Source organism: Thamnophis elegans, chromosome Z (genome assembly GCF_009769535.1).
Source record: "Thamnophis elegans isolate rThaEle1 chromosome Z, rThaEle1.pri, whole genome shotgun sequence".
NCBI lineage: Eukaryota > Metazoa > Chordata > Lepidosauria > Squamata > Colubridae > Thamnophis > Thamnophis elegans.
In genome coordinates, this window is record NC_045558.1 from 130,624 (window position 1) to 266,049 (window position 135,426).

Consider the following 135,426-nt stretch of genomic DNA (forward strand, 5'->3'; position numbering starts at 1 on the left):
CTTCCAAAGGGCTGCGGGGGGGGGGGGTCTCTGCGGAAGCAGGCAGGGAAGCCCAAGGGTCTCTCTTACAAAACAGGCCTGGATGCCGTCCGACTCTCTTTCCCTTCTGCGCTTTTTGGGGGGGGGGGCGGGGAGGGAGGCTCTCTGAGCATCTCTGAGAACCAGGCAGCTCCAGGAGAGCCTCTGCCCTTCTGCTGAAGGCAGCTTCGCCCCTCTGCCAAGGGGGCAACTAGGACGGAATTTCAAATAGAAAATAGAAATGAATTAGAAATAGAAGAGAATACGGAATAGAACAGAATTAGAAATAGAATAGAAAAATAGAGAATAGAATAGAACAGAATTAAAAATAGAATAGAAGAGAATAGGAATTAGAATAGAAATAGAAATAAAAGAGAAATAAATTAGGAAGAGAAGAAGAATATAGAATAGAATAGAATAGAATAATAGAGAATAGAATACTGGTAGAAATGAATTAGAAATAGAATAGAAGAGAATAGGAATTAGAATAAATAGAAATAAATAGAATACAGAAGAGAAGAGAATTAAAAATAGAAGAGAAAGAAACTAATTAGGAAGAGAAGAGAAAAGGGAGGAGAAGGGAAGGGAAGAAGAGAAGGGAAGGGAAGAGAAGAGGAATAGAATAATAGAGAACACCAATAGAAATTAATTAGAAATAGAATAGAATACAGAATAGAACAGAATTAGAAATAGAAGAGAAAAGAAACTAATTAGGAAGAGAAGAGAAAAGGGAGGAGAAGGGAAGGGAAGAAGAGAAGGGAAGGGAAGAGAAGAGGAATAGAATAATAGAGAACAGAATACCAATAGAAATTAATTAGAAATAGAATAGAATACAGAATAGAACAGAATTAGAAATAGAAGAGAAGAGAAACGAATTAGGAAGAGAAGAGAAGGGAAGAGGAAAGAGGAGAAGAGAATATAGAAGAGAATAGGAATAGAATAATAGAGAATAGAATACCAGTAGAAATTAATTAAAAATAGAATAGAATACAGAATAGTATAGAACAAAGAACAGAACAGAATACAATAGAAAGAAAACGGGATTGGAAGGGACCTGAAAGGTCTTCTAGTCCAACCCCCTGCTCAAGCAGGAGACTCTTATTATTTCAGACAAACGGTTGTCCAGTCTCTCTTTAAGGACCTCCAGTGATGGGAGCATCCACAAGTTGTTCCACTGGTTAATTGCCCTCACTGTCAGGAAGTTTCTCCTCAATTCCAGGTGGCTTCTCTCCTTGATTAGTTTCCATCCGTCGCTTCTTGTCCTGCCCTCGGGGGGCTTTGGAGAATAGACTGACCCCCCCTGTTCTTTGGGGCAGCCCTTCAAACACTGGAAGGCTGCCCCCCTCATCCTTCTCTTCTCCAGACCGGCTGAGCCCAATTCCTGCAATTCCGTTCTTCGGGTGTTTTGGTCTCTGGGCCTTTCACCCTCTCAGCTGCTCTTCTCTGCACTTTTCCCAGAAACTCCACGTCTTTTTTGTAACCTGGTGGCCAAGACTGGATGCGGCCCTCCGGGTGTGGCCTTACTAAGGCTTTACGAAGCGGCACTAAGACTTCCCGGGATTTTGATTCCCTGCCTCTGCTTCTGGAACCCAGGACTGCGGGAGCTTTTGGGGCAGCTGCCACACGCAGCCGGCTCTCGCTTACGGGATCGTCACCGTTGCTCCTTTGGAGAGAGGCAGCACCCGTCACTGAGCACTGGGACCTCAGGAAACTGCCTCCTCGCAGATCTGGGCAGCCTAAGGTCGACCCCGGGAGGCTTGGGAGAGGCCCCTGGGCTCTCCTACAAGGAAGACGGGGCCCTGGGGATCCTCCAGGGCCAGAGAGCTGGGGGAAGGACCTGAAGGGAAGCAGGAGGGTTAAGTCCACCCTCGGGTCCTGGGAAGCACCACAACCTTCGGAAGAAAGCACGGCTGATTTCAGTCCCGATTTCAGCCTTACAGGCCAGAGAACTGGTACCACAAGGTCCATATTTCCATTGGGACGACCGTGGCTGGCAGGGAACCATGGTGCCACCAATGCCGCGTTCCCAATATCCCCGCAGCCCACAAACGAGGCCTTCACCTCCGCCTCTCTGCCGAAAGACCGTCCTGAGGATCTCTAAGGACGAGGGTCCCATCGGACACTGCCGGGGGTCCCTTCTGCGATCGCCAGCGGGAGAAGTTTTATGCTAAAATATGCGGTATCCTTTACACCGTCTCCATCTTCCCTTAAAACGTCGACAGAAGCCCCAAAGGATCGAGACCCAGAGTTTCAAGTAAAAGGAGCAAACAGGGAAATGTCTTTTACTCAAACTTCCTTAAACCCCCAAATAAGTTACTGGGACCTAATCTGCATATCAAAGGATGAGGTCTGTCAACACCAATAGGGTTAATTAAACGGTCTCCCAACAGAACTGCTTGTTCACAAGAATAAACATCACAGGGGGCTACACGCACACACATCCCAGCACGCAGACACGCCCCACCCCCAGGACAAGCTCCCCTATAGAAGTTGGTGTATCCCATTTCTCTGCAGCTGACCCTAAAGGCAACCTCTTTTCTCTCTGAGGAAGAAACCTTCCCACTCTCCTGGATCCCATTCCCATTGATTTTGGCAGAGAGAGGGGGGGCAGAGGGGGGGGCTTTCAGGATTGGGACGGCTTGTAGGCAGGGAAGGATGACCAAGAGAGGCTAAGCGGGGAACACGAGCGACAGAGCTCAGGCGAGGAGCAAGGACCACCCGCTCCTGATCCGAGAGCACAGAGAGTGGAGAGAAGGCGAGAACAGTGCCGGCTGACCCAACTACTTGGGAGGAGAGCGCCCTGCCCCGCTTCACAAGGCACACCTGGGGGCTGAGACTTCAGGAGAAGCTGTGGGGAGGGGTCTCTGTCAGGAACAAACACTGAATTCATGGAGTTTGAATGCAGTGGCCGACGGTTTCCTGCTTTCTTCCTGGCTTCCTGGACTCCCCGACTGGCCCTACTGGATTTCTTGCTTTGCAGCCGTGGTGCTCACGGCGTTGGGCTGCTGGAGAAGGAAGGGTGTGTCTGTGTGTGTGTGTGTCTGTGTGTGTGTGTGATCAGTTTGCTCTGCCAGGATCGTGGGAGCGTTAGGGGGCATTTGGAGCAATCAAGGGGCGGCTTGAACTGCCCGCTGTGCCATGCGGAGGGTCACAGTGGGCGACCTCCAGCTAAAGGCTAAAGAAGCTGCAGGGGGAGAGAAATGGGCCCTCTGGGAAGCTGTCCTGGGACCCAAAATGCAGCCCACCTACCCACCCACCGCCTGAGAAGCAGAGGGGAGGGTCCAGGAAAGGGAGGCCGATCACTGACGGGGAAACTGAGCCAGCCGGCCCAGAGCTCAGCAGGAGAGGAGTAACAAACAGGGGAGTGGAAGGGAAAGGAGACCCCCAGGGGATGGCTGAGGGGGGGGCTGTTTCTTCTTGCATGAAAAAGCAGTAATTGTGGTGAGGGGGGGAGCCCCAAACACCAATGTGGCTTCTGTCAACTCCGAGGGCTGGTAAAAGGACTCACCCCCATCCCTTCACCCAGTTCGAGTCCCTGGAGAACCGGAGGAGCCCAGGGACACCGGCTACCGCTTGGGAGGACCGGCAAGTGGCGCAAAGAGGGTCCCCGGGAAGGAGGGGGGAGCCCTAGTTGCCAAAAGTGGCTTTTGGCAAGTAGGGTGGGTCCCCGCCGATGGTCAATCCCTGCCCAACATGTGGCCCTTTAGCCTCAGAGTTGGAAGGGAGCTTGGAGGTCTTCTAGTCCAACCCCCTGCTCAAGCGGGAGACCGAAGACCGTTCCAGACAAATGGCCGTCCAGTCTCTTCTCCAAAGCCTCCAGTGATGAAGCTCCCGCAACGTCCGGTGGCAGGCTGTTCCCCTGCTTCATTGTCCTCTCAGCTAAGAGGACAATTGTGCCTTGCCCGGCACAGCCAGCGGTACACAAAACCCATCCCACGCAGACATCCAGACGGTGGAACGTGTCCCATCGTCCCCTGAAGGGCGATGTCAGCGGGGTGGGGGGCAGAGAGAACGAAGGAGCCCGCTTGGCTCTGGGCAAAGCCGGGCCAGCCCCGGAGGCACCGCGCAGAGAGGAACCACTTCACCACAAACCCCAAGAGCTTCCTGCCGAAGCCACGAAAGGTTTCCTGTCTGCACCACCTGGGAAGGTCGGCTCATTGGTCCTGCCTGGACCCCCCCCCAAAAGGCTGCTAGGCCTCCCTTGCCCCTCCCAAGTAGGACTGGCCCTGCTGCGGCGGCACCTTCTCCTGGCTCCCCCCCTCGGCCAAAACCCCTTCCCCCCTAAACACGGGCCCTGAGCAGGCTCCAAAGGGCTGCCCCCCCCTCCCCATTTTGGGAGGTTTTCTTCCCTTGGAAATCATGGGGAAGGGGGCCTGAAACCCCCCCCCCGCGACTGCCGAGGAGGGGGCGCCTGGGATGGCTCTGTCTTCCCGGGAGGGGCATCTCCTCCGCATCCTCCCTGCCGCCCCCGCCCCCCTCCAGCCTTCCTGCCGGGAGACGGTTTCTATAGCAATGGCGGCAAAACACCAGCGGAGCCTCTGGAGGCCTGGCAGCCCGGGAAAAGGGGGGTGCGGCAGAAAGCCCCCTCCTGTCTGGTTAGCAGCCCACCAGGGCAGAGGGCTGCCGAAGAGGGGGTGGAAGCAGATGGCTGCTTCTGGTGGAGGGAGGGTCATTCTGCGTCCCCCTCCCCAAAGGATGGGAGAGCAGAGCCAGCCGAGGGCAAAGGCAGAGGGTGGGGGGGGGGGAACAGGGGTCTCTGGCCAGGCCACGCCGGAGCCTCCCCTCCTCCTGGCCTTAAATGACCTTCTGGCCCATTGGGGCTGACAGCCATCCCCTCCTCTTTTCCAGCCCCCTCCTCTGCCCCAGGAAACGGGCCCACCCTCCTCTGAATTGCTCAAGGGGGGACACACAGACCCCAAAGTGGGTCTGACAGGCGGGAGCCCCTTCGCCCACCCAGAGAGGGTCCTGGCAGGGGGGAGCAACGGCTGGAGCAGGTGTCCGAGGTGGGGGGAGGGTTGTTTGCAAAGCCGGTTCCCTCTCAAGAGGGGGGGGGCTTAAAGGCAGGGAGGGGGGCTGCCCTCTGGAGTCCTGCCGGCCACAGGCTCCCCCAGAGAGGTGAAGGCAAAGTCTGCTACCCCCACAGTGGAGTACCCTCACCCATCCTCCCCAGGGGGAGGGGCTGCTCCCTGCCTGCCTCCAGGCCTTCTGGGCCATCCCACATCCCTCCACTCTCTATCCTGCCTCCATCACGGGGGAGGAGGGGGGATTCCCACCACGCCATCCTTCCCCAAATAATCCCCGGCTCACACTGAGGCCCCCCCCCCTCCGTCAGGGTCCGGAAGGCTCCATGGCAGACGCAGGCCCCGCGCGAAGCCGAAACGGCCAGAACTGCAGAGCCCCCCACCATCCCCTTCCCTCCAGGGAGCAGATCGTGGCCCCTCTGGACCCCTGCAGCCCCCAGAAGGGTCCCAGGGCTTGCAAGGAGGATGCTGGCCCAGCCAGGAATGGGGAGGTGTCAGCCGGGGGGGGGGGGCAGCATAACTGGGCCAAACTGGCTCTTTGTGCCTGCTGCAACCCCCCCCCCAGGCAGGGCTGGGTCACTAGTGCCCCCCCAATAACAGCTTCTGATGCCCCCTCCCCTGTTGCTCAGCTGCTCCTGCCCCCACCCCCACCCCCGCAAGGCTCTGCCTGCACTTGAGGGGCACTGGGCCTGGGTGTGCTCTGCGATAAAAATCGCTCTGCCCATGCACAGGAACCCACCAGGGGGGGGGAGACCCTGGCCAAGCAGAGGGCGCCGTGGGTGCTAGGGGTCCGAATAACAGAATCACAGAGCTGGAAGGGACCTTGGAGGTCATCTAGTCCAACCCCCCCCCCCCCAAGCTCACGCAGGGGATCCTAGCTCCTTTCTGAGCCTCTCCATCCACGGGGCCTCCTCTGCACTGGCCTGCTTCTCAAGGGGAGAGCAGTGTTTGTGGCAGCTCCCCCCCTCCTCCTCCGGAGGGCTTCCGAAAGCCCCCAGCCTCCTGGCCAGCCCCTCTCCCAGCAGAGGCACCCACCACCGGTAACAGGCTGGGGCGCCTGGCCTCCCTTTGCCCCCCGACCCCAGGGAGGAGGCAGCAGGAAGCACACCGGCTGTTTGGAGAGCATCTGGCCACATCGGAAGAAACCCCCCACCCCAAATTCCTACTTGCCATTTGCCAGTTACTGGCTCTGGAGGGCAGGTGGGGGGGAGCCCCTGATGGTCCAGAGGGGAGAGAGAGACCAGGGTGCTCGGAGGGGACGACCGCAGAAGAAACCCAGTTTGTTGGCTCCCAAAGGAAGAGACACCCCCCACCCACCCCCTCACCCGGAGGAAGGAGGCGGAAGAGGCCTCCGAGGAGCAGCATCGGTGCTTCATCCGCCTGGCAGCCGGGTCAGGCCTGGACCTCCATTGAAAGGGAGGGAAACTGAGGAATTCTGGGAGTTGAAGTCTGCTCCAGTGGAGGAAACCTGGCTTCCCTCTTACGCTGCTGCTCCGGATCGTTATTTGGCTCCCGGTGGGAAAGGGGGCGCTGGTGCCCCGGGAGACCCCCCTCCCCCAGGACTCCCTTCGGAGACCCCGGCCTCAGACCCAACGCCACGGCCAGCCCAGTCCAGGTGCCTGCAGCCAAGATGCCCGAAGAGAGGAAATGGGGAACGCCGGCCTTCCGGAGCCCGGGAACCCCAAAGGACCCAGTGGGGGAACCTGGGAGCCACCCGGTCGATCGCCTCTCCTGACAGATCGGAGGGGGATCCCTTAGTGGGAAAAAAGACCCACCAAGGCCGGCTTTGGTAGAGACCAGCACCCACCTCTCACAGGCCCCAGCTTTTCAAGGGGTGCCAGCCAGCCTGGTGGGAAGAGGAGGATTTGGGGGCGAAGGGGTCCAACAGGAGAAGGGCAGAGACCCCCCCCCCACTGACCTCCAACCAGGTGTGGGGGACCCTCCTACGAACCAGGGAGAGGCCGGCCTTGCTTGCTCTTGTGGGTTATTTTGATGGCGTTGTGTCAGGGGATTGCGTGACACACCCCCCCCCCCCGTCTCCCTGAGCTCCTAAGCCTTGTATGTAAATAAACCAGCATGAACTTGGTTGGTAGCTAACTAGAAAGCCAAGCAAAGGCCGATCAAACCCGGTTATGCTGAGGGTTGCAATTTGCAGCTGAATGCCCCCCCCCCCTGCAGGGCACCTGATCATCTCATCTCCCCCCCCCCACCCACACACACCTGGGACTGGGAAGAGGCCGCTGGGTGAATATGGGGGGGGGGGGGAGTTCACCCCGAACCGAACATCAGGAACAAACTAGGCCGAACGCTGCCAATCTGAAAGAGGCAGCCGGGAGAAGGGAGGTTTGGGAAGGAGCCCTTTGGGTTGGGGGCAGCAGAATGGGGGTCTTCCTGGGCCCCTCCTGCGTGGGACACGGACGGGAGGCCTGGGAGGGAGGGTCCCCAAATCCCACCAAGCGCCTTTCGGGCAGTCCAGAGCCAGGCGCAGGGGCCTGAAGCCGGAGGAATGAAGGGCTGGGAAGGGGGGGGGGAGACCTGTGCGATGGGGGTGGGCTATGCAGACAACCTGCTTCCCCCCCAGTTGCATGGATGGCAGGGAGCCTAAAGGAATTGTGCCCCCAAAAACAACCCCCCATGGGTTCTCCCCACCTTGCCGACCCAGCTCCCTACTGACCCCAATCCGGCCAGGGAACCCCACGGGCCCAGAGGCCAAAGCAGGCTCCCCACGGATGCCATCCAAGGCTTCCCCTCGCCAGGCCAGCGCCTGGCACCGGTCTGAGGCTGGCACTACCTTCCTTAGCCATTTCCGAAGAAGCTGGGGGGGGGGGTTTAGGACCCTGCAGGGAGGAGAGCCTGGTTTGCTTTGGGGGTGGGCATTTCTGAGCCCGGAGGCCAGAAAGATGCCCGCAGCCATGCCAGGCAGAGCCATTCAGAGGCCTTTCCTCCCCGCCAGCCTTAGACACCCCCCCCTCTGCTGCCCCCATGCCTGCCTGGAGTTAGGAGAGAGAGGGAGGGAGGGAGGAGCGAGCCCCCTCCCCTCCCTGGGCATATTGGCTTCCCCCAACTCTGGCCTGAGGATCCCGCCAGTGGCTTCCGGCCTTCCAATGGAGCCGATTCCCAGGAATAGGAATGGAGCCCCCCCCTCCATCCCCATTGCCCCCCTCAGCCGGGGTCTGTCAAAACCCTCTTCTTTTGGAGAGCACTGGGGGGGGGGTCTTCAGTCCACTTCCCAGCACAAGGGGACCCCAGCTCCTCCTGCCCCCCTCCTTCCTTCTCCTCACCCACCTCTAGGCCCAGCGCCTGCAGAGCCCACCCGACCCCTCTCCTTTCGCCCAGGGGAGGGAACGGGGGGGGGGGGGGCGCATCCCGATCCTTGGTTCCCTTTGGCCACCCCTCCCTCCCTCCTCCCCCAGGGCAGAGCCTTTCCTTCCCCAGGAGCACCGAGGCCGAGGAGGAGGCGGCGGCCGCTGCAGGATTTCCCCCCCCCCGCCTTCCCCAAAGAGTCCGATCCCTCCGCAGGATTCCCCCCCCCCAGCAGCGCTGAGCTGCAGGGCAGCTTTTCCCCGAAGGAAGAGGAGGAGGCTGGCGAACGGCCGCCCGCCTTCCTCCCTCCGGGCCGACCGCGGAGGGAACTTGCGCGGTGCCAGCTGAGCGGCCTCCCCCCCCCCAATGCGCCCCCTCCACACCGACCCTCCGCGATTCCCGCCCCGAGGAAGGGAAGGGGCAGAGGCCGGAGTCAGGCGCTGGCCAGCTCCCTCGGGCGGGGATCCGGGGCCCGGCTCTCCATCCGCCCAGACAAAGCCGACCTCCCCGCGCCCTTCCCCAACCGGCCTTCCCTGCAGACCCCCCGGAGGAGGGAAGCCCCCCCCCAGCCGCAGCGCCCCCTTCCCTCGGCTGTGCCACGCGGCCCGTGGGCGGCAGAGGGGCTTCTGCGCGGGCAGAGGGGGCTGCGGACCCGCAGAGCCGCCCCCGCTCTCCCCGGGCGAGCTCCATTTTCTGCGGCGGGGGGGAGGGATGGGGAGGGGGGCGAGGCCGGGCTTTGTCCTTGGGGGGGGTCCTTCCCTGCCGCCCCCTCCCTCTCCCCCCCGTCCTCCCCCCCCGGGAGCCCCCTACCTTCGATGGAGATGACGTGCTCGCGGATCTGGTTCTGCAGCGCCAGGTCGTCCACCCGCTCGATCAGGTCGTAGATGGCGTAGATGTTGGGGTGGACCGACTCGAAGCGGCCGATCTCGGCCCGGATGGCCGCCGAGTTGGAGAGGCCGAATTGAGGAGGGGGCGCCCCGGCCGAGCCCGGCCCGCCCGGGCCCCCCGGGGCAGCCAGGCTCTGACCATCCCGCGGAGGCGGCGGAGGCTGCCCGGGGCTCTGGCCGGGCCCGCCCGGGAAGTTCATGGCTGGCAGAAGGGAAAAACGGAGGAGGCGGAGGAGGAGGAGGAGGCCAGGAGGCTCAACGGCGGGCGGCGGGCTCCCGGCGCTGCATGGCCGGCTGCGCTGGCGATGGCCCCGCCCGCCTGCCGCCCCCTTCCCTCCCCTCCCTGCCGGCGGCTCCGCCAGCCACAGCCGCGCCGCGTCACGAGCCGCCCCCGCCCAGCCTCCCTCCTCCTCCGCCGCCCGCGTCACCACCGGAGGGAGGGAGGGAGGGAGAGAGGGAGAGAGGAGGCGGGCCGGGGTCTCTGCAGCCCAGCTCGGGAAGCCAGCGTCGCTCCACAGGGCCTGGACCCCCGCTTGGGCCGGGATGGCACAGGAGGCCACACTGCAAGAGAGAGGGAGAGAGAGAGAGAGATTAGATTGATATAGATACTTTAGAGATGGATGGATGGATGGATAGATAGATAGATAGATAGATAGATAGATAGATAGATAGATGATAGATAGATAGATAGATAGATAGATAGATAGATAGATAGATAGATAGATAGATAGATAGATAGATACTGGAGCGAGAGAGAGGTTGATAGATTAGATTGATATAGAGATACTTAAATGTAGATAGATTGAGAAAGAGAGAGAGAGAGAGAGAAGGATGGATGGATAGATGGACAGATAGATAGACACTGGAGCGAGAGAGAGATTGATAGATTAGATTGATAGAAATACTTAAATGTAGATCGAGGGATTGAGAAAGAGAGAGAGAGAGATTGATATAGATATGGATGGATGGATGGATGGATGGATGGATACATAGATAGAAAGAAAGATACTGGAACGAGAGAGAGATTGATTAGATGGATATAGGGATACTTAACTGTAGATAAGAGAGATTGAGAGAGAGAGAGAGATTAGATTGATATAGATACTTTAGAGATGGATGGATGGATGGATAGATAGACACTGGAGCGAGAGAGAGATTGATAGATTGCTAGAGATACTTAAATGTAAAAAGAGAGAGAGAGAGAGACACAGAGAGAGAGAGTTCCTTCCCTGGAACCCCCCTGCCCAACTGGCCTGGGGATGGTGCCCACGGCTTCCCACAGCTGGGCTTGCTGGGCCTTGGACTCCTGCTGCTGGGAATGGGTGGGTGGTGGGTGGTCTTGTTGGCTGCCTCCTTCCTCCTCTGCCGAGGTCTGCGAAACCCCTCTGCTTTTGGAGAGGGTCAGGAGGGCAGGACTGGGTGGGGGGGTGCTTCTGCCCCAGCTCCCTTCCCAGCACCAGGGGCCACCCCAGTTCCTGCCACCCCACCTCTCCTTCCTCCTCCTCCTGACCTCCACAGAGACAAATCCCGAGAATGGACCTCCTGAATCTCTTGGTGGGTCCCCTCGTTGCCCATCTGTCTGCCCGGCTCACCCTACCCCCTGGGCATTGGGTGGCCTGCTGGCAAATTCCCTGCCCTCCCTGGTGATGGGGAATGCTCCATTTCCCCCCCCCCTTGGCGCTCTCTGTCTGCTTTGGGAAAACGGTCCCTATTCCGTGGGCATCCCATGGGCTGCTCCCACGAAGACTGGCCTCAGGGCACCCGGGCACCCCGAGAACTTTTCGGCTTGACCCTCAACATTGCTCTCCTTCTGCAGCTGCCTGGCCCTCCTCGGGGAGACTCTCCCCTGGCCATGTCCCCAGGAGACTTGTGGGGGCTCCGGCAGCTCTTGGTATCACAGCCACAATGCCCGACTGGCACAAGGGCTCCTTAATCACCCTCCTTGGAAGGATCCTCCCCCAAATGCTTCTTGCCAGCCAGGCGACCTGCGTGTCTCCGCAAGGGTCTTGCTGGGCCCCAGCCGCATTGGCCAAGGGGAGTGTTAGCGCTAACAGCAGCTGCATCAGGAGGGCGTCACCCAGCAAACCCAGTGGACATCGGCCAGTTTGTCTGCGGCAATGCCCATCCCTGGACCTTGAGTGGCTCCGCCGAGTTCCTCAAAGGGTCAAAATCCGTTTGCTTGCCTGGGCAAAGGCCAGCTTGCTCGTCTCTGCCGGCTTTGCCACCCTGCCGCCTGGTGAGAACGGAGCAGAGGGGCGTCTGCATGCCGTAATGGCAGCAGGGCTTGGAGGGAGGCCGCGAGGCCACGGACGGCAAGGCGGCAACCGGGCGTTCTCCAGCGAGAGGCAGAGCCGTCATATAAACAGGCAACAGGACGAGACTCACCTTCCGCTGATGGTCACCGGAGGCAGGAAAAGGGAACCCATCTCGGGCGCCCATGCTGTCTCCCGCCCGAGTCTCATTCTGCCCCTTGTTCCAAAATTTCTTCCTGGTTTGCAGCAAAACAGCTGGCACTGCTGAGTCACATCTGCAAGCAGCGTCCCGAGTGGCAGGTCGAGGGGTCTTCTGTGCCCAGCTGAACTCTTGGCACAGCACTGGGGTTGGTGAAAATGACGGCTGAGGTCGGCAAAATGAGCCTCCCGTGGGCTCTGGTGGGTCTTCTGGGAAGCAGCCCCCTCCCTTTCAGCCACAATTGGCCGCTTTCTAGCCAAGAGACAAATTTGAAAACTACCGAAATCCATTTCCGATTTTGCTTTGGGAGCCTGGATCTGGGTTATAACCTGGCCTGTCTGCTGGACTAACCTCTTTTGGAGTTAGGGCCGACCCCCTGAGTCACAAGCCAACCCAAGGGGCCCTGAAGCCTTAAACTCACCTGCTTACCTGGGCCAACCTGGCCAGGAGAGAGGTGGTCTCCTGCGGGAAAAGTCCTCCCCGTTTCCAATGTGGATCCCAGTTCAGGAACACTAAAAAGAGGAGCTGCACCCTGCCAGGCGGGAACCCCTGATCCATCTAGTCCAGCCCCCTGTTCTCCTAGGGGCCGACCAGCTGCCCAGGAAGCCACCGGTCTGCCAGCCGAAGCCCTTCAGAGACAGCCCCTAACAACCTCTGTCCCCGGGGCTTGGCCCACCCTGTTTCTGCAGGAGGCCTCATCCCTTGTCTTCTGCCACGTCCCACTTGAGAGACCGCCTGCTGCCAATTACCTCCCAAAGACCCATTAGATCTCACAGGGTCGGCCTCCTCCGGGTCCCGTCTACCAGCCAATGCCATCTGGCTACGACCCGTGGGAGGGCCTTCTCTGTTGCAGCTCCGGCCCTTTGGAACGAACTCCCCGCGGAGATTCAGACCCTCACCTCTCTCCAGGCCTTCCGAAAAGCCGTTAAAACCTGGCTGTGTCGGCAGGCCTGGGGTTGATGAGCTCCCTTCGCCTCTCGACCTGTGTGGTTGTTGGTTATTTTTAAGTTTTTAAACTTGTCTTGTTTCTGTATGTTCCCTTCCCCCGTTTGAGTTGTTCGCCGCCCTGAGTCCCTGCAGAGAATAGGGCGGCATATAAATAAAACAAAACTTCAAACTGTGCCCCAGAGAAAGGCCTGTTCCCTCAGGAGAACGGGACGGCCGCCCACTGAGGGAGCACCGGCTGTTAGGGTTAAGGGACAGCACGGACCACCAGCACCGTGGCTTGAGGAAGGCATTGGTGGCTCTGGGGCCACACGAAACGCTTCACAACCACACATTCAACCGAAGGTGAAATTTGCCCAAGTATGTCTCCCCGTTCCCCATGCACGATGGTGCCCTGCCCGACTCATGGACAGGGTGGGAGTAATGGGCTCCCGTGTTCTGCCCCGTGTATACGTGAGTGGAAGGGATGCTTTGCTTGGGCCGTGGATCTGCTGTTGCAGCCTGTTGTGGCCCGCCAGCTGCCGGCGGGGACTCAGACGATGAGGAGCTTCGGGAGGAAGCTGGGCCAGTGCTGGAGCCTGGGGAAGCAATAGCAATAGCAGTTAGACTTATATTCCGCTTCATAGGGCTTTCAGCCCTCTCTAAGCGGTTTACAGAGAGTCAGCGTATTGCCCCCAGCAACAATCTGGGTCCTCATTTTACCCACCTCGGAAGGATGGAAGGCTGAGTCAACCCTGAGCCGGTGAGATTTGAACCGCTGAACTGCTGATCTAGCAGTAGCCTGCAGTGCTGCATTTAACCACTGCGCCACCTTGGCTCTTGATGGATGCTCTGCGTTGGAAGCGGAGATAGAGCCAGGGGCGTCCGACCTTTCCCAGCCACCGGAGAGGCAGCTGCCTTTGGAGGCTGAAGAAGAAGAGCAGCTGGGGCCCGTTCTGGATGCACGTATGCGCAGAGCACGTTAGGAGAGGTGAACAACAGAGGACAAGGCGTCGAGTCAGGAAGCAAAGCATATGTGGATGCTGAGTGGCCCCTCCCTGGCTGGGGAATAAACAGGAGGGAAAGGGAGTGGTTGTCCTAGGAGACAACAGTTTGTATTTCTGAAGATTTGCATGCCACAAAGACTACTTGCCAGAGCTTAATTTGCAGCCTTTCGTCTGGGAGCTCAGGGCCTTGCAAGGATCACGAGGAACTGATAAGGTCTCTACTGCAGTTAACTCCTCGAAGGACTCCTGCCTGGACTTTTCCGTGACTGAATGCAATTAATTCACAAGAGGAAACTAAAAGGGGGTTTCCGTGACAAGGAGTCTGTTTCTTATTTCTGATAAGGCTGGGTCAGAACACGCCCACCCCGAGGCACCCCAGAGCCCAGCAGGAGAAGGAAGGATGGAAACCTCCCGGGGTCCTCAGAGAGCTGAGTTTAGTATTTAGTATTTAGTATTTATTAGACATTTATAGGCCGCCCTTTTCCCTGAGGGGACTCAGGGCGGCTTACAATCAAAAGGAAAGGGAGTGTAGGACAATACAAAAAGAAATGTGCACAAAAGTAAATTATACAGTAAAACTCAACATTCACTCAGCATTCGGGAGGGGCGAGAATAAACTTATCCCCAAGCCTGACGGGCTAGCCAGTTCTTGAGGGCTGTGCGGAAGGCCTGGACGGTGGTGAGGGTACGAATCTCCACGGGGAGATTGTTCCATAGTGTCGGAGCCGCAACAGAGAAGGCTCTCCTCCGAGTAGTCGCCAGTCGGCACTGACTGGCAGATGGAATACGGAGGAGGCCAGCTCTATGCGATCTGATGGGACGCAGGGAGGTAATTGGCAGAAGGCGGTCTCTCAAATAGCCAGATCCACTACCATGGAGCGCTTTGTGAGTGGTAAGTAGGACCTTGAAGTGCACCCGGAGATCAACAGGTAGCCAGCGCAGCTCACGGAGGATCGGTGTTATGTGGGCGAACCGTGGTGCACCCACGATCACTCGCGCGGCCGCATTCTGGACTAGCTGAAGTCGCCGGATGCTCTTCAAGGGCAGCCCCATGTAGAGCACGTTGCAGTATTCCAGCCTGGAGATCACAAGGGCTCGAGTGACTGTCGTGAGAGCCTCCCGATTCAGGTAGGGCCGCAACTGGCGCACCAGGCGAACCTGGGCAAATGCCCCCCTGGTCACAGCTGAGAGATGGTGGTCGAAACTCAGCTGTGGGTCCAGGAGGACTCCCAAGTTGCGGGCCCTTTCTGAGGGGTGTAAGTTTTGTCCCCCCAGCCTGAGTGATGGTACGTTGGTCAAATTTTTGGGAGGGAAACACAACAGCCACTCGGTCTTGTCTGGGTTGAGTATCAGCTTGTTTGCTCTCATCCAGTCTTTAACGGCTTCCAGACCCCGGTTCATCACGTCCACCGCCTCATTGAGTTGGCACGGGGCGGACAGATACAACTGAGTGTCGTCCGCGTATTGGTGGTATTTTATCCCGTGCCTCCGAATGATCTCGCCCAGCGGTTTCATGTAGATGTTAAATAGTAGGGGGGATACCCCATGGGATACCCCTGCGGCACCCCATAAGTTAGGGGCCCTCCAGAGAGGGTCCGGCAAGCAGCAGAGAACTCTTCATGCCTGGTGACAGCGCCCCCTGGTGCACTTCAAGTGTCCTGCAGTGTCCTTATAGGGCAGGGATGCCAAACTTGATTTCATTGAGGGTCACATCAGGGTTGTGTTTGAAATCGGTGTGTGTGTGTGTGGGGCGTGTGGCCAGTTTGAGATCACTCACGTGGCCTAAGTGCTCTGCCAGTGAAAACAGAGCTCGCGGGGGTGGGGGGTGGGGATGCCTGTGGCCCTCGGGAGCCCCATATTTGCTGGCAGAGGGTTGCAAGAGGCTGCCACGGCCAAAAATAGAGCTTCCCCCCCAAGCTCTGTTTTTGCTGGCAGAGCCACGGTGGACCAGACCTTCGCTGTTTCCAGGGCGGCCCACATCTAAGCACCCCGTGGGATAGATTTGGCCCCTGGCCTTGAGTTTGACACCCCTGGTATGCGGAAGAGGTACAAAGCACTTCAAATGTCCCGCAGTGTCCTTCTTATAGGGAAGAGGGAGGACGGTGTGTACCACAAAAGCTCCATTAGCCACGGGGTGTGTGTGTCTGTGTGTGTGTTTGTGTGTGGAATTGCCTGCTTTTCCTTCCAACTCTGGCGCAAGATGGTGAGGTTGGGATCCCTTCCTAGGTGCCAGGGGGTTGTTTTTCAGAGGGAACGTATGTCCCTCAACCGAAGGTGAAATCTGCCCAAGTGCGTCTCACCATTCCCCATGCACGATGGTGCCCTGCCCGACTCATGGACAGGGTGGGAGTTCTGCCCCGTGTCTACGTGAGTGGAAGGGATGCTTCCACTCATGCTTCAACACAGGACACGTCAACCGACTCACGTCCCGGCAATAGGACTGTTCAGAAAAGTGGCTCATGGTTTATTTTTTCCCCATCTGGCGTTCTCCAGACAGATAAGTCTGAAAATCCTACGACGCACTTTGGCCTGATAGAAGTTATAATCTCCCTCGCTGGGCAGGGCCTGGTTGATCCAAGAGAGCTTCTCTCACGTTTAACAGAGTTGGAAGGGACCTTGTAGGTCATCTAATCCAACCCCCACCCACCCCCGCCCAAGCAGGAGACCCCACACCATTTTTGACAGTCCAGTCTCTTCCTGAAAGCCTCCAGGGACGAAGCTCCCACAACCTCTGAAGGCAACTGCAGATCCATGGGTTGAGAGTTCCCACTGCCAGGAAATTCTTCCTTATTTCTAGGTTGAATCTCTCCTTGGTCAGTTTCCATCCATTCTCCCTTCTCTGGACCTTCTGGGGCTTTGGAAAACAGCTTGACCCCTTTCTCCTCCCTGTGGCAGCCCCTCAAGTATTGGAAGACTTCTCTCCTCTCTCCCCTGGGCCTCCTCTTCCCAAATCGGTGGAGAGCCGACCTGAAAGGCAGACACATCTTGACCAGGGGACTTTCTCTCTCGGGACCCCTTCTAGGTCAGTCCCCGAGACCAGAGGTTTTGTCTTTCCATTCCTTACTTCAGTCCTGTATCGCAGTAGCCCCCAGCGGGGGCCATGTGATTTGGGATTATGTGTCCTGCCAAGCTTGGTACCTGGTAATCCTCAGAATGGAGGGGTGGAGCGCAGGGAAGTTGGCGGAGCTGTGCAGGAACCGTGGCGGAATTGGTTTTTAAGTTTTTAAGGGAGGGGATTCGGAAGCAGGTCATCAGACGGCTCCTTCATTCACTGGAGCATAAAGAGGAGGGGGAGGAGGAGTGTAGGGTCTTGGATGCTCTCTGAGCTTGATGGTTTTCTTGCAGACATTTCGTGACCCAACTAGGTAACATCATCAGTGCTGGAAGGGAGTGGGATTTGCAGGGAGGAGGAGGAGCTCAATCAAAGTAACTTTTAGCTATCCTGAGCATTTGACTTCTTGGTCCAATCTACTTGTGAGGCTGACAGGAAGCATGAAATGTTTCTCCCTCTGCCATTCCTTTGAGCCTCCACAAAGCCTTTTCCCAGACAAAGCCTCTTTTTTCCCAACACAGCCGAAAGCCTTTGAGAGGGAAACATGGGCGCAACCTGCAGAAGGCACCCAACCCAGGGAAGGGGAGGGGGGGGTGGAGGTTTATTGGCATTTGTGTGCCGCCCACCCCCAGGGGACTCTGGAGGGACCCTCGGGCTCTTCCCTGCAAGTATCTTCTGACCATTCTGCAGACCAACATCGTGGTCTGAAAATCCACTGCCGAGGAAGCTGGCTGGTCAGTATCCTCATTGGGGGTTCCAAGAGGGAGCCACACCCCCAAGAAGAGCCCTTCCCACCAGGGTGGGCCATACCTCCACCCCCCAGGAGGTTTTCCGACCCTGCTCCGTGTACTTCAGGAGGTATATGCATACCTCCGATATTAGATATTGCCTCCTTGTCTTCATTCTCTATCCTTGGTTGCATAAAGAGAGGCATAGGATCAAAATCATGTGACGTATTAGGATCACTTAATAAAACTTTGGTAAGGCCACCCCGGGAATCCTGCACCCAGTTTTACCCCAAAAAAGGTGTGGAGGCTTCGGAAGAAGCGCAGAGAAGAGCAAATGAAATTATTAAAGGCCCGGAGACGAAAACGTCTGGAGAACGGCTGCAGGGCTTGGCCAGTCTAGAGAAAAGAAGGGCTGGGGGGGGGGGGACGACAGGATAGCAGCCTTCCAGTGTCTGAGGGGCTGCCCCAAAGAACAGGAGGAGCTCCACTTATTTTCCAAAGCACCAGAGTTGAGAAACAACGGATGGAAACTAATCAAGGAGAGAAGCCACCTGTAATTAAGGAGAAGCTTCCTAACAGTAAGGACAATTAGCCAGTGGAACAGCTTGCTACCAGAAGTCGTGGGAGCTCCATCACTGAAGGTCTTTGAGAAAAGACTAGACAGCTACTTTTCTGAAATGCTACAGGGTCACCTGCAGTTGGACTGGATGACCTCCAAGGTCCCTTTCCAGCTGCATTCTGATCGATTCAAGGACCGATGAAGAGCATTAAGGAGCTGATCAAAGCTATGGGAAAGGTGTTGTTATCTGGGGAGAAATCCCAGGCAGGACCAGGATGGAGGCCACCCAGCGTCGCACCAGCAAAGCGATCATGTGCAGGATGCAAATCCCCCCCTCTTAAACTGGACCACATCCCGCAGGGGGTTGCCGTGGCCTTTTCTAATCGCTTCTCATAGGGTTTTTTTGAATAATTTAGCATCCCCCACAGATGTGAGCAGCTGTTTACCCGAGTCAAGACGGTTTACGAAAACACCAGCTCTGCTCTCGACTCCGTCTTCAGGGAGTTGACTCAGAGCCTCCGAGGGGTAATTTCCTAGGTTTTTTTTGGGGGGGGGGGAATCCAAGGGGACGATGCTGACATCGACGTCTCTGGCCACCCTCTCAACAATCCTCGGGAGCTGAAGAGGAAGATTCGCCCTTGCACAGCTGATGTTGATTTTCCTACATCGGGGCTCCACCCTCCACACGTTTACAAACCTTCTTACAAACAATTGCAGATCAAAATGGTTGCGTTTGTAGAGTGTAGAGGTGCACAGTTCTCACAATGTTTTTGTGTTCTTATTCTACGTTTTAAATTGCCGTGAGCTGCCCACTCGGGTGTTTGATCTACAAATTCTGTAATAAGAAATCCATCCGAAATGTCCTGTGCAAAATGTGGCTGCTTTCTCATCCCCCGGCACCAAAGACCCGGCACTTCTACGCTCACAGAGACTGGGTGAATAGCAGGAGCTGTGTGAGAGGGATCTCGGCGCCTGAGTGGGCAACCAGCTAGATAGGAGCCAGGCGTGTGCGGCGGCAGCCAAAGAAGCCAATGCGATCTTACGTTTCATTAACAGAGGGATAAAATCAGGATCAAGGGAGGTACTAAGACCACCCTATAAAGCCCTAGGAAGACCACACCTAGAGTACCGCATCCAGTTTTGGTCACCACACTATAAAAAAGATGCTGAGACTCTAGAAAGAGCGCAGAGAAGAGCAACCAGGATGATGAGGGGACTGGAGGCTAAAACATAACAATGAACAGTTACAGGAACTGGGCCTGGCTGGTCTAGTGAAGAGAAGGACCAGGGGAGACAAGATATCAGTCTTTCAACACATGAGGCTATTTTCCAAAACACACGGAGGCCAGAGAAGGAAGAATGGATGGAAACTGACCAAGGAGAGATTCAACCTGGAAATAAGGAGAACATTTTCTGACAGGGAGACCAATCAACCCATGGAACAGAAGTTGCCTTCAGAAGTTGCTGGAGCTTCATCACTGGAAGCTTTCAAGGAGAAACTCAGCTGCCCTCTGTCAAAAAATGGTGTGGGGTTTCCTGCTTGGGCAGGGGGTTGGACTAGATGACCTACAAGGTCCCTTCCAACTCGGTTAATCTGCTATCTTGGATCGGCCATGTTTCCCAGTTGCTCTGCTTGGGGTTTGCAGGGAGAATCAGATGTTCTGGAACTGGCATCGTCCTGGTTTCCCCCCTGTAGTTTTTGGGGTTTCTTTCCAGAGAAATCTCCCTAAAGAGCAGCAGGGAATTCCTTCTCTCCTGGGCTTCTCCTTCCCTCCTTCAAGGTCCTTCGTGGATCCGTCTCCCTGCTCCTTTTCGGCTTCAAAGCCACTTCTTGTGCGGCTGTGGAGTTGCAACATCCTCCTCTTGGGCATTGCCTTCCTTGTTAGCACTTGGGGTGTGTATGTGTGGGTGGGGGTCTTTCTGCCAGAGAGCTTGTGCTTGCCGGGGCCGTTGCCTTCTTCTTCGGGGTCTTCATTTCCCGAAGGAAGCCGCCTTAATCTCCACAGCTTCTCGGATGCAGCTGGAGAAAACGCGGTGGTGGACTTGATCTTCTCCGACATTTCTGCGTAATCTCCAGGCACAAGGAAGAGATTTGTCTCCCTTGACAAGAAACAACGGATGGAAACGAATCAAGGAGAGCAGCAACCGACAGAACGAAGGAGAGAACCATTGACCACTGGAACTGCTTGCCACCAGAAGTTGTGGATGCGCCATCACCGGAGGTTTCCAAGAAGAGATAAATGGACAGCCATTTGTTCAGAATGTTATAGGTTCTCCTGCTTGAGCAGGGGGTTGGGCTAGAAGACCTCCAAGGTCCCCTCCAGCTGATTGATGGATGGATGGACTTTTCCCTTCCTTACCTATTTGGGGTCCCAAAGGGATGGGACCTTTCTCTGGCCAAGCGACCAGAGCCAGCAAATGAAGCCATTGTGTAAGGGTCCCCTGCTTGAGCTGGGGGTTGGACTAGAAGACCTCCAAGGTCCCTTCCAACCCTGTTATTTTCTTCTCCTGCAAGGGTCTCTTGAGCTGGGGGGCTTTGGACTAAATGACCTAAATGAAAGTATTCAGATACTTTCCTGCCAGCCTACCAGGAGACCCCAACATCTGCCAGGAACAGTTTTAACCAGGGCCCTTAGCACTCCGAGGAAGCTTGGTGGTTCTCTTACAGCCGTTTCTTACCCAGACTAAGTAACATCACCAGAGCTAGAAAACCACCCGGCTCAGAGAGCACCAAGGACCCTTCAGACCCGCCTTCATTGGCACAGCTTTCACCGTATCAAATGATCACAGAAAGACGGCCTCCAAGGCTCCTTCCATTCACCCATCTCTGTAGGAGGAAGAGCGGAGAATACATTCCTCAGGTTTTCAGAGCTCCTGGCGAAGGAAGCGGATAGTATTGTCTCTAGTATCTTAACTCGTAAAGAGTGATGTGGTGGCCTAGAGGTGGAGCTCTTGCCTCACAATGAGGAGGCTGTGAGTTCAATCCTAAGGAGAGGCAGATATTTCTCTTTCTCTGGGCACAATGAGAATATATCCGCTGAACGAAACTCCACATTGGCGACAGAAAGGGCATCCGGCCATGAAAGACGCTGCTAGCCCCATTCAGTTGCCCAGACTCCACCCCGCAAGAGGAGTCGGAGGAGGAGTCTCATTAGTCTTACTGCAATGCCGATATTAGAGTGCAGATGAACCAGAAGAACAGAGTTGGAAGGGGCCTGGGAGGTCTTCTAGTCCAACCCCCTCCCTCGCCATGGGAGTGGGGCGCAGAATGTTCCAAGGGGTTGGGCCGTGGCTGGGGAAGCTCTCTTCCTGACCCCTGCCAGTTGAAACTCTTTCACTGACTGGGTCCATAGGGTGGATGCCACCCACGCTGTGGGTCCAGTGGGACGAAGACGCTCCCGCAGGTCACCCGGCCCAGCGCAAGGGTGTTTCCCGGTGAATTGCACCGCTATGGAGTCCGCATTCAAAGCTTTGGTTTGTTCAAGAGGGCGGAACAGACAGGCAGTCCCCGACTTGCAATGGTTCACTTAGAGACCGTTCAGAGTTACGACAGCACCCGGGGTGGGGAGGGGGTACAACCATTGGGGCCTCCCCCTTTTCTGTCTACCCACTCCTTCCCCTCTTCTCACTCTTTTTTCCCCATTCCCTCTATTTCTGTCTTTCTTTATTCTCTCTTCTCATTGTCTCTCCTTCCCCCCTTCTCTCCGTCACTTTTTCCTCTTCTCATTCTTTTTTCCATTCTTTTTGTCTTTTTTATTCTCTTCCCATTCTCTCTCCTTCCTTCCTCCTTCCCTCTGTTTCCTTGCTTCATCCATCCTTTCTTCCTCCGCCTCCCTCCCTTCTCTCTCCTGCTCCCCCCCACCATGGGGGAAGGAGGGGGGAGCGGGGCGCGCCCACTTCCGCCTCGGGCCCCCGGAAGCGCGTCAGCCCTCCCGGAAGCGCGTCAGGCCTCCGACTACAGCGCCCGGCGGGCCCCGCGGCCATGGCGCGCGCGTGACGCGGGGCGAGACCCGGAAGCGCGTGCCGCGGGCTCCCCCTGGCGGCGGCGGGCGGGCGGGCGGGCAGGCGGCGGGGCGATGGCGCTGGTGGAGGGCGTCGGGGACGAGGTGACGGCGCTGGCGGCGCTGGTGGCGGCTCTGGGGCTGCTGGGGCTGGCCTGGTTCTCCACGCGGACGGGCGAGCGGGGGGACGGAGCGCTCCCCGCCCCCGCCCGCCGAGACCCCCTCCCCGCCGACCCCCGCCCCGCCCCTCCCCGCCCCAGGGACGGCGGTGGGGGCCGGCAGGAGGAGGAGGGGGAGGGGGAGGAGGGGGAGGAGGAGGAGGAAGGCTCCGGGCCCCCCTTCGTCCTGCGGCTCAAGTTCCTGAACGAGACGGAGCGGCTGGCCAGGGTGCGCCCCAGGGACACGGTGGGCGCCCTCAAGAGGTCAGCCACGGGGGCGGGGGGGATGGGGGAGCCCCCCCCCAAAGAGAGGACCCCGATTCCGAGGGGGGGGCTTGGGACCCTGAAAGGCAAAGGAGGGAGTTGGGGGGCCTGGGGTGGGGGCGAGGGGAGGGGGAGGGGGGCTGGAACAAGGGGGAGGGGGCAAAGGGTTGAGGAGGGGGCTGGTGGGGGGGCATCAGAAGGAAGAGGGGGGGGGGTTGGGACCCTGAAAGGCAAAGGAGGGAGTTGGGGGCCTGGGGTGGGGGCGAGGGGTGGGGGAGGGGGGCTGGAACAAGGGGGAGGGGGCAAAGGGTTGAGGAGGGGGCTGGGGGAACTTGGGGAGGGGGCAGGAGGAGCCTCCTCCTTTGGCGTCCTGGGCCCACTCCAAACGGACCCTCCCGCCTGCCCACCGCTCCTCTCCTTCCTCGCCCACTAGGCTCTACTTCCCGGGCCAGGAGCAGCTGGTCCGCCTCATCTACCAGGGCCAGCTCCTCCGGGACGACGCCCAGACTTTGGCCGCCCTGCACCTGACCAACAACAGCGTGCTCCACTGCCACGTCGCCCAGCACCGGCCGCCCCCAGCCGGCCCCAATGCCGGCCTCCGGACCGATGCCGAAGCGGCCCACGCCGCCCTGAACGTGGGCAGCCTGATGATGCCCCTCCTGGTGCTGATGCTGGCTGCCCTGTGGTACTTCCAGCTGCAGCACCGCCACGTCTTCACAGCCACGGCCACCACCTGCCTGGCCGGCCTGACCCTGGTCTTCAGCTTCGTGGCCTTTGCCGTCTACCGCAGATGACACCGAAGGAGGCCGCTCTGCGCCCAGACTGGGGGACGCCTGTTGGGATGCCGGGTGCCGTTGCGGGGACGGGGCTGAGCTCTTGAGTCCCGGTGGGGGCCAGTGGGGCTGAGTCTGGGTGTCTCCTGGCCAGCCTAAGCAGGGGGTTGGACTGGATGACCTCCAAGGTCCCTTCCGACTCTGTTATTCTATTCTATTCCAACCCCTGGTCATTGTTTTTCCATTAAAGCTGTGAAGGAAAAAGGGAACGCACCGTCTCCACGGTGGGTGCCGGGGGTGGTGGTGGTGGTGGCAGAGAGGAGGGGGGCTTCTCTGCAAAGGGAGGGGGGCTGCTGGCTGGGCCCTACCCCGAACACAAGGGGGCAGAGGTTCACCGCAATGGCTGCTGGTTGGGGGACAGGAGGAGGGGGGATGCTCGCTTGGTGGCCGCTGGAGCATCTTTAGGGGGAGGGGGTCTGCAGTCTCTCCCCCCCCTACCCTTCCCTCTTCCTCCCTCCCCCCCAGATGTTTGGAGACCCTGGCCTTATTTTGGGGTGCACTTTGGTGGGAGGGGAATGCTGGCAAGTCCCCAACTTAGAACAGTCCGTTTAGCGGCCATCCCGAGTTCCAATGGTCCTGGGAAAAAATGGGACTTGGGGGTGTTTCTCAGCCTGAGGACTGTTGCAGCCCCTCCCATGCTTGGCCGATTCGGATTGACGGCCGTCACAGGGTCCCTGGGATCCAGGATTTTCCGACCTCCCGGCCAGCCAAGTCCGAGGAGGAAGCCGGGTTCACTTAACGACCGGGTGACAAATTTATTCAGCCGCAAGGATTCGCTGAGCCACTGTGGCAAAGGATGGCTGGAAATGGGGCTAAGTTCCCTTAGGAAATCTTTCATTTGGCAAGATGAAGTTTGGGTTGAATAACGGTGGTAACTCAAGGACAATCTCTACTAAGCACAGCCCCCCTGGCTTTCTTTCTCTTTTCTTTCTTTCTTTCTTTCTTTCTCTCTCTCTCTCTCTCTCTTTCTTCCTTTCCTCAGTTCTTCCTTTTGTTCTTTTTCTTTCTCTCTCCCCCTTTGTTTTCTTTCTTTTTCTCTTTCTCCCATTTCTTCTCTTTGCTCTCTTTCTCTTTCACTCTTTTCTTTCCTTCCTTCCCTTTCCTTACTTTTTTCCTCCCCTCTTCCTCCTCCTCCTCTCTCTCCCCCCTTTCCCCATAGCTCTGTTACCCTCCATCTGGTAAATATTCTTACACTGGGGATTCCCAGGGCGCCTGACTCCCTCCCTCCAGCCCAGGAAATCTTTAAAGGGGCCTGACAATCACAATAGGGACCGGGGGATTGTCATTAAGTGAGACATTGCGCAAATGGGACTTGAGACAAACCCCCCCCCCCCACCCTTTGCTGCCTTCCCTGTTGCCTTGGCTGGTCAGATCCCAGCCAGGAAGGTTTCCAGTGCTCTGGACTTACGGACACTGCGGCCAGACTCACTGTGCGACGGTTGCCAAATCACAATCCTGTAAGCCGTAAGTAGAAGGATCAGTCTCAAGTGGCCTTTTGGCCCCATCATGGTCACTAAATGGAACCTTGGCTGTCATTTGAAATCAAATTGCTCAGGGCGCATAAGGGCGGAAACCCGGCGGGGGTCACCTCACCACCCCCCCCCCCAATTCTCTCCCAATCCTGGCACTTTGATTCCCCCCTCCCCCCCGCTAACTTGCAAAAAAAAAGAGAGGAAAAATCCTTGGGGTTTTTTGAGAAATAAAGGAAGCATCGGAGCGTAGATTTGTCTTCTGTAAAATTGGAGGCTTTGGCTGGTAGAAACCACGAAGCGTGCTGCCTTCTTTTTTAAAATTATTATTCTTATTTTCCAATCCCTCCGTAATCTTCCGATTCTTCAAGGAGAGAATCAGCCTGGAATTAAGGAGAAACTTCCTAACAGAGAAGACAATTAACCGAGGGAACAGCTGGCCACCAGAGGTTGTGGGTGCCTCCATCACTGGAGGTTTTTAAGAAGAGACTGGTTGGAATGGTATCTCGGAGCATCTGCCGGCGGAGATTCCTTCGTTAAGACTAAAAGCGAGAGCCAGTGTTTGGGAAGCATTTAAGCAGGAACAGGGAACCTTTGAGGAAGGGCCTGGCCAGTTGTTTTGGGGGGAGTGGGGGGTGGAGGGTAGGATTGAAGATTGCAAGATGGGGAAAGAGACACATCGCCTATGTTAGGCATTAGGCCTGGTGGGAAGTTCTGGGCTGCGTCTGGTTTTAAAACTCTGGTCTTGATTTTAGGGCTTAATGTTTAATCCCAAAATAACAATAAGACACGATCCATTTTCATTCCATCGGAACAGTGTTGGAAGAACCATCCATCTGGATTCAGTTCCAAGTGGGGAAAAGACCCCGGAAACACAAGAGGCCGTTTGGAAAGATGGTTCGATTGTGGAGAGGATGATGGGCCTTGGAGCTCCTGGGTGAAAAGGGAAGAGATGCTGAGAGTCCCTGAGTTTCATGTCCACTGGGGGCTTTGAACTTCCTGGGGCACAGAAGAGTATCCTGGTCAGAAGTCACAGCTAGCTTTGTAGGTTGTCTGTGTGCTACGTTTGGTTGGAACATGGTGGGTGGTGCAATGAAGGGTAACGAAATGGCTGTGCCTGAAGGGGGTAGATCTTTGTTATGTAGAATAGTCTGGCCCAGGCCTTAATGGCCCATTGACAAGGCTGTGTGTGAGTGAGTTTCTACTTCTCTTTTTAGGGGAAATATTCTGCCTTTTTAATATTTCCTAAAATGTTTCATTTCCCAGGAGAGGGGTGGGCTTGAACTTCCTACAACAGGCTTGAGAGGACCATAATGGGTGACTTAGAAAGCTGGCATAGCCACGGGCAGCCCACCCTCGCGGGACTGCAGAAGGAAGGTGAGACGGTAGAGCCCAGATCAGATCAGAGGCTTCTGCCTAAAGTTGTAGGACGGTTGCAGGAGATCAGGAACTTTTCATCCTGTCTCCCCAAACTTTGGCAACCTTTGTGGCTGCCGTTGCTGTAGGTTTCACAAGAGAAACATGGCAGCTCCACACTCCCAGTCTTTCCCAACCTTGGTCAATTCCTGATGCCTGGCTTTTAGAATCCGGAATCCCTCAGCCAGCACAGCAACTGCTGGGAATTTGGGAAAGTTGACATGGTGGAGAAACACTTTCTGAAGTTACTCCCTCCACTGTGCCGGTTTGGTGCTTTTTAAAGAAATGGCCCCTTTTTTAACATCTGCCTTTTTCAATAGCCGACCTGACTAACATCAGCTTTGCCCAGGCCTGATATTGTAATCCTTCTCTTCTGTAGAAGTCTGGATTATTGCATTTGCCATAGATCAGCCTTCCCCAATTTAGCACTGTAGAAGTTTGGGAAGCTACCACCCACCTCTCCCCTAGAGAAATGAAATATTTAAAAAAAATACCAAAAGGACAGAATGAGAGACAGAAACTCAGCTCCCCTCCACCTTTGTCAATGGGCCATTAAAAGGCCTGAGCCAGTCTATTCTACATGACAAAGAACTCCCCCTTCAGCTCCAGGGTGATGGGGTGAAGGCATGATAGTATTGGCCCTTTACCCATCTCACCACAGGGCACCTGGGAAGGTTACATCATCACCTAGCAAATCAAGTAAGCCTGGGAGACAGCCTAGAGAGTTGCCCCTGCATGGCCCCGTGGGGGCCTGACAACCAATCAGAATACAAGTTCAAAGCTTTGCACATACTAATTATAAGAACACGTGTTTGGATTAGAAGGCTGTTCAGATGTTAGAAATGGCTCTCCCTATCTGAACTATTGGGCCAAATAAAGCCTTTCTTGATCTGGCAGTCCGAATCTCCTGATTTTCTGCAACATTGGAGCATGCGATCACCTTCCACCCCCCCAGGACCTCAAGCCACGTGGTCCTGTCCGCAATTAAACCATCTTTCCAAGCAGCCTCCGTGTTTCCAGTGTCTTTTCCCCCACTTGGAGCCGAACCCAGGAGGACGTTTCTTCCCACAGAAGTCTGCTGGATTGCCAACTTCCAGAATTTCCAACCAGAGAGGAAGAAAAACCAGGCATTTATACTTCCTTTGCGCCCACAGACGCCAAGGCAGAGCCAACTCTCCCTCCCTTCCTTCCCTCCCTCCCTCCTTCGTCAAAAGAGGAATCTGGTGGTAGCACTTTTTCCAACTAAGGCATTTGATGAAAACTCATAAACTTTCCTGACCTGCAGCTCTTCAGGAGATTCTACATCACAATGTTTATTTATCCATTTGACCAACACGCGCAGCTGCCCATCCACCGGAAGGAGCCCTGGAGGAGGAGCAGGGGGGTGGTTTTCTTCCAAAGCATAGCGGGGCATCGCATGGAGGGGCAGCGCCAGAGCAGAGCAGAGCAGAGCACAGCAGTTGCATTGGACCGCCTCGTGCTCCGTTGCGTAGAACAGCCATTCAAAGAAGCCCCTTGAAGCACGGAAGCTTCTGCTGGGCGGGCAGGTTCCGCTACGGGAACAAACACACAGAAACACGAGAGAGAGAAAGAGAGAACGAGAGAGAGAGAGAGAAAGAAAGAGACAGAGAGAGAGAGAGAGAGAGAGAGAGAGACCCGATGTCGTCACCCGCCTCCCACCAATGGGAAACAAGGGCTCCTCGCTGGCTGCCCAATGGGAGGCCGCGGAGGGAAAGGATTGAAGCTGCGGAGGCGGCTCGGGGCTTCTCCTCCCTTTCTGCCCGTTTCTCTTCGGCGGCGGCGCTTCGCCCCCTTCGCTCTTCCACTCGCTGCCTTTCAGCGAACCGAAAAAGCTCCGGGAAAAACTCCAGCGATGCGGCGGAGCCTCCTCCGCTAGCCGGCCGCGCGACTCCCCCCTTCCTCCGCCTCGGCCGTGCTGGCCTTCCCCAGCCGGAGCCACCGGAGCCCCCGAGGCCGCGGCCAGCCTGGCAATCGGCGACACCCGGCTCTCTGCCCAGCTCGACCGTCCGAGAACTTGGCACCCGCCGAGGGGGCGTCGAGTCTCACCGGAGGGCGGAGGACCGGAGTGGGGGGTGGGGGGGGGGGAGAAAAGGGCTCCTGTCGCCCCTGATTAGCGGGGTGAGCGGCCGGCGGCGCCCGGACACTCCAAGCCGAGGCTCCCGGGGAGACTCTGCGGGTCGCCCAGCTGCCCTCGGGCTGTGCGGGGCTGCTTCCCCGGCATGGCGACCGCGGTTCTAGCCGCCTCCACTGGGGATTGGCCCGAAAGCCCTCCTGCCCCTCACGGCCTCTCCCTGCGTTGATCAAGGGGCGAACGGTGGGGAGCCTCGGAAGAGCAAGGCGGGCCAAGGGAAGCCGCCTCATCCCGGGGACACGCTTGGTCCCGGCTGCCAGCCCCGAAAGAACAGAGCCCTGAATGAGAAGCAGCCACGGAGGAGGAGGAGGAGGAGGACCAGGAGGGGTTTGCACAAGGCGCAACACGTTCACACTGGTGCTGCAGGGGGGTCTGGGGGTTGATGGGGTTTATTGGCTCAGGGCAGTGTTTTTCAACCTTTTTTGTGCAAAGGCAGACTTTTTTCAGGAAAAGGTTAAAAAAATTTAACTCTGTGCCTATATTGACTATATATAGGGTGTTTTTCCCACGGCACACCTTACACCATGTCACGGCACAGTGGTGGAAAAACACTGGCTCAGGGATATATTTTTTTTCTTTTTTGGTCTACACTGAGTTGCCTTGAGTCGGGGTTGCCTTGAGGGAGCTCAACCAACCTCATTGTAGGTATGTTGTGCACTGACACAGAAATGCTACTAAAAGTGCTTTTTCCAAAAAGGCAACCAGACTTGGATTCCCCCCCCCCCCCTTGAAGAGTTTTTGCTTCTCCTGCAAGAAGCTTCCTCGACTCACTGAAGAGCTGAAGAAGCTTCTTGGATGCCCTTTTTTCAAGGGGGGAAAAAAACAGTCCAGTTGCCTTTTGGAAAAAGCACTTGGGGGACAAAAGTGACCTGGAGGATCGAAAGTTTACACAGACATTCCGGATGGTGAGGTTGGTTGGTTTCTTAGTTTCTTCCCCCTACTTACACATCCCTTGAGACAACTTTCAGCTGCAGAAGGATTGGAAAACCCTTCGTCTTTTTATGCTTCACTCTCTTTTTTTTAATGTGAGCCCTCCAAAGTTTAGGTTGCATACAAGTTTAATACATTTTGATGAATAAGATTCTTGGGTGCTTGTCTCCACCCTAAGTCATGGATATTTCTCTCCCCCCCCCTTTCTAGGTGGGTGGATTACTTGCATGGTTGAACACAAGGCTTACGTTGGAAACCCACCCACCCCCCTTTCAGGATATTTCTAGATGTAAAGAACCACCTTAGTAACATTCTGCAAGGCAGACCAGTTTTTTAAAAAGAGGGTTGGCTTCTCTTCTGGTACCAATACAGGAAGTTATGAAATTGTGGTTCTATGATAGTTGGGGAAAAGGAAGAGGGGCATGGAAACTGGCCCATATTCTTTTGCCCCTGATTCTCATTCACCCCCCCCCCACTAGTTAATAATGGGATAAATGATTGAATGCCCCCACCTTTTGAAAGGCAATCTTACCAAAGTTTTAAGGAGACTTAACTATGGTGTCTAATTTCTAATGCTGTAGAAGCCCACTTAGATCAGATGACAGCTGTGCTGGAGATGTTTTTGAATGGTGTAAATATTGCAAGAATAGCTTGGGGTAAAATAGATGGTTGCTTGCACTGGCTTTGAGTAAGGTAAGTCCATAAAAGGCCTTGTGGTCTGGATTCAAAGGGTGAGGGAGATTTGGGACCTGTCCTTAAGTCAAAGACGTCTTTGCTGACAGGTGTAGTGTGGGGGCCTTACATGCTCTGAGTCACTTCCCCCTTCCTGGCCAGAGGACTGCAGAGCCCCAAGTCCTAAACTCAATAAATAAACGCTTTGAGCCATCCATGGATTTTTTCTTTCTTAAGAATTAAGATTACCTAAAACTTGTTTTGCATCATCTTACATTTGTATCTGGTTTTCTTCTGCAAACCCGGAACACTAAAACATCCATCAACTTCTGAATGAATGTGTTCTACATTTGTTAGGTCCATACAATAAACTGCCACGTTAGGTCCACACAATAGGGCTTCCTTCCTGAGCAGGGGGTTGGACTGGATGACCACCGAGATCCCTTCCCACTCTGATTCTATATTCCATTTTGTACAAGGCAAGGCAAGAAACTGGAAACTAATTAAGAAGAGAATCTAGAATTAAGGCGAATTGCCCTGACAGTGAGAACCATTAACCGTGGTTTAACTGCTTGCCCCCAGAACTTGTGAGGGCTCCATCCCTGGAGGCTTTGAAGACGAGACTGGACGGCCATTGGTTGGGAATGCCACAGGGTCTCCTGCCTGAGCAGGGAGTGGACTGGATGACCTCCACGGTCCCTTCCAGCTGAATTCTGGTTCTTTTTTTCCATTTTTTTATTTTTAAACATAAAAAACAACATAAAATTCTCATCCATTACATACAGCATGTCGTTTGGTTACAAGCGTTTTTTGCATCCATATTTTCAATTACCTATAGAATCACAGATTTCCCATCTAATATAACAAGGTGCCTCACTTTCATTGTACAACATATATTCAATTACGATTAATATTTCTTTTCAAGAAACCTAATTCCCTTGCATTCTTGATTGTCTATTTAATAACAATATATCTTTACGTAATCACTTATCTCATTTGAATATTTTTACAAAGAATTTACCAACTGTTTGTTTATATATCAGTAGTTTCAATTATGTATAAACCCACCAATCATCCATCGAGTATGCTTATGTTCATTGTTGTGCTTGTACACCATGCATTCAAACACAAATGTTATTCCGTCATTTTTCAACAAAGTATTCTAGGGTCTCCATTCTTTTTCCTATACTCTCAAACTTCTTTACAATGGCATCTAACTTTTCATTCTTGCTATCAATTGCTGCTTGTAATTTCTGCATCGCTTGCATGATTGCCTCTAAGGCAATCTCCTCCTCCTCCTTTTCTTGTTGAAGCATCTGACTGTATTGATCTTCGTCCTCCTGCAGGTGAGGGGGGTCCTTGTTGTAAAACCAGCAGGTGTTGTTTTTCTATTCATCTTCTGAATTTTTTCTTTTATGTTCTAGTCCAGTTAGTATCACAAAAATTTAAACATCAGTTTATGAAGATACGAGATTATAAATAAAATTAAAGGAGAGGAAAAAAGAAAGAGGAAAGAGGAAAAAGTGAAGATCTCTCACTTAAAAAGAAAAGTAAAAGAACAAAAGAAAAGAGAGGAGAGAAAAAAGTCTTCAGTCCAATTTACTCAAATTTTAAAGCAAGCCATCCATTTGTCTCCAATATCTTCAAAAGGAAAAGAGAGACAAAATATAAATAAATAAATAAATCAGGAATCAAGTACTTCAAAACCTCAAAAAAGAAGTCAAACAGCCAAGGAAGAAAAAAACATCACCACCTCCCCAGCAAGATAATATACAAGGATAATATAAGAACTGCCACAAAGCTGGAAGAAATAAATTCAGTCTCTCTTGTTTTTTCCGATGAAAGCCTTTGCAAGGCCACTCGGAGCTTTCCCTCGGCGCTTCTGTTTAATCTAAAGTAGGTTTCCAGATACTGAAAGGTCCACAGGAAACAGCTGTGTAAACACCTGTATTCCTGCCCCCTTTCAGCCCTTCAAGGGAACCGCTTCTCTCCAGTAACAGCGTTTCAGGTCCACTAGATGGCAGTGTTCATCGTATCAACTCTCAATGCTTATTTCTTCCCGTCTCTATTTTGACTTTTTTTTATTTTAAGAATCGGAAATATAACAAAAGTAGCCAACAATTAAAAAAAGAGAGAGAGAAAAAAGAATCTTCAGAGCAATTAAGATTTAAATATATTCAGTGTCCCCACAAGGTCCAAGATTAAGAGTATGAGATAAAGCGCATGAAGCCAACCCACGTTGAATTGCAATGGAAAGTCCAGCCTGGCTTCCGAAAGTTAGAAAAGAAAAAGGGTGGGGGGGGGGGAGACTTCAATTGGCCAATTTGGATCCGCCGCTTTTCTCTCGAGTCAGCCTTATTTTCAATTAAGCTTCCAAATTTACGGTCTTCTCCCTCCAATAGAAAAAAGGGTTTAAAACCTCTCACCAAAACGACATGCTTCTCTCCTGCGCTTGCGCGTAGCAACAGACTCGTGTTTACGACGGCCGCGGGGTTAGCGCTGCTATTCCCTTTTGCCAAGTCCGGATGGGGAGGCTCCACCCCCTCTGTCACGTGGCTAACTCATCACCAACGGTGATTGGCTGAACACTCGTACAATGGGACAAAACTCCCTTAACAAACCTCTCCCTCGGCAACGGGGTTGGGGTCGTAAACCGAGGATTACCCTCATTAAAGGGAACTATCCGGTGGATGTAGATCACAACTTGCATTTCTGTTGCTAAGTGAGACCTTGTATTAAGGGCCTTTGGTTCTGTGTTACGACTTTTCTTTCACACCGTTGTTAAGTGAATCGCCCTGGTTCACTTACCTGGGACCGTGGGGGGCACGGCAACCGTTGTAAGTATGAGTCAAATTGGAAAAATGAGAATTGCTGCGATTGTTAAGTCAGCCACACGGTCGTTAAGTGAATCCTCACCCGTCAGAAGGTCATGGTGAAAGAGGGATCCTGTGACCCTGGGACACTGCGACCGTCGGTGGCCCAGCATCTGAATTTTGATGGCATGACCCTGGGGACTCTAGAAAGCTAAAGGAAAAGGGGTCCTAAAGCCACTTTTTGGGGCGCCTTTGCAACTTGGAATGGTGGCTGAAGGAAGTGTTGTAAGTTGGGGACTATCTGGATAAAACCCCTATTTTAGGGGTCGAATCCTGCCCAGGAGGAGGAGAAGCTCGTCTGCAGCGGCCTCTCCAGGATGCCAGAAGAAGCCCGGGATGATCTAGTCCCCTGGAGTTCCCTCGTCTCTTTCCCAGCTGGCAGCCGCGCGCGAGGTCGATTCCCGGACATTCCGCGGGTCGCTCTGCGGGACCGACTCCTTCGCGTGAGCCTTTCCCCCCCCCCCCGCACCCTCTGCCGACCCGCCCCGCCCCCTCCCGCTCCGGACGGCTGTTTGGTGCCAAGGACCGGTTCCCGCGGCGGGACTTTCCCTGTCGCGTAAGGCTTCGTCCCGCGCGGGCGCCCCCTTGCCGGGATCCCCCGTGGGGGGCTTCCCAAACCCCCTCCTCCCCCTCCCCCTCCCAGCCCAACTCCGGAGAAGCCCCCTCCCGCGCCAGGTGGGGGTGGGGGGGGGTGGGAGGCGGGCAGAGCCTTTCCCCGAAAGTGGCCGCGCGGGGCCGGAGGAGGAGAAAACAGAGCCGAGGCGGCGCTCCTCCGCATCCCCGCCCAGGAGGCCAACGACGGGCTTCCTGGTTTTCCCCGCATCGCAGTTCGGGGCGAGGAACGAGAGCCGCGGCACCGTCTCCACGCCACGCAAGCGGCGCGCGGTGAGCGGGGCAGGGCGGGGGGTTGGCAGCTGCTGCGCTGCCGTGGAAGAAGCCCCCCCCCTTTTCCTTCGGGCAGCGCCCCCCCCCCCCCCCCAAGTCCGGGCCCTGCGCAGACGGAGCCCCCGGCCGCCCCACTCGGAGGAAGGGGGGAGGGGGGCGGTCGCTCACCTGCCGTGGGACCAAAGACGAAAGCCCGAGGCGGCCATGCGGGGCAGGGGGGCGTCTGCAGGGCACAGCAGGGATGCTGGGGAGGGCGCCCCCCTTTCGAGCCCCAGGGAGCCACGGGGGGGGGGAGGCTCCGTAGCCCCGCATTCCTCTGCCTGTTAGCGCTTCAAAAGACCCCCAATCTCGGCACGAGAGAGGCCCCCGAGGGCTTCCAGCGGGGGGAACGCGGGGAGGGGGCGGGGATCGCAAGGAAACCCACGAGGGGCTCCCCTGTCTTGGCAGTGGGACACCCCCCTCCCCCAGCTGAGAAAGTGCCCTAATCCGCTCGGCCTTTTCCACCTAGCCCACTTCCTCCTCTGCCCAGCAGCTGCCAGTATTCCAGCCTCCCCCCCACCGCCCCCTGCCAGGAGAAAGCAGCTGTAGGCAGCGAGGGGAGCCATGGCGGGCACCGTGTTGAAGATCGCAGGCTCCGAGGCGGCCCTGGGGGGCTCCGGGGGCACCGTGGTGAACATCACCCTCCGCCAGGAGTCTGGCATGGCGTACCTGTGTAAGGGCCTGGCGTCCCTGGGTCGCCGCAAAGCAGCCGCCAAGGATGCCACCGGCGCTCCCCCCGCCCGCCACCCACACGGGGGTGAGCAGAAGGTCTTGGGGGTAAGGATTTGGGGACTGGGTGTTGCAGGCCTAGGGAAGCCGGATCGGACGGGGGACAGGCCTTGCCCAGCCTGGAGGGATTGGCTCTCCGAACTCTGCAGATGCTCCGAGGTGCCTCTCCCCCAAGCCTGGTTCTCACAAAGCCCCCCCCCCCCCCAAGATCTGGTTGAACGAAACCTCGTAGCCCCCTAAGATCCTTCGGGATTGGGCGGCCTATAAATAAAATTAAACCTTAATTAAACCTTAAGATCCCTTCTGCCCTCTTGGCACATCTGGCCGCTTTATGGATTTGCACGCTGAGCCAAAGGGCTGCTCCTCCCCCCCCCCCCGCTTCTGCTGAGGTAGGAGCCCACGTGGCATCTGGGTCCCCGTTGCCGCCTTGCCAGCGTCTTGTGTGTCTTGTGGTCTCCCCTTTCCCCCCTCTTCAGGGAGCCCAGATCCTGCTTGGCGCCGTGTGCATCGGCCTCGGGGTGATCCTCAGCTTAACTCCGAACCCCGCGTACATCGACTACTACTACTACCGCCGTGTATTGGATAATGGAGTCCCTTTCTGGACGGGCAGCCTGGTGAGCAGTGGGGGGGACGAGTCCAGTCCATTTGAGGGGGGCTGGACGGCCGCCTTGCAGACATCCCGAGGAGTCAGTCCAGTCCACGAAGTGGGTCGGGGGCTTGCTTCCTGCTGGTGGGAGGCCCCGATAGACACCACCCCTCACCTGTCTGCTTCCCTCCCTCCTCCAGTTCATCCTCTCTGGCTCCTTCTCCGTGGTCGGCGCACGACATGGCGGCAACTGGGTAAGTGGGGAGGGTCCCGTCCAGACCTGGCACAAGTACCCGGTGCCCATTCTCAGCTGTACCTCGCCTTGCCTTTTAGGTCCACCTGGCCACCTTCCTCAACCTGGGCAGCGTCGTGGCGGGCTCCGTGGCCTTCGCGTTGGGCTTGGCGGAATTCCCATCGCTGACTTACCAACCCCTCTTTGTTGAGAGCCTCTGCAAACACAGAGCGGAGGAACGGGGCTACGAGTCATGGGGACTGACAGCCAGCCCTTCGTACGACAGCCAGAGGGAACATGAGCGGGCCAGGGAGTGCCAGGAGGCGCTCTGGGCGTTCCTGGTGAGTGTGTCTTCCCCAGAGAGGGAGGCGGGCAGCGGCGCCCTGTAGAAGACGGCAATTCCACGGCCGGACCTTCAAAGTACAATCCTCTCTGTTGGGCTGTGCTGAATATCAGGCTGAGGGGCAGGCAGGGCTCACCTGTCCTCAGGACGCTTCAGGTATTTGGTCCCTGGGAAGAGGTGCCCTTTGCTCCTCACACAGGGGCACTCCCCCCTCCCACTCCCCACTGAGGAGCCCGTCTGAGTCCCATCTGGTGTGGAGAGTACACAGGTGCACTTCGGTGGACTGGGCGGGGGGGGGGGTGGTTGTGTGGCCAACCGTTTCTCCGCCTTCTCCTATTGATTCAAGACCCCCCCTCCCTCCCCAGCACATGTGGAGCAGCAGCCAGATCCTCCTGTTGATCCTGCACTCCGCCGCTCTGGCCATCGCTCTCTTCTGCTTCGGATACGGCCTGCTCCGCCTGTGCCGCTCCTGCTGGGTAGGTCAGGTGAAGGGCGCAGAGCCCCCGGGTTCTGCACCTGCTTAGCATCCCGGCTGTTCACTCCAGGTGTCAAACTCAATGCTCACGGGGTGCTTAGATCTGCCCCACCCTGGAGATAGGGAGGGACCGGCCTGTGGTGCTTCTGCCAGCAAAAACGGAGCTTGGATCAGCGCAGCTGCCTGGGCTCCGGTGTCGCTGGCAGAGGGCTGCAGGAGGCCGTTGCGGCCAAAAACGGAGCCTCTGTGACGAACTGGCCATGCCCCCCCCCCCCCCCAGGTCAAACACAAACCTGATGCAACCCTCAACAAAATGGAGTTTGACACCCTTGCTCCAGGGACTCCACAGAGGCTCAGGAAGAGCAGCCTGTGCTCCGTTCTCCCCTCCGGCCCCCACAGTCCCTCGGGAGTAAATGGCGGGGGGAGCGGGGGGGGGCTGTTTGCTGGCCACTGACCAGTCCTGGGGAAGCCACACAACCCACCTTTCTTTTTCTCCCAGGGGGGCTGGAAGGACTACATGGCTGTGGAGGAAGCAGAGACCCCTCCTGCGCCCGAAGAGCCGGGCAAAGAGCAGAACCCCGCCTGAGGGGCACGGAGAGAAGCCCCTTCCCCCCCCCCTTAGGCGCCCTGAGTCTCTCGGGAATAGGGCGGCATACAAATCGAATAAGTCCAATCCAATCCCTGGCTTTTGGCTCTTCCTGGGGAACCGAACGGAGGCCCAGCACTTCCCTGCAGCCACTCCTGAACTCAGATGCTCCCTTGGTCGCTTCTCATGCCAGCCAACCCTCCTCACACCCCCCATCAATAAAAGGGGAATTTCTGGAATCTTGGCTCCTGTCTGTCTGTCTGCCTGCTCAGCCCAACTCGGGGGCCGCGTGGGTGGGGAGACTCGTCTGCCAGGGAAAAGCTGCCCGATGCCCAGTCCTGGCTCAGTGTCCATAGGCGGATGGGCCTGGCCAAGGCTGCCCTGCATCTCTGGGTCCCCCCCTGGGCGGCTGTTTTCCTGGGGCGGTAGAGAATTGGGGGGCTTTCAGTGGAGAAAATGGCGCCAGAGCAAAGCAGCCTGTGGCTTTTGTCCCCCCGTCTGACCTTCTCCTGAACCCCATGCGAGGCTGCCTGTCCCACGCGGGAGACCCCCCCCCCCCCAACAAAACTGGTGAGACGCCCATACAGGAGCCCTCCGCTTTATTATCCGTCAACATTTCCCATCCCTGCTTCCTTCCTCCCTGGACCCCGATTTCAACACGGCCTGGCCCAGGGGACTAAAAGGGGAGGGGGAAGGTACCTGCTCCGAGAAAGGCCCCTCCCATGGCTTAGAGCCAACTTCCTGCTGCTGGCTCTCGTTGTCCTGAATGTGTGTGTGTGTGGGGGGGAGGCTGGGGAGGCTCAATGGGGCCGGGGCCCAGTCCTGCCTCAACCAATTTCTCTCCCGCACCCCCCCCCCCTCTGATAAAGCTGTGGCTTGAGGCCCTAAAGGCAGTCAGGGTCCTCCCTGGAGGGGTTGCACACCCCCCCCCCCGCAGCTGGTGCATAGAATTGAAGGGTGCGCGTAAGCTCTCCAGCGACTGATGGGGCGCCGGGTGGGGGACGCTGCTCCGCAGACCACGCAAGGGGTCAGGAGGGGCTCAAGGCCGCCCCCTCCTCCCATATTGACACGCAAAGGCACTGGGGCGAGAGGAGGGGGCTGTAGCTCTCGGTGTCCGAGGTTTCGGCGTCCTCTCTTCACACCGGCATGGGCATCTCGTTGTACTCGTCCACCCCTTCCCTCTCGTCCAGGATGGGCTCCGCCTCGGCCGCGTCCAGCTGCAGGGGGGAGAGAGAGACCCACGTGGGTGGTGGGCTTGGCCTCCTCCAGGACCGCCCCTCCCCCCCACCCCTGCACCCCAAACTTACACACTTCATCTCCCGCTCCGTGAAGATGCGGCTCAGCAGGCACAACCGGAGAGGCACGGTGAGGATGAGGATGAAGGGGAAGGCCAGCGAGGCCACGGTGGACATGACGGCCCAGAGCACGGCCAGGCAGCCCAGCTGCAGCAGCGTGAAGAGGTGCATTCGCATCGTGCGTACCTGCGGCAGAGGGAAAGGAGGCCGTGTTGGGCGGGCGGCCTGGTCCCCCCGTTGCGCCGAGGCCCTCCCAACTCCACCCCCCCCCCCCCCCACTGCAGACGTCATCCCTGGCAAGCAGCGAGGCTGGGTTGCGGGACGGAGGTAGACAGTTGTAGGCAGCCACACTGTGACATGATGCACACACATACACACACGACACAACATGGCAAGCCGAACAAGGTTCCCTCCTACTTAAAGCGAATGTGTGTCCCCTTCCTGCCCAGGAAAAGGCAGGGATCCTCCTGGGATTTACAGGGCCCTGTTGCCTGCATAAATCCAAGCAGGGCCGGCCAGCTGGGCCAGCCAGATCTCCAACCACGGGCATCTCTTCCGCCCGTGGCCTCCCTAGGCCCTCAGCCTCAGAACACCGCAACCGTCCTCCATGCCGGTTGTGTTCCCTGGATGCAGCCAGAAAGGCGCCGGTCACAAAGTGAGCCTGCGGCAGGAGCTACGACCACTCGCCGTGGGACAAGAATTACACTCCACATATCTAAAAAAACAACGGAAGGGAATCCTGAAAGAAAGCGTCCCGAAGGAGGGGGACGAAGTGGGATGGGAAGAACCACCATTCCTTTTTTAAAAATTGCCTGGAACGGTTCAGATTGGCGAACGGAGGGGGCCTAAGCCTTTCTGGGTTGGTGGCCTGAGGCAGGGGGGAGGGGGGAAAGAAGGGATGATTCTGTGGGAGGGGCAAGCGTATATGTGCGTGTGCACGCACCCACAAACGCAGCTTTCAGAGGGACCCAGGTGCGAGTGGGGCTGCAGGCGCCCAGGACGCTGACGGGAGCAGGGCGGTCACAAAGGTGCAGAATGGTCACTTTTTCCCAGTGCCATGGGACCTTTGAACTGCCTACTACATGAACGGTTGCCAGTGACGTGTAGTTGGGGCGCAGGAGCAGGAAAGAGTGGAGTAGTAAGCGGTGAGTACTACCAGCCTTGCAGTGCTTCTCTGTGTGTAGCCCAGAGATCTGTGTGGTTGTGTCGGCCCGGGGGTAGTGGTGTTGGAGCCTGCCGACTCGCACGTACGTCAAAGAGAGCGTGACAAGAACGGCCGTAGCCACGGGGTACGCCCCCAAATAGTTGGCTCGCCCATCAAAAGAAGCCAGCAGAGCTATAAAAACAGGTGGCCGCCAGGTGTGGCGGAAGAAGCTTAAACCCAAAGTAAACGCTTTGTAAAAGGAAAACCACTTTTGGCTGGAGAAAGGGGGGCAAAGGGAAGGGAGCGGAGCCCAGACGCGCCAGGAATGTGCCAGCTGCCTCCTGGCACCAGAGAAAGCAGATCTGGAGAAGGCCAAAGGGGCAGAGGCTCCCTCGGAAAGAGCTTAACAAAGGCAGACCACTCCAAGCCGGTAGCAGACCAGCCGGGCACAGATGCCCGTGCCAATGTCATCACCAACTGGGTGGCATCCAGAGGAGGGGCTGGGCCTCACGAGAAAGAGGGAGGAGAGCGGCTTTGCAGGGAGAAAGGAAGGGGGGAGGAGAAAGGAGGGACAGAGGAGGATTGAGGGGGCGGAGAGACCGATTTGAATCTCATTGCAAAAGCAGAGGACCTCTTCAGCAGGACCCACGGGCCTCCCACCCACCCCCCAGAGGCAGGGACAGCCCTGTGTCCGGAGAGCCTGACCTTCTTGACGTAGGGCACGTCCGGGTGGTGCTTGGGGGGCATGAGCAGCAGGTGGAGGCGCTCGTAGAACTGGATCCCGTTCAGTGAGGTGACGCCCATGTAGAGGAAGATGCCGAAGAGCACCGCCAGCGGGATCCTGCGCAGCAGGTCCCCAATCACGATGGATAAGCCTGGTGGGAGGGGCAGGAAGGAGGCGCTCAGTCCCTGCCCCCCACAGCCCCACAGCAGCCCTCCTTCCACATCCAGCAGCCGGAGTGAGCGGGGGGGGGGGGGAGAACAATTGTCCGCGCCAGTCCACCATCTGGTGGATGGTGATCAACACTGGAGTACAACGACTCACCCACGAGGACAGCCACTAGCAGCCCGGTCACCCGCTGCTCCTTCACCTCCTGGATTTTGGGCTTATCCCCCGGGGCCACGGCCTTGCTCATGACGGTGAGCGCATTGGCGTGTGTGACGGAGCGCACCGTGGCAGCCGCCAGCCACGGCAGGCCGAAGAGAGCGCAGAAGCCGCCCATGGCCACGATCAGCAGCAGGTCCAGGTGGAAGCCGGAGCCCTTCTGCAGCTTCCGCTCCTTCTTGCTGATGATCAGCCTGGGGGCAGAGCGGGACGCGGGACAAGCGTGGGGGGCTTCTCTCCATGTGTGCCCCAACGGCCGGCGGGGGAGGACAGGAAGAGGAACCCCCGGCCAGCAACACTCACGTGGTGATCTGCGTCTCCATGAAGATGAGGATGAAGACCAGAACGGCGGGCAGCACGCTGGCCACCATCATCCACACGGGGAAAACCTTGCTGCTGCCCAGAGGGTTGATCACCCAGCCTCGCTTGTCGGGGGACGTGACCGAGAAGCCACTGGGCACCGACAGTTTCTGTATGGGGGGGGGGGGGAGAGCAGGAGAAAAGCATTGGAGCGGGAGGGGGCTGAATAAAAGCGAAAGGGGAAAGCAGGGGCTGCTCGGGAGCCGGCCAGGGGGCATGCCTGGGGAGGGGATTGCACGGTCAGACCTCCCTTGCGGGGAAGCTCCAAGGGGACCCCAGGAATCTCCCCTCCTACCTGAGTGTAAGTGTCCTGGATGCTGGAATCCAACAGCACCATGAGGAGGATGGCGATGGGCACCCCAAAGTCTCCGATCACCCGCCGGACCTGCCCGGAGAGACCTGCTCAGCCATAGGAGCCTCTGAGCACGCGTGGAGTGTCGTGCCTCCTCCCCTGCAGCACCGCTTCCGTTTGCCGGCAACAGTCTCCCCCAGACCCTCCCCACCTCCGGGACCCCCGGAACAGGCCACGCACCCGGCCGGGGAAGAAGCGGCTGTTCTTGAACTTCCGCAGGAAGAACGCGATGAAGAAGGTGCCAGCCATCAGCACCAGCGAGAGGAGGGCCGTGTTGGGCTGGCCGGTCATTTCCGAAGCATCGGGGCTGATTGTTCCGTCGGGGCTGATTGTTCCGTTCTCTAGTCCCGGAATGCCGCTGGTGCCGTTCCCGCAGCCGTGCAGTGGGTGTGCCTGGAAGATCTACATGGAAGGAGGGAACAGAAGGGGTTCAGGCGTCACCTGGGGGAGAAACCCCTGGGCCATCATTGCCACCAAGGGCCCCTTCCGTTCTGCTTGGGTTTCAGTCCCCCCTTTGCGTGTCTCGGCCATGGGACCCCCTCCCTGCTCCGGTCACCTTGATGAGCTTGAAGAAGGTCTCGTAGATGAAGATGAGGGAGATGAGGAAGGCGAAGATCTCCTGAGTGAAGCGGGAGACGAAGCGCACCAGGAAGCTGCCCTCGAAGGCCACAATGGCCAGCACGATCAGGACAAGCCAGAAGCCGATCCAGACGCGGCCCACCAGGTACTCCATGCCGTGCGAGGTGCAGAACTGCCCACGGGCAAAAAGAGGACAAAGACTCAGCGGTCCGAGGGTTGCCTCCATGGGATCAGGAGGGGCGAGCTGGGGAGGGCAACGACGCCTAGGGGCCCTGCTTGCAAGGGGTGGAGAGCCTCCCACCTCCAATCTAGGGAATGTGGCAGAGGGGCTGTATCTGAGCGGACACTCCTCGGAAATCTGGGTAGCCCCCAAACTCACCGTGAAGAAGGCTTCCTCAAAAACCAGGAGGGGCCCCGAGAAGCCGATGACCAGGAGTGGCTGAGCCCCCAGGAGGCAGAAGAGAACGCCCTGAATGGCTGTGGAAATGATCAACTCCGAGACCCCAATTAGGCCCTCGGTCTTCTCGCCTGGAAGAGGTGGAGGGGGAAGCTGAAGTTTAGGGGGGGTCCCAATCCCCCACTCTCTTGCCTCCCCTGTGGCCCCCGGGGCCCTTGAGCCAACCCCAGGCCTGAAGAAGCCAGGGACTCTGCTTCACCTGGAACAGACAATGGTGGAGCCCAGGCTCAAAGGGCCCTGAGCCCTAGCTCCCTTGCCTCCCCTGTGGCTCCCCCTCACTCACCCAGAAGCCCCCCAAAGGTAATGGCGGGCGAGAGGGCTGCAAAGTAGATGAAGATGACAGCAGCCAGGCACTGGGGATCCAGGGCATCTCGGAAATCGCTGAGATACTTGGGGTAACGCCGACGGACATCCCGGACAAGCCCCCCAAAAGGTCGGCCTGTGCGTTGAAGAGGATCGGCCTCCAACTCTTCTTCCTCCTCCTCCACCTTCAGCTTCAGCAAGGCTGGGGAGGGGGTGCAAATGGAAAATCAGGGAGGGGGAGGCCTGCCAGAGCCCCACATCCCACCCCACTGATCACAAGAGCCTGCCCCGTGAGAGGGTCTTGAGAAAATCAGCACTCGGCATTTCCCAGAACAGACCTCGGTCTGCCTTATGTTATGTGTGGACAGAAGAAACAGAGGAACCAGGGCACAGAAACTCTCTCTCTCTCTCTCTCTCACACACACACACGGCCAAAGCCGACACAAGGGTCTGCGGCCCCCAGCCCCTCCCCAGACTACCTTTCTCCTCCGGCGATTTGGGCTCCAGGGCTGCCCCGGCCATCAGCCGCCGTTCCTGATGCTCTCTGCGGCGCAGCATCTCCCGCTGGAAGTGGGCCACGCTTCGCAGCAGCTCCTCACCCTGCACCTCCGAGGGCGGCAGCACCACGCTGCAGTCCAGGAACTCGTTGATGGCCTGCAGCAGGTCGTGCCGGTCGTCGGCCAAGTAAGCTGCTTCATGGAATTGCTGGGGACCAAAGGCAGAAGGAGACGGTTGCCGAGTGAGGACAACTCGCCACGGCCAACTAACTGCAACTAACTTGTTGTGGCCAACTCCACGCAGCCAATTCACTGCGGGACAATTGAACAATTAAATTGAATTATTTAAACAATTAAAATATGTTTTAAGGTTTGCCATTCGCGTTTCATTCCGTCCCTGCTTTAGTTCTTTAATTATTCTATTCCAACATTTTTTCCATTGTAGTGTAACTCTTGTCCTGCAGTGGGTTGGCCATGGGGAGTTGTGTAGGAGAACTGACGTGAGGAATTGGCCATGGAGAGTTGGCCGTGGAGAACCGGCCTTGGGGAGTTGGCTGCGGCCCCAAGCACCGAGTCCCAGGGTGGCACCCACCTTGTCGGACATCAGGGTGGAGATGGAGCGCCCGATCTCGTGGTAGTCCATGTTGGCACTGCTGGGACCCAAGAGCACGAACAGGAAGCGCACCGGCACCGGCACCTCCAGGACGGCGTCCAGCTGGGCAGCCTCCTGCAGCCGCACAAAGGCCATGGTGGGCTGGTCCAGGAATTGCACACAACCTGTGGGAAGAGGACGGGTGTCCGTAAAGGCCTGCGGCCTCCAAGTCCCCCGTCGTCCCCTCTTGCCCCGCCCCCACCCCCCAATTTCCTTACCCACAAGAACCACCGTGGCTTCGGCATTGTCTGGAATCTTCTCCAGCAGCTTCAGCTCATGCTTCGACTTGGAGCGGGTGATGGTGCCGGACAGAACAGGGGAGGCCACTTCCTTCTGCAGGGTCTAGAGGAGGGGAGGATGGGCCCTGGAATCCCTTGGCTGCTGGCCACCCCATCAATGCCCCCCCCCAGGCGCCCCTCGACTCTTCCCCAGCCCCCAAGCCTGATTCCAGTAAGAAACCCATGAATAACAGAGTGACAAGTGTTGGAAGGGACCTCGGAGGTCATCTAGTCCAGGCCCCTATTCAAGCAAGAGACCTTTCCAGAATTACAGGATCACAGAGTCGGAAGCGAGCGTGGAGGTCATCTAGTCCAGCCCCCTTCCCAGACATACATTGCCAGAAACCGGGAAAAAGCATCAGGAGCTGCCGTCACGAGATGGTGGAATGCCGTGGCCCATCCCGTGGTCACGTGACTTTGGGGTGGGGGTGTCCCAGACCACTTAAGGTAGCCAGGGCTGCTGGACTGGCCCCCAGCACCTGTTCTATGGGTCTCAAAACTTTGAGCGGTCATAAGAACCACCCGTCGTTAAGCAAGGAGTAGCTGCTGTTTCACAGAAGGGCTTCTGCCAGGACTCAAAGTATTTCCTGTTCCACTTTCTCATCCCGTTCTGGGTTTTCTAGTCAACAATGCAGCTCGGCTACCTTTGTAGCCCCCCCCCCCTTCCCACCCCCAGCATGGAAGGCCTCCCTGCCGGAGTGACCCACGGGGGTGGAGGGTGGGAGGGGGGCAAGGGGGGCTTGAACCCGCCTCCCTGGACCACAGCCCCCTGATCTCAACATCCGTCACAATTTATTTAGCGGCTGGTTTTCTTTCAGACCTTTCACTGCCAAGCTAGGCAACAGCATCAGTGCTGGAAGAGATGATGGGCTTCGGTCTCTAACCTCCTTTCTTGCACTGATGATTTTACCTAGTTGGGTTACCAAACATCTGCAAGGGACCCACCAAGCTCAGCAAACCCCCCCCCCCCCGTTCAACTTTGAGCTACAAAGATCCCATCACCACAGGTTATTCGTCCGTGCAGTTGTGGTCTACGATTGGCAGTGGACTTGAACCTGGGTCTGCTCCATCCTAACATCAGATCTTCTCCAGCCGTTCCCACCTAGAAAGCCAGCTGCCACGTGTGCCTTCCCCCCCCCAGTGGTTTTTCTCTCGCTCCCCTTGTTGGGCGGGGAGGACAAGTCGGCTGCCCCTTGGACCAGGCGGGGGTCTCTGTGGGAGCTCACCTCCTTCTCCATGTCCACCCGCGTCTCATGCTCCCCCACAGGGCCAATGAGTGGGTCGGTGACGGTGGGCTCAGGGCCTTCTCCCACGTGGTTGGCACTGTGATGGTGACCCAGCAGAGAGCCGAGCGAGCCGGCCGAGATATTGCGAGGAAAGGAGAACTCCTTCTCATCGGAGGGATGGCTGCGGGAGAGACCGCCGTGTGTGTCAAGCTGCGCCTTGGCCAGCATCTCCGGCGCCCTCCCACCGTCTGCCAGCACCCCAGGAAGAAAGAGGGGCTCCGGGGAAACTGGCAGTCCCAAAGAGCGACCCTCGCACTCCAGACGAGCGACCCTTCGCGCTCCAGACGAGTGACTCTCTCGTGCTCCGGACAAGCCACCCTCGCGGTCCCCACGAGCCCCCCTTGTGGTTCCAACGAGCAAGCCTCATGCTCCGGATGAGCGAGCCTCGCGTTCCAGGTCCTTCAGCTGGGTCCAAAGTGGAGCTTTCCCTGCCTGCGTCTCTTCTCCACCTTCGGCCGGACCGGGGTAACCCTGACACACTCACCTATGCTTAAGTAGCAGCGCCCGCAGCACGTTGGCACGGTCCTCGGCCCGGATCTGGTCGGAGATGATCATCTGCTCCACCACTTGATGGGCCACCCCCGGCAGAGTCTTCTGATCCAGGTCGAGAAGGACGGCCCCTGCAGGGGAGAGGAGGGGGGATTGTGGGAGGGCACTCTTGAGCAGCTGCAGCGGCTGCCAGGGGCCCTCCGGTTGGTTCCCTGGGTGAGAAGGCCCCGTGCCTAGGGCGGCCATGGGGAGGCCGCTGGCCGACCGTGTCGGCTGCTCCGGGTCCCTTCGTCCTTCCATCCTGAATGTAGAACCGATTCAAGACCGTCTGATCAATTTCCGGCCTCAGTTTCCCTCCTGGATGAATCCTCGTACGGTCTGGATGGAAAGGTTTGGTCTCTGCTCTTCCAGATTCCCCCGGAATCCCACTCCGCCCCAAGAGGAGAAGCAAAGCAGGACCTACCTCAGTTCTCCTCTCATCAACTGGCAGAGGGAACCGGTTTCCTCAGCAAAGCCTCCCCCTCTCCCTCCTGCCCCCCCTCCTCCCCCTCCCTCTCCCCCCTTCCCTTTTTTCACCCAGGCACTCGCAGCAAAATACCCCAAAGGCTCCTCCCTTCCGGCCCCTCCCACAATCCGGACCCGTAACAGGCCTCCAGAAGCAGCATGGCGAATCAGGCGCAAGAGTCTCTGGACCCAGAGGGCCCAGCCACGGCCGGCCCCCACTAGCCCCCGCCCCACTGAACTGGCAACAGCACTCCGGCTCTCTTCGATCCTGGAGAAGACCCTGGCTCAGACCCACAGAATCCCCTTCCCTCTGCCCCGTTGCCTACCGTGGGAGAGGGTCCTGCGTAGCTCCAGCAGGCTTCGGAAGGAGAGGGAGGCCACGTGCGGCTTGCCCCACCGGTCGGTCTCCTCTTCCACATCTTCCTCAAATTTGATCCAGCGGGCCGTCTCCTTCCACTGCAGCTCCTGGTTCTTGTCCAGGGTCAGCTCGTTCAGCTCCACAAAGACCTAGGCCAGAGTGGGGGGGGCGGGGGGGAGAGCAATGCTCAGAGTGGAGGAAACGGGGTCTGGCAAGACACCCCTTTCAGAGCGGGACCCCTCAAGGCCTCGGTTTCCCCAACAGGCCCATCTGAGGTTATCCAGGGGCAGAAAGCAGAGGCCCCACCCTCCCAAGCCCAGATTTCTCCTTCCCCCCTCAGCCCCCTCACCTCGTGGGGCTTCCGGTCGTGCTTCCGCAGCCGGGCGCTGGCCTCCTGCCGGTCCTTGCCCAGGTGCACCACCTGCCCCTTGGTGCTCTTCCGAACCAGGTGCCGGCGGACGCCTGGCACGTCCTCAAACCTGTGGCCTGCGGCAGAGGATTGGTGGGAGGGGGGACACGGACAGCCAGACACCCCCCCCCCTCATGAGGCCTTCCTAGGAAATCTTCCGGCGAGCCTCGCTCATCCCTCCCAACAAGGAGGGAGGTCCAGGCACTGTTTCCTGGCAAGAGGTGGCACTCTCCACTCGGCCAGAGGGCGTAGAACAGAGGTATAAATCTCAAGGCCCGGGGCCCACATCCAGCCCGCAATGTGGTGAGATCTGGCCCCAAGGCTTCCCTGGGAATAGTGAAGGACTGGCCTCCCACACCTCCGCCCCAGGCGGCCATCGGGGCTCAAACGCGGTCAGCCTTAGATCTGCAGGGCTGCCATGGAATCAGCGACCATGGAGACAACAGAGGGCCACGAGCCCCCCAGCCATGTCCACCCGCCCCCCTCCCCCAACATCAATCCCAACCTTGATGCAGCCCTGAATGAAATCCAGTTTGACACCCCTGGCGTAGACGCTGGAGATTGCTCTAAACGTTCTGGGCTCCCCTTTCCCCCTCCCAGCCCGGAAGCCTGCTCTCCCACCCTCCTGGCCCCACTCACTCTTCATGTAATCCAGGTCCGCCGAGACCAAGGTCAGGGCCTCCGACTCGTCGGTGGGCACCTTCTGGTAGCGCGCCTGCTCCATGCCCGTCATGCTGCCGATCCGCCGGCGTTCGTTGAGGTTGTAGCTGCGGTGGCCCGGCTGCGATTTGGAGAGCAGGCGTTCGGGAGGGGAGCCGCCCTCGGCCACCCCTGCGGCCCCGGAGTCCTCCAGGTCGGAGCTGCAAGACACAACTCCATCTCAGCAACCCGGGCCCAGAACTCCTGTCACGGATTGACCCCCTTTGCCTTGCCTCTAGATGCCCAACAGCCCCCCCTGGCATTCTCCTGGCTCTCCAGGTGGCACCATCGAAAAGCACGAAGGACCCACTACCCCCGCAGCTCTTCCAAAGTAGAGTTCCCCCCTGCCCTCCCGCCACTTCTCTCCCCCAACCAGGAAAGACCACTCCCCTATCCTGCACCTCCCGAACCCCACAGTCCGCAAGGACCCTCGCCCCATAGCAGCCGTGTCCTTCCCCAAGGCCACCCCGGGCCTCCTTACCTGCTTGATTTGGCTGCCCCTGCTGCCTGGGGGCTCCCGGCGTCGGCCCTTGGCCCCGAGGGCAAAGGGGTGGTACCAGCTGGCTCCCCAGAGAGGGGGCTTTGCCGTTCTGCGTCATCCTCCTGCAGGAAGAACTGGAGGGGCCGAAGGGAGGGTCAGCTCAAGGGATGGAAGCCCCCCTTGCCCTTCCCCCCCCCATGATACCCCCTCCCCATTTGCCCCTACCTGCACCCCCTCGGGAGAGCTGTTCGGCAGCAGCTCCTCCGGAGTGGGCTCGGTCTCCGTGTCACAGGTGTCATCCTCCCCTTCCTCTTCCTGGCCCCCTTCCGCCTCCTCTTCGATGGTGGGGGTCTCCCCGGCCACCGAGGCCCGGGCTCTGGGGGTCTTCCTCTTCTTGCTTTGGGAGCCCTTTTTCCGTCGGCCCTCGGAGGGCAGGTGGGCGGATAGCGGGTGATGGATATGACGGGAAGACTGGCGGTGGTCTGTGGAAAAGGCAGGGGCTGCGACTCCCGCAGACGGCCCCTCCCTGGCCGCGAGACACGGGGGACCCCTCCCCATCGCCATGACGCTGGGAAGGGCTTCCCTCCTCTTTTCTCCCTCCACCCCAAAGGCCACCCGCCCCCTCCCCTTCCACCTACATTCGAAATCCTCCTCGCTGTAGCTCCGGCCGGCTTCGTCCACGCCCCGCGGGTGCCTATCCTGCAAGAGCTCCTCAAAGCGCTCCACGCGCAACGCCCGGCTCAGGTCCTTCTCCTCCTCCGCTTCCTCCTGCGGCCCCGCGAAGGGGGGAGATGCGGGGGGCTCCGGCTGCCAAGCAAGCACATAACGCCTGAAGTCAGCACTGAGTTTTGAGGGGGGGGCTTGGGCAAGGGACACGGGGAGCAGAGACGAAGGACCCGGGACTCTGCCTACCTGGGCCATGGAGCTGCGGCTGCAGAGGCGGCTCTTGGCCGCCCGCGCGATTTATTTGGCCGTGGGCAGAAGGGAAGGTCAGGTCGTCCGCGGGTGGGCGGTGGCTCCATCGCCTCCGTGCCACTCCAAATATTGACTGATCAGGGCGCCCCTCGCACCGGCCGACACCGGCATAGATTGGCCCGTCCTGACTGCCTCCCTCCCCCGGCTCAAGGTGACCCCCGCAAGGTCTCCAGCCACGCAGGGAAAAGCCACCCCCCTTCTTCCAACCCTGCCCCCCCTTCTACCGTCTCCACCCCGCTTCCACCCTCCCCACCCCAAATATTTGTAGGACCCCAAACTCAGAACTGACCCCCGGGCTCCACTGCTGGGTTATAGTCCAGATCACCGGGAGGAAGGCGTGCCCCACCCCCAAGAAGACCCCTCCCCTCTCTGGCTGCAAGTGCCAACGGATCACCTCTTGGGGGGGAAACGCCTCTCCTGCTCCAGCCAGCCACCCCCTCTGAGAGCTGCCTCTAAAAAGCCTCTGAGCACATGCAGAGTGCAACACCCCTCCGAAATTAGAGGAGAGCACCGAGCGGGCACTTTAGCTTCGGTTTATGGGGTGAGGTGGGGGGCTGTGAACCCAGTTGAGTGATCCTGGCCTCCTGGCAATGTCAGAGATGGGGCACATGGGCTTGGGAGTGGCTGGCCCTGCTCTGCTGTCAGCTGCTTCACTTCTGCGCCTGCCTTGTGCCTTGCTTGGCCTCCCTCCTCCCTCCCTTTCTTCCCTCTTCCCTTTCTTCCTCTTTTCTCTCCCTACCATTCCTCCCCATCCCCCTTCTCTTCTTCCCTTTTTCTCCTTCCTCCCTCTCCCCTCATCCTTCCTTCCTTCATCCCTTCCTTTTTCCTCTTCTCTCTTTCTTCCTTCCTCCCTCCCCTTCATCTTCCTTCCTTCCTTTCCTTTCTTCTTTCCTCCTTTCCCTTCCTTCTCTTTTCCCTTTCCTTCTCTCCTTTCTCCCTTCCTCCCATCCTTCCTCTCCCTTTGTCTGTCCTTCCTTCCTTCCCTCTCAACCTCCTTCTCCTTCTCTTCTTCCTTCCTGTTTTCTTCTCTCCTCCCTCCATCGCTTCCTTCTTTCTGCCTTTATTCAAAGGAGGGATCCACGGGGGGGGGGGGACTTGAGGAATCTGCCCCCCCCCCAGAGGGACACTCGGCATCCCAAGGCATGTAAGTCACCCTTACGGTGTTCTTGGCTCCAGATCTTTTCGGCCAAGGTTGCCTGCTTTGAATTTGGCTGCTCTGGGGTTTATTTATGTATTCTGCCCCCCCTCCCCCCCGGGGGGGCCTTTTATCAGGACAGATCGGGGGGCCTTGGAGACAAACAAAGCTGCGAGAAGGAGTTTGCCAAAAACCGATCACGCCAAACCGATCTCCGTTTCTTTCTTTGGCAAAGCGGCTAAATTAACGGAGCAGCAAAATGCCAGAGTTGGCAGAGCAGAGCTAAGACTTGGGGAAGGAGTTCGAGAGGGTAGATCGGGATCTACATCTTGATACGGTAGGAAAAAAGAGGGGTGGGAGACTTCACCACCGGATGGACCTGTATACGCGGACAAGCCGTACTCCAGGAGTCGCCCTCCTTACGCCAACAGGGAGGGGAGTAAGCGGGGGGGGGGAGGGGGGGAAGGTTACCACAAGGCAACGTCTGAGGTCCAGGACTCTTCAGTATCTTCATCCATGACGAAGGTCAGGGACCAGGAGGGGAACTCGTTCAAATTTGCAGAGGACACTAAGACGGCAGCAACAACCGACACCCCACAAGGCGAGCTCAGGACCTGAACAGACTCGAACCCGTGGCTCTGCCCACCCAAATGCAACTCAGAGGGCCTGTGGGGAGCCCTTTCCTTGGGGGTCACGAGTGCCAGCAGATGCTTCATTGGGGGCAGGCTGGTCCATAGCATAAACCCCCCCCGAAAGATTTTATCCATTCCCCCACAGCCTGGCTTTGAGCAGACATGGGGAGGGGGACGTAGCCCCCTCTGGATCCATTAGGCCAAGAGCGGGGGGAGCCCAGGGGGGGTTGTGCGTCAGCGTGTCACCCCCATAATGCTATGCGCACACATGCACACACAACCAGAGAGGGGCCCCGCTTTTGCAGTGGGAGTTTTGCCCTCCCCACGCCCCAAAGCCTTTCTGGGAGCCTGGGGAGCACGAAGACAGCCTCCCCCCCCCCCCCGAACGGCCTCCGGGGGCCTCGGGAGCTTCCTTGAGGCCTCCGGAGGGGGAAAAACGGTCCTACGAGCAAAGCGGAAGTCCTGTGTCAAACTTCCGGTTTTCCCGTGGAGCCGGTTCTTCGTGCTTTGGAGGCTCCAGGGAACCCCCGGAGGGTGAAGAACGGCCTCAGAAGGAGGCCGTAGTCAGCGGGCCAGCAACGCCTCGCCTGCCCCGACAAATGGCTCCGCCACCTCAGCATGTGGCCCACCCGAAGGACGCAGCATGGCGCCTGCGAGGGTGGGTGGAGGTATTGGCATGCCCAATGCGGGTCCCTGTCCCTCTCTGGCTGCCACCGCTGTGGGTCAAGGCTTCCACCCACAGCCAGCCCCTCTCCCCAGTGCGCTCATCCTGGGCTCCTGGTGGGGCAGCTTCAGTCCAGGAACTCCTGCGTCCCACTTCTCCCCCTCCCTCTCCCAGCCTTCAAGTGTGGAGGGGCTCCTGTTCAGCCGGCCCCAGATGAACGGGCCAGTGGGGGTGTGTGAGGGAGGGGGGCTCCCTGGATGGCTTGACCTTCACCTCCCCCACAAACCGGCCGATGTGGGTAAGTTGACCACCTAAAGACGCCATCCATCGGGTGCCGGCTTGGTCTAGATGACCTCTGGGATCCAGCCTGGGCAATGGGGAAGGGAGGGAGGGAGGGGGGGTGCAGGGTCTGAAGGATGGTCTCCTAGGGCTGATCCAGAGGAGTGCGAAGGGTGGGTTATTCCCCTCCCCCCAGTTACACCCCTCCTCACCCAATAAATAAGCGGCTGGACAGGGTCTCCTCTGCCTCTTCCCCCTCCCCACATATTCGGGGAACTAAAAGAGGGAGGGGGGAGGCGGCCAGCCCCTCTGCTCCTTGACCCATATGGGTTGGGGGGGAAAGCTGGCTTGGGAGCCGACTCTGACCTCCCCCCCCCTTCCTCTGCCCCTCGGCATTTGGGCCCACTGCCCCGAGACCCCACACGCGCCTACCATTAGGCTGGAGGGCCAGCCACAGGCACCCCCCACCCCCCTGAATCCAATCCCCTCCAAAGGGGAGGACGGGGAACTCACCCCTTCGGAGGCGCCGGAGACGACATGACGGTGCTCGGCAGAGACCCGGCCGCGGTTCATGGCAACCTTCGGGTGGGTGGGTGGGTGGTGGGCGAGCCGGACCCTTACCCTTTCTCGTTCTCCTTAGGGCTCAGAGGAAGGAGTGGCAGCACCATAACCTGCAGGGGAGAAGCGGGGTCAGTGAGGAGGGGGCAACTCCGTCCCACCCTGGGAACAGTCCTCATCCAAGCGACGCGGCAGGGACCGAGCCGTCTTAAAACTCCCCGGCCAAAGATGCCTCCCTCGGGGCTCTGGGCGCCTCCCTTCCCGTGCCAGCCTTGCCACCTTGGGAGTCGGGGCTGTGATGGGGCTCCGTGCCCACCTTCGGGCTGGCATTCGCATGGAGGTGGCCCCTCTAGGGGGACTGCAGGGCTCCGATCATCCGTGAGATGTTTATGGGCGCTTCTCCCGGGATGCCAACCGTTTTGGGGAGGGGGATTCGGTTGGCACCCCGGGAGAAGCGCCCATAAACCGGCTGCTGGCTCAAAGCTCTCCCCATGCCATCGGGTATGCCAACTGCTCAGCGAGAGCCACGGAGAGAGGAAGGGGCTCGGCTGCATCCCTTCCCCCTCCCTCGCCCAACGGGGAAGCAGAGGGTTAAGGCTCACGGGAACCATTCACGGGGGTCCCGAATGAACCCCTCACAACCATCAGTTGGAGGCCGAGGCTGCCGGCAGCCGGTCGTAGGCACCGGCCGGCAGGGAGGGCGTTGCCAGTCGGGTGGGGGAGGCCCTTTGCTGCCAATCATTCAACGGTGGACTTTGGCCCTCCAGCCTTCGGTGGGTCACGAGTGCGGGACAGGCTTCAGAAGGGATTAGGTGGCTTACCTCCGCCGGCCCCCCTCCCAAACGGGCTGCCCGGCTCCCTTGGGCACCACGCTGCCAAGCGCTAAACCAGCCAGACGGACGGAGGGCGAAATGCCTGTCTACCCCCCTCCCCAAGAGGTCTCCTTCCTTCAGTGCCAGCCCTTGGGGGTGGCACACGCACCCCTCCGGGACTGGCAGTGTGAGGAGGGCAGCCGGGGGTTTGGGACTGGCGGCCAAAGCTGGCAGGGGGGCAATTTGGGCAGCAAAACCAGAAGCCTCATCCTCAGAGCCCACGGATAAGCCCCGGCAAGTGGATTCCCCCCCCCCCCGTCCCCCTGCCTCTCCCCTCCCCCACCCTGCTGCCGGCCAAGGGCTGCGGCCACATTTATCTTGGCCCTCCCTCCGCTCCCTCTCGGCAGGCGCCAAAATCAACCCCAGGTCCAGCGGCCGGCCGGTTTGATCCGGCCCAAACCGAGCGGCCCCTTCATTGTTGCCATCATCCCGGCCCCCTCCCCACCCCAAGTGGGCTCCTTCACGGGAGGGGGCTTCACGGTGGCACAGAGGTCGCTGCCTTTTCGTCCGGAAAGCAGCCTCTGTGCATGGGCAGAGTGCCTTTCACTAACGGCATTTGCGGGACCCCAGCCCACCAACCCACCTTGGCTGGCCTGACCCCCATCTCCCCCTCCCCCAAAAGCCATGGAGCACTCACCTCTGCCCCTCAGCTGCCCCAGAGCCTCTGTGCCCTGGGACGGAAGGGCATCGGGGGAAGCGGAAGGGGGCAGCCGGCGGGTGACTCGCCCTCACAAGACCTTGGCTCATTCGCTTGGGAAACGGGGGGGGGGGGGGGGGTGGCACAAGCCCCCACCCCACCCGTGGCACACACTTTCCATGAACACGTGACGGAGAAGATCAGGCTGCTCCAATGCCCTCCCCCGGTGCCAGGGGTGCCCCCCAGCCCTCACATCTGCTGCCCCCTTCCCCAAGCCAAAGGCTTCCCTTGCAGTCCCTTCCTCAAATAAGGGGGAGGGGATTTGCCCCTTGGCCTCAGCTCAGATGCTCCCGGGCAGGGGCAGGTGGGGGAGGAGAGCTGGCAGCCCAGACTGGCATCCCCTGTTGAGGACCAGAAGGGCCACAAGGCGGGCACCACAGGGCACCCCGGAAGCAGGGCATGGGTGGGGGGCATCCCCTCCCTCCCAGGGTAACCTCTGGTGCCCACCCTCCTCACAGCTGGGTTGGTCAAGGCTTCTGCCCATCTCCCAGCCTGGCATCAAAATCCCAGGGGCCGGTAGGGGAAATCAGGGGTCCTGCCTTGCCACAGGCCCCTCTTCTCCTGCCCGCTCTGGTGCCACCCTGGAACCATGGAAAGGGGGGGTGGCTGGGGGGGGGGAGGAAGCAGGATTTGGCAACTCCGCGGCTGCATTCCAGGGACGAGTCCCGGCTGGCCCGGCTAAGGCGATTACGGGCACCGCGTTGCCACCCAGGAGGCTTGGCTCCAACCTCTCCAGATTCCTCAGGATGCCCTCCCCCCCCCCCAGTGGGGGAGGGACAGAGGCAGCAGGCAGGGTGAGGGTCTCACCCTCTCCCCCCCCACAAGGAATATCCCTCCCTCCTTGGCAGAGAGAGAAGGCCCGGCTCCAGCCGCGATAGAGTGCCCTCCAAATTCGGTTGGGTGGCATTGGAGAATAGCGATGCCATCGGGTTGTCTAACTCAAGACCCCAGCCCCGAGCACAAGGAAGCCCCCTGCCCTGCCCTAGAGGAAAGAGAGCGGGCAGGGGGCTGACGAGGGCACCCAGTGGTCTCCTGCCCCTCAGCGGGCCTGTTAACTCGGTCTCTCCTGCTGCCTGCTGCCCCAGATGAGCCATGTCCCCCGACTGATAGACCCCCAAGGACCCCAGCGGAACCCAGTCCCAACAGCTCCCTTTCCCAGCTGGCAAAGGCTTCCATGCCAGGCCAATCTGGGTGGGGAAACGACCCTTTTCCTCTCGTGCCCGGGGGTCAGGCGCTTTCCCTGGCACCCAAAGACGGCTGCAGAAGCCAAGGTGTGTGTGGGGGGAGTTGCTGCCAGGATGGTGCCCGCTCCACCAACAGACCTTCCTAGAAACGCTGCCCAGATGCCAAGGGAAACCACCGGGGCTTCTCGGTGGTATCTGAACCCGGCAAGGCAGCTGGCACAGAAAGTAAGTGTTCAACAGCCGGCTCAGGCGAGAGAGGTGCCCGAGGGCCGAGAGTCTTCCTGTCCCAGCCGTTGGGGGGGAGTCATGGTGCCCCCCAGCAGGCGGGGTGAGACATCCCAGCCCCTCCAGATAGCGAGTCTCAAAGACTCTGCCAACGTGGTTACCGGCTGCTGGAAACGGGCATGATTTTTAGACAGGAGGGCAGACGCCACGCTGTGGGGAGGGTGGCCCACCCAGGCAGAGCCGAGGTCACCCACGCCTGCTAAAAATAGCCCCCCCCCCAACCTCCCCCCTCCAACACGACTCAGGGTGAATCACCAGAAACCACAAGAGTCCAGAGGCGGGCAGAGCCCGGGTGGCAGGAAGGGGGCCGTCCTGCTCTCCATGGGAACCATTCTGGCATCCCCTCCACTGGTGGGACCCGCTCTGCCAAGGCCGAGGGGAAAGGAGGACCCTTCTGGCACTTGGAGACCACCCCCCACCCAAAATCCATCCATCTGCGAGGTGGTACCCAAAGCCCCTGGATGCCTGCTGCTTGGCACTTCCTGTCCCAGCCAGGCTGGGAGAACCGGCGATGCCCCCATTTGGAGACAGAGGCAGCTTCCTCCAGAGAGGAGCTGGGGGGTGGGGGGGAGCCTGGCTTGGAAAAGGAAGGGCGATGGGCCAATCTGTGGGGCACCTGCATGGGCGTGACCCGACTTACGGTGGCCAAGCGTGCCCGCTGCTGCCAGAGAGGGGACGTGAATGGTCGGAGACCCTCAGGGACCCCCCAAACCGACCTGCCAGGCTCCCATGCTCCATTTTCACCCTGGCAGCCCCACGCCCGTCTCCCAGGAGCCAAGGGGTGCCCCGTCTGCCAACCGGGCATCACAGCAGTGGGAAGAGCCAGGCGGGCCAGGACGCCTCCATCCCGACTCACCCATCGCTCCCTGGGCTCCTGCTGCCGCAAAAGGGGCCGGGTGCCACGTACGACTCACCCAGAGCACCGGCCGGCCGGCCTCGGAGACTGGCAGCAGCCCACCGGGCACCCTCCCCCGCAGCCAGTGCAGCAGCTGTGCCCAGACGAAAGACCGGCTCAGGAGGGAGCGGGGGGGGGGGGAGGCTGACACACACACACACAAACACACACACGCCCCTCCCCGAAACGAGACCCTCACCTGCCTCCAGCTCTCCCTGGCACAGCAGCACCGGGCAGCTTGGATACCCGGAGGGGCAAGGGGGGCGGTGGGGGTGGCAGGGCGTCTCTTTGTTCTTCCCTGGCGTCAGCAAAATGCCCTTTTGCCCCCCCCCCCTCCTCCCAAGCCTCCTAAGCCCCCTCGGTTGCAGCCTCCGCCACTCTGCCCGGCCGTCCCCTCCTCGCTTCCTCACCGCCCGATGCCCCCTCCCAGGAAAGGGAAGGGGAGGGCTCGGCTCGTGGGCAGATGGGAGGGGGGGACACGCTTTGCTCCATCCCAGGACGCCCTCTGCCCACCCGGAGGAACTTCTGCCTGTCGGGGTGTGAGGGTGTGTGAAGGTGCCACTCTCCTCCCGGGGCACTTTCCTTCCCGTGCCCCCACCCCTCCGCACACACACCCCCGGCCCAGGGAGGAGGAGATGCCCGGCCCCTCGAGGCTGCCAACGGATGGTTACAGCCTCGGGCTCCCCCCTCGTAAAAATGCCCCCTGCCAGGCCTCGGAAGGGCAGCAGCCTGGCAAAGCAGGGTGGGTCGGCTGCTCCCCCATCATGGGTACCTGTCAAGCCAACTGGGGAGGACGGGGGGTGGCCCCCAACAACACCTTCATAGCCCAGTGCCAGGGTGCCAGGGCTGTGCCCGCCTGTCCCTGTGTGGGGAGGGGCAGGATCAGGGGAGCAGAGGACGGGGGAGGGAGGGTGCCCGCTCTGCCAGTCAGCGGTGACGGCCTCTCTACCACCCCCCACCCACCCATAAGGCCCTCCCTCCCTCCCTCCCTCCCTCCCTCCCTCGGGGAGTCCTGGACCAAACGGCCACAGTTCCCATCGCCAAGGGTCACTTTTTCTCCCGATTTGGCGACCGTGCCTGGTGCCGTTGTTAAGGGAATCCCTTCAGTTAGTAAGACGGTCGTTAAGAGAGGCAGACTTGACTTTGCTTGTCAGCCGGTCGGCAGAGGGGAATCACGCCTGTTTCTTTGCTTATTGGGTTTATATGCCGCCTTTCTCCCGAAGGACCCGGGGGGGGGGGGGCGTAGAACGTTAAAAAACAACAACAACACATATTACAAAAGTTAAAGAGAAAGTTAGATAAGAGGATCCAAAAACAAACCCAATTAAGATTCACAATAACTTTTTAAAAGTTAAAATTAAAATTAATAATAATCAATCATTTATCTTATTTTGTTCAGGCCGGCTTGCTGGAAAAGCCAATCTTTCTAGCCACAGTGACACCTCTCTCCCGCAGGGCGCTGTGACCGTCACATAAATGAGTCGGGGAACCCAGCTTCTGAATTTTGATGGTGTGAAATGTCCGAGGGGGGCTGGACTAGGTGACCTCCGAGGTCCCTTCCGACAGTGATGGATTGATTGGCTGAAAAAGGGGTCATAGGTCCCTCTTTGCAGTGCCGGTCGCTAAACAAGCCATTGTCATAAGTCAAGGACCACCTATATTTACACAGTCACTGCACCAAGCTTCCCCTTCGCATGTTCCTACGCAAGACACAAACAGACAGGGAGACCCCCCCCCACAATTCCCTCCAGGCAGGGGCTTCAGTGGAAACGGGGAGGGGGCTCCCTGTGCCTTCTGCCCACAGAGCCTGGCTAGACCCCAGGGGGCGTTTGGGTCTTCCCTTGACCCTCTCCCTGCCCCACAGATTGAGTGGAGCCATCGAGACCCCTCCCCAAACTAGAACAACAGATTTGGAAGGGACCTTGGAGGTCTTCCAGCCAGCCGTCCCCCAGGGCCCACCCACCACCCCTCTGCGTGCAGCCCCCGAATGAAGGCTCCATCTCTAAAAAGGTATGGTGCGTGGAAGCCCCCCCATCCACTAGATAGGATGCCCGGCGCCAACCGGGTGCAAGGGGCTGGACTACATGACCTCCGAGGCCCCTCCCAACTCTGTGATTCTCTTACGCAACCCTTGGCCCAAAGGACCCCCGCGGGACAGACCCCGATGTGGAGAGAAGGAGGGAGGCAGGGAAAGAAACGGCCACTTCCAAGCACCCCACTGAAACCCTGCAGCTGCTAACACCCAGTGGCGGGTAGTTCCAGAGACCAACCAAGGTCCAAAGTCACACGCCTGGCTCCCCGGGGAAAGGCTCTGCGGCTATCTACCTTCCCCCTTCCTCCCCACTGCCAGGGACCCAGTAAGGACCCCCGAAGAGGTGTCCCAGCCTCATCTGGGACCCACCCACCCAAATCCTGTCGAGGCCCCAGTTCAAAGGAGGAAAATGCGGGGGGGGGGCTTGAGGGGGGGCTGAAAGGGAAGGCCAGACAACGCAGGGTTAATCCTGGTATTGGGGAGGGGGTCTTTGAAGGGAGGGAGGGGTGTGGCAGGAGGTGGATTGGGCCTGTCCCCCCCCCCCCCGCATCCCAGCACATTAGCAATCCCAGAGGATGCCACCAACCTGTGCGTTGGAGGTTTGGGGCGTCCTCATCTTACGACCGCAGCTGAGCCTAACATACCCGTCAGTAAGGGAGACACAGGTTCAGGGAGTTTGGCCCCGTTTGACGCTCTTTTTTATCCCCGTCATTAAGCAAACCCCTTGTGGTCGTTAAGTGAGTCGCCTGGTTCGTGGGTCGAATCTGGCTTCCCAGATTCCCTTCCTGGGGACGCTGCGACCCACTTGCTAAACCTCTGGATTTTGCCCTTTCTTCAGGGCCGTCAGAATGCAGAAGGGACACTTTAGGAGCCGTCGTAAGTCGAGGAGTTCCTGTATCAAGGGGAAGGGCTTAGTCCCACACCCCCGCCCTTACCCCCCCCCTCCCTCCTGGGGCACGAACTAACGCAAACACAACTTGAACTCGGCTTCTGGATGATCTGACTCACCAGTTAGCCAGAATTGGCCGTTGGCCGGTGAGTCAGAGCCCCCCCCCCGCTCCCCCTGGCACCCCTCCCCCTCCAATCCAGCGGCTGCTGGACGGATGTAGGAGCCGACCTTGGTGGCCTTGCCGGGAAGCCATTCCCGTTTTCTCCCTACCGCCCCCAAAATAAATAAATAAAAAGACCAGTCAGAATAGAGCCGGGACCTCCGAGGCCATCTAGTCCAACCCCCTGCTCGAGCTGCAGACCCTTACAGAATAATAGAGTTTTAAGGGACCTCGGAGGTCTTCTAGTCCAGTGTTTTTCAACCACTGTGCCGTGGCACACTAGTGTGCCGTGACATAGTGTAAGGTGTGCCGTGGGAAAAATACCCGCCTATGGTCAATATAGGCACAGAGTTAAATTTTTTTAACCTTTTCTAATGGTGGTGGGCCTCGTGATTTTTTTCATGAGAAGAGTGTGCCTTTGGACAAAAAAGGTTGAAAAACACTGATTCTAGTCCAACCCATTGCTCCAGCAAGAGACCCTTCCAGAATCACAGAGGTGGAAGGGACGACTTCCCAATTTATCATTACAGGTAATCCTTGATTTATGACACTTCACTTAGTGACTGAAGTTACAACGGCAGGGAAAAAAACTGACTTAGGACTTTATTTCACACTTATGACACTTGCAGCGTCCCCGTGATTTACCCTCGGATGCCTCCCGATTGGCTCCTACTTACGACTGTTGCCATGTCCCCATTAGCGACCGTCTGACAATTCAAAGGGGAAGCCTGATTCGCTTAACAACCATGGGACTCACGAAACCGCCACAGGGAGTCACTCAACAAAGAGGGCAAGGCGGGGCAAAACTCCCTTAGCCAATGTCTCGCTTAGCGACATAAATCTTGGGCTCAATTGCGGTCGTAAATTCGAGGACTGCCTGCAGACAACAAGCAATTTTGAACTCAGAAACGCTCCATGTTGTCAGAAGCAGAGACACCGAGAACAGTTGGGGCACCAAGTCGAATCCTGTGGAGGGCCCTCCCCTGACCCAGAGCCCACCTCGCCCAATCGGAGACCCCCACCCTCACTTGCCAGAGACGCCTCTGAAAGGGCAGAGCAGCCCCACCCCAGAGACCCCACATGTGGGCACCTCTTCTCAAAGGGGCCTCTGTCCTGCTTGAGCAGGAGGTTGGACTAGATGACCTCTAGGGTCCCTTCCAGCTATTCTCTTCTATATTCCATTCCGTTCTGTTTTCTATTCTATATACCATTTAATTCTATATTCTATATTCTATATTCCATATTTTCCATTCTATTCTATTCTATTCCATTCCATTCCTTATTCTATTCTATTCCATGATTCTACTCTATTCTATGTTCCACCTTCCACTCCATTCCACTCTATTCCGCCAGGGTGATTTTGCCCGGATTCCCTCTCTGAGCCGGGGCTGGACTAGAGGAGCTCAAGAGTCCCCTTCCCCAATCCTTGCATGAGCCTGGAGGGGGGCAGGAGAGCCCACCAACCAATGTCGGGTCCACTGAGAGCCTCTGCTCCGGCCTTGATGGGGGAGATCAGGGACTTTCTCACCCAGGGAGAGCCAACCAGCCAGCGATGGAGGTTCTGATTGGGGAGGGGGAAGGGAGGGGGGTGCCAGGGTACCGGGGAGAGGTGAAGAAGGGGCTCCCCCATGCCAGGGGGCTTCAGAAGAGGGGGAGGGGCAGGGGATGCCGTAGAGGAAGCGGGGGGGGGGAGGGGGGAAGAGAAGGAGAAAAATGTCGCAACCTCTCTGGGAAATCAAAGCACCTCTCTTGGGGGGGGGACGAAGGGGGGGGGGACACTCATAGGGCGGTTGACTTGTAGCCCTGAGCCGCGATGGCCCCAAACCAGCCCAGCCCCACATCTGGAGGTGGCAAAGCGGTCAAACTGGACCCTTGGCTCAGCCCTGGGGGCAAATGCCACCCACAACACCTGCATTGAAAAGGGGGGGGGAGGAGAGGACCAAGCCCCCCACCCCAAACAGCCCCCCTTTCCCTCCAGACTGCACCCCCCTCCCAGTGCAGAGACTCAAAGTAAAGTTTCGCTCCCCCCCCCCCCCCGTCTGCCAAGGAAACCTTGGGAGGGGGAGACAGTCCCAAATCCAGCGGAGGAAATCTGGCTCTGAAGGGGGGAACCTATCGAGCACCCCTGGCTCCCCCCCAACCGCTCCTGGAAGCCGGGGTGGGAGGGGGGCTGCGGAACTACGATTCCCAGCATCCTCCACCAGTCGCCATATCAGCTGGACACTCAGCTGGTTCGGTCCGGGCATCCCAGGGAAGACGGGGAGGGGGAGGGAGTGGTTCTCCAGCCAGAAGGGGGGGGGGCTGCTTTCCAGGCAAATCCTCGGGGCAAAAGCGGAGGGGGGGCAGATGGGGGGGGGGGCTAGACATAAAAGTGGGGGCTAGGAAGACGGCGCTGCTTCCCTGGGGAGGGGGCTGCGCCAGTTTGAGCTGCTTCCCAGGCAAAAGTGGGGTGAGGGATGCATAGGAGGAGCGGGGGGGGGGGGAAGCCATCCCACCCCTCGGAGCCCCGTTGGGGAGGGGGCGCTGCTTCCCCAGCCAGAAGGGGGAGGGGGCTGCTTTTCAGGCATCCTCTCGGACAAAAGTCTGTCTGTGGGGGGGGGGGGGGGTCTGGCCGGGCGAGTCTGTCTTGGGGAGGGGAGGAGAGGGAGCCTCCTTACGCAACGCCTTCCCGGACAGGTGCGCTGCCCGCGGCTTCCAAAGGCAGGACCCGCCCGGCTGCCTCCGCACCGTTCCCACGCCCTCCCTTCCCAAATTCGGGGAAGGAAGGGAGAATCTGCAAGCCGGTCACGCGCCCTATCGGCCTCCGGGGGTCGTAACTCCGGGCTCTGCGGCCGCCGTATCTCCGAGAGCTGGCCCGACGCATTTGGATCAGGGGTCCGCAATGCACACAGACACACACAAGAGGAGGGGGCTTGCCACCCCTCTCCGGGGACCCAGACTTCCGTTGTTGCGAGTCCCCACGCCCGATCTCCCGATCTGGACGATCCCCTCCCCTGGGTCCTCGTTCCCGCGACCGCCACTCACCCGATCCGACAGCGGGTGGAAGCAGGGATCGAACCGGCTGCCGCCCGACCCTCCAATTCCGACCTTCTCTCTCTCTTTCTCTTTCTCTCTCTCTCTCTCACACACACACACACAGACACACACTCTCTCTCCGCGCATGCGTCCATGGGGCCCAGCCTTCGCCACGTGCACGGCGGGGCAAACCCGCCCCCTCCCACGGCTGAGAAAGCCCCTCCCACTCGAAGGCAGATGGTCCTCGACTAACGACCACAATAGATTCTCCACCACCGCCGCGCCAAATTATTTTGTTGGTGACCGGGACGTTTCTTGAGTGAGTTTGGCCCGTTGTTAAGTGAATCCTTGCTGTGGTTCAGGGGGTAACGTGGTCGTTAAGCGAAGCGGGCTTAGCCCCCCTTTGACATTGCTGGTCGGAAGGTTGCAAGAGCAGATCACATGACAACGGGAGACACAGCGACCGTCGTAAATACGAATCAATTGCCAAGCTTCTGAATTTAGATGGTGTGAAATGGTAAATGTCTCTTCCTTGAGCAGAGGGTTGGACTAGATGACCTCCGAGATCCCTTCCAGCCCTGCTTCTATGAGTTTTGCGCGGGGACCCTCGTGCTGCGGCTCGAAGCCCAGCCTGGGCGCGGTGCCTGCCGGAAGCCGTAGTTTTTCCCCAAGGAGGCCGGCTCGGCGGCTCCGCCCCCCCCTCCCCGAGTGAGGCATGCCGGGAGTTGCAGTCCCGATCTGGGGAAGTGCGCCGGGGAAGGAGGGAGGGTCGGGCTGGGCTCGCGCGGCATCCCTGGCGTGGGAGCGAGCGATGCAGAAATACGAGAAGCTGGAGAAGATCGGAGAGGGTGGGCGGCCCCCGGGAGGGAGGGTGGGGAGGTCGGGAGGGGGAGTCCCAGTCCCAGGGGACGGAGACCTCTCCCCACCGGGCGAGGAGGACAGGAGGGAGGGGAGGGGTCTTCGGGGGTCCCTGAGCGACGCTTCCCCCTCCTAGGCACCTACGGGACCGTCTTCAAAGCCAAGAACCGGGAGACCCACGAGATCGTGGCGCTGAAGCGGGTGCGGCTGGACGACGACGACGAGGCAAGCCGTGGGGTGGGGGGCGAAGTGGGGGGGGCTGCTTCTGCTTCCCTGCGTGTGTGTGTGGGGGGCTCGCCTCCACTCCCGCCTCTCCCACGGCTGGTGCATTGACGGCTGTGCAGGATGGCCGCGTCTCCCCCCCCCCCCCGCCGTCTCCTGCATCCCCGAGAGTCTTGGGTGGGTGGGGGTCTTGTCCTTTAACGAGGAGGGGGGGGTTGCACTCTGAAGCATCCCCCCCCCGCCCCGCTGTATTTTAGGGCGTCCCCAGCTCGGCGCTGCGGGAGATCTGCCTTCTGAAGGAGCTCAAACACAAGAACATTGTGCGGTGAGTTTCCTGGGAGGGGGCTTCAAGGCGGCCCCCCATTGGGGAGAAGGCCCGGCCTAGCAGGATCAGGCCCCGGGACGACCAAGGGGGTGGAGCTGCTCTCTGAGCCCCCCCACACCCGCCCCACAGTCAGAAACAGAGCCTGGCGGGTGGGAGGGTGGGTGGGGGTCTTGCCACTTGGACCTTCTATCCCACCCGCTGGGCAGCGGGCAAAGTGACCCTTTGAGAGGGGTGGGCTTCAAAGGGCTGGTGGGGAGGCGGGCAGAGGGAGCATCCAAGCAGGACTCCACTCCCCTGGGAGGGCCTGGGACCCACTATTTTCTCGGGGTCCCGTGTTTTCAGCCCCACTGCTTTGTGGAAGTCTCGTGTTCAGTGGGGGAGGGGGTGCTGGCAATGGCCCCCCCACCCAGACTACCCCCCTCTCTCCTTCCAGCTTGCATGATGTCCTGCACAGCGACAAGAAGCTGACGTTGGTTTTCGAATTCTGCGACCAAGTAAGGCGATGGGCGTAAGAGGAAACAACCCCCCCCCCCAATCTTCCTTCTGCCTCGGATGCGAACCTCCTCCGATTGGGGGTCTGGGCCCTCACGGAGATGAAAGAGCCCCCCCCCCACCCTCCACAGCCAGCGCCCCACCTTCCCCAGTGCCCCGTCCCTCTCCCCACTGCCCTGCACCCCCACCCACAAGGCTGACCCACCCCAAAGGGGCTGGGAGGAAAGGGGGAGGCTGCCTTCTTGTGTTTGTGGGAGGGTTGAGCGGACAGTGTTGATTGCCGCTAAACAGAACGGTCAGTCCTCGACTTACGATCGTGATATTTCTGTCGCTAAGTGAGACATTTGCGAAGTAGGTTTCACCCCTTTATGCCCTTTCTTGCCGCTGTTGTTAAGCGAATTCCCATGGTGGATCAAACTCAGGGACCCGGTTGTTAAGCGAATCGGGCTTCCTCCGCCTCTGACGGTTACTGAAGTGGAATCGCTCCCCGGCGACCGTCGTTATATGAACCGGGTGGCCGTGAGTTTTGCTCACGGGGACGCCCTGATGGTCCTAATGGTCCTCATTTTTTTCAACACCCTTGGCATGTTCAACGGTCCCTGTCGTAACTCGAGGACTTTCGTTTCCCTGCGAACGGACGCAACCCCAACCGGCCCAGCTCCCTTTTCCTGGTCCCCACTTGTGAGCACCCCTAAATTCCACCCCTCTACTTGGAATGGAAGGAGGGGGGAAGGGGCTGGATTCCCCCCCCCTCCGCTGATCCTGCCCCCCCCCCCCCCCCCCCGTTGCAGGACCTGAAGAAGTATTTCGACAGCTGCAACGGCGATTTGGACTCGGAGATTGTGAAGGTAAGACGGAGGGACGGCCAGTGTTTGGGACTGGCGGGGGGCTTTGGTGGGACTGACGGCGACTCTGCCTCCCCTCCCGCCCAGTCCTTCATGTACCAGCTGCTGAAGGGCCTCGGCTTCTGCCACAGCCGCAACGTCCTGCACCGGGACCTCAAGCCCCAGAACCTCCTCATCAACCGGGTGAGTTTGGTCTTTTAGTCCTCCCGCCCCCAGGATTCGGTTGAGGGGTGGGCACTGCCGTTCCACCCCCCTGGAATTGCCTTGAGGGGATCCCTGTGGCCACTGGACGGCTGGCATTTGGGCAAAGATTGCCACTCGTGCCAGGAAGGCTCCCTCTGGTGGGTGCCAGTGTGTATGGGGCAGAATTGGCACCAAAATCTGGAGGTCCCATCCCCCCCTCCCAACCTCTCCCTGGGTTGCTACCGATTCGCACCGGTTCAGGTCAGCCGGTAGTGGTCTGTTGGCCTGGGTGGCAGAACCGGCAGTGACACAGGCTGGCCACGCCCCTGAACTGCTTCCCTGGTCGCTGCTGGCATGGCTGCCGTGGTTTTTAGTCCTTTTCAAATGAACTGCCCATGCGCAGAACAATTTAAAGGCAACTGCACATGCGAAGCCAGTAACGAACCCCTGGGGCTCCCCCCCCCCACACTGTCCAATTTGGGAAGGGAGACCCTCTTCCTGGCGGGAACCTCCCAAATCCATGGACCAAATCCATCCTTGTGTCAAGGCTTCTCCCACTCAGCCGAATCGCTGGGCATTTGGGGAGGGGGTCACTCCTCCCCCCAATGGGGAGCCGGAAGGGGGTTCCTGCATTTCCCCCCCTCCTAACTGATTTTTTTCTCTTGGGGGCAGAATGGGGAGCTGAAGCTGGCAGATTTTGGGCTGGCCAGGGCCTTTGGCATCCCAGTGCGCTGTTATTCGGCAGAGGTGAGCAAAGCCCTTGGCAGAGAAGGGAGGGTCTCCCCCCCCCCAGTGGTACTCTTGCACCCCCCAAGAAGGAAGTCTTCCCCGCAGGCATCCCCCCCCCCCAGGAGGGTCCTCCCTCCTGCCAGGAGTTACAGGGGGGAATGGTTTGTTCCAGGATTGGGGGGGGGGCATTTGACAGAATATAACAGAATCACAGAGTTGGAAGGGACCTTGGAGGTCATCCAGCCCAACCCCCTGCTCAAGTAGGAGACCATATACCTTCCCTTCTGGGCAGGATTGTTCGGGAGGCTCTGTTCTCTCTCCCCCATTTGGGAGGAAAGGGGGCGGGGTCTTCCGCTCCCTGACCTTGACCTCCCTCCGATTGATTGGGGAGGGGGTCTCTCCCCATAGGTGGTGACCCTCTGGTATCGCCCCCCCGACGTCCTCTTTGGGGCCAAACTCTACTCCACATCCATCGACATGTGGTCGGCCGGCTGCATTTTTGCTGGTGAGGCCGAGCTGGTGGAGGGACCGGGGGGGGGGGGAATCCATTTGGGAAGCAAGGATGGGGAGGGGCCCATTTGGGGAGGTCTGACTCTCCCCCTCCCTCTCCAGAGCTGGCAAACGCGGGGCGGCCCCTCTTCCCGGGCAACGATGTGGACGACCAACTGAAGCGCATCTTCCGATATCCTTGCTGCTGGGGGGGGGGGGAGAGGAGGGGGAAATGGCCGTGTTGGGAGCGAGGTCCCGGGGGGGAGGACAAGCAAACACTCCCCCCAATCCTTGACTCTTCCACGCTGCTGGGGACCCCCACCGAAGAGCAGTGGCCTGGCATGACCAAACTCCCCGATTACAAGGTGAGGGGGTGGCCCTCCGCACCAAAGGGCCGGTTTGGGATGTGCGTGTGGGGGTGGCTTCCAGGTGGGCCCGAAAGCCCCCCACTCACCTCACCTGCTCCTTCTCAGCCCTACCCCATGTATCCTGCCACCACTTCCCTGGTTAACGTGGTGCCGAAGCTGAGCACGACGGGACGGGACCTGCTACAGGTGAGTTCCCAGCAACCCCGCCCCTCCCTCCGTCGCGTCCCCCCCTCCCCGTTCTGGCCAGGGTGGCGGAGGGGATCTCCCCGTTCCTGGTGGGCTCTTTCGAGGGTCCCTGCTCTCCTTCCCTCTTTGCCTTGGCAGAACCTGTTGAAATGCAACCCCGTGCACCGGATTTCGGCCGAAGACGCCCTACAGCATCCGTACTTCACCGACTTCTCCCTCCCTTGACGCTCCGTGGCGGAGGAGGGCTGCGGAGGGGTGGGGGCCACGTGGCGCATTCCCTCCCTCCTCCCTTTCTCCCAGAGCAGCCACGGGAGGCCAAAACCTTCGGGGGGGGGAGGGGGGAGAAGCAGCCGGGATCAAGAACTTCTCATCCCCCTTTGATGTGAATAGCTGTGAATTCTATAAAATGCTGCTTTATTCCTTTCCCCTCCTCTGCTCTTTTCGTCGCCTGCCTGGAAAGGGGTGGGTGGGTTTCCTCTCGCTCTCCACCCCCCCCCACTCAATTGCAGACGCCAACAAGGGGTGGGCGGGCAAGGACTCCCACGGGGTTCACTTCCCACGGGGGCCTCTGTTCCTAGAGGAAACCCACTCCCCATTTCTCCCACCCTGCCAAAGTCGGACAACCATCACATGTTCCCAAGAAGGTCCTTTAATGACAGATAGACATAGATTTTGGGGAGGGGGCCGTCTGAGGAGCCCCGCAGTCCCGTCTTCCATGGCTCCCACTCGCCACCATGCCCCCGAAGCGCAAAGTTCCCTGGAGGGGCGTCCTGCCCCCCTTCCCCCGGAGTTGTCTGTCCTGGAGCCGGCCAGGGATCCGTCCTCGTGGGAGGGGCGGGGGTCTCTTCAGCAGGCGAACTCCTCGAAGCTGCCTAGAGTGGCGTGACGAGGTAGCCCACCCGTGGGGTATCCCACGATGCTGTCCGAGTGGCTCCGCAGCGGATGGCGGGCGCTCTGTGGGCGGGGAGAAAGAGGGGCAGTGGGTGGGTGTCGTGCCGCTCTCCCCGGCTGTGGCCCGCCCCTCCCCGCCTCCCTCTCCCCATCCGGGGCAGGCGATCCGAGGTTGAGGAGGGGGAGAGGGAGCCCACCCGAGACGTGTGCATGGGTGGGTGGGAGCAGACCGCTACCTGGGCGGAGGGGGCAGCTGGCCGCAGGGGAGATCCACATACTCCTGGCGCAGATGAGATGCCAAATGGAAGCGGGGTGGGGGGCAGCGATGGGGTGAAATCAGGGGAGGGGGAGAGAGAAAGGGGGCAGGGATGGAGAAACGGCAATGAGGTGAGACCCCTGGCAGGTGGGCACCAGCGCTGAAAAGCGGGAGGGGGCATCGAGGGTGTTCCGGGAAGAACCCCACCAACGCAACGGCCCCCCCCCTCCAAACCGTCCAGTCGCTGCCGGGGCCAAGGGAACCCCCCCCCCCAGTTGTGTCTCAAGCTGGTTTTCAGAATCACCCATTTGGAGGGAGGGGGGGGGGTTGTGCTTCCGGCTGGAAGCGGGGAGGGGGAGGGGGTCCCTACCAGGTTGTCGCCATTGCTGCGGTGGGCTTCCTTCCTGCCCTGGTAGTAGCTGGAAAGTTTGTCCCGGAGCACCTGCTCGCAAGAGGAGAAGGGCTGGCATAGCAGTCGAGGGAAGGGGGGGGGGGAGAAACGGTGCCAGGCTCAGGGTGCCGAAGGTTTTGCAGGCGAGTGGGGAGAAAGAAGAAGGGGGCAGAACAAGAGGGCGCTTGGCACCTCCGTCTGGCCTCCCCAGCCTGATCCTGCCCTTCCCCCGTCCGCTTTGGTGGGGCGTGAGGAACAGCTCCCTGCTCGAAGAAATTCACGCCAAGCGACTCCTCCCCTCTGCCGGTGCCACTCACCTCATACAGGTAATCGAAAATCTCCAGGATGGTCAGCAGGCTGGCACCGATGAACAAACCCATCTGGCCCCCAATGTCCCCTGGAAAGGCAAAGCGGGCACCATCAGAGCCTCCTGGGCACCTCCCGGAGTTGCCCGCCTGCCGACGGGCGGCCATTTCACAGCCCTCCAGCCCTTATATATACATCCTGCTTTGTGGCCCTCTAAGTGGCTTACACAGCCAGCGGCTTTCCTCGGCAGGACGAAAGGCCGAGTCAGCCTTGATGCAGTGAGGATCGAACTCCTGGCAGTGGGCAGAGTTGGCCTGCAATTCTGTTTTCGAACTGCTGTGCCACCACAGCCCCTGATTCAAATGCCGGTCTCAAGCCCAGGACGTCATTGACGCAGAGCCCAGACGTCAATTTCCCCAGGCTGCCCTGGGTCAAAGTGCATCACCCCATTGCTGAATTAGAGGTGAAGAGGGGGGGGCAGATTTTTGCCGGGTGAAAGCAGCCCACTCCTCCCCCCCCTTGGCAGAGGTTCCTGGGACTCTGACCACCGGTCTCCACATACATTATTGAGCAGGCTTGGAAAGCTTGGGGTTAGGTGGTCCTTGGTGGTCTCTGAGTCTTGGTCTCAGGCCTGCCCCACTTTCTATCATCCTACTATGCCTTTTCTATGGTGGGGAAATGGGAGGGAGGGATTGTACGGAGTTAGATGCTAAGTAGCCATAACAACATTCTTTCTAGAAAGCCAAGGTCATCCTTTGTCTCTGCACCTCTGCACCTGGCCGGCACTGGAGGGGTGGAACTGCCAGCATGGCAGTGGGAGATAGGAACATGGCATGGACTTGTGGGTGTGGAGGGGCAAGATCTTGAACTTTCAACTGGGTGGGGGAAACCGGGAAGCCTTCAGATTCGGGTTTTCCCAGATGGGCCAACAGGGCTCTCTTCATAAATTGGAACTTTGAGGAATCCTTTGCCTCGGACTCTGATTTACTTTCGGACGCTGTTTGGAACCATTAACACTTGGTGGTTTCCTTGGAGACGTTTCATAACCCCACTAGGGAACATCGTCAGTGCAAGCAGTGAAGTGTGGAAGTGGAGAAGGGGGAGGAGAGTTGTGGGGTCCTTCGTGCTCTCTGAGCTCTTTCCTCTCATGACCCCACTGGGGAACAGTGTCAGTCCTCCCGTAGTACATGTATCTGCTCTGCAGCTCTGGTTTGAGGGAGCTGCGGATCCACGGACAGCTTCCTCAGTCTGCCCTGAAGGTCCTCCCTTCATCTGTCCGTCCGTCCGTCCGTCCATCCGTCCGTCCATCCATCCATGTCTGTCTGTCTGTCTGTCTGTCTATCTGTCTATCTATCTATCATCTATCTCCCTCCCTCCCTCCATTTATCTCATCCATCCATCTCTCTCTCTCTTTCTCTCCCTCTCCATCCGTGCCTCTGGCCAGAGGGTCCCGCAGGGCAGCCCAGAGGGCTCTGTTGCCCTTCCCAACCAGCCCCAGGTGGAAGATCCACCCTGCCCCCAAAGCCGGAGGGTGGCGGCTCTCCATCTCCCCCTCCCCCAATTCCCCCATCCTCGGCCACTCACCCAGCAGGCCGGCCACCTCGTAGGCCTTCTTCTGCTCGATGGTCTCATAATTCAGGGCCTCAAAGAAGATGTCCAGCACCAGCAGGTTCTCCCTGGCAACCGGAGGGCAGAAGGTCACCCATGGCTTTGGACCAGGGAGTGGGCAGTGGGCACCCCTGGGATCCCTTTGAGGTTGCCCTTCTGCACTGGAGCCCTTTGCGGACTGGCATGGGAGGGGGGAGGGGACGGGTTCCCGCAAGTGGTAGGCAGGTGTGTGCCACTGCCCTTGTGCGATCGGTGGGCATTGGTGAGAATGGCGGGTACATGTGTGCAGCTGTGCCAAGGCCCATGGACGGGAGGACGCGTAGGTGCACTTCCTTGTCCGCCACTTCCGCCACCTGCTTCCGCATGGTTGGTTCCCTGTGGGGTCCTGGGCTGCAGCCTGGGGGTTGTGGGCTTCCCAGTGGCCCCACCCGCCCACGGCAGGAGAGAGGGAGGGATGCCCGGAGCCGGGCAGGGCAGGGGCGGCTCACATGATGTACTGCTCGCTCCGGTTGTACTTCTTGGCCAGGTATTTGGCGGAGGCCTTGCTGGGGATCTTGACCACCGAGAGCTCCTTGCTGTAGCGCACGGCCTCGCAGGGCGTCTGGCAGGAGCAGAAGCCGTTGTCCTTCTCCACCAGGAAGTCTGGAGAAAAGGGGGGGGGGTGAGAGGGGGCGGAGTTGCTCACAAGCACCCTCCCCACACAAACCCCCCCAATCCCGGGAGGGTCCCAGCCAGAGGTGGGTCCCTAGCGGTTTGGACCGGTTCACCCGAACCAGCAGTGATTTGGCGGCCTGGGTTGCTGGAACCGGCAGCAACTGAGGCTGGCCACCCCCCACCCCAAACCGGTTCTCCTACAGGGCCGCCATCTTGATTTTTGGTTCTGTGCACGCGCAGGAAAATTGTCATTGCACAAATTTAATTTCCCCCCCTTTTTAACGTTTTGCACAGACTTCTTTTTGTGCAAATGCGCACATCTGGTGTGCGCACAAACGAAGCGATCTTGCTGCATGAAATTTTTGTGCCCACCGCAGCGGCAGCAACACCGGGAGCAACCCACCCCTGGTCCCTGCTCACCCAGGGCGGGATCCGCGCATTCCTTGTACTGCTCCGGGGTGCAGACGTTGGCGTTGCCTGTCGTGGTGAAGAGGACAGTTCAGCCGGAGTCCTAACTCTTGATCCCCTGAACTGCCTGCCATGGGCCGAACAAGCGAACACAGATCCTCGGTCGCATAAACGGAGGCATGGAGCCCAAATCGGGGAAAAGCCCGCTGTGTAAGGCCTTAGGCCTAAGGCCACCCCTGGGACCCTGCGTCCAATTCGGGTCCCAGAAAAGAGGCTTTGGAAAAAGTGCAGAGAAGGGCAACGGAGGGGCTGAAGGTCCCAAAGGCTCAAAGGGAGGAAGAGGAGTTGCAGGGTTCGGCCGTGTCTAATTTAATGATGAGGGTGGGGAGGACTAAGGGTGGCATGATGATGGCATCTTCCAATATTTGGGGGGCTGCCCCAAAGAATGGGGAGTCAAACTCTTCTCCAAAGCACCCAAAGGCAGGACCAGAAGCAATGGGTGGAAACTAATTCAGGAGAGAAGCCACCTGGAATCAAGGAGACACTTCCTAACAGGGAGGACGATTAACCAGTGGAACAGCTGGCCACCAGAAGTTTTGGGTGCTCCATCGACTGAACAACCATTTGTCTGGAAGAGTCAAGGGTCTCCCGCTTGAGCAAGGGTTGGACTAGATGACCTCCAAGGTCCCTTCCCTTATTCTATCATTTCTCAGGGTCTCCCGCTCGAGCAGGGGGCAGGACTAGAAGACCTCCGAGGTCCCTTCCAGTTCGATTCTGATTCGGCCCGGAGAAGGGGCTCGGCTCAGCCCTCCCTCCCTTCCCCTGCCCCACCCTGACCTGGCATATGCACCATACGGCAGTTGCAATTCTCCGCCAGGTAGCGTGTCTCGCAGTCGATCCGGCAGGCGGCGGTGCTGTAGTTGGGGAAGAAGGCCGACTCTGCGGGGTTAGCCTGGCAGTCCCCCCAGGGGGCCGGCAGGTGGAAGAGCTGAGGCAAAAGGCAGGGTGACGGGTCAGCCCAGGATCCGGTCCCCAGATTCAGGGAATGGGGAGGGCAGGAAGGGGGCACCCCCACCTCCACCACCCCGTGTCCCTCCGTGGGCTACCCTCTGCTCCTGGCAGGCCACGAAAGTCTGGAAGCCGGGGGCTACTCCGAAGCCCAGCTGGTCGATGGCAGGCGGCTCACTCTGGCTGTGGATTTGCACCTTCACGCCGGCTTCGTAGGAGGTCTCGTCTGCAAGGCACAGAGAGGGAGAGAGAACAGCATCTCTCTTTTAACCTCGACCAAATAAGCCGACTTTATATCCCTTCCTTTTCCTTTGAACAATCTTCTCTCTTCCAAGAATGTCCTAAAACTTCACTTCCTTCCCTTTTTCTTCCTCCTCCCTTCTCACAACATGTTTCGATGCTTTCAGAAGCCCATTTCCTAGATCCAAAAGAGCAGGGCGGGGGGGGGGGAGCTCAATTTCAATCAGGGGGGCGTCAGGGCTGGGGTTGGCCTTGGCGGGCGAGGCTGACTGGGTGGGTGTGGCCAACGGTGGGCCTGGCCAGGTTGACGCCACTCCCCAAACTGCTGGCATGTGTCCTCTTCTGACTGGGTAGACTGGGTCAAAGTGACCTTACATTTTCTGGGCTGGCCACGCAGGCCGGATCCGACCACATCAGGGGCCCTGAGTTTGACACCCCTGCAATATAGGGAAATCACCCCCATCAGACTCTCGGTCTGTGTTTGTATTTCTTCCTCTTATTTATGAAAACATCCGCCGGTTTCTCTGATGCGTCCAGCCAGTGGAGCCTCTTCCGCATAATCCACTTTCATCTCGGTGGCAAACTTAGCGAGTCAAACTGGTTGTCAGGGCCGCCGCTTTCTTCTGGATCCCAGCCCCCCCCCACCCCCTTTCTACCATTCCACCACGCAGTTTTCTATGGTGGGGGAAATGGGAGGGGGGATTGTACGGAGTTAGATGCTATGTAGCCATAACAACATTCTTTCTGGGAAGCCAAAGTCATTATCCTTTGTCTCTGCACCTGACCGGAACTGGATGGGTGGAAGCTGCCAGCATGGCAGTGGGAGATTGGACCATGGGATGATGGGCTTGTGGGGGTGGGGGCAACTTTCAACCGGGTGGGGAAAACCGGGAAGCTTTCAGATTCGGGTTTTCCCAGATGGGCCAACGTGGCTCCCTTCATCAATTGGAGCTTTGATGAATCCTTTGCCTCGGACTCTGATTCATTTTCGGATACTATTTGGAACCCTGACATTGGTTCTGACTGTGGATTCGCAACTTCATGCTGCTTTTGTAGGAGATCTCGTCTGCCACAAGGCACAGAGAGGGAGGGGAGGGGTCTCTCCTTGGTCAAGAGGGAGACCCTTCCCCATTGCCACAGGGGCTCCTGGGCCCTGCTTGTAGAGGCTCCTGTCCTGGGTCCACTTGGCCCCGACTAACGATGCCCTTTCTCCCTCCCAGGCCAGGGAGGAGGCTGCTGGCCCACCATCCCCCCTGGAGACCCCCACCACCACTACCTGACTGCTGTGTATTGAGCAGCGAAGACTCCCCTCCATGGGCAGACCAGCCCTCGCCCCCCTCCCCTGGGATGAAACTCCCCCCCCCTCAACAGGCAAAATGGAGCCTCTGGGCTGCCCTTCTTGGAGGGGGGGGGGAGCTGTGGCCCACAGGGTCACAAGGTTCTCGGGAGGGAGGGAGGGGGGAGTCCGGAGACTCACCTGTGTCCCCCCAGACGGGCAGGTACTCATCCTGTTGGATGTTCAGCATGAGTTCCAGGCCGTTTCCCGTCCCTCCTTTCACCGTGGTGAGTAGCTGGTAGCTGGTGGCACCAGAGTTGAACGTGTAGCATTTTCCCAGACGGGTGAAGGTCTGCAGGGGGGAAAAGGGGGGGGGAAGAGTGAGAGACAGACCCATGGAGGGGGAAGAATGGCAGTGCACTGGCACTGGCACTGGCACTGGGCGTGTGCAGGTGTGTCTGTAGGAGAGAGAGATGGAGAGAGAGACAAAGGTGAAGTGAGAAAAAGATGGAAAGTGAGGAAGAGAGAAAGAGATAAATGGAAAGAGATGAAGAGAGGGATGGAGAGAGATGGAGAGAAAGAGGTGGAAAGAGAAAGATGGAGAGGGAGAGAGAGAAAAAGGGAGAGATGGAGAGAAAAAGATGGAGAGTGAGGAAGAGAGAAATGGAAAGAGAGGGAGATGGACACAGATAGAGGGAGAGAAAGAGGTGGAAAGAGAAAGATAGAGAGAGAGAGATGGGGAGAGAAATGGAGAGAAAAAGATGGAAAAATAGAGAGATGAAGGAGGGAGAGAGAGATGGAGAGGGCAAGAGAGTTACAAAGAGAGGGAGGGAAGGAGGGAGAGAGAGATGGAGAGTGAGGAAGAGAGAAAGAGAGATGGGCACAGAGATAGAGAGATGGAGAGAATAGGAGGGAGAGAGAGATGGAGAGAGAGAGAGATGGGGAGAGAAATGGAGAGAAAAAGATGGAAAGATAGAGAGATGGAGAGAGAAGGAGGGAGAGAGAGATGGAGAGTGAGGAAGAGAGAAAGAGAAAGAGAAAGAGAAAGAAAAGAGAAAGAGATGGACACAGAGATAGAGAGAAAGAGGTGGAAAGAGAAAGATGGAGAGAGAGAGAGAGAGAGAGAGAGAGAGAGAGAGAGAGAGAGAGAGAGAGAGAGAGATAGATAGATAGATAGATATCGGCCATCTCTGCAACCGAGGCTGCCTGCCTGGGGGAACCCGGTGGAGCTGGGGGGGGGGGGCCCTCCTGCCCCCTCCTCACAGGTCTTGTTCCTTTGGTTTTCCAAACTCTGAAGCCGCCGGAGCCCCCTGGCCAGCACTGCTCCTCTGCTGGGGGCCCTGGACAGACCATCTATCTTATTTATTTACATTATTTTAGCCTCCTCCCCCAGTTCACCCCCTCCCAAAGCCCACTCCCCACTGACTGGACCCTTCCGCCAGTTGAAGTCAGCCCATGAACACCCACAAGGACAAAGAGCCACCCTTTAATCCCCAGCCCACCAGCACGATTGCGCCCCACATTTCTGCCGCTAAGCGAGACGGTTCTTAAGTGACCTCTGCTCTGTTTTATGACCTTTCCACTGCTGTTAAGCGAATCCCAGCCATTGTTCTGTTGGTCACACAGTGGTTTTAGAGAACTTGGCTTCCCCCTTGACTTGGCTTGTTGGAAGGTCGCACAACACCAGCAGCCGTCGTAATGGTGAATCAGTTGCCGAGCAGCTGAATTTCGATCCCATGAGTCGTAAGTGTGAAAACTGTTAAAAGACCCCTTTGTAAAGCCCAATTCCTGCCCTCCAGGCCCCAGGCAGCAAAGATAAGAAAGGGGCCTCATAGGTCACTGCCCAGGGAAGATTTGGGGCAGAAAGTTTGCACAAAGGTTTACCTTTTTAAAAAACAACAACAACACACCAATTTATTAAAATGTACAATTAAAAAGACAAATCCTAATACAAATTTTAAAAGAATACAAAAAATAGGAAGAGCAGGAAAGGATAAAACAGAAAAAAATAAGAATATCATAAGAAAAGGAACAAAATATGTATAGAAACGACCTTCCCCTTCATCATAACTAGAAAAATATTTTAGAAACTAATCACTTTCTCTTCAAATACAAAAAAATGACCCCCCCCAAAATCTCATCCTTTATCTATAAACAAAACCTTAAGCCTTCCTTGTGTCAGCAAAAGTCCATTACGAGTGACCAGAGATAACGGCATCTCTCTTTTAACTTTGACCAAATAAGCCAACTTTCTATTCCTTCCTTTTACTTTTAACAACCCTGATCTTTCCTCTCTTCAAATCATGCCCTAAAACTTGACTTCTTTCCTTTTTTTCCCCTTCGTCCCCTCTGACCAATTGAGTAATTGAGTAATTTATTTATATGCCGCCCTTTTCCCTGGGGGGACTCAGGGCGGCTTACAACTCGAAAAGGGGGGGAAACAAACAATTAACACATAGGACAGTACATCATTAAAAGCACAACATTCATACTATTCGGGTGGGTTACAGTCTTTAACCCCAGGCCTGACGGGATAGCCAGATTTTAAGGGCTGTGCGGAAGGTCTGGAGGGTGGTGAGGGTACGAATCTCCATGGGGAGATCGTTCCATAGGGTCGGAGCTGCCACCGAGAAGGCTCTCCTCCGCGTAGTTGCCAGTCGACATTGACCAGCAGATGGAACTCGGAGGAGGCCTAATCTATGGGATCTAATTGGTCGGGTGGAGGTAATTGGCAGTAGGCGGTCTCTCAAGTACCCAGATCCACTACCATGAAGGGCTTTGTAGGTGACAAGTAGCACCTTGAAGCGTACCCGGAGATCGACAGGTAGCCAGTGCAGCTCGCAGAGGATAGGTGTTACGTGGGTGAAGCAAGGTGCACCCACAATCGCTCGCGCGGCCGCATTCTGGACTAGCTGAAGTCGCCGAATACTCCTCAAGGGCAGCCCCATGTAGAGCACATTGCAGTACTCCAGCCTAGAGGTCACAAGGGCATGAGTGACTGTTGTGAGGGCCTCCTGGTTCAGGTAGGGGCGCAACTGGTGCACCAGGCGAACCTGGGCAAATGCCCCCCTGGTCACAGCTGACAAATGGTGTTCGAAAGTCAGCTGTGGGTCCAGGAGGACTCCCAAGTTGCGGACCCTGTCTGAGGGGCGTAATATTTGACCCCCCCCCAGCCTGAGGGATGGAATACTTGCCGAATTAGTGGGACACAACAGCCACTCGGTCTTATCTGGGTTGAGCACAAGCTTGTTAGCCCTCATCCAGTCCCTAACAGCTTCAAGGCCCTGGTTCATCACGTCCACCGCTTCATTGAGTTGGCACGGGGCGGACAGATACAACTGGGTATCGTCCGCATACTGGTGGTATTTTATCCCGTGCCGCCGAATGATCTCGCCCAGCGGTTTCATGTATATGTTAAATAGTAGGGGGGACAAGACCGAACCCTGCGGCACCCCATGTGTTAGGGGCCTATGGTTCGATCTCTGCCCCCCAACTAACACCGACTGCGACCTGTCCGAGAGGTAGGAGGAGAACCACCGCAAAACAGTGCCTCCCACCCCCACCTCCCGCAGTCGTCGCAGAAGGATACCATGGTCGATGGTATCGAAAGCCGCCGAGAGGTCAAGGAGAACCAGGATGGAGGCGTGGCCTCCGTCCCTGGCTCTCCAGAGGTCATCGGTCAATGCGACCAAAGCGGTTTCTGTGCTGTAGCCAGGCCTGAAGCCAGACTTCAAGATAACTAGCTTCCTCCAAGGACCGCTGGAGCTGAAAGGCCACCACCTTCTCAACAACCTTCCCCACAAAGGGGAGGTTGGAGACTGGACGATAGTTGTTAAGAACGGCTGGATCCAAAGATGGTTTCTTCAGGAGGGGTCTCACCACCGCCGCCTTAAGAGCGGGGGGAAAACCCCCTCCTGAAGGGAGGCGGTAACAACCGCCTGGATCCAGCCCCGTGTCACCTCCCTGCTGTTAGCAACCAGCCAGGAGGGGCACGGGTCCAGTACACATGTGGAGGCACTCACAGCTCTCATGGCCTTGTCCACGTCCTCAGGGGCAGCAGCTTGAAACTCAACCCAGCGATGGCCTACCAGATTTTCCCCCTGTGCCTCGGCTGGATCTGCGGAATCAGAGTCCAAGTCCGACCGAAACCGAGCAACTTTGTCTGCTAGAAACTGGACGTAATCCTCAGCCCTGCCCTGCAAATTCTTTTACTGCTATAATCCTCTTTCCTAAATCCAATATCGGGAAATCATCTAAATCTTAGTCTGTATTTGTGCATTCCTTTTATTCATTAAGACACCCGTTGATTTCTTTTGTGGGTCCAGCGTGGCGTCTTTGATTCTTGTATGAGAATAATCTTTAAATCCATGTTTTAACCCATCGATAGAGGCTGACGCGGTTAAAATTAACTTTCCAATCCAGGGTTCAAAAAATACCCTTCGATATGTCCCACGTTTAAATGCTTTACTTCATTCTGCGAGTCCAGCGTCAACTTCCGTCTCCTCTAAGTGTAAGATGGAATTCCTTGGATTCCCAATTTCCTCCAATGTCCGACCTTCAAAGTCTCCTTTTATTCTGTTTTTAAGAGATTTTTTTTTAAATAATAAAAAAGCATTTTCCCACAGGGAAAGATTGTGACGGTTAAGATATTTTCCTCCCTGGGCGCAGAAGAAAACTCCGCATGGGCAACAGGAAGGGCATCTGGCCAATAAACAGCTCCATTCAGCTGCCCAGGCTCCACCCCAAAGCAAAGGATTATGGGGTGGTTAAAAGAGGATGATGACAAACGATTGGGACGGTTAAATTTGCAAAATCTTATTTCGGATCCATTCGTGGACTCTTCGTCCAAATGTTGCGATTTTCCCCAATCAAAACTCTTATTGGCATTTATCATTTATCATTGTTTTATAAGCAAACAGCAGCAAGGCGGAAATTTAAGTGGAGAGTGCCACCTACTGACGAAAGGGAAAACTACACCTATACAAAAAACTGTGTGTGTGTGTTTGTGTGTGTTGCATTTGTGCTGATAAATAAATAAAGGGGGACTAGTATAGCTCTATTTCAAACTATTTAGCTCTCATCAGCTAGCCATACCCTTACTGGGATTTGAATATATATATATTGGAATTTTGTTAGCCATTTCATGATTAGGGGAGACCCCAAAATATAAAAATGGGGAAGAAACTGTTTAATTAAAGGGGACACCTGAACGCCATGCAAGATCATGTAAAAGGGATGGAAAGAGGCTTTTGACGACCCCTGGGACTATCTAAGGGGAACTGAAGATACACCCCCTGAAGGGGAATTTAAGGACTGAGTAAATACTTTTTGGACAGTTGCACGAAAGTTGAATCTCCTAAAACAAAGTAAGATATTTTATAAGGAGAAATGAGTGGAACTTTGCAGGGGATGGACATACTTTTTTCAAAATACAAAGGACGTCATGGAGAAAGGATTCAAGGAGATTATGGGGGGGGGGGAGGGAAAATAGCAATAGCAATAGCAATAGCAGTTAGACTTATATACCGCTTCATAGGGCTTTCAGCCCTCTCTAAGCGGTTTACAGAGAGTCAGCCTATTGCCCCCAACAATCTGGGTCCTCATTTTACCCACCTCGGAAGGATGGAAGGCTGAGTCAACCCTGAGCCGGTGAGATTTGAACCGCTGAACTGCTGATCTAGCAGTAGCCTGCAGTGCTGCATTTAACCACTGCGCCACCTTGGCTCTAAAAAAACTATTCAAGGGGTGATGAGTGAAGGCCAACCACTCAAGCAAGGGAGGAGTCCTCAGTAGACACGAAGGATGAAGAATTCAAAGAGAAAGATAGCAATGGAAATAACAGTGACTGATGAATTAAATCGGGGGGGGGGGGGGAAGGTATCAAGAGAGTTGGAAGGTCCATTTGAAAGGGAGACGGGGAGGCGGAGGAGAAAACTCAGGAACTGGGCAGAGGAGGGAGAAGAGCTTAGACTGAAGAGTCAAGAAGCAGATGAAGTTGGAGATAAAGATCTAAGAGAGGAATTGGGGAGGAAAGTCAGTAGAAAAGGCAAAGCAATCAAAGTATTGAAGCGGGCAAGAGAAGATGGATGGATGATTTCTCTTTTTTTTATTGTTCTGATTTGCTTTTCCTTCTTTCTCTCTTTCTTCTAAAAGCATCGCATTAAAATACTGAAGCGGGCTGTAGATGACGGATGGATGATCCTCCTGTTTGTTCTTTTGATTTGCTCTCCCTTTTCTCTCTCTCTCTCCCTTCTCCCCCTTTTTCCCTTTTAGGTGGATGACATGATTAGAAGTTAGGATAGACAAATAGCTTTTTTTAACAAAATGTGATGTGATCAAAAGCTAGAATAAGCGATAGAAACAAGAGTAGAGGGAATATCAGCATATACACTTTAATAAAAGTAATCACAAGATACAACATGGAATAATTGAATGATGATGGATTGTAATCTAGTATAAATGTATATTATTGCTAGAAATATATGAGTTTATTGAATGTAATAATTATGATTAATTTTATTAGTGCTATTTGTATTAGAATGTGTGACACCCAAGTGCCTCACTGTTCATGCATATTTATAGTCTCCCTTTATTTATTTATCAGCACGCATGCATGCACACACACACACACACACACACACACACTATTTAACTATAAAAACTTGAAAAAACTATATAAGCTTGAAAAAACTCTTATTGGCTGTTTCTTCCAAAAGAGGGTTGAAAGGTCTGTTTTGAAACTTATTTTGTGAAGACTCAAAGGAAACTCACTGCCTTGAGCCAAAGATTGCTGATTGTTGAAGAAGCCCTTAAGAAGCAATTTAAAAAAACCATTTAGAAAAGGGAAGTATGTGAACTGGCATCCATAAACCGAGAAGCTGTGATGACCCCGGACACAGCACAGAGGCCACACAGGCAGCTGGCAGTTCAAACCGTTTTTTTATTGCTCCAAATTTGGAGTTTGGAGTGTATTCAATTTGTAGGCCGCCCTATTCCCCGAAGGGACTCAGGGTGGCTGAACAAAGCCAAGGGAGGGGAAATTACAAAAAGTAAGACAAAGACAAACAGACAATACGAACAATTTAAAAGCACAACAGACACAGCAAATTCGAGTAGGGGGGGGAACTCAACCCCAGGCTTGCTGGGACAGCCAGGTCTTCACGGCCGTCCGGAAGGCCTGAAGGGTGGAGAGGGTACGAATCTCCACGGGGAGCTCGTTCCAAAGGGCCGGAGCAGCCACAGAGAAGGCCCTCCTCCAAGTAGTCGCCAGCCGACATTGGCTGGCAGATGGAATACGGAGGAGGCCTAATCTGTGGGATCGAATGGGTCTGTGGGAGGTAATCGGCAGAAGGCGGTCTCTCAAGTACCCAGGTCCAATACCATGTAGGGCTTTATAAGTAATAATAAATAACAAATTTCCCCAAACACTCCCACGTTTCTGGCAAATACCAGAGCAAAATGATCATAGACACACACACACACACACACACACACACACACACACACGGGTCAGCCGGCACTGTTCTCGCCTTCTCTCCACTCTCTGTGCTCTTGGATCAGGAGCGGGTGGTCCTTGCTCCTCGCCTGAGCTCTGTCTCTCGTGTTCCCCGCTTAGCCTCTCTTGGTCATCCTTCCCTGTCTACAAGCCGTCCCAATCCTGAAAGGCCCTGGCCTGATTCGGCCTGTCCCTCCCCATTTTCCTCTGAAGCCAACAAAGCCGGCCCCGTCTTTGTCCGCAGATTCAGGCTCTGACGGGGGTGTGACAGAAGCTTTGAGCAGAAAGATCTCCTGTCTCTCAGAGCTTTAAGCCCACCAGCGATCACTGTCTTTGAACCCCCTTGTGAGGAGCCACTGTCTGGAGTGCTTGTGGCAATCTTTACGCTCTCCTTGTCCGGAGAGGAACTCTGTCCACTTGCCGAGTCTTCCTTCCACCGCTTCACTTCGCTTCTGCTCGCCATTCCTTCCCCGGATGTCCCTGCACTTGCACAATTGTTCTTTGAGATACTCCTGTGGATTCAACACGGGGTCCGGCCTCCTCGTTTCTGCAGAGGCAGACGGACGTTTGCTACAAAACCTGAATTAGAGCTTCCCTTCTTAGTGTGGGGAAGGAGGGTGGGAAGGGGGGCACCTGGCGAGTAGACTCAGGCAAGGCACCAGGTATTTCTGACCAGTGGGCATTCTGCACTACCTGTGCAGAAAAACCCAGGCTGGGTAGATTAAGGAGACACGGAAGGGCTGGGCTAGATGGCCTCAGGGTTCCTTCTTACCCAGCCCCCCAAATGGAGGCAGTGATGTGATATTGAACTGTGCCAACCCCCTCCTCCCTGTCAGCCTCTCTGCCGGCCGGATCAGATTGTGCTGACTTGGCATAAGCCTCCTCCAGATACGGCTGATGTAGCCGACGTAGTGCCCGGGTGTAAACTGAGTGTCCTTTGGGAGGAAAGAGGAGGAACAGGGCGGGCGATGGCTGCCGCCACCAGCCAGCCCCGACGCTGTTTCTTAGCACCCATGGAGACCCCCTTGTGGCCACCTTTGCCCAGCATTTGGAGGAAAAAAGAGGGCTGGGAAAGAGTTTGGGGCGCTGAGCTTCACTGGGGCACCAGGGAAGCACCCAGCAATTCCTCACTACCTGTGCCACTCCATGTCTCTGGGCATCTGGATCTACAATTCCCTCCCCCTCCATTCCCCCCTTGACGGTCAGGTGTGGAGCCCAGGGCCAGGGGGCTTAGCCCGCCCACCCCCATCTCTGCTACCAAGGGGAGGGCACTTTCCAAGTTAGGAATTCTAGCTTTTCTGCCATGGGGAGAGGAGGGGGCCGCTGGCTCTCCCAGACTCTTGCGGTGGACTTTTGGTCCTGGCAGCGTGCCAGGGGCTGACTCCCCATGGCTGAAGAGGGGCATAGCAGCTCCAGTCGCCTGGCACTCAGAACAAGAGGCTGGGGTGGCATTGCAGCCAAGGGATGGCCCTGGAGCAGGAGCGAGGGGCACTCACGGGGCTGAAGTTCTTGGCATCACAGGGCTGGTTCCCAAAGCGGCAGTCTAGCAGCATGTCCTCCAAGTTGTGGCTGGTCCAGTCCACGAATTCGTGAAGGCTGAAACTCCTGCTGGGGAAGGTCCGGAAGGCGTCTGGGTCAAGCCAGCCCAAGGCTCGGCCGTACGCCGGGTAGTCGGACAGCTCCAAGCCCAGCAGCTCCCGACCCACCCAGTGCAGGTCGTTGGGGGTCAGCCTGGACCTCCGGATACGGTTGACGTTGCAGAACGAGACGGCCGGGAAGGTGAGCCGCTGGCTCTTTCCTTCATCCAGCGCAGTGACGTGATCGTACTCTGCGTAATACTGAACCCGTTCGCCCACCTGATACAAAACTACCCCCAGGGCGGCCAGGACAGCCGCTGCCCAGGCAGCGCGGCGTGGAGTGAGCGGCCCCACCAAGAAGACGTGGCCAATGCCATGCAAGGAACATCGGCTGGCAAAAGCCACAATGTTGGGGGCTGCTTCGCTATCCCGAGCCTCCATCGCCCTCGTCTTGGTTTGCTTTGTGCTGCTGGGATGCTGTCACTTCTCTCCGCTGCGCCAGGAGGATCGTGTGTCAAACCTGGAGTCAGGCGATGCCAGTCCTGGAGGGAGGGGCTGGATCATGACACCTCCCTTGTCAGGTGGGAGCAACGAAAGGAGGTAAGCAGCAAGGCGCACTAAAGGATGCCGGTAGTCCCCTGGCTGGGAAGCCGCTCCTCCCTCAAAGCCTGTGTCTGTCTGGCATAGTGGTGAGCACTGTGCAGTACTGCTTGAACTCAAGGGAGTGGGGTGCGTTGAAATTCGTGGGAGACCTCTGCTCCCCTTTTCTGACCGAGCAGTCACCTCCTCTGCCCCACCAGTGCTGGCAAGGGGGGTTCTGCTAGGCCAGGAGTCCCCGCTGCTGCCCGGTTCTCCAAGCATCCATCTCATTTGGGCTGCTCATCGGACCAAGGAGACGGGGCCATGTACGGAGAAGGTACTCTAGGATGCTTGGGGGACCCTTGGTGTTGGCACAGCCCATTGCAGCTAGGCATCTAAGATTTCCTCAGCCAGCGCGGCGATCTGGCTGTACTTGTGTGCAACACCAAAGCGGTTTAGCCACCTGGGGCAGAAAGTTCCCTGGTGTAGCCGGTACTGACGCATCCCTCACCTTCACCCTCATGTACCCTGAAGCTCCGGAGGCCCAGGGCATTGGGCAGAACCCCTTCCCACCAGCTCCCAGAAGAGGCTAGCCAGGGTCCACGCAACCTCCGCACAAAGCCCGGAGGACGATATGCCAGCCGATGGCAGGAGGGCAGCACTCCATGGTTGGAAGATCAGAAACGGCCAGGCCAGGCCAGCCGGCTTCTCTCTGCCGCAAATGCAGATCGGAGGTTGGACCATCGCCGGCCTGTTGTGGGTCGGCGTTCCACCAAGGCCTGGGCAAAGGGACGGTGTGGACAACCGGGTCACCCCGCAGCTGGGGAGGAAATATTTGGCGGTTCCCAGCCCAGGCCCTGCGGGAGGGCACAGCATGTCCACGCCAGACACTGCTGGGCACGGAAGAGACGTATGGAAGAGAGCAGGTCTTATTTGCCCAGGGAAGGGCCTGGCCCAGCTACAGCTCTGCCTGGGAGAATGTTTCCCACGTTCAGCTGAGGAAATGCAGCTTATTCAACCTTCCTCAGCTACTCGAGAGAGACTTTTTCAACGGCTAGGCCAGGGGTCGGCAACCCTAAACACTCAACGAGCCATTTGGACCCGTTTCCCACAGAAAGCAAAACATCAGGAGCCACAAAATCTGGGTAGGTGTGGCCAACTCAACACCACTCACTCCAGGTGTTTTCTTTTCTATGGGAAACAGGTAACTCTCTCTCCCTCTGTCCCTCTACCCTTCCCACCCGTTTCTTTCTCTCCCTCTCATCTCTCTTTCTCTCTCTCTTTCTCCCTCCCTCCCATCTTTCTCTCTCTCATCTCTCTCATCTCTCTCTCCCTCCTCTCTCTCTCCCCCTACCCCTCCCATCTCTCTCTCTCCCTCTCTCCCTCTACCCCTCCCATCTCTCCTTCTCTCTCTCTCTCTTTCTCCCTCCCATCTTTCTTTCTCCCTCTCTTTCTCCATCCTCTCTCTCCCCTACCCCTCCCATCTCTCTCTCTCTCCCTCTCTCCCTCTACCCCTCCCATCTCTCCTTCTCTCTCTCTCTCTTTCTCCCTCCCATCTTTCTTTCTCCCTCTCTCTTTCTCCCTCCCTCCCATCTCTCTCTTTCACCCTAGGGCATGACACTAGACCTCAAGGAATCCCCGCCCAGAGTTCTGCATGCAGCAGTGAGGACGACACACAAGGGTACACATCGGAGCACCCGGCTGCCTCCCGCCCTGCCTCGGCCTCCTTGTGGGGGTGAACTGGATTTGCCAGACTGATGAGGAAGCAGCCAGACTGACACCTGAGTCCCAGAGGTGTGTGTGAAGTGACAAAGAGGCATCAGTTGGGGGGGGGGTGTTTTAGCACCATCTCCTCCGTAAACCATCAGGCAATCGGAGTTGGCCCAACCTTTTGCCTGGCTGCTGCTGCGCTGCAGGAGTGGAATTATTTCATGCTTCGTGTTCTCATGTACAGGATCCACTAGAGATACCGAAGGTCCCCTCCATCCTCCCTGTCAATCAGCAACCTTCTCCCATCTCCCATCAGTGGCGGTATTCAATTTTTTTTTACTACCGGTTCTGTGGGTGTGGCTTGGTGGGCGTGGCATGGCTTGGTCCACAGCCCATGATCCACAGCCCATGATCCACAGGCCGCAGAAGCGGCAGGCGAGGCACGTACCCAGCTGCATTTGGGTGAGAAACGGAGCTGCGTATGTGCGCGAGCTCACCCCGGACCCATCCCCTCCCTCCCCACCGGCCCACGGAGCCAGAACGATTGTGGCAGATCAGGGGAAGTAAAATATGCTACCGGTTCGCAGAACCGGTAGCAAAAAATACTCAAAAAAAGTTTTTTAACAAAACCCGTTCGGACAATCCGCAGATCGCACCTGAGCTTCGGAACTTTTTCTTTTTAAAAACCTTTTGAGCATTTTTCTTACTGGTTCTCCAGAAAAGAGGGGGTGGGATGAGGGGTCCATTTTTGCTCCCAGCAGGCTTCCCTGAAGCCTGTGAGGCCAAAAACAGGGGGCTGGGGGGGGGGGCGCTGAGAAAGAGAGAGAGAGAGGGAAAGAAAGAAAGGAGAAAAGAAAGAAAGAATAAAGAAAGGGAGGGAGAGAGAGAGAAAAAGGAGAGGAAGGAAGGACTACAAACCTGGCACTAGGCGCAGCTTCTGAGGATAACCCAGGGCTGGGAGGGACCTGGAGGTCATCTAGTCCAACCCTGCTCCAGCAGGACATTGTTAAAGTGAGTTTCTGTCTTGATCCCCTAGTTACATGACTACATAGTCACATGACCCCACCAAGCCACACCCACCAAGCCACGCCCACAGGACCTGTAGTAAAAAAAAAATAGATTTCACCACTGCCCTGGCGCCTTTGAAGACCTCCAGCGCCTGAAAGGCTGCCAAGGCTTAGAAAAAACCCCACTCCACAGGGTTCCCTCTCTCTCTCTCTGACAACGGAGCGCCCAGGCGCCATTCCAGGACTGCACAGCCAAGAGGCGGCACTGGAATCGCGGTGGATGGGCACCACGACCCTCAGATGCCACCGGCCACGGTTCACCCACAAGGACCCTTCTCCAGCCACAAGGACGCCTCCACGGCTCTCCTGCGTGGAGTGTTGCTGCCCTCCGGTTCTGTTCTACAGCAATGGGGCTGAGGCCCCCCGAGAAGCCCTCGCTTGGGGTCCCCCTGAGTCCCCAGAGACCCCCCCCCAACCTTCAATGGGAGGAGTTTGGAGGGCTGACCAAGCGGCTCCACTTTTAGGGCAGGCAGGGAAGGAGGCCCTTGCGAAGAAGGGAGGGGAGGCCCAGGGCAAGGAAGCGAGGGTGGGACCTTACGGGGGTGGGTGGGTTGATGACTGTGAATGGCTGGCCAGAACTAAAGGAGCTCTGGCCACGAAGGATGGAGGAGGAGGATGAGGAGGAGATGGAGAGAGGAGGACGAGGAGGGAGGGGCAACCCAGCGGAAGAGAGCAATCTAACCCTGCAGGCATTCAGGGAAAGGAAGCTGCAGTTGTGGAGAGGATGCTCCCATCCCCAGTGGGCCAGGATCAAGATCAGAATCGAGCCTGGAAGGGAACCTTGGAGGTCATCTAGTCCAGCCCCTTGCAATACCATTTCAGCGAAGTGCCTGTCCATCCAGCCTCCTCTTAAAAACCTCAGAGGATTAAAAGCCGGGGGGGGGGGAAGCAGGAAGGCCCTTCCCCACCCGAGAGAGGCTGCCATGGCAACCGGCTCCGCTGCCTCCGAAGATGGGAAGATCGCCATGGCAACAGACAACCCAAGAAGAGTGACTGGAGCGGGTGCCAAAGTGGGGGGGGGGATTCCAAGGAGGCCGGGAAGAATCTTCCAGCAATGCCGGAATGGGAACTCAAGAGATGCTCCAAAAGATCCCGCCAGGTTCACGCCTGCAGGAATGCCATCTGTCCAGGATTCCCGTTGGCAAGGGGTGATGGGTGTAGTGCCCAACCCACTCCGGTGCCGCACGAAGCATCCCCTGCTAAAGAGGGGTAGACTGTTCCTGAGCCTGGAGGTTCGTCCGTACGATATACCCCATCCCCTCCAGCCCAGTCCTCCGACTGATTGGAGCTGTGCGGAGAAGCAGCACGGTGGGGTTTGAAGGGAGGGGGAGACGCCCCACCTCTTCCAGAGGAGCCCCCACTTCCAGCTTGCCCTCCACAGCTTCCAAAGTGGGATACCCCCACCCCCCTCGGCTCACGCCTGGGCAATCAGCCCCTTCCCCATTTGGGCAGAGACTCACAAAAGGGAGCAAGACATTACCAAAAAAGGGGAAAAAAACCGTCATTCGTGGCACCCCCAGGTGCCGGAGGGGACGGGGAGGGGCTGGCTATTTCCTACCAGCAGAAGGAGCCCCCCAAAACCCACCCTCAAAGCCCGTGATCTGACTCGGCGCCTATCTCAGAGGGACCCTCCTCAAATATGCAGGGCAGCCCTAAGAATCCAGCGCAGTGCCCGGCGGTTAGGTCTGGCTGAGTGGCTGAGCCGATGAGCTTTGGACAGGTGGGGGTGGGTGGCTCACACCCAGGAACCTTTGGACAGGTGGGGGGGGGAGAGTCCTGGGCCAGGGGCCGAAGGGGAGGCTGAAAAGGCTGAGCAGTGGGGAGAAAAAGATTTGGGGGAGGGGCACAGGAAGTGAAGAACCCCCCTTTGGGATTTGTGAAGGGTCTTGTGCTCACTGATGAGGCCCGAGGGTGGCGGGGGCTGCTGCCCCCTCTCTTCTTGGCTGGGAAAAGTGGGGGTCCAAGGCTTAAGCAGACCCCCGCTTCCAATCCTTCTCAGGGAGAATGGGGTCCTTCCTTTGGGGAGGAGGGGGCTTCCAGCCCCCCTCTCCTCCTTCCTGCTGACCTCGCAGAGGCTTCTGGGCTCCTCCCCCCTCCCACTCGTGGCCTGGCAGGACCACAGGAGGGAGAGGCTGCCCTTCCAGGAAGGTGCCAGAATTGGGGGAGGGAGGCGCCCTCCTTCCTCCAGGCTCCTCCCTCAATTCTCCCCATTTCTCCCTCTTGGTGACCCCCATCTGGCCCATAATTCTGCACCTCCACCGAAGAAACCCCTCCCCTGAGCAGCCCAGAGACAAATGCAAATAGTTCTTGACTTAAGACCGCTCGCTTATCGACTGAAGTTATGACGCCCCCCCCATCATGTCTCACCCTTATGACTGTTGCAGCATCCCCCCCCCCCCCCCGGGAGTCCTGCGATCAAAAAATTCAGATGCTCTGCTGCTGTTTCCGATTCCACTGCCTGAGGGGGGGGCACGCAATTCCCCTTCTGAGGGGATGGAGAAGCCCGCCTCACTTAACGACCTTGCAGCTGATTGAATGGCCACCCAGGTTCCCCCTTCACTGAGAGGGCACAGCAATTCATTAACATTTCCCAAGGTCTCGCTTAGGGACCAAAATTTGGGGTCGTAGGTTGAGGACCACAAGGACTGTCCAGCATGTGGGATGGGGGGGGGGTTGCACCAGGATTTATGGTTCCAGCCATGGCACCACTACCCATCATTCCCCCCCCCCCACAAGCAAAGTCAAGGGGGCGCTTCATTTAACGACCTGCGATTGGTTGAAAAGCTGCCCAGATTCCCTTCACCAACGGGGCAAGGAGGATTCATCAACACTTTCCAATGTCTCGCTTAGTGACCTAAATTGGGGCTCTTAATTAGAGGACTGCAAGGACTGTCCAAGCCGAGAAAGGGGGGGGTCGGCCTGGGAGACCTTTCCCCGCAGCCCCCCACCCCAAATTCCAGCCCCGGGACCCCCGCCCATCCAGCCCCCTCCCAGGCTGCCACTCACCAGGGTGAAGTTGCGGGCGCTGCAGGCGACCCCGCGAAAGCGGCAGTGCCAGATCATCTCGCGCAGGTCGTGGCCCGTCCGGTTGTAGAACTCGGCCATGTCGAAGGGCCGCGCCTTGAAGCCCCTGAAGTCGGCCTTGTCCCGCAGGGCGGCCAGGGTCTCCGGGTCGGCCCAGGGGGCTCCGCGGACCTCGGCGCGGCCGTCCAGCAGGGCCAGCAGCTGCCCCGCGTGGTAGAGGTCGTTGCGCGTGATTTGGGAGAGGCGGAAGGCGTTGAGGTTGCAGAGCGTGACGGCCGGGAAGGTGAGGTTGGGCGCCGCCACCTCGTCCACGGCCGTCACCCGCGGGAAGGTGAAGAAGTAGCCCACGCGCTCCGCGCACACCAGCCCCAGCAGGGCCAGCGAGCCCACGAAGAACAGCGCCCACACCGCCCGGCGCAGGGACAGCGAGCCGGCCGCGCAGATGTGGCTCACCCCGTGCAGGGAGGACGTCCCGGCGAACATCTGGAGGCTGGACGCCCGGCGCTCCCCACGCAGGGGGCTGCAGGGCCGCTCCCCGTACATCACGCGGCTCTCCCGGGGAGGGGGCGCACCCCTCCTCCTCCTCCTCCTCTCAGCGGCCGCCCCCTCCTCCTCCTCCTCCTCCTCCTCCCCCGGACGCCCCCCGACTCAACCTGCCAGCCTTCCCCCGCCCCACGCCCATGCTTCCCGGCCCGCCGGCTCCTCTCTCCCCATCCCACGACACCCCCCCCGAGCCCGCCTTGGAGGAGGGGGCTGAGGAGGGGGGCTACCCCCACCCCACCCCCGGCCGGGCCAAGCGACCCCCGAGAAGCTTTGGAGGAGCAGCCCACCCCGCCGGCTGCGCAGAAGAGCAGAGCTGCGGGCAAGCGTGGAGGCGAGCAGGCAGCAGCTCGCCCGGGGAAGCCCACGGCCCTCCACGCCTGCCTGCTCCAGCCGCTCGCTCGCTGCCTCCCTTGTCTTTCCGAGGGGTGGGGAGGGGGCCGCCGCTGATTTCCCGGCCCCCTTCAGCCCCCCCCTCCCCGCAGCCATCCAGCCCTCCCTCCTCCCAGCGAACCCCCACCACCTCCTGGGTCCTAAGCACCGGCAGCGTCGGGCGTCGGAGTGGAGGCTGGGGGGCGGGGGCTGGGGAAGCGGGAGGCAGAGCTTCAATTAGTCAGAATGGAGCTGGAAGGGACCGTGGAGGTCTTCTAGTCCAGCCCCCTCCTCAAGCAGGAAACCTGATTCCATTTGAGACATTTGTTCAGTCTCCTACCTACCTGCCTTCATTCATTCATTTCCCCCGTTTATTCTTTCTATGAAACCCTCAAGACAGGGAACAAATCCTACAGGCGTTCCCCCTCCCCCCCCCACAACAGCCCTGTGAGGCGGGCCGGGCTGAGAGAGAAGGACTCTGCCCCTAAATCACCCAGCCAGCTGATCTTCCCTCTGCAAGGAAACCGCCTAGGTCAGAGAGCACCAAGGACCCCCTCCCTACACCAGTCTTTCTTTCTTTCTTTCTTTCTTTCTTTCTTTCTTTCTTTCTTTCTTCCTCTTTTTCTTCCTCCTCCTCTCCACAACGCCTCTAGCACTGATGGTCTTCCCTAGTTGGGTCATGAAACGTCTGCACGGAAACTGCCTAGGTCAGAGAGCACCAAGGACCCCACAGTCCTTCCTCCTCCTCCTCCTCCTCCTCCTCCTCCTCCTTCAGCAGGAGACCCTTACAGAATCATTGAACAACAGAGTTGGAGGAGACCTTGAGGTCATCCAGTCCAACCCAATCCTTAAGCAGGAGACATACCACTTCAGACCAGTGGCTGCCCAGTCCCCTCCTCCTCCTCTCTGCAAACCCCCCTCCCTTCTAGCACTGGTGATGTTCCCTAGTTGGGTTGTGAAACGTCTGCAGGACAATCGCCCAGCTCAGAGATATCTAAGGTCCCCTCCACCCTCCCTGTCAATCAGCGACCTTCCCCCATCAGTGGTGGGATTCAAATTTTTTTACTACCGGTTCTGTGGGCGTGGCTTGGTGGGCGTGGCAAGGGAAGGATACTGAAAAATCCCCTTTTCCTCCCGATCAGCTGGGACTCGGGAGGTGGAGCATAGATGTGGGCGGGGCCAGTCAGAGGTGGCATTTACAGGTTCTCCGAACTACTCAAAATTTCCACTACTGGTTCTCCAGAACTGGTCAGAACCTGCTGAATCCCACCTCTGCCTCCCATGGGTGGTGCTTCCGGAATTCCCCCCACCCACCCCGAGAAACGTGTTGCCCTCTGGGAGGCCTTCCAGGTTTGGCAACTCTCCATCCCTGCCCTGAATTCTCCATCTTTCATCTGCCTTGCCAGGCGGTGCCCAGCGGGCGGCTCTAAACAGCGTGATGGGAAAGTGTCACAACTCTCTGCCCAATGGCAGCAAGATTCTCACAATGGTCAGTCCCTGCGCAAGCCAGGATCCCGTTTGTGTTTTTTGCATCAAGGTTTCTCTTCATATTTCGGATGGTAGATCCGTGTTGCTGTCTCTACAACGAGCAGGGCTGAGTGGACTCTGCTTGGCTTGGGGTCTGTTTCTCCCAGCCCCGCCTTAATCCTTCTCTCAGACCACCCTCCCTCTCTACAGTTCATCCTCTGAATTTGCCTTTTCCAAGAAGCAGCTAAGGAAAAAGCTTTGAGCAATGGAGAACATCCAGTATGGAGTTTATTCTGCTGACACTTTAGAAGAGGAATCTCCTTTAAGACTTGTGGACTTCAATTCCCAGAATTCTCTCTGCTGGCTGGGGAATTCTGGGAGTTGAAGTCCACAAGTCTTAAAGTTGCCAGATTTGGATCTGGAGAAAGAGAAGGTCAGTGCTCCAGTCGTAAGCCACCTCTGAAAAACACAGAGGACTATCAACCTGAGATGCACGTAAAGTGTCCGGATTAGAAAGTGCGAGCAAGTAGAATATAAAATTTGCTTGTCTTGGAGCACTTAACCTCTTGACTCCTGACTGCATTACTCAGCCACCGAAAGCTCTTTTATTTTTCACAATAAGTTTTATTCAGCTCTCAAATGGCGGAGATAAAATATTAATACAAACTACATAAAAAGTATAAAAGGGGGAAAGGAGAAAATTATAAAGATGTATAAAGCTATATAAAATTATAGAAAGAAGATTACATAAAGATATATAAAAAGATATATAGAATTACCGTATATACTCGAGTATAGGCCGACCCGAATATAAGCCGAGGCACCTAATTTTACCACAAAAAACTGGAAAAGTTATTGACTCGAGTATAAGCCTAGGGTGGGAAATGCAGCAGCTACCGGTAAATTTCAAAAATAAAAATAGATACCAATAATGTTTTTGAATATTTATTTCAAAGAAAAACAGTAAACTAGCGGTGTATTCAATGAAATACTTCACTCACCTCATGATGCTGATGTCCCGCTGTGATGCTGATGTCCCGTGCAGCCGCGGGAGCGATGTCCCGCCTCCTATGACACACGGCACAGTGATTCCTATCATTGGATCACTGTACCAGAGGAGGTGGGACATCGCCATGTGGCTGCTTGCCATAACAAGGAGGAGGTGGGACATCGTTGCAGAGCGGCAGGAGGGGGAGGAAGGGGAATCGTAAGACAGCCCTGCATTACATTAGAACGTGAGGAGGGGGGATGGTGCGGTGCGCGCTGCGCGGCAAACTGACACAGAGGGAGGGGAAACTCACAGGGGCACCGGGCCATTCACGAGTGTCACCCAGCGGCATGGCCCCGCCCCTTTTTCTCCTCCATTTCGGGCAAATTTTTCACTGACTCGAGTATAAGCCGAGGCGGCTTTTTTCAGCCCAAAAAGTGGGCTGAAAAACTAGGCTTATACTCGAGTATATACAGTATATAATGTAATATAAAGATATATAAAAAAGATATACAGACTTAAAGAAGACATGTATAGAATTACATAAAGTTATATAAAGAAGATATATAAAGCTATATATAAAGGGATATAAATCCCTTTGTTAAAACAAATACAATTTCAGGAACTGATTTGCCTTATCTAATATTTCAGCCAAAGGTAAACTTTTCTCTAGTAGCCAATCGCAACTCTTATCCTTCAATCTTAACTAGAAAAAGTCCACTTTCACCTGATATTTTAGCCTTAAACAAGTCAATCCATTTCATATCCCTTTCCTGTACATAGCAACTTACCATGGGCAGCAGGTTGGACTAGAAGACCTCTGAGGTCCCTTCCAACTCTGTCATTCTGATTGTGTAGAGGTCTCCTGCTTGAGCCAGGGGGGCTGGACTAGAAGACCTCCGAGGTCCCTTCCACCTCTGTGATTATCCTCTTAACTTTTGAGAAGAAGACTTTCTCTGCCCTTCATCTCTGGAGCGTCTCACTCATCCAGGTCTTGATAGTCCCAAAAGTCCTTTCTCTAAAGGCCCCTTGTCATTTTTTTTGGGGGGGGGAGACATTTTGCTTCTTATCCAAGAAGCTGAGCAGCCCCCCCTCAACAGGGGCGGTGGTGGTGGTGGTGGGCAAGAGATACAACCCCACCCATCTCCTGTCCAGGGGTGGGTTCGGCCCAGATTTACTGCCGGTTCGCTCCCGCACGCTTGATGTGCGCTGTGCGTGCATGCGCAATTCAACTAAAATTGTTCTGCGCGTGCGCAGAACTAAAAAACAAGATGGCGCCGCCGATCGGCGAACCGGTTTGGGGCCATGGTAGGCCTGGATGGCTGCTGGTTCCAACGACCCAGGCCGCCATACCACTAGCGGTTCAGCCGAAACGCTCGGAACCCACCACTGCTCCCATCCTTTCCGCAGTTCCAAGAAGGCCCCACACCCACCTGCACTCTCCGGGCGACCCCGAGGACACAGATAAACCCTCAGAGAGAGAACCAACAACCAGATGACTATCTAAATCCTTTCCTCCTCCGCCGTTCCCTCCGAACGAACGGGAGAAGCCTCTTGGTCGAGAAGCGAAAGCTCTTCATGGACAAACGAAGTCCAGTCGCCTGTCAGGCTTCCAAACGGCCTCCGAAAGTAAATCAGAGTCCGAAGCAAAGGATTCCTCAGAGCCCCAATGTTCCGTCTTGGCCCATCTGGGAAAACCCGAATCTGAAGGCTTCCCGGTTTTCCTCACCCGGTTGAAAGTTCAAGATCTCGCCCCCCCCACCCCCACAAGCCCATCCCAAGGTCCAATCATCCACTGCCACGCTGGCATCTTCCACCCCTCCAGTTCCAGTCAGGTGCAGACAAAAAGGATGAGCTTGGCTTCCTAGAAAGAATGTTGTTATGGCTACCTATCATCTAACTCCTTACTACCCCTCCTCCCAATTCCCCACTAATGAAGCAGCATAGTAGACTAGAATACAACCTTTGGGATTCCCTGAGTGGGCTTAATTGGTTCAGGGGAGAAGGGGGGGCCGGGCAGACGGCGGGTCAAATGCAAAAGTCTATTAAGAGATTCAATTTGGAGGAGGTCAACTAAGTTTCTTGGTCATTATTCGGGTAGAATGGTCTGAAAACTGAATCATGGGAGCTGGATGTTTCTCCCAGGCGTTTCTCTGTTTACCCCAGGAGCTTCCTCAAATGCGTGTGTATTGGGGGGGGGGGGTCGTGTCCCACCCAAAAAGGAATCCATGTATGCCAAGATGGAACCATACAGGTGGAGGCCTCAGACACGAACCTCTTCCTCGCCCAGTGTTTTTTATGCTGCTCTGGCGTCAATTCAATTTCAATTCGGAATAGAGTCGGGAAGGGAGCTTGGAGGTCATCTAGTCCAACCCCCTGCTCAAGCAAGAGACCCTCTGCCATTTCAGACAATCCAGTTTCTTCTTAAAAACCTGCAGTGACGAAGCACCCGCAACTTCTGGTGGCAAGCTGTTCCACTGGTGAATTGTCCTTGCTGTTAGGAAGTTTTCCTTAATTCTAGGTTGCTTCTCTCCTTGATTAGTTTCCATCCATAATTTTAATCTTCAGATCTTTAATCACCTCAGTTGCTCTTTTCTGCACTTTTTCCAAAGTCTCAACCTTTTTTTTTTTGGTAAGCAAAACTGGATGCAGGATAGCAGGTGTGGCCTTACTAAGGTTTTTATAATATTAATATTCATGTGATTTTGATTCTATGCATCTATTTATGCCTCAGTCCCCAGAAGGAACAAGACGCCTTCAGAGGCCACCAGGGAGTTCACACTTAACGACTGACTTAAGAGAGGGATTTAGATGCAACGACCCTTAACACAGGGCTCCCCAACCTTGGCAACTTTAAGACTTGTGAACTTCAATTACCAGAATTCCCCAGTCAGCATTTCCCCCACTCTGAAGTCAAGATATATTATGTTCACTGCATATCCGCCATCTACTAATAAAGTTTCCCTATCAAAATGTGATATATTTTTTTAGATATATTTTTATTCTTTTTAAACAAAACAACACATACAAAACAAAGCAAGAGAGGAAAAAAAGAACAACTTTCCTCCATTTCATCAAGCGTGTCGTTTGGTTACAAGTTTTTGTGCATCAATTCTTAAATTTAGGATTAATATCACTGGTTTACATTAAACATAGCTGAATGTTTCGCTGTCATTGAGCATTATGTGTTCAAATTACCATTGATATTCTTTCATTTGTAACAATCCTTATTTCTTTAAATTCATAATTAATCTATCAAATAACAATAAGTCTTTAAACTATTATAGTACCACCTATCTCTAAAGAGAAAAAGCGAAGATTGGAACAAAGAATTCCCATTGGTTTATAATAAACATTCATATTTTCAATTGACCTTAATGTCTCCAATCATCCAGAATTCCAAGAATGGTTTCCCATTATTAATTATTAGTCCATATAGTGGTTTAAGTATTTCAATTCATGTATATATCAATTATTCCTTACATCATCACTGATCCGTTTAATATACAAAGATCTTTCTAATATGAAATGGTCACTACATACAATTATACCAAAGTATTCAAATCATCTCACTCTTATACATTAAAATCATTATTGTCCTTTATATATCATAAAAGTAGTACTCTATATCGTAACAGAGAAAAGAAAAAAAAGAAAAAAAAGAAAAAACTACTACAACCTAAGTAAGTTTCATTCCCAGTTTTTTTTAATCTAAGCATTGGTAAAACAAGTCCCACACTTTATAATATTGCTCATCCTCTTGTTCTCTAATTTCAAATGTAAGCTTACTCATTTCGGCATATTCCATTATTTTCCGAATAGTTTCCTCCTTATTGTGATATATTTTTGTGATATATAATGTGATATATAAATGTGACATATAGGAGCTGTGGTGGTGCAATGGTTAGAGTGCAGTACTGCAGGCAACTTCTGCTGACTGCAACTTGGCAGTTCAAATCTCACCAGGCTCAAAGCTGACTCAGCCTTCCATCCTTCCGAGGTGGGTAAAACGAGGACACAAATTGTTGGGGGCAAGAGGCTGACTCTCTAAAACTGCTTATAGAGGGCTGTACAGCACTGTAAAGTGGAGTATAAGTCTAAGTGCTATTGCTATATTATGTTTACCGCATGGCCACCATCTGCTAATGAAGATTGCCTTTCAAAAATGTGATATATTATGTGCCAGCCTTCCCAATCAGAACTTCGAGGCGGGTGGATTCCTCAAAGCACCCGTTTATTAGAGACGTTGTATTGGCACAGCTAGTGAAAACCAACTCTGAAAGTTTCTGTGCTTCCGAGTTGACATTAGGTTCACTGCATACCCACCTTCTACCAATAAAGTTAAACTATGAAAAAATCTGATAAAGTAGTTTTATCCGCATTCGTTCTTGCTCTTGTCCTATCCATTCTGGTGAACCCTTGCTGGCTGGGGAATTCTGGGAATTGAAGTCCACAGGTTTTAGAGTTGCCAAGGTTGGAGACCCCTGGGTTAAGTGGGGGGGGGGAGGGAGATCTTCGCCGTCTCTCTTAGAAAAGGGGGAGCTTCCAAGGGAAGCCCTTTTGAGTTTCTTCAGCATAGTAAGGAGCCTCCTGGTTCTTTTTCACCAGATCCTGGACCATCCGGATCAACTCCTCCACCTGAGCCTCTTGTTCTGCCCTTTTGGCCCGGTTGCTGAAAGCCAGGCACCGGTTCCCACAGTCCGCGATGTGCGTCTTCAGCTCTTTGTCCTGGACAGAGATGAAGCTTTCGAGCGATTCCCCTTCCAGGTCCTCTTTCCCGGTGAACAAAATGATGAAGTAGCGGAGGGCGCTAGCCTGGAAAACACTTTTCAGGACCCGAACGGTCTTCTTCTCCTCCGTGGTGAAAGTCCCGACCTTAAGGACATGGATAATGGCGTGGGGGCCCGGCGGACACAACTGCAGGCAGTTCTTAAGCTCGGCAGAGGTTTCACCCTCCGAGAGCTGAGTGCTGCAAACTCCGGGAGTGTCGACCACCACAATCTTTTGGTACTTCAGCTGCCTCTCCCCCCTTTGACAGCTTGGGGTTATGGTCTGGAGACTCATCTCGGAGAGGAAATAATTTCCCTTCAAGATGGTGTTCCCCGTTGCACTTTTCCCAGTGCCGGTTTTCCCAACAAGGACGACTCTGAGCTCTGGCGCGAGAATAGAGAAGGAGAAGGGGAGGCAAGAGGGGAGAGGAGGAGAGAGAAAAGAACGAAAGAGAACGAAAGAGAAAAGAGGGGAGGGGAGAGGATGAGAGGGGAAGAGAGAAAGATGAGAGGAAAGATAGAAAAGAATGAAAGAGAACAAAAGAGAAAAGAGGGGAGGGGAGAGAGACAGGAGAAGGGAAAGAGAAGAGAGGGGAGAAACAAAAGACAAAGAACAAAAGAGAAAAAACAGGAGAGGAGAGGAAGGGAGAGAGAGAAGAGAGGAGAGAGAAGAGAATGAAGAAGAAGAACAAAGGAGAAGGGAAAGGAGGGGGAGGGAGGGAGAGGAGACAGAAGAGGGAGGAAGGAGGGGAGAAAAGAGGGGAGAGGAGAGGGGAGGAGAAGAGAGGAGAGAGGAGAAGAAAGAGGAGATAAGAAGGAAAGAGAAAAGAAGGAAAGAAGAGAAAAGAGGAGAAGGAAAAGGAGAAAGAGAAAAAGAGAGGAGAGAGGAAAAAAGAAAGGGAAAGAGCAAGTTATTTCCAGTGGCATAAGACTGTGGTTCATCTACCGGAAGTCCTCGACTTGTGACCACAAATGAACCCCAAATTTATGTGGCTAAAGTGACATATTTGTTAAGTGACTTTTGCCCCATTTTACGATTTTTCTTGCCACGGTCGGAAAGTGAATCATTGCACCTGTTGAGTTAGTCACACGGTTGTTAAATGAATCTGGCTTCCCCCCTTGACTTGGCTCGTCAGAAGGTCGCCAAAGGGGGTCACGTGACCCCGGGACGCTTCCGCCGTCATAAATACGAACCGCTTGCCAAGGGCCTGAATTTTCCCCACCTGACCACGGGGAGGCCGCAACGGTCGTCAGAGTGAAAAGCGGCTCTAAGTCCCCCTTTTTTTAATGTGAACTTGTGACTTCGGCTGCTAAGAGAACCGTTGTAAGTCGAGGACTAGCCGTTGCGAGATCAGGACCCCATTGGTGGGTTAATTCATGAGTTTCATTTTGGCAACTGGAAAAAGGGCCCTTCAAAAGCTCAGGATCCCTTGGTGTGCATGCGTGAGAATGAGAATGGCTGCCGAGTCTTACCGCTCCGGCTACCGAAAGACAGCAAAGAAATAATTCGGATGACCAGGACCCCGGACATGGAAGCAGAGGGGTTCCTGCAGAGCACGGACGTTTGGGCTCTTCAGGGAGGTAACTATTTGAGGGGGGGGCTGCATTTGAGCGGCTCCTGGACGGCGTTGCCTCCCCCGTCTCTTTCATTGACCTACTTACACAGCTGGCTGGCAGCGGCGGCGGAGACGGCTTTATGTGAGAGGCGGCGGTTTCAGCCCCGTTGCCCTGGGAAGTGTTGGACCTTTCCTTTGACTGAGCAGTGCCGAGGCGTTGGTTTGTGCCCTGAAGAGGGGGTGAGGAGCCCAGGAGAGATGTCTATCGGGACTGGGGGACTGGCTTTTTGCCCCCACCATAGCCCTGTGGACTCCCCCCCTTCCCTCCTGGTGCGGCGTTTTCTTTAGCTTTTGCCGCTGTCCCTACGAGGCCCCACGTTGCCTGACCATCTTTCTGCTCGGACTGGGATTCAAGGAACCCAACGACGGGCCTCCTGTGGTGACCAGTGCCATCCACTGCTGCTACTGCCTCAGGAGTATCGCGTTAGCCACCGCTATTGCTATCATTTTGTATTAGACGCCATTACTCCGGAGAGACAACGAGCTGGCAGCTTGGACTCCCCCCAGTGGCCACTATTGCAACTGCAGCCCTCGGATTTTTATATGTATGAACGAACTACACCTGTTCAATCAGTGTCACCTCTCTCTGCCCCAGTGTCACTACTGCAGCCACTCAGACTCTGCCTTTTACTACACGTTTGGCAATCCGGACTTAACATCTTTGGCAGGCCCCTAAATCATCTAGACTCCTGGGACTTTTCAATCCTACAAGAGGGAGGGAGGCACCATCCTCCCCCCTCTATGTATCTTCAGTGGATTGGAACTGGGCCTTTAACCATCTTGCCAATTAATTGCCATAGGAAGGGAGAGGAGTGGAGTACCTCTCCCCCCCCTCCCCCCCTAGGGGAGGGTGGAGGACGCCTTGGACTATCACAAGCTTAGTACGGACTTGCCAACTTGCGCAACTTTTAATTTTTAAATTTTAATTTTTTAAACTGGTATGTTGAGTGCATGGGATTGTCTGGGATGGTGTGAATGATCTCACTTTTATTATTATTATTGTTGTAATTTGTGTTTTTTAATTACTCGTGAGGACTGCTTGTGTGAGAGCTTGGGTATGATTGACTCGGAGGGCCTGCCGGGGTTTGCGGGGGTCACCGGGGTGGTCGGGGGGACTATGGCCACGGGAGAGGGTCGGAGCATTGCGGTCATAACAGGGAGGGGCAGATATGGCGGGGACTTTAGGGCAGGCCATTACCGGGGAAGGAGGGCTCGCTACGTTACAGAGATCCCTCCTTCCGGCCCTATGAGTCCCACTCCAAGGCCAGATGGCGCGAGTAATCAGGACCCTGGTCTCAGGCTGCTGTTGCTAAATGCCAGGTCTGTTGTTCACAAGGCTCCTCTCGTCCGGGACTTAATTTTAGACGAGGGGGCAGACCTGGCATGTATTACTGAAACCTGGCTGGGCACAGAAGGAGGAGTCCCCCTTGTAGAGATGTGCCCAGAGGGATTTCAGGTGCTTCATCAGCCGAGAGCCCAGGGAAGGGGTGGCGGTGTGGCTATTATTATCCGGGAGTCCCTGTTACCTCGTAGGGTCCCTGCTCCGGAGCTTGCCGGGTGTGAGTCCCTGCTGATAAAGTTGGACCTCAAGGGTCAAGTGGGTTTGCTGCTAACGTACCTGCCTCCCAACTGCGTTGCAGCAGCCCTCCCCTCGCTCCTCGAGTCAGTAACCGAGCTGGCAGTTGAGCTCCCCAGGCTTATAGTTCTGGGGGACTTTAACCTGCCATCGCTCGGTGAACGCTCTGACGGGGCGCAGGAGTTCATGGCTTCCATGACAGCCATGGGCTTGACCCAGGTAATTCGGTGCCCAACTCATACAGCGGGTCACATGCTCGACCTCGTATTCCTCTCGGAGCAGTGGATGCGTGATCTTGGTCTGAGGGGTAATGAGATCATACCCCTGTCGTGGTCAGACCACTGCCTACTGAGGCTTGACTTCCGGAGGCCAAACCCCCACTGTACGGAGGAGGAACCGACCAGGTGGTTCTGCCCCAGGCGACCTATGGACCCTTTGAGGTTCCAGACGGAGCTTGGGGTAATTCCCGACACTCTCGCCCACAGTTCGGCGGAGACTCTGGTTGCCGCCTGGCATTTGGCAGCGTCGGAGTCTCTTGACCGGATTGCGCCACTACGGCCCCTCCGGGTCAGCGGATCCCGGAGACCTCCTTGGTTCACCGAGGAGCTCCGGGAGAAGAAGCGCCGGAGGAGACGCCTAGAGCACCTGTGGAGGTCCGATAAGTCCAAGGAGAACCGAGCACTTTTGACTACCTGCACCAAGGATTACATCCGGGCACTAAGAGTTGCCAAAAGAACGCATATCTCCGCCTTGGTAGCGTCCGCCGAGTCACGCCCAGCCGCCCTGTTTAGGATCACCCGCTCCCTCCTTAATAGGAGGGATGCGGGAGACCCCTTGCAGGGTAGGGCTGAGGACTATGCCCAGTTCTTGGCGGACAAAGTTGCTCGGTTTCGTTCGGACTTGGACTCCACCGCCGTAGATCCAGCCGAGACACAGGGGGATTACTTGGTAAACCATCTCTGGGTTGAGTTCCAGGATGTTGCCTCTGGGGATGTGGACAAGGCCATTCGAGCTGTAAGTGCCTCCACCTGTATTCTGGACCCGTGTCCCTCCTGGCTGGTTGCCAACAGCAGGGAGGTGACACATGGCTGGATCCAGGCGGTCGTGACCGCCTCCCTTCGGGAGGGGCACTTCCCCGCCGCACTTAAGACGGCGGTGGTGAGACCCCTCCTGAAGAAACCATCCTTGGATCCAGCCATTTTAAACAACTATCGTCCTGTCTCCAACCTCCCCTTTATTGGGAAGGTTGTCGAGAAGGTGGTGGCCTTCCAGCTTCAACGGGCCTTGGAGGAAGCTAGCTATCTTGACCCCTTCCAGTCCGGCTTCAGACCCGGTTACAGCACTGAAACCGCTTTGGTCGCATTGACCGATGATCTCTGGAGGGCCAGAGATGGAGGCCATGCGTCCATCCTGGTTCTCCTTGACCTCTCAGCGGCTTTCGATACCATCGACCATGGTATCCTTCTGCGACGACTGCGGGAGGTGGGGGTGGGAGGCACTGTTTTGCAGTGGTTCTCCTCCTACCTCTCGGACAGGTCGCAGTCGGTGTTGGTCGGGGGGCAGAGATCGTCCCTGAGGCCCCTAACATATGGGGTGCCGCAGGGTTCGGTCTTATCCCCCCTACTATTTAACATTTACATGAAACCGCTGGGCGAGATCATCCGGAGGCACGGGATAAAATACCATCAATATGCGGACGATACACAACTGTATCTGTCCACCCTGTGCCAACTCAATGAAGCGGTGGACGTGATGAACCGGGGCCTTGAGGCCGTTAAGAACTGGATGAGCGCTAACAAACTGGTACTCAACCCGGACAAGACCGAGTGGCTGTTGTGCTTCCCTCCCAACAATTTGGCTGACATTCCAACACTCAGGCTGGGTGGTCAAATTTTATACCCCTCAGATAGGGTCCGTAATCTAGGAGTCCTCCTGGATCCACAGCTGACTTTTAACCATCAGTTGTCGGCTGTGACCAGGGGGGCATTTGCCCAGGTTCGCCTGGTCCGCCAGTTACGGCCCTACCTGAACCGGGAGGCTCTCACAACAGTCACTCGAGCCCTTGTGATCTCTAGGCTGGAATACTGCAATGGGCTCTACATGGGGTTGCCCTTGAAGAGCACCCGGAGACTTCAGCTAGTCCAGAATGCAGCCGCGCGAGTGATAGTGGGCGCACCGCGGTTCGCCCACATTACACCCATCCTCCGCGAGCTGCACTGGCTACCTGTCGATCTCCGGGTGCGCTTCAGGGTATTGATGACCACCTTTAAAGCACTCCATGGTAGTGGATCTGGGTACTTGAGAGACCGCCTTCTGCCGATTACCTCCCTTCGACTGATTAGATCGCACAGATTGGGCCTCCTCCGGATTCCATCTGCCAGTCAATGTCGACTGGCGACTACACGGAGGAGAGCCTTTTCTGTTGCAGCTCCGACCCTGTGGAACGATCTCCCCGTTGAGATTCGTACCCTCACCACCATCCAGACCTTCCGCACGGCCCTTAAGACCTGGCTCTCCCAGCAGGCCTGGGGATAAGTTTTTAAATTACCCGCCCGAGTGTTGACTGTTGAATGCAAGTTGGTGTTTTATTATCTATCTTGTTTACTCACTGTTTGTCTTGTATTATTGCACCCCCTTCCCGTGATTGTAAGCCGCCCTGAGTCCCCTCAGGGAGAAGGGCGGCCTATAAATCGTAATAAATGTCTCAAATGTCTCAAAATCCCCCGGCAGCCGGGAAGGACGTTTCCAATCCCCCCCTTCCCCCCTCCTGATCCCAACCATCTATACCAGGGGCGCGGCTGTTAAACTCCCGGGCTCTGTAGGCTGGGTCTGGCCCGTGAGATGCTTAGGCCTGACCCACATGGCGCCGCCCTGTTAACCATGATGGGCCGGCCTTAGGGTTAGGCACCTCTGGCAGTGGAAACGGAGCTCCCTTTCCCCAGCAGAGGGCTGCAGGAGGCCATCGCGGCTGAAAATGGAGCTGGAGGTAACACACCTGCCACACCTGGACCAGTACGGGCTTCAGCCCCCCCCACTCCAACACGAGTGACTTCCAGCTAGCCAAGCCCCCCCCCAGCACCCCCCGAGGTCAAACACAACCCTGATGTGGCCCTCCATGAAATCAAGTTTGACACCCCTGGTCTACAGGCTGCCTCCACCTCCGCCTCTGAACCTCCTGGCCCCCGAAACCTTCTTCACGAGCACGAGGGAGGGAACGGGACACCCAGGCCCCGAAGAATGGGCAGGGAGTGTTTCTAGGCCCTGGAAATAAGGAACTGGTTACCGTCTCCTGGTCCGAATCCTGCCCGTCTCTCTCCTGGAAAAAGAACCACCTGGACCTGGGAGAAGAAAGAGAAGATCGTGAGGGGAAGGCCAGGAGGGCCTCCGGCTTGAGCCACGGACCTGATCTCCCTCCGGAAGGAAAGGCCGGTGGGGCCTCAGGCCGTTCGCGGACGTCCTGGGCAGGAGATGTCTCCAGGGTGCCACCTGAGCCTTGGAAGCTGCAGGACGGCCATTTGGGGAGACCACCTTCCCCAGGAGGAAGATGAAAACTCTGAAGCTCAGGGAGAAGGGGCTTTCTTCTCCCTTCCCCAAACTCTCCTCCTCCTTGCTCCTCCCTCTCCTCCGCCTTCCCTCTTCCACCTCCCCTCCCCCTCTTCTTCCTTCTTCCTCTTCCTGCTCCTCCCCTTCTCTTCTTTCTCCTCTCCTCCTGCTCCTTTCCCTTCCTGCTCCTCCTCCTGTTTAGCCAGACTAGACTGGAGAAGGCCTCAGTTTACCTTTTCGGGTTTCCTCGTAGAAGAGTAACAAACGATCTCACTCCATCGTCCGATCCCTACTCGAGTCACAGCGGCGCATCGGAACTGGTACTCGATGTTCCACTGGACGTCTAGGGGGACTCTATGCCCTTTCGTAGGGAGGCAGCTCCACTTGTCCCCGGAAATCCGATATTCCACCTTGTACCAGGAGACGGAATCTGCCCCAAAGCTCACCGGATGGACTGTGATCCAGACACGGCCTGGCCGGTCCAGCTCAACCTCCGGAGGGGCAGGCCTGGAGGGCAGCTCCAGGTGTCTGTTGACCAATGTGCCATTTTCATAGAGGTAAACCGAAGCTCCGGGATGGCGCTCATCCCAGACTGAGGAAACCAGGAAGCGAATGTCGCCCCTTTCCTGGTGGATCTCGGCAAAGTCCGAAAGGGAAGAAACCGCACACCGGATCCATTGCTTCCTCTCTTCATCCTCAAACCACAGCTGGGATGGTTGCTTCTTCGAGGAGGGCCCCACCGTCATCGCTGGGTCTCCGCTTCCCTCGAAGGGAAGCCAACTTCGCAAGACATCTAACGAGGGTTCCTCCCTGGGTAAGGAAGTCAACACAAACACGACCACAGTCTTGTTTCGGCACTCAAATAATATTTCCTCAAGCTTGTCCGGAGCGGAGACGATTTCCAGCCCTGCAAGGTGGGACAGGCAAAGTTTCACAAAGTCCATTTCCCGTTTCTTTCTCGCGAGAAGCTTCTTCAGGTCCTGCCGATGGAAGGGGGACTGGAGCAAGCGCGTTAACAGGCCCCACAAAACCGCGGCCTCTTCCCGTCCCGCACGAATGGCAAGTAACGCCTTCCCGACCTCTTGCCGGAAAACCAGGCCGTGTTGCCGGCAGAGATACCTCAGCTGCTTGACTTGGTCCTTCATCTCGGGGAAGACAGCCGCGACGGGGGATTTGTTCAGATCTTGGCACCAGAGATCGACTTTGATCAGGGCCTGCAGGTGAGCTTCTGCCTCCCAGATCCAGCCCGAGGGCGGATCCCGCACGATCCGAGCTGCTTTGGGATCCAGCTTGATGAGCGGATACAGCCAGACTTTCACCGGCACCGTCTTCCCACGTTCTCTGAACATGTGGGGGAAAATGGTGCAGTTTGCCAAGGCCTCTTGGAAAGTAGCTGGGTTGTTCAGGGGGATGTCGCTATATGATGTAGCGTGGATCTTCCTTTCCATTTCTCTCTCCGTGTCGCTCCATCGCAAGTCACATCTTCCTCTGGCAGCAACTTTTGGTATCTTCTCAATCATCTTCAGAAAATGCTGCTGGACGTCCTGGACATCTTCAGATTGGGAGACTCCACAATCGAAAACAAAGAAGGCCTGGGCCCCGTACAGCACCGCTGAGACCACGTGGGTGGCTGACCCCTCCTCAAATGCTTCCTGGTAAGAAACAGCCCCCCCGTGAAGCAGACCGGTCGGCAGGTACTTCAGTTCAGTAGTAACGGAGAGGTGAAGGGTCACCCGGGTGTGGCTCCTAGGGGGCGGATTCCCTTCCAAGTAGGTGGCTGCTCCCCCAACTTCAAAAAGCCCCCCAATGAAACTGGCCTTCAGAGAGTCCTTGAGTTGGAGGGCGGAGGCCGTGATTTGGAAAGACTCCGAGGGGAGGACCCGAAAGTCCATCCGGGGTCGGTCCTCGGTCACTACGTGCCTTTGCAAAAGGTCAGCGTCCCACAAAGTCACATCTGCAAGGAAGGTTCATTAAAGTTGCCCTTCAGAAAATGCATGAACTCCATATGAAGTTATTTCTATATTCCATTGCATTCCATCCCACCTGTCCTGTAATGTTCTGTTCCATTCCTTCCCATCCTATTCTATCCGTTCCTTCTGTTCTGTTCTCTCTTATTCTATTCCTTCTGTTCTGTTCTGTTCCCTCCTATTCTATCCATTCCTTTTTTTCTGTTCTCTCTTATTCTATCCATTCCTTCTGTTCTGTTTCGTTCCATCTTTCTCTTCTCTACTCCACCCCATCCCATCCCATATCATCCCATTCTATCCACTTCTGTTCCGCCCTGTCTCACTTCACTCCTCTACTCTAACCCATCCTATGCTATCCATTCCTTCTGTTCCGTCCCATCCCATCCTATTTCTATTTCCACTCCAACAATGCTGTGGGTAGAGGGTGAGTGGCAGACGCATGCTTTCCTTTTCAGAGAGAATATTAAGTCACCCTCGACTTCTCTGACCCGCAGGGGCTCAGAAGAAGCACCCGTCCTTTCTCCGAGGAGTCCGCAGGTGTCCGTGAGGACCAGTCCTTCAGGGGAGAGCCACTGGGAGGCTCCTGGAGCCCCAGAGCAATAGGGGGGAGCCAGGGAGAGACTTACCTGGGATCAGGGAATCCCTGCGGCAATCGTAGAGTGCCCCCAGCTGGAAGGGGCGGCCCAGGGCCGGCATCTCCAGGGCCCCTTCCATTCTGCACTTCTGGCCTCAAGCCAAGCAGGGAGAGATGAAGAGCAAAGGCCCAGAAGGGAGAACCAACCGCCGGACTCGGCCTGGGTGTAGGAGCTGAGAAGGCTGAGGTGGAGGGTGGGGATAAACATGTCATTAGTCTGGAGTCATTGTGCATCCATAAGAGGCCTAAATCTATCCCCTCCCTTGAATTCTCCGGACCCCAATCCAATCCTCTACTCCATTCTACTCTCAATTCCATTTCTATTCCTAGTCTATTCCCTCTTCCCATGATGGAGAAACTGTGGCACGCGTGGCCAAAGTGGCCCACGGAACCATGTCTCCCTGCATGCGTGGCCTTATATGTTCGTTTTCTGGGTTTCTGCCGTGCATGTTCGCGTGATGATCAGCTGTCCTTTGTGTGCGCAGCAGTGCTGAAAATCGGCATGCGCATGCGCAACCGGCCAGCTGATTGTCGGGTGCGCATGTCTGCCAGAAGCTGGAAGTTTGGCTTTTCTGGAAGGCCTCCCCGACGAGTGTGTGTGTCACAGCGATGTTTCCGTGTGACCCTTTTGGGACTCAGTTCACCACAGTCTATTCTGCTCTATTCTATTCCCATTCCTTTTTTTTCCTGGAAAAAAAAAACATTATTGAGAATTTAAAACATTAACTACAAATGCCTTTAAAATAGTTTTGTATGTTCCAATCCTTTTTGACAGTACTAACATAACCATTTACCATTCAAATACGTTTTTATATATTCCTAATTATTCCTCTATCTATACATCTATGTTTCTAAGCTGAACATTGAATGTTCCTATTATTTATCCATTGGTACCATTTCCCCCAAACTGTATAATATTCTGAGTCTTCCTTGTCCCTCAACTCCAAGGTGAGTTTATTCATCTCTGTGCAGTCAAGAATCTTTTGGATTATCAAACAGCCTGTTGGCCTGTATCGTTTTTCCAACATTGTGCGAGCGCTATTCTCGCTGCTGTAATTACGTGCCGAATTAAATATTTGATCTCTTTCCTATACGTTCCCTTAATAATCCCCAGAAGGAGCAGTTCTGCTTTCAGCTCTGTTTGGGTCTTTGTCATTTCCTCTTAACCATTTTTGTATTTTAGTCCAATATTTTTTTGCTTTCGGGCATAACCACCATGCACGACAGAAGGTGCCCAGCGCCTGTTTACATTTCCAACACTTTGGATTTAAGTTTGGATATATTTTTGCCAGGCTCGTTCCTACTCCTATTCCATTCCATTCCGTTCTGTTCCATTCCATATTCTATTCTCTCCGCTCCGCTCCTAACTCCAGTCCAGTTCGGACCATTCATTGGCCGGGTCTTGAGTATAAGCAGGCATCTCAGTGCTTTGAACTCCCCAAATGTTCCTGGTTTCCTGGCCTGTCAGTAGGGCAGCTTCCCCAGGAGAGGGAGGGGGTGCTTTCGCCCCCCCCCCCCCGTCCAGACTCTGCCCCTTTAGAGGCCTTGATGGGGATGGTCCAAGAAAACTGCAGACTTGCCACACTCGCCCCCTGAATAGCAGAGTCGAAAGGGACCGCGGAGGTCATCTAGTCCAGTGTTTTTCAACCACTGTGCCGCGGCACATGTGCCGTGACATAGTGTAAGGTGTGCCGTGGGAAAATTACTTTATATATAGTCAATATAGGCACAGAGTTAATTTTTTTTTAACATTTTCTAATGGTGGTGTGCCTCGTGATTTTTTTCATGAAAAAAGTGTGCCTTTGCACAAAAAAGGTTGAAAAACACTGATCTGGTCCAACCTTCTGCTCAGGGAGGAAACCTTATCACTGCCCTCCCCGTGTGCAGACACCAAACGCCTCCCTCTCCACAAGCAGAGCCAAAGACCCCCCCATCTGCCTGTGGACCTGTGGGGAACAAATTCCAGCTGAGGATGGGGGGGGGGACTCCTGTCCTTCCTCCCCCCTCCCCTCCTCTGCGCGGACTTACCTTCCAGCGGCTTCCAGGGGCCCAGGAAGGACTGAGCCTACACCCCCCCCACCGCACACTGAATAGCGGAGTTGGAAGGGATCTTGGAGGTCATCTAGTCCAACCCCCACCCCTATTTCAATACAGGCAGGCAGGCCGTTTGTCCACGACCCGAGGGCAGCCCCCTTCTCTCTAGCGTTTGGGCGCTGCTTTTGCTTCCTTTTGGATGAGGAGGGGGGTGCACTCCCTTCTTCCCTCCCTTCCTGCCCCCCCGCCGCCTCCTCCTCCTGCGCGGACTTACCTTCCAGCGGCTATTTTCAGGGAGGGGGCGGAAAGCACTGCAGAGAAGCTCTGCTCGACCCCTGAATAGCAGAGTCGGGAGGGACCGTAGAGGTGTTCTAGTCCAACCACTTGCTGAAGCAGGAAACCTGATCACTGGAGACAAAGCGCCACGGCCGTTTCCTGCGGGTGGGATGTGGTGATGGGGTGGGGTGGGGGTGTCGTTTCGGGCTCTTTTCTTCAATCACGTGATTTCCAAGCAGCGCCGCCGCCCGGAGACTTTCACTTTCGCTTTCCCCGCCCTTTGGAAGAATGCCTAGAGGGGGGGGGGGGTCGCACCCAGCCTGCCCCTGTTTGTTAATGAATGTGGGGCTGGCACCCCCTAATGATTACGCAACTCCCCAGCGGAGGACGCCCCTCCTCCACCTCTCCCCTCTGGGCCTAACAAAGGGGGGATCTTCTGGGGGGGACGGGGTTCCCTTCACACGCAGGGCAAGGCAGCCGTTCGGGGGGGGGGCGCTCACTTCTTCCCAGCCCCTCCGTTTATTTTTTTTTGGGGGGGGGTGAGCCTTTTCCTTTCAGAGACAGACGAACGGAGTTGGAAGGGACCCTGGAAGTCATCTAGTCCAACCCCCAAAGAGGCCATATGGCCGTTTCTAACAGATGGGCCGTCCAGCCCCTTCTTGAAACTTGGGAGACCCGGCGAACATTTGGCGCAAACGCGGTCACGACAGGAAAAACCACTCGCCGAAATGCGTAGATGGAAAAACTGAGCTAAATTTGGATTTGGGTATATATATATATATGTTTTTAGCCGGTCGGAACCGAAATTCTCATCCAGTCGGGGATCAAAGCGATCGAATCAGGGGAACCGAATCTTGAGCGATTGTAGAGGGTCTTCTGCTCGAGCAGGGGGTCGGACTAGATGACCTCCCACGTCCCTTCCGACTCTGTAATTCTGTAACGGTCTTTTTTCTTCTTTTTCTGACCCGCCCAGGGCGAAAGCGAAAGCGCGGAGAACGAAGCTAGAAGCGCCCGTTGTTTCTTCGGGTTGCTCGCTCGAACGCGGAACGCGGGAGCCAACGGAGCGCCTGGCCGGCTCCCTCCGATTCAGGTGGGTTCCCGGTGGGCTGCTTCTCCCCCCCCAGCTCGCCAGGGCAGGGATGCGAAGGGGGGGTTGCCCGTCCTCCCCCTCCCACCTAGGGGCACGTCGGATCGTCCTGCAACTTGCGGGAGGGGGGCGCACAGGGGAGGGGGAACCGCTGCCAGCCGCCTTGTCCTGCTTCCAGGCTGGGCAGCTTCGGAGGGCACCAGGCGGCCCGGACTCCCTCCTTTTCTTTGCGGGGGGGTGGGTGGAGATGTTCCTGAGGGAGGGAGCCCCCTAGGAGAGAGAAGAGTAAAGGGGAGGGGCCTCTGCTCTGTGTCCTCAAGAGGTCCAGCTGCTTTGTCAACGTTTTGTGTTCCTTTTGGGCTGTTAACAACAGAAAGACTATATGAACCCCAAAGGGTTAAACTATCCCAAAACGGGACGCTAATTTCTATTTTTATTTTTGGCATAGAGGAAAAGATCTGACTGATTTTGCAATGTTTTTGTGGCTGCCATCCCTCAGAAATACTGTAGGGGGTCTGCTTGGGGGGAGGGTTGGACTACATAGCAATAGTAGTTAGACTTATATACCGCTTCATAGGGCTTTCAGCCCTCTCAAAGCGGTTTACAGAGTCAGCATATTGCCCCCCAACAACAATCCGGGTCCTCATTTCACCCACCTCGGAAGGATGGAAGGCTGAGTCAACCCTGAGCCGGTGAGATTTGAACAGCTGAACTGCAGAACTGCAGTCAGCTGAAGTAGCCTGCAGTGCTGCATTTAACCACTGCGCCACCTCGGCTCTGATGACCTACAACAGCGATGGGGAACCTTTTTTTGCCTCCCCTGCCATAAGCGGGGGGGGGGTGGGTGGGCACTGGCGGGGGTAATACTGGGCATGCTGCACCCATAATACAATGTGCGACACACACCCCAGCGCACATGCATGCATGACAGACATGACCCCCCTCCATTTTTTCATGCTTTTTTTCACCCTCCCCAGGCTCCAGAGGCTTTATAGGAGGCTGGGGAGGGGGAAAACAGCCTCCACCCCCCCCTCCCAAGGCTCTCCAGAGCCTTCAGGAGCTTCCCTGAAGCCTCGAGTGCAAAAAATGGCCCTAGGGGGAAATCAGAACTTCTGGTCTGCTCGTAGGGCCGTTTTTTGTCCTCCGGAGCCTTCAGGGACGCCGGGTGTATCTTCCCCAGGGTGTATCTTCCCCAACAATCATTCCTGAACTTCTGGTTTGCCCGTAGGGCCATTTTTTTTGCGCTCCAGAGGCTTCAGGGAAGCTCCTGAAGCCTCCAGAGGGCTTCCGGGGTGGGGTGGGGGCTGCTTTCACCCTCCCCAGCCTCCTATAAAGCCTCTGGAGCCTGGGGAGGGCGAAAAATGGCTTTAAAAATGGTTGAACTCAGCTGGCCAGCTGACATGGCAACACCTCACGTGCCCTGACCAATGGCTCCCGGTGCCATAGATTCGTCAACCCGGACCTACAAGATCCCATCCAACTCTGTTAATCTGTGTCTGATTTCCCAGCCCATAATATCCTAGTTTCATCGCCAGATTTCTTCTCCAGCGAGAGAAGTGGCTATGGGTTTCCATTTGTGTGTGTGTGTGTGTGGGAGGGGAACCTGGATAGGCGAAGGACACCCCCCCTCGGTCTTCCGGACCCCCATTTTAATATCGGCAGCTCCATTCCTTAGCCAACCTAGCTCTTCCTTCCCTAAATTCTGGCAATCCTCAAGTTAGGGCCCGGCGTCACCCACATGGACGTGTATTGCGTGTACACACGCAGCACACACATGGGTTGTAGCTGCAAACGATGCTTTTGCAAGCCTCTGTGATGCTCCAGCTGCTTGGCAGAGCATCACACAGGGACTGTACTCACCATGCACGTGCACAGAAGCGCCAAAAGCTTTGAAACATGGTAAGGAGCTCGGGCGGGCGGATGGGCCCTCCGGAGCACTGTACAGGAACCGTATCTGGTGTTCCGCACAGGCTCCGGTACGCCCGTGCCAGGGTGTACCACCTGCAACCTACCACTGGAGAGAAAGATTGGGGGACCCAGTGCTCTGGGGCACTGATGGCTCCCCGGTGTGAAGTTTCCAAAAGTTGCCCTAATTAATTTAGGAGCCTCGAGACAAAGTTCAAAAGAAATCCAGTCTTTTATTAGGATCAACATTTTGGCATGTTCTTCTCCGGAGCCGAATCTGATATCTGGTTAATGGTGTTTGAACTTTACCCCTGTCTCTCCCCTCCCCTCAGTCTGTGTCATAAATTATATCCATTGATGAGGTGCTGCAGCAGGCTGTGAAGTTTGCACCCCACACAACGGCTGCATAAATATGATAGCCGACTCTGGTTGAAGGTATGCATGGAATTCTCCTCCCTTTTCTATGTTAACGATAACAGTCATGGAAATGATTCACAAGTTGACATTCGGCTCCCCTCACTTCCCGAAAGCGACCTGTGTGACACAAAAACAATTTGAGTGCAGATATATAATTTAGGGGTGCATCCCTCCCCTAGGCTTGCCTGGATTTTCTGCATGGAATTTTGCTATAAGGCGATCAACCTGGATATTCCTACTTTTTACCCAAGATGCCTCTGATAAGGGGTAGCCCTTCCACTTGATTAAGTATTGGAGTTATTTCCTGTACCACCTCGAATCAAGGACTCTAACCTCTTAATGGGTTTGATCCCCTATGACCACACGGCCCAGGCGCTCCCGGGGTAATGGTCTCAGAGTGGATCTGACCATGGGTTTTAAGAGGCTACTATGGAACACCGGGTGTATCTTCCCCAGCAATCGAGGCAGTTTCAATTGCACCGTGACTGGGTTGATGATCTTTACTCTGGGGAGTGGTCCCATAAACTTCGGCCCCAGTTTCTTGCTAGAGAGTTTTAATCTCAAATATTTTGTGGAGAGGTAAACCTTCTCTCCCACCCGGAATGGCTGTTGTGGAGCCCGGTGTTCATCTGCCTGTTTCTTATAGGTCTGTGCCACTTTAGCCAGTGCTTTTTTGACATTTTCCCAGGTTGCTTTCAGCATCGATATCCAATCAGTCAAGCTGACTGAGGAGGGGGGATCGCTTGGATACCCAAGCATTGGGACGAAGGCCATACCACTCACTATTTTGAATGGCGTGAGTCCTATGCTACCGTGAACAGCATTATTGTACGGAACCTCAGCAAAAGATCCAATTGGTCTGCCCAATTGGACTGCTGATAGTTCACGTAGCACCTCAGGTACTGCTCCACCATGGCGTTTAGGCTCTCTGCTGCCCCATTGGTGCTCGGATGAAAAGCTGAACTAAGGCCCTGAGATGACCCAATGGAGCACAGGAACTCCTTCCAGAACTTGGCCTTGACCTGGACCCTTTTGTCTGAAATAATTCTTTGAGATACCATGCAGGTGGTAGATGAGCTTCAGGAACAGTTTGGCCAGCTTGTGAGCTGAGGGTAGTCCGCTGCAGGGTATGAAGTGTGCCTGTTTGGAGAACAGGTCTATTACAGTCCAAATCACTGTGTTTCCCCCACTGAGGGTCTGTGGGGATGAGAGGCTGCTCTGCGCTGAGGAGGTGGAAAGCGGCTGTGCAGATCTTCTCTCTTCAAGCTCCTCTCCTCCCGTCAGGCACCTTGGCCGTCTCCACGGCAGGCTTGTTAAACTCAAGGCCCGCAGGGTGCTTAAATCTGCCCTGCAGGGCCAGCCTGGAAATATCAAAGGATCGCACAGCTGGTGCCTCTGGTGGCTAAAATGGCCCCTGCGCTCCCCCGCCCCCGAGGGCCTCCTGCAGCACTCTGCCAGTCAAAAATGGGAGAAAAACCATGGAAAATTGTTGTCATATAACTCCTTGTGTAAGTGTGGCGGTCACCCATGGCCCAGTGCATAACAGGGCATGCACAGCCACGCTGAACCACACAGGAAAAAACAAACTCCTAAAAGAACATAACATCCTGATAGTTCACTCAAAAGAACATAACATCCTGATAGTTCACTCTAGATGTGCCTTACCCAACGACGCCCAGGATTTGACCATATATAGACAGAACTTCCCTGAGCAGTAGATTAGCAATTGTAATTTGACAGGCTGTCTTAAATCACATGCTGATTGCTCCTCCTGCCTTTGTCCTGTCTCAGTAAAGGGGCTCCCAGCGTCCAATCTGGGTCGCCTCATCCCGAGAAAGCTCGTGTCCGTGTCTTTTCTCAACATTGGCTTCATGAGCGAACCACGGGTATTTCACAGAAAATAGGCAGAAAACGGGAGAAAAAATGACTGAAAAATGGGGTGAACAATGCCCCCCAAATAAGCAGAAAATGGGGGGGTGGGGAACAGCTGGAAATGGGCCTAAAGGGTGCCATGCAGCCCATTTTCGTCCGACAGAGTGCTGCAGGAGGCCATAGAGGGGGGAAAATGAGGTGCAGGGGGGCTGCACGCAGACCCCCGCACCCTGTTTTGGCTGACAGGGTACTGCAGGAGGGAACGTCCCACTCACCCCACTCCCTCACCGGCCCACGGAGGAGAACTTCAATGCTGCTCCGTCCCTCAAAGAAATCCAGTTTGACACCTCTGCTCTATGGAAAGCACCTCCGGCCATTTCAGGCTACGTTGACCTGGCCCCTTCGGGCTGTACGGGGAGGGGCGGTTTCCCTTGGCAGCCTTGGGGAGGGGAGGGGGAAGAAGGAAGGGGCTCCTGGGGGCAGAGGGAAGCTGACCACTGGAACACAGGATTTTCCCTGCCCCGTAATCCCTTTTGGGGTGGAGTCTGGGCCATTGAATGGAGCTAGCAGGGTGTTTAGTGGCCTTTCCTGGCACCAATGCAGAGTTATATCCATCAGATATATTCTCAACCCGTCCAGAGAGAGAAAGATCTGCTTCTACCTAGCATTGAACTCACAGCCTCCTGATTGCGAGGCAAGAGGTCCATGCCTCTAGGCCACCACGCAACAGGCTCCGTTTCGTCTTTAAAGCAAGTTAAGATCAGAGCCATATTTATTACAAGGAAGTCCTGCTGGATGAATGATTTAGCTTAAAAAAAATGCATAGGGAACGTTTTCCATGTTACAAATACATTCAAGCCAGGGAAAAACACATCAGATTATTAAAGCACATGCCTTTCTCATCATTTCAGGCAGTTCCCCTAATTACGACTGTTCGTTCTGTGACCGTCCAGAGTTACAAAGGCCCTGGAAAAATTGACGGGACTGTTTTTCACATGTATGACTGTTGTAGCCTCCCCATCATCCCGGGATCAAAATTCGGATGCTTGACGCTGGGTTCATACTTACATCCAGGGGTCACGCGATCCCCTCTTACGACCTTTGGACAAGCAAAGTCCACTTAACCGCTGGGGGACTGACATATCCACTGTGGGGTTCACTTAACAGCGGTGGCCAGAAAGGCCCTAAAATGGGGTTAAAACGCAGTTAGCGAATGTCTCACTTAACCACAGAAGCATTGAACTCAGTTGTGGTCATAACGAAGTACCGGTATTTCTGTTTGCAAAATGGAGGTCTTCAAAAAGACAACAGGAAGAATCCAGAAAACAGCCCAGGCTCACCTCTCCTCCCCTTTCTTTTCTCGTGCATCTTCAGCTTCGCTCCTGTGACGTCCTTCCTGCCAGGAGAGGATTCGGAAAGCCCCCCCTCCCTGCTTGGGTTGCTCTTCCCGTTAGAAACCCTGAAGACCGACAGGAGGAGCATCTGAGCAACATGGGTGCAGCTGAGTCAGGTAAACCTTGGTTAGTGTGGGAGGTGCCTCCCTTCCAGAGCGTTGGCTGTTCCTGACATCTTAGGCTTTTGTTTATTAAAGAGTTTTAACAGATTTTACAAGTATTTCCCCTTCCCTCCCTCCAGCCCAACCTCCCAGAGCAAAATACAGGGTATAAACATTTAACAATCCTACACTAACATAAACTAACTAACTTTAGCATCATACCTTCACTTGCACTTTAACTCCCCTTTTGTAAAGCTAACTTTAGATAAATTGTAACATTCCTTGTTCCTTCATTCATAAGTAACTGAAATTTCTTACTCCGATATTTATTTTGAATATAATCAGTCCACCTTCTCCATTCCAACTTGCATTTCTCATCTGAATGGTCCTTCAAGTATGCTGATATTTTGGCCATCTCTGCTACCTGCCATCTTAGTTTGATGACCCTGCTGTAATCCCTTGGAGTCAGGGCAGCTGAATGCAGCTGAGTGTTTACTGGCCGGATGCTCTTCCTGTCGCCAATGCTGAGTTTGCAACAGATATATTCTGATCGTGTGCAGAGAGAGAAATATCTGCCTCTACCTAGGATTGAACTCCTTTCATGAGTTCCCCTTCCATCACCTCAGCTGAGTCATTTATGAAGGTGTTGAAGAGTCCTGGGCCTAAGACGGAGCCTTGCGGTACCCCGCTGCTTGCTTCCCTCTACTGTATGTAGACGTAGTACCATTGAAGGACTACTCATTGAGTAGGGGTTGCCAGCCACTTACAACTCCATCTGGGGGTGACGCTGTCTATCCCAATTTTTTTCTAGCTTTGCAGTCTACTCTGTCGAATGCCTTACGGACGTCCCGGTAAATTATATCCACAGCCTTTCTGGGGTCCACGAATTTTTTTCACTTCGTCAAAGAAGACACTACGGTTTGTTCAGCATGGTCTGTTTTTGGCAACCCCCTGTTGGCTTTTTGGTTATGACCTCGTTTACCTCTCGGCTGATTCATTGCTTGGTTATCTTTTCCAGAATCTCCCCAGGTGATGATGATGTAAGGCTGATGGGTCTTCAATTTCCTGGATCTACTTTTCCCTCCCTTTTTTGAAGATGGGGACCACACCAGCTCTGTTCCAACCTCCAGTTCCAACCTGGAGATCCCTGGTGCCCCAGGATCTTTGAAAAATATGGTTCAATGGTTCTGAGATCACATCCGCCAGTTCCTTCGGAATTCTGGGGTGTAATCCATCAGATCCCGGTGATTTCTATTGATTAAGATCCTGTTGATTTCTATGTGTTAAGATCCTGCTGATTTCTATTTGTTCAGATTTATATTAGTTAAGGTGTTCTCTTATCATTTTCTCGCCTATTTTAATGTTTATTTCTTGTCTGTTTTTTAACAATCCTGTTTTTGACCGATGGGGCAGTTTTTTCCCTTTGTGGAGAGACGGATGGAAAGGACGCGTTAAGCCCTTCTGCTTTCTCCCTGCTGCTCGTCCCCTTCCCTCCCCTTCAGCCTCTGACCCCTTTGTCCCTTCTCTTTCTTTCAGTTGAAGACCTGAGGATCGTCATGGTTGGCAAAACGGGCAACGGGAAAAGTGCCACCGGGAACACCATTTTAGGGAGGGAAGCGTTTATATCCAAGATGCAGCCCACATCCGTCACCGTCAGATGTCAAAAGGAAACGGGCACCCTGCCAGATGGGAGGACACTGGCTGTGATCGACACGCCGGGCTTTTTTGATACAAAGTCCCCCCAGCCAAAGATTATTGAGGAAGTTAAGAAATGCCTCAACTTCTGCGCCCCAGGTCCCCACGTCATTATACAGGTCATCCGTTTGGGCCATTTCAGTGAGGAGGAGATTGAGGTCGCCAAGCTGATCAATGACATCTTCAGCCTGAAGGCCAAGGCCTACCTGATTGTCTTGTTCACCCGCAAAGAAGACCTGGAGGGGCGCCCTCTTCAAGAGGTGCTGTCCGAGGGAGACAAAAGCCTGAGGAAGCAAATCGAGAGTTGTGGGAATCGGTACCTGGCTTTCAACAACAAGGCGGAAGGGAAGGAACGGCAGGATCAGGTGGATGAGCTGATTCGGATGGTGGATGACCTCGCACGGAACAATTGGCCAAAGCCCTATTACACCAAAGAGATGCTGGAGGAGGACAAGAAGAAGGCGCCTGGATGGTTATGTACCCTCCTCTGATCCCGGATAAAGTACTTTTACTAGACATAAAGTACTTTACTAGAGATAAAGTACTTTTACTAGAGATAAAGTACTTTTACTAGACATGAAGTGAAAGCAGCAAAAGGAAAGCAAGATCTGAGCCAGAAAGGCAGAAACATCTACACATCAAACGTTTACCCAGCACCCTCCCCCCAATCCCCCAACCCATTGTCCAATCTGCAGCTCCCTAAGGTGTCATGTGGGGTGCAAGTTGAGACGGTTGGCCTTGAGCAAGTCCACACATCAGCCTCCAGCATGTGCAGAGGATGGTGAGAACAAGACTCCTCCTGTACAATATAATTCACTCCCCCAAAACTATGCACCCCCCCCCCATGTTCCTATGGCAGCCGATAGCAAGCAAGCGTAGCAAGCAAAACAGAGGCTGACAGACCCGGAGGACTGGGAATCCCCCTAGATTGAATCAGAATAGAGGTGGAAGGGACCCTGGAGGTCTTCTAGTCTAACCCCCTCTTTCATGGATCAGTTTCCATCCATTGCTTCTCGTCTTGCCTCCTGGTGCTTTGGAGAACACCATATTTTTTCGGTATAAGACGGACTTAAATTTAGACAGGGGAAAACAACAAAAAGTTTTTGGGCCTCCGTGCGCAGCATTTTTGGCTCTTTTGGGGGGCATTTTTGAGGCTTTTTCCAGGCCATTTTTGAGGGGTTTTCACCTCATTTTCAAGGCTTTTTCCAGCCCATTTCAGAGGCTTTTTTCAGCCTGTTTTCAAGGTATTTTTGCCCGTTTTGAGGCTTTTTCCAGGCCATTTTTTCCTCAAAAATGAACTCAAAAAAAGCCTAAAAAAGAGGCAAAAAAGCCTAAAAAATGGGTTCAAAGAAACCTCAAAAACGGGCCCAAAAAAGCTTCAGTAACAAGGCCAAAAAAAGGCCTAAAATGGGCTGAAAAAAGCCCCCCCAAATGGGCAAAAGGAGACCTGAAACGGAGCATGGAGAGGCCAAAAAATGGCTGGCGGGAGGGTGGGGCTTCGGCATTATTCAATCCCTAAGACACACTGACATCTTCACCCGCTTTTGGGAGGCAAAAAGGTGCATCGTATAGCCTGAAAAATACGGTAAGTTGGTCCCCACTTCTTTGGTCCCCTCAAGTCCTGGAAGGCTGCTATCTTGTCCCTCCTGGTCTCCCCATTAGCCTTCTCGCTCTGTCCCAACAAAGGATCCCTCCCTTAAAGTACTCAAGTTTGTTAACGAATACAACGGCGATGGGTCTTGTTCATTCACAACAACAACAACTGCATACAGATGGGAAGTTGAAGAATGGTCCTGGGGGGCGGCCGGAAAAGTCTTGATTCCTGCATCCAGTTTTGGTCACCACTCTATAAAAAAAGAGGTTGAGGCTCTAGACAGAAAGAGTGCAGAGAGAAGAGCAGCCAAGGTGATTAGGAGCCTGGAGGCTGAAACCTAGGAAGAACGACGGTTGCAGGAACTGTGCAGGGGAGACAGGAGAGCAGCCTTCCAATATTTGAGGTGCTGCCACAGTGAGGAGGAGGGTTCAAGCTATATTCCCAAAGCCAGAGAAGGAATAATGGCTGATGGAAGCTGATCAAGAAGAGATTCAACCTGGAAATAAGGCGACATTTTCTGACAGTGAGAACAATCAACCAATGGATTAGTAGTTGCCTTCAGTAGTTGTGGGAGCGTCATCACCGGAAGCTTCCAAGAAGAGAGTTTTCACAATTCAAAGTGCATCGACGGCGTCTCCTCAAATGGTGACGACACTTCTGCAACCAAATTGCTAAGCTTGGAGCTCAGCCCAACTCCCGCACCAAGCGACTTATGTCCAAATGCATTCCAGACACACACACACACACACAAACACACACACACCCCTTGCCATCACTCTGCTAAACAACCAATTCTCACATGCACTTATGCCCTGGGATGTCAAACCACCTATGATAGAAGGGCTGTATCCCCTATTATCCTTCTCATCTTTCCTATGACCCATTTCCTTGGCTTCCTACGACCATGATTTTGCTCTTGGTATCTCATGATTTATGTTGATTGCTTATTTAGTCACTGACTGTTGTATCTTATGATTTAGGATGGTTGTATTTTATGATTATAATCATGATCAGGCACCCCGAGAGCTTATGCACTGGAGACAAAATCCTTGTGTGTCCATTCACTCTTGGTCAATAAAGAATTCTATTCTGAATTCTATTCTTATTTTCTTTTTAATCCTTTGTTATTGTGATTATTATTATTATTACTTTGTAGTTCTGCCAAAATGCCAAAATCCTCACGGCAGCCTTGCCCTGAACCCTCCGTCCAGCCTCTGTGCATGGACCCCACATCCAGCAGGGTGTCAGCCACGGCGATCTCAGTGGCTTTGGGCTGCCATTCCACTGGTGGGGAGAATCGTGACTGGGGCATTCCGTGACTTGGGCCGCGAACAGGCTTATAAAGATTAGATTTACCAGGAACTACCTGCTTGGTTGTTTTGTTGGTTTCCTTTGCCTGAACGGAACCTGACCTATTTCGGCATGGCTGAGGGGACGCAGCCTGGTCTAGAGATGGCTGAGCAAGCAGAATCAGAAGCGCCCGCAGAGCTTGCTAGCCCAGAAGCCTTGCCTACGTCTCCATTGGGCCCGGGAGTATGGCTCAAGGAGAGGCCAGAAGCCTCCTCGATTGGGGGTGCAGGAGGTTGCTGCTGGGTAAGCAGCAAGGTGTGGGTGCTGTAAGTGGATGGCGGCCAGGTCCTCTGGGCCCTGAAGGTTTCAAGGGTACGCAGGGCCCCCTACCCTCATGCCTACTGGGGGACATTTTTCGCAATGGAGAGAAAGAAGGATTTCGGAAGACGAATAGAGTTATTCAACTGTGTTAGGTAATCAAACTCTGGATGTTATAAGACAAATGTTTGGGCCGCCCAGGTTGAAGGAGCCGGTTCTTGATGGTGGTTGGCATGGAGAGCAGGAGCCACCCCATCTGTCCCCATCTGTCCCATCTGAGACACGTGTCTCAGATGAAGGGTCCCGCTGGTATAGGGACCACCCTGGAGTGATACCACCCTATGGATTAGGCCAGGGGGTTACTGGGGAACAGAGACCGGCAGCGCAAGCTACAGCATGGAGGGTCGTGTCCTATGACAGTTGAGGTATGGCCACAGGGGAGAGGGAATATGAGAGATTTAGAGATTTTAGAGATTTTATTAATATTTGTAGGCCGCCCTTTTCCCTGAGGGGACTCAGGGCGGCTCACATAAAATCAGGGAGGGGGAATACAAACATTGACATAGAGACATATAATAAAATAGCAAGCAACATACATTCATCATTCGGGAGGGGCGCCTATCCTTGTCCCCAGGCCTGACGGGCTAGCCAGTTCTTAAGGGCTGTGCGGAAGGCCTGGACGGTGGAGAGGGTACGAATCTCCACGGGGAGCTCGTTCCAAAGGGTCGGGGCTACTACTGAGAAGGCCCTCCTCCTTGTAGTTGCCAGCCGGCACTGGCTGGCCGATGGAATACGGAGGAGGCCTAATCTATGAGATCTTATTGGTCGCAGGGAGGTAATTGGCAGAAGGCGGTCTCTCAAGTATCCAGATCCACTACCATGCAGGGCTTTATGGGTGACTAATAACACCTTGAAGCGCATCCGGAGATCGACAGGTAGCCAGCGCAGCTCGCGGAGGATAGGTGTTATGTGGGTGAACCGAGGTGCACCCACGATCACTCGCGCGGCCGCGTTCTGTACTAGCTGAAGTCGCCGGATGCTCTTCAAGGGCAGCCCCATGTAGAGCACATTGCAGTATTCCAGCCTAGAGGTCACAAGGGCCCGAGTGACTGTTGTGAGAGCCTCCCGATTCAGGTAGGGTCGCAACTGGCGCACCAGGCGAACCTGGGCGAATGCCCCCCTGGTCACAGCCGTCAAGTGGTGGTCAAACGATAGCTGTGGATCCAGGAGGACTCCCAAGTTGCGAACCCTCTCTGAGGGGTATAGAATTTGACCCCCCAGCCTGAGTGATGGAATATTGATCGAATCTTTGGGAGGGAAGCACAACAGCCACTCGGTCTTTTCTGGGTTGAGCACAAGCTTGTTAACCCTCATCCAGTCCATAACGGCCTCAAGGCCTCGGTTCATCACGTCTGCCGCTTCATTGAGTTGGCACGGGGCGGACAGATACAGCTGGGTATCGTCCGCATATTGATGGTATCTGATCCCGTGCCTGCGGATGATCTCTCCCAGCGGTTTCATGTAGATGTTGAATAGTAGGGGGGATAAGACCGAGCCCTGAGGCACCCCATAAGTTAGGTGCCTAGGGGACGATCTCTGCCCCCCCACTAACACCGACTGCGACCTGTCCGAGAGGTAGGAGGAGAACCACCGCAACACGGTGCCTCCCACTCCCACCTCCCGCAGTCGTCGCAGAAGGATACCATGGTCGATGGTATCGAAAGCCGCTGAGAGGTCAAGGAGGACCAGGATGGAGGAATGTCCTCCATCTCTGGCTCTCCAGAGATCATCGGTCAATGCGACCAAAGCGGTTTCTGTGCTGTAACCGGGTCTGAAGCCTGACTGGAAGGGGTCGAGATAGTTTGCTTCCTCCAAGGACCGTTGGAGCTGGAAGGCCACCACCTTCTCAACAACCTTCCCAAGGAAGGGAAGGTTGGAGACTGGGCGATAGTTATTAAGAACAGCTGGATCCAGAGATGGTTTCTTTAGGAGGGGTCTCACCACCGCCGCTTTCAGTGCGGCAGGGAAGTTCCCCTCCCGAAGAGAGGCGGTAACAACCGCCTGGATCCAGCCTCGTGTCACCTCACTGCTGTTAGTAACCAGCCATGAGGGACACGGGTCCAGTACACAGGTGGAGGCACTTACAGCCCTCATGGCCTTGTCCACATCCCCGGGGGTAACATCCTGAAACTCAACCCAGAGATGTTCTACTTGATCCTCCTGTGCCTCGGCTGGAACTGCGGGGATGGAGTCCAAGTCCGACCGAAACCGAGCAATTTTGTCCGCTAAGAATTGGGCATAGTCCTCAGCTCTGCCCTGCAAGGGTTCCCCCGCTTCCCTTTTATTCAATAGGGAGCGGGTTATCCTAAACAGGGCGGCTGGGCGGGACTCAGCGGACGCAACCAAGGTGGCTATGTGAGATCTTTTCGCTGCCCTAAGTGCCCTGGTGTATTCCTTGGTGCAGGTGGTTACCATTGCTCGGCTCGATTCGGACTTATCGGACCTCCATCGGTGCTCTAGGCATCTCCTCCGGCGCTTCATCTCCCGGAGTTCCTCGGTGAACCAAGGAGGTCTCCGGGATCCGCCGCCTCGGAGGGGCCGTAGTGGCGCAATCCGGTCGAGGGCCTCCGATGCTGCCGAGTGCCAAGCAGCAACCAGAGTCTCTACCGGACTGTGGGCGAAAGTATCAGGAATAACCCCAAGCTCCGTCTGGAACCTTAACGGTTCCATAAGTCGCCTGGGGCGGAACCACCTGGTCGGTTCCTCCTCCCTACAGTGGGGGTTTGGTCTCCGGAAGTCGAGCCTCAGTAGGCAGTGGTCTGACCACGACAGGGGTATGATGTCGTTACCCCTCAGACCAAGATCACAAATCCACTGCTCCGAGAGAAATACGAGGTCGAGCATGTGCCCCGCCGAATGGGTTGGGCCCCGAATTACTTGGGTCAAGCCCATGGCTGTCATGGAAGCCATGAACTCCTGCGCCCCATCAGAGTTTTCACCGAGCGACGGCAAATTAAAGTCCCCCAGGACCATCAACCTAGGGAACTCAATTGCCAGCTCGGCTACCGACTCGAGGAGCGAGGGGAGGGCTGCTGCAACGCTGTTGGGAGGCAGGTACGTTAACAGCAGACCCACTTGACCCTTGAGGTCCAACTTTATCAGCAGAGACTCACACCCGACAAGCTCCGGAGCAGGGACCCTACGAGGAACTAACGACTCCCGGATAACAACGGCCACACCCCCACCCCTTCCCTGGGCTCTCGGCTGGTGTAGCACCTGAAATCCTTCTGGGCACAGCTCTACAAGGGGGACTCCTCCCTCTGGGCCCAGCCAGGTTTCAGTAATACATGCCAGGTCTGCCCTCTCGTCTAAAATTAAGTCCCGGACGAGAGGAGCTTTATGTACCACAGACCTGGCATTTAGCGACAGCAGCCTGAGTCCAGGGTCCTGATCACTTGCGCCATCTGGTCTCGGAGTGGGACTCATAGGGCCGGAAGGAGGGATCTCTGTGATGTAGCGAACCCTCCTTCCCCGGTAATGGCCTGCCCTAAAGTCCCCGCCGTATCTGCCCCTCCCTGTTACGACCGTAATACCCCGACCCTCTCCCGTGTCTCTGGTCCCCTCAACCACCCCCATGGCCCCCGCATCTCCCGGCAGGTCCTCCGAATCATACATACCCATGCACTCCCCCAAACAGTCCCCACGTAAAAATTAAAAACACAAAAATTTACAACAATATGATAATAAAAAGTGGGACATTCATTCATCTCATACGTATCTCATGCATATCCCATACAAAGAGAGAAGAGAAAGATGAAAGAAAAGAAAGAAACTAAAATAGTAGCGCAGTTGATTAAAATTTAAGGTGCGAGTTCAGATGGCAAAGTTGGCTCTTAATGTTCGGAGTTAATGTTCGCAGCCAGGTCCAAAATTTCCTTCTGGGGGTAAAACCAGTATAATAGTGATGGTAACAGTCAGGGCTAAGAAAAACAGGATCACAGGCCCTAACTATATGGGTGAGGGAAGTCAGACAGTCAAAGTCCAGAATGGCAGGAAACCAATGTTGGTAAAAAAAGTAGCGTTGAAACCAATGTTGATGGAAAAGGCAGCGTTGGAGAAGATGGTAAAGATGGTGCTGATGGTATTGGGATAGAAGCTCCAAAGGGGCTAAGATGGAGTCTCTTAACAACAACGGGCGGCAATGATCGTACCAACCAGGACTAGATCGTGAGTCCAATGTCCAATGTCCAGTAGCCGTGAGTAAGGAACCATATGGTAAAGTCCCGTATAAGTAAGAGCGAACTGAAGGCCAGGGAGAAAAGGAGAGGCCGTGCTGTAAAAAAGGCCTAGGGGGTAGATTAAGGGGTTGTGGTAATGGCCGCAAGGCCAGCTGCCAGGTCTTATACCGCCCCATATCAAACCAACTACCCCTCTATAAAGTCAACAACAGAGTCTAAAGAGATTCCAAGAGAAAAACAGGGCCAAAGATGTCGAAAAACGCCAAAAACATCCAGTAGTATAATCCACCAGAGTAGAAAGGGAGGGGGGGGGGTGCCTAAAGAGACTACAGTAGCCGGGAGAAAACCAGCTGCCTTGCCTCCTCCAGCAACGTTCGAATCACCCACCTCCTTTGAATAACAATAGTCCTCCGGAGACAACTAAGCACCAGGGTCCTCCCAATCAGCAAAGGAAATAGGGCTAAAGCTAGGACCATAAAAGGTCGTAAAACGCTGGTCCAAGCTGCTTGTGGGTGACTAAAACGCCTAAGGCTTAAAACGCCGAAGCAAAGCCTTTAGCGCAGCGCCGCCATTCCGCCAGCCTAGACGAGCGCTGCAAAGCACACTCCGGGCTGCTGCGTGGGACAGAGGACGTTTGAGAGTGTCGACCCTCCGAAAGGTTGTTCATTCAGCTCCCCAGGATCTCGCTCCGTTGCAGGGACCCTGTTTTGTGGCTCCTCAACAAGGCCTCCTTGGCCTAGGCTGCTCGACTACGAACCGGTTCCAGTGGGATCTACCAGCTGTCAGAGCATCTTTTTATGGAAGCCTAGATAAGATTGTCCTTTTCATTGGACAAGTTATTAACCATCTGGATAATTACAGACATTTATACATATCACAGTGGTCTATGGTTCAGTTCAGTTCAGTTCAGTTTATTAAATTTATATGCTGCCCTTTTCCCCCGAAGGGGACTCAGGGCGGCTCACAACTCAAACCAGGGAAGGGGGATACAGACAAAAGATTTAAAAACGACACAAAACAATACATAATTTAAAACACACAACAGTCATACCATTCGAGACGGGGGCAACAGCTCTTTAGCCCCAGGCCTGTCGGAACAGCCAGCTTTTGAGGGCTTTGAGGAAGGCCTGGAGGGTGGTGAGGGTTCGAATCTCCACGGGGAGCTCATTCCAGAAGGTCGGAGCAGCCACAGAGAAGGCTTTCCTCCGGGTGGTCGCCAGTCGACACTGGCCGGCGGATGGGATTCGGAGGAGGCCTAATCTGTGGGATCTAATCGGTCTAGTGGAGGTAATTGGCAGCAGGCGGTCTCTCAAGTACCCAGGTCCAATACCATGAAGGGCTTTATAAGTGACGACTAGCGCCTTGAAGCGTATCCGGAGACCAATAGGCAGCCAGTGCAGCTCGCGGAGGATAGGTGTTACATGGGTGAACCGAGGTACACCCACGATCGCTCGCGCGGCTGCATTCTGGACAAGCTGAAGTCTCCGAGTACTCTTCAAGGGCTGCCCCCTGTAGAGCACGTTGCAGTAGTGGTTATGGCCGTAGTGGCAATCATGGAGGGGGAGGTGGCTGAATGGGTTGCTAACCTACATAGTGACCATGCCAGAGAGCTGGGAAACATTGGCCTACTCCTGGGCAGTGCTCCAGGAATGATTTGAAAGTAGTAGTGGGGCACAATGGGCGTAGGGAGAGTTGCTGGCACTCAAACAGAGGGGCAGGCCAGTGACTGATTACATACTTGCTGGGAAGGTCAGGGGCTGGCCAGAGAGATTGGTCGTATATCAGTTCAAGGTTGGTCTCGACTGTGGGTTAAGTAGAGCCTGTGTATACCGGGGCCTGAGACCTCACCTTAAAGACTGGTTCCAGGTGGTGACTGAGTTGCATGGAGTTGATGATGGGTTTAAAATTGGTTGGATGCGATGGGGTCAAAGACCACATGAAAAACCAACTAAAATCATCCCTGCCACGCCGACAGCACCACTGATAGCAACAAGTCCTTCTATTGCAATGCCAGTTAGAACTGGACCTCCTTGTATGCCGATGTGTTTCTGGTGTGGAAAACTGGATCATAGGGCTGTGGGATGTGGAGAGGTGATTGTACAGGCACCAAACATAAAGCCTGTTACTCGGCCAGGGATGGTGAGGAAGAGTGTGTGGAAACCCATGGAGTCCTCTAGGGGAGCACAGCAAGCGACACAAACACCACAGGGCAATGGCATACCCATCATTATCAAAGGCATACTGGTCAGTGAGAGTGATGAAGAGGAGGAAGGCCCTACGGTGTGCAATGCTATCAAACTTTTCCTTTTGCCAGTTACCCTAAAAGCAAAAACCTTCTGGGAGTACAAAGCCTTAATAGATTCAGGATGCACTAGATGTCTTATAAGTGCTGATACTGCTGCTAGATTGGGCACTACTTGTGAGGAGACTATCCCAGCCCATACCTTTTGAACAAATGGATGGCTGTTTGTTGCGGGGCCAGCTGGTCACGATGGAAATAGGCCCACATAGGGAGGTCATACGTTTCATGATTTTCCCGGGAATTACCGAGGAGGTTGTATTGGGCTTAGCTTGGTTAGACAACTTGGGTCCCACTATTTGGTGGCGGGGAGGTAGTAGGCATCTTTGGATCGGACTTGGCCCTAACCGACCTCCACATGAACAACTTGCCATGGGGTTGGAGTCTGACAAAGGTATGTATGTATGCTAGTGTATGATGATCTAAGGGAGTTGCTCAGTGAGCAAGTTGTGATACCTTGCCTCCCCATAGGAATTGAGTGAGATGTGAGCGCATATATAAAAAAATCTTAAGCGGGGTTTTATACAACCAGCCTGATCACACATAGACAATCCTGTGCTGTTTCGGGGGGAAAAAGATGGAGGGTTAAGGTTGTGTGTTGACTTTAGAGGTATCAATGCGGTTTGCGAGGAGCACCTCTACCAGATTCCATTGATGAAAGAGGTTGGCCCGATTAGCAGAGGGCTACTTATTCACTAAACTGGATCTCAGGGAGGCCTATTACAGGATCCGGATCAAAATAGGCAACAAATGGAAAACAACTTTCAATTGTCCATTAGGTCACTATTAGTTTAAGGTCATGCCCTTTGGATTACAAGGAGCCCCTGCAGTGTTCATGCAGCTGATTAATGAAGTCCTGCATGAACACCTTTATAACACCTTTGTTGACCAGGATGATATAATTATATACACTTAAACAATGAAAGAGCATGTCCACCAAGTACTTAGAAAACTATGGGATGCCAAGCTTTTTGTGAAATTATCAAAATGTGAATTCCAAAAAACCCGTGACCTGACAAATGCGCGCCCGACAACAGCGCACCGAGAAAACCGCGGTGATAAAACCGTGACGTCGACAACGTGCCCACAAAGGCACGCCGACAAAAGGGCACCGACAGAAGCGCGATTACAGTTAAGGAAAGGGTTAGGGTAAGGGTTAGGGTAAAGGTTAGGGTTAGGGTTAGGTTTCGGTTTAGGGTTACCTTTAAAGTTACCTTTAGGGTTAGGTTTAGAGCGCGCTTCTGTCGGTGCGCTGTTGTCGGCGTGATCCTGCGCTCATTCGTCAGTGCGATTTTGAACTTGCAGTTTTCTCCCCACGGTTTCGTCGGTGCGCTTTTGTCGAGCGCGCATTTGTCGGTGAACCCAGAAAACCAAACTGGACTATTTAGGGTTCAGAATATCATCTAACGGTATAGAGATGGACCCAGCAAAAGTAAAGGCGGTGATGGATTGTCAAGCCCCAAAGGAATTGCAAAGCTTTTGGGGGTTTGAAAATTTTTATCACCAATTCATCCTGTTCTTTGCCCATGTAGCTCTGCCCCTAATGAACTTATTGAACACCGGTCTTCCTGGGAGGAGCTTACTGGTGGAAGCAGCAAAAAATCAGCTGCCTCCGAATTCCTGGCTACGTACCTGATTAGAGGATCTTCCATCTGACGTCTTATCAGGTTTTCTTATCCTTCAGGCAAGAGGGAAAGAAGAAACTGTTTTGCTGGCAAATGCTCTTCGATTTTTGCAGCTTTTGTGCTTGCAAGGAAAGGGGGGCTAGCCCAAGGCAGAACGGCTGTCCGTGCTGGGAACTTCAAACTGCCTTGTGCAGGACAAAGTAGGTCTCTCCCACTCTGCTCTAAGTTTTGTTTGATTTAATCTTATCACGAGCTGAATCCGTTTACTGCGAGGACAATAATTGCTTATCAACATTTTAGCTTCTTCTTTTTTTCTCCTCCGAAAAATTATTTACTCAGAGGCTTTTAAAATGGCGCCGAGCAGGCTGGTTTCTCCGGTAATAACGAACACTTTTTGCTAATTCTCACAAGACTTCAAAAGAATTCAAAACAAAAGAGATAGCTTATCACATGTTTTGGTTTCACAATAGAAGAATTTTACTCCTTCATTAACTTTGCTTATTTGGAAGTTAAACGGTGATGAATCTGTTGAACGGTCTTGTTACAATGTTTACTCACTGAAACTTTTGCCAAGCCTTAAATTTCAAAATAAAAGCCTCTTTACTTAAAGCTGTATATTTAGGCAATAGAGTTTTATTAACTGCAGGCAGACAAATTTTGAAATGGCCTCAAAACCAAATATTAACTTGAAGTCGTCACCCTCTACTTCCAGGGGCACAACCTCAGTGCCTGGTACAAAGCTGCAGCCTCCACTTCCTACGCCCCCTGCTGGGGATGTGTTAACGAAAGAATTTTTTCTGAGTAATCTAAGCGAGGCTTTTAATGCACAGACAATTAAAATGGAAGATAAATTTAGAGATAATAGAGAGGAGAGAAAAGAGGAAATAAAAGAAATGAAAGAAGAAATTAAAAGTGAAATTAAAAGTGAAATAAAAGGACTTAAACAGGAGTTGTATGAGAAATTTGAGGCTAAGGTTGATAAAATTAGAGACGACATGCTGAGTCTTGTAACTGTATTAACAGAACATATTTCTGGAGTGGAAGATACTCTAGAGGTTCTTAATGATGCCAATGCTAACTTGACATTGAAAACAGAGGTGGTGGAACAAAAAGTGGAAAATGCTGAAAAAGAAATTATTATGATACAGTACCGACAAATGGAGTTCGCATTAAGAGTAAGGGGGCTGCGTGAGGAGAAACAGGAGAACCTGAAACAGATCCTATCGGAAGCTTTTGACCGCCTGATGGGAAGACCAGGGACCAACCAAGGCTGGCAAATTGACAAAGCTTACCGCGTTAACTCCTGGCTGGCAAAGCAGAAGCAGCTTCCTCGAGACATCGTTATATATTTTACTACAAGAGAGTTCAGAAATATGGTACTGCAAGCGTCTTATAACACTAAGCTTCAAATTGGCGGTCAAGACTTGGCTGTTTTGAAAGAGATACCACCTCAAATGTTAAGAGCCAGAAGAGACTACGCTTTTTTGGTCGAAGAACTCAGAAATCGTCAGATACAGTATAGATGGGATGCACCATTTGGCATCATATTTACATTTGATAAGCAAAGGTACCGCCTCAACTCTGTATGGAAAGCCCGAGATTTTTATTATAATATATTGAAGGCCGGACACCCTGCACCATCTGGACCTAGAGAAAGACCACAAGAAGGACAGGATAGACAGCAAACTACACAACCACCAGACAAGATGGAGCATCTCTCTTCTCTAGAAGTGCAAGGTGCTATGGAACCAAGACCTAGCCGCATGACTACTAGACGTATGGAGAAACAAGCTAAGAGGCAACAGCATCAACAATCATCGGCCATCGATCAAGGAACTACAACAACAAATCTGGAAGCAGTGGGAGGAGCTAGACCTAAGGTTAAACAGGCCGTGCAGGAAGCTCTAAAAATGCTTCAACCAACCAAAGATGACAACTAAGATTTTAACATGGAATGTCAATGGACTGAACTCTCCACAGAAGAGGAAGAAAATATTTCATTATCTTAAACAGTTTAAGAACGATGTAATTTGTTTGCAAGAAACTCATATCAAGTCAACTGATCAAAAATATTTGATCAACTCAAAACTTGGTCAACATTTTGCAGCTTCTGCTATGGAAAAGAAGAATGGTATAGTTGTATACTTAAGAAAAGATATGAAAGCTGAATTAATAGAAGCAGATCCCTTCGGAAGATATATTGCTTTAGACTTAATCTTAGAAGGGAAAAAGACATTACTTTTGGGAATTTATGCTCCCAATCAACAGCAAGATAGATTCTATAGAAATCTTCATGCTAAATTAGTACAGTGGGACTATAGTTCCTGTATACTATTGGGTGACTGGAATGGAGTGATAGACACTAAGAGAGATAAGAAGATTTCCCGCCTAAATACCAAGATGCGAGCAAAGTTACCCAAATCTTTCTTTGACATTATGGATGATTTTGAATTGAGAGATATCTGGCGAGAAAGAAATGCAGAGGAATATGACTTCACTTTCTTCTCGGACAGGCATCAATCCCTTTCAAGGATCGATTTTATTCTAACCACTAATGATTTGCTTTCTAGGGTCAAGAAAACAAAGATTGCAGCTAGAGTCCTTTCGGACCATAACCCAGTTTGGATGGAGTTGGGAAGGGTAGTGCAGGCAAGAAGGTTTTGGAGACTGAATGAAAATTTATTTAGATATGAAAACTATATTAATGATTGTAAAAAATTACTATCTGAATATTTTGTTTTGAATATGAATAAGGGTACATCTATGGAATTTGTATGGGATGCAAGCAAAGCGTATATGAGAGGAGTTTTGATGAATATAAATAAAACACATAGAAATAAGCAAGGGCTAAAACGAACAGAACTGGAAGAGGAAATTAAGAGAAAAGAGCTGGAGTTAACAAGGAAACCAGACGATACAAAGGTTAAGGAAGCTATTAACATATTAAAATCTCAATTTGACATGTTGATCTCTGACCAGGTAGCTACTAATTTATTATATGCAAAACACAATACTTTTTGTAATGCAAACAAACCTGGCAGATGGTTAGCTTATCAGATTAGGAAAAAAAGGAAAACTCGAAATATATCTAAACTGATTTACAGAGGGAAGGAGGTGTTCCAACAGGAAGAGATTCAAAAGGCTTTCTGGGAATTTTTTACAGAACTGTATAAAGGGGATAAAATTAATGGTTTAGACATAGACAAATATTTAGACAAGGAGAAAATACCTTCAGTTAGAGAAGAACACAGGCAAAAATTGAATCAACCAATAACCTCGGGGGAAATCCTGCAGGTAATTAAGCAATTAAAGCCAGGGAAAGCACCAGGTACAGATGGCTTGACAGCGGTTTACTACAAAAACTTACAGTTAGAAATGGTAGAACCTCTTAGAGAATTATTTAATATGATTCAAACGGAAGGTAAAGTCCCTCCATCTTGGAAGACAGCGTTTATATCTTTGATACCCAAAGAAGATCAAGATACTACTCAACCCAAAAATTATAGACCCATTTCATTACTGAATGTAGATTATAAAATTTTTACTAAAATATTAGCAAATAGGTTAATGTTGGTCATTCAACAATTGATACATACGGACCAAACAGGTTTTATACAAGGGAGACAGATGAAAAGTAATGTCAGATTAATTATTAATGCATTAGAATATTTGGGAAAGAACAACCAGATCCCTGCTGCGTTTATATTTTTGGATGCTGAGAAGGCCTTTGATCGAGTTAACTGGCAATTTCTGCTGAAGATATTGCAAAAAATGCAGATAGGAGATAATTTTTTACAGTCAATTAAAGCAATATACCAACAGCAAACAGCACAAATCATAGTCAATGGAAGTTTAACAGACTCTTTTCAAATTGGAAAAGGTACAAGACAGGGTTGTCCTTTGTCCCCATTATTGTTTATTATAACTTTGGAAGTATTGTTGAATAAAATACGGGGCTTGGATGGTTTAAAAGGGATCAAGATTAGGCAGCAAGAATATAGAGTCCGCGCTTTTGCGGATGATTTGGTCATAATATTGGAACAACCGCAGGAATCCAGTATGGTTTTAATGAATACGATTAATCAATATGGTCAAGTGTCTGGCTTTAAAATAAACTTAGGAAAAACCAAAATATTAGCTATAAATATGAATATTAAACAAAAGGAAGAATTAGGAGTGATGCTAGGATGTGAGGTAGTTAAAAAAGTCAAATATCTTGGAGTTAACATTTTAACTTCAAATGGGAAATTATATAAGCATAATTATGAACCACTTTGGTATAGCATACAGACAGAGATGAAAAAATGGGAGAAATTGCACTTATCTTTGCTGGGCAGGATAGCGGCAGTGAAAATGAACATTTTACCAAAATTTTTATTTCTTTTCCAAATGTTACCTATACTTAAAAAAGATGCGAACCTTTTAGAATGGCAGAAGGGTATCAACAAATTTGTGTGGGCAGGAAAGAAGCCGAGGGTAAAGATGAAAATAATGCAAGATGTACGTGAGAGAGGAGGATTGAAACTACCTAATTTAAAACTATATTATGATGCAGTGGCATTATCTGTAATTAGTGATTGGATTCATTTAACCAATGATAGAATATTGAACATTGAGGGACACGATCTGGTATTTGGTTGGCATGCTTACCTGTTATTCAACAAAAAATTGGATAAGAACTTTAAAAGTCATATTTTGAGAAATGCTTTATTGCGGGTTTGGAAGAAATACCAATATAAATTAAATGACAAGATACCCATGTGGGCAATTCCTAGACATGCAATTGAAAATATGAATACAGCACAAAAACAGGATAGATTTACTTACAGACAGCTTCTTACCTCGGAAAGGGGGGTATTACAATTAAAATCTTTAGAGGTATTAAAAGAGGAGAAGGTAGTTCAAACATGGTTCCAGTACGGGCAATTACAGGCTAGGTGGAAAATAGATCAAAAAATTGGCTTTATTCAAGTTGAGGATAATCTGTTTAAACAAATAAGAGATCAAAGCTTAATGCATATAAAGAGGATATATAATGTATTAATACAGATGGATTCGGAAACAGAATTAGTTAAAGATTGTATGATAAAATGGGCTCAAAATATTGAGGAACCAATAATGTTGGATACATGGGAAAGAATTTGGGTAAGAAATGTGAAATTTACACAAGCTCAAAATCTGAGAGAAAATTTTTACAAGATGTTTTATAGATGGCATTTAGATCCTAAAAAGTTGGCTTCTATGTATCCGAATGTACAGCCTAAATGTTGGAGGTGTGGTTCTCTCGATGCTACATATTATCATATATGGTGGACCTGCCAAAAGGTTAAGGCATTTTGGATAAAAATATGGTGGGTCATGCAAAATGTTTTTAAAAAAAGGATAAAGTTTATTCCTCAGTTATTTTTACTAGGTATATGTACTGATTTTACAGTGGTAGAGACCAATTTGATTCTGCACCTGATAACTGCAGCAAGACTGTTGGTGGCGCAATATTGGAAGAAGGAAGACTTGCCTACAATCCAAGAATGGACATTGAAAGTAACAAACTTAGCTGAAATGGCTAAAATATCGGCATATCTCAAAGATCATTCAAATGAGAGATATAAACGAGACTGGAAAAAATGGATTGACTATATACAAAATAAATACGGGACTAAGAAATTCCAGTTAGCCTATGCTTAAGATCAGAAATGACTTAAACTGTTAAAAGTTAGTTCAGTAAGAAGAAGCTAAGTTCAATCTAGAATGTCATTAATTTCTTTATTTCTTTTTTCTCAATAGATTTTAGACTGTGTTAGTTAAAAATCCATACCGTGTACGGGTTCGGGGAAGTCGGGGGGGGAAGGAGGAGGGGGGATGGGGGGGTGGAGGGAGGGAGGGGTACACACAACAAAAAAAATTGTATTTCAATGTCTTAATGATTGACAAATGATGACATATTTGTGTTTTTTTTTTTTTTAAAGAAAAATAAAAAAGTTCTCTTAAAAAAAAAAAAAAAAAAAAAAAAGACAACAGGAAGAATCCAGAAAACAGCCCAGGCTCACCTCTCCTCCCCTTTCTTTTCTCGTGCATCTTCAGCTTCGCTCCTGTGACGTCCTTCCTGCCAGGAGAGGATTCGGAAAGCCCCCCCTCCCTGCTTGGGTTGCTCTTTTTATTATTATAAATAATAAATAATAATATAAATTTATTATCCGAATTATTCGCCCAAGAACTGGTATTGAAACATCCTGACCCCTCCAAGCCACCCACTGTGCAGGCTGATGCTCATGTGGCGGCAGTGGCGGCAGTTCTGTTGCAGGCCAATGAGGATGGAGTTCTACAACCTTCTGCATACACGTCTCACAAACTGTCTGATACCGAACATAATTGGGCCACCTGGGAAAAGGAGGCTTTCATGGTTCGATGGGCTTTACTTACTCTGAGGAGGGATTACCATTTGGAGTCTGGAGTAAGAACTTAGAAACCCTCCAGAGTTGATTCCCTAAGTGGCATGCACTTAGTGGTAC

The 135,426-nt window shown here is 54.9% G+C and overlaps 7 protein-coding genes and 1 long non-coding RNA gene across 15 annotated transcripts; 4 read left to right on the forward strand and 4 right to left on the reverse strand.

Moving 5' to 3' along the window:
• Positions 1-21,985: 21,985 nt before the first annotated feature.
• On the forward strand, positions 21,986-23,415 carry LOC116522932 (transmembrane and ubiquitin-like domain-containing protein 1). The gene is made up of 2 exons (XM_032238050.1): positions 21,986-22,373; positions 22,807-23,415. Exons 1-2 carry the CDS (start codon positions 22,027-22,029, stop codon positions 23,165-23,167), a joined length of 708 nt encoding a protein of 235 aa, XP_032093941.1. The 5' UTR covers positions 21,986-22,026; the 3' UTR covers positions 23,168-23,415.
• Positions 23,416-30,998: 7,583 nt separating this feature from the next.
• On the reverse strand, positions 30,999-33,145 carry LOC116522933. The gene is made up of 2 exons (XR_004257014.1): positions 32,654-33,145; positions 30,999-32,238 (listed from the first exon to the last, which is right to left on the reverse strand). It is a non-coding gene; the product is annotated as an uncharacterized LOC116522933 (long non-coding RNA).
• Positions 33,146-33,192: 47 nt separating this feature from the next.
• LOC116522931 lies at positions 33,193-36,832 on the forward strand. 4 transcript variants are annotated; one of them, XM_032238049.1, is made up of 7 exons: positions 33,193-33,274; positions 34,136-34,419; positions 34,848-34,985; positions 35,158-35,211; positions 35,291-35,530; positions 35,898-36,008; positions 36,507-36,832. In XM_032238049.1, exons 2-7 carry the CDS (start codon positions 34,207-34,209, stop codon positions 36,591-36,593), a joined length of 843 nt encoding a protein of 280 aa, XP_032093940.1. In that variant the 5' UTR covers positions 33,193-33,274; positions 34,136-34,206; the 3' UTR covers positions 36,594-36,832. The 4 variants fall into 4 exon arrangements, with proteins under 4 accessions (XP_032093940.1, XP_032093937.1, XP_032093938.1 ...); XM_032238046.1 differs by lacking the exon at positions 33,193-33,274 and adding an exon at positions 33,281-33,603 and having other exon boundaries at positions 34,112-34,419; XM_032238047.1 differs by lacking the exon at positions 33,193-33,274 and adding an exon at positions 33,281-33,603 and having other exon boundaries at positions 34,133-34,419.
• A 343-nt stretch (positions 36,833-37,175) lies between these two features.
• Positions 37,176-62,271, reverse strand: SLC4A2 (solute carrier family 4 member 2). Of its 2 annotated transcripts, none has more exons than XM_032238043.1 (23): positions 62,123-62,271; positions 52,040-52,197; positions 48,480-48,648; positions 48,067-48,323; positions 47,842-47,975; positions 47,301-47,521; positions 46,602-46,738; positions 46,221-46,401; positions 45,386-45,521; positions 44,842-45,022; positions 43,556-43,679; positions 43,278-43,462; positions 42,668-42,893; positions 42,169-42,390; positions 41,808-41,956; positions 41,406-41,600; positions 41,030-41,251; positions 40,793-40,882; positions 40,441-40,607; positions 40,078-40,331; positions 39,738-39,907; positions 37,901-38,074; positions 37,176-37,810 (listed from the first exon to the last, which is right to left on the reverse strand). In XM_032238043.1, exons 2-23 carry the CDS (start codon positions 52,097-52,099, stop codon positions 37,730-37,732), a joined length of 3,735 nt encoding a protein of 1,244 aa, XP_032093934.1. In that variant the 5' UTR covers positions 52,100-52,197; positions 62,123-62,271; the 3' UTR covers positions 37,176-37,729. The 2 variants fall into 2 exon arrangements, with proteins under 2 accessions (XP_032093934.1, XP_032093935.1); XM_032238044.1 differs by lacking the exon at positions 62,123-62,271 and adding an exon at positions 56,217-56,436.
• A 551-nt stretch (positions 62,272-62,822) lies between these two features.
• Positions 62,823-67,234, forward strand: CDK5 (cyclin dependent kinase 5). 2 transcript variants are annotated; one of them, XM_032238222.1, is made up of 13 exons: positions 62,823-62,961; positions 63,108-63,196; positions 63,451-63,518; positions 63,952-64,012; positions 64,476-64,691; positions 64,802-64,858; positions 64,943-65,038; positions 65,711-65,785; positions 66,176-66,272; positions 66,380-66,449; positions 66,561-66,621; positions 66,730-66,810; positions 66,949-67,234. In XM_032238222.1, exons 1-13 carry the CDS (start codon positions 62,829-62,831, stop codon positions 67,033-67,035), a joined length of 1,191 nt encoding a protein of 396 aa, XP_032094113.1. In that variant the 5' UTR covers positions 62,823-62,828; the 3' UTR covers positions 67,036-67,234. The 2 variants fall into 2 exon arrangements, with proteins under 2 accessions (XP_032094113.1, XP_032094114.1); XM_032238223.1 differs by lacking the exon at positions 64,476-64,691 and having other exon boundaries at positions 62,824-62,961.
• Positions 67,235-67,463: 229 nt separating this feature from the next.
• Positions 67,464-89,910, reverse strand: ASIC3 (acid sensing ion channel subunit 3). Its single transcript, XM_032234659.1, has 11 exons — positions 89,283-89,910; positions 74,050-74,200; positions 72,431-72,558; positions 72,162-72,312; positions 71,337-71,393; positions 70,751-70,904; positions 70,239-70,330; positions 68,666-68,745; positions 68,328-68,399; positions 67,938-67,981; positions 67,464-67,764 (listed from the first exon to the last, which is right to left on the reverse strand). The coding sequence occupies exons 1-11, from the start codon at positions 89,841-89,843 to the stop codon at positions 67,683-67,685; spliced, it is 1,572 nt and encodes a 523-aa protein (XP_032090550.1). The 5' UTR covers positions 89,844-89,910; the 3' UTR covers positions 67,464-67,682.
• Positions 89,911-96,712: 6,802 nt separating this feature from the next.
• On the reverse strand, positions 96,713-109,448 carry LOC116522325 (verrucotoxin subunit beta-like). 2 transcript variants are annotated; one of them, XM_032237191.1, is made up of 5 exons: positions 109,081-109,448; positions 106,765-106,954; positions 104,405-106,125; positions 103,912-103,966; positions 96,713-97,820 (listed from the first exon to the last, which is right to left on the reverse strand). In XM_032237191.1, the coding sequence occupies exons 2-5, from the start codon at positions 106,850-106,852 to the stop codon at positions 97,195-97,197; spliced, it is 2,490 nt and encodes an 829-aa protein (XP_032093082.1). In that variant the 5' UTR covers positions 106,853-106,954; positions 109,081-109,448; the 3' UTR covers positions 96,713-97,194. The 2 variants fall into 2 exon arrangements, with proteins under 2 accessions (XP_032093082.1, XP_032093083.1); XM_032237192.1 differs by having other exon boundaries at positions 103,912-103,960; positions 109,081-109,447.
• Positions 109,449-109,598: 150 nt separating this feature from the next.
• LOC116522327 (GTPase IMAP family member 9-like) lies at positions 109,599-118,112 on the forward strand. Of its 2 annotated transcripts, XM_032237195.1 has the most exons (4): positions 109,599-109,848; positions 110,056-110,172; positions 115,738-115,873; positions 117,395-118,112. In XM_032237195.1, the coding sequence occupies exons 3-4, from the start codon at positions 115,855-115,857 to the stop codon at positions 118,042-118,044; spliced, it is 669 nt and encodes a 222-aa protein (XP_032093086.1). In that variant the 5' UTR covers positions 109,599-109,848; positions 110,056-110,172; positions 115,738-115,854; the 3' UTR covers positions 118,045-118,112. The 2 variants fall into 2 exon arrangements, with proteins under 2 accessions (XP_032093086.1, XP_032093085.1); XM_032237194.1 differs by lacking the exon at positions 109,599-109,848 and having other exon boundaries at positions 109,867-110,172.
• Positions 118,113-135,426: the final 17,314 nt, after the last annotated feature.

Excerpts from the sequence above, each read along its gene's own strand:
- ASIC3 (XM_032234659.1), bottom strand. The coding sequence starts at position 89,843 with ATGTACGGGGAGCGGCCCTGCAGCCCCCTGCGTGGGGAGCGCCGGGCG. Across the intron at positions 72,313-72,430 it reads TGGCCTGCCAGGAGCAGAGG|CTCTTCCACCTGCCGGCCCC; the intron begins GTAGCCCACGGA and ends CTTTTGCCTCAG. Across the intron at positions 70,331-70,750 it reads CGGAGCGAGCAGTACATCAT|GGAGAACCTGCTGGTGCTGG; the intron begins GTGAGCCGCCCC and ends TCCGGTTGCCAG.
- LOC116522932 (XM_032238050.1), top strand. The coding sequence starts at position 22,027 with ATGGCGCTGGTGGAGGGCGTCGGGGACGAGGTGACGGCGCTGGCGGCG. Across the intron at positions 22,374-22,806 it reads ACGGTGGGCGCCCTCAAGAG|GCTCTACTTCCCGGGCCAGG; the intron begins GTCAGCCACGGG and ends CTCGCCCACTAG.
- CDK5 (XM_032238222.1), top strand. The coding sequence starts at position 62,829 with ATGCCGGGAGTTGCAGTCCCGATCTGGGGAAGTGCGCCGGGGAAGGAG. Across the intron at positions 64,859-64,942 it reads TGGACTCGGAGATTGTGAAG|TCCTTCATGTACCAGCTGCT; the intron begins GTAAGACGGAGG and ends CCTCCCGCCCAG. Across the intron at positions 66,622-66,729 it reads CCAAACTCCCCGATTACAAG|CCCTACCCCATGTATCCTGC; the intron begins GTGAGGGGGTGG and ends GCTCCTTCTCAG.
- SLC4A2 (XM_032238043.1), bottom strand. The coding sequence starts at position 52,099 with ATGAACCGCGGCCGGGTCTCTGCCGAGCACCGTCATGTCGTCTCCGGC. Across the intron at positions 47,976-48,066 it reads GCTCTCCCGAGGGGGTGCAG|TTCTTCCTGCAGGAGGATGA; the intron begins GTAGGGGCAAAT and ends CGGCCCCTCCAG. Across the intron at positions 43,680-44,841 it reads GGGTGGACATGGAGAAGGAG|ACCCTGCAGAAGGAAGTGGC; the intron begins GTGAGCTCCCAC and ends CCCCTCCTCTAG.
- LOC116522325 (XM_032237191.1), bottom strand. The coding sequence starts at position 106,852 with ATGGAAGGGGCCCTGGAGATGCCGGCCCTGGGCCGCCCCTTCCAGCTG. Across the intron at positions 103,967-104,404 it reads CTACGAGGAAACCCGAAAAG|GTCCAGGTGGTTCTTTTTCC; the intron begins GTAAACTGAGGC and ends TTCTTCTCCCAG. Across the intron at positions 97,821-103,911 it reads AGGATTCGGACCAGGAGACG|AGCTCAGAGTCGTCCTTGTT; the intron begins GTAACCAGTTCC and ends TTCTCGCGCCAG.
- LOC116522931 (XM_032238049.1), top strand. The coding sequence starts at position 34,207 with ATGGCGGGCACCGTGTTGAAGATCGCAGGCTCCGAGGCGGCCCTGGGG. Across the intron at positions 34,986-35,157 it reads CTTTCTGGACGGGCAGCCTG|TTCATCCTCTCTGGCTCCTT; the intron begins GTGAGCAGTGGG and ends TCCCTCCTCCAG. Across the intron at positions 35,212-35,290 it reads CACGACATGGCGGCAACTGG|GTCCACCTGGCCACCTTCCT; the intron begins GTAAGTGGGGAG and ends CTTGCCTTTTAG.